General features: G+C 48.0%; 4 protein-coding genes across 7 annotated transcripts; 2 read left to right on the forward strand and 2 right to left on the reverse strand.

Annotated features, from left to right (window-relative positions):
* The first annotated feature begins 2,247 nt into the window (after positions 1-2,247).
* Positions 2,248-51,670, forward strand: Fbxo10 (F-box protein 10). Its single transcript, XM_034502187.2, has 11 exons — positions 2,248-2,371; positions 25,449-26,039; positions 28,823-29,644; positions 35,496-35,645; positions 38,937-39,073; positions 41,128-41,198; positions 42,696-42,848; positions 43,617-43,880; positions 44,965-45,278; positions 46,275-46,456; positions 49,845-51,670. Exons 2-11 carry the CDS (start codon positions 25,455-25,457, stop codon positions 50,017-50,019), a joined length of 2,853 nt encoding a protein of 950 aa, XP_034358078.1. The 5' UTR covers positions 2,248-2,371; positions 25,449-25,454; the 3' UTR covers positions 50,020-51,670.
* A 1,870-nt stretch (positions 51,671-53,540) lies between these two features.
* Polr1e (RNA polymerase I subunit E) lies at positions 53,541-67,531 on the reverse strand. 2 transcript variants are annotated; one of them, XM_076935046.1, is made up of 13 exons: positions 67,363-67,531; positions 66,788-66,891; positions 63,504-63,580; positions 62,669-62,683; positions 62,460-62,545; positions 59,822-59,880; positions 58,946-59,090; positions 58,405-58,512; positions 57,775-57,871; positions 56,618-56,751; positions 55,242-55,323; positions 54,479-54,610; positions 53,669-53,973 (listed from the first exon to the last, which is right to left on the reverse strand). In XM_076935046.1, exons 1-13 carry the CDS (start codon positions 67,481-67,483, stop codon positions 53,814-53,816), a joined length of 1,320 nt encoding a protein of 439 aa, XP_076791161.1. In that variant the 5' UTR covers positions 67,484-67,531; the 3' UTR covers positions 53,669-53,813. The 2 variants fall into 2 exon arrangements, with proteins under 2 accessions (XP_034358080.1, XP_076791161.1); XM_034502189.2 differs by lacking the exon at positions 62,669-62,683 and having other exon boundaries at positions 53,541-53,973; positions 67,363-67,530.
* Positions 67,532-74,783: 7,252 nt separating this feature from the next.
* Positions 74,784-89,555, forward strand: Zbtb5 (zinc finger and BTB domain containing 5). 3 transcript variants are annotated; one of them, XM_034502980.2, is made up of 2 exons: positions 74,784-75,190; positions 85,378-89,555. In XM_034502980.2, exon 2 carries the CDS (start codon positions 85,382-85,384, stop codon positions 87,392-87,394), a length of 2,013 nt encoding a protein of 670 aa, XP_034358871.1. In that variant the 5' UTR covers positions 74,784-75,190; positions 85,378-85,381; the 3' UTR covers positions 87,395-89,555. The 3 variants fall into 3 exon arrangements, with proteins under 3 accessions (XP_034358871.1, XP_034358870.1, XP_076791162.1); XM_034502979.2 differs by lacking the exon at positions 74,784-75,190 and adding an exon at positions 75,198-76,479; XM_076935047.1 differs by lacking the exon at positions 74,784-75,190 and adding an exon at positions 75,198-75,558.
* A 550-nt stretch (positions 89,556-90,105) lies between these two features.
* On the reverse strand, positions 90,106-99,096 carry Grhpr (glyoxylate and hydroxypyruvate reductase). The gene is made up of 9 exons (XM_034501697.2): positions 98,942-99,096; positions 97,457-97,587; positions 96,557-96,629; positions 95,963-96,079; positions 95,029-95,117; positions 94,151-94,255; positions 93,176-93,311; positions 91,664-91,794; positions 90,106-90,430 (listed from the first exon to the last, which is right to left on the reverse strand). Exons 1-9 carry the CDS (start codon positions 99,022-99,024, stop codon positions 90,309-90,311), a joined length of 987 nt encoding a protein of 328 aa, XP_034357588.1. The 5' UTR covers positions 99,025-99,096; the 3' UTR covers positions 90,106-90,308.
* Positions 99,097-141,566: the final 42,470 nt, after the last annotated feature.

Consider the following 141,566-nt stretch of genomic DNA (forward strand, 5'->3'; position numbering starts at 1 on the left):
ATCTGGAGTTCACAGTCCTGAGTAACAGCTTCAGTTTCTTAATATAAATTATGTGAGTCTGAATTTTTAGTTGTAAACATCAAAATCCGATTTTGGCAGTAGTAAGGAAAACATTATATTAAAAGTATAAAAGAAATTTCAGGATCACCAGGAAATCTAGGCTAGGATGCCAGGCAACTGGAACATCACTGTCACTGACCATTGGGTACACTCGGAGGGATGCAAGCTCAGAGTTTTCATGGCACCGGATGATGCTCTAGTCAAGTTGCTGACATTGTTTTGGAGATGTTGTTATATAACGTGTGGGTCTCAATTCTGTACAGGGAATATTTATTTGGAAAATTAGAGTTACGTGGAAAGACAGAGAAAATATCTAGAGTTTCAACTTCCATAACAAAATACATGGCTTGCTTCTCAACAGGCTCATCAATGAGGACCTCTCTCAAACGTAGGAGGACAGTTGAGACTCGCAGGCAGCAGGCAGCCTAGGAGGATGGCAGCTGTTGGTTCACCTGTGGCCAAGTGACCCTTCTGAGTCTAATCTCTCTTTCTTTGGTTTTTTTTTTTTTCCCCTTCCTTTCTCCCTCTTGTTCTGATCCCGCTAGCCTATGCCAGACAGAAGAGGGCAAGAACAGAGGAGCAACCACCCGCTTACAAACACTGTTCTCATGCACAGACATGCATGTAGCCAAAGCACACATTTAAATACTTAATAGAAGAAGTAAAACCCCTCACGTGGCACCTGTAGCACAGATGAAGACAGACAGCATCTGTGGCAGACAGCCCCCATGGTTCTCCTTTGAAAGTCCTAACTCTTTTACAGAAGTGCCAACACAAACAATCATGTTTGACAGCACAAATCCAGGAACTTGGGCTTTAATTGCTTATTGAAATTCATATCCAGCCTGCTGGTTTCATACAATGGGTCACTTTTCAAAGGATTAGACATGTGATCGGTTTGCCAAACGTAAGCAACATCACCCTGTTGTGGGCTTGACTTGACCTAAGCATGGCCTTTCCACCACATCTGTGAGCTTGCTGTACAGCTCTCAGTTTTTAAATTGTTGGGTTTAGGTCTAGGTGTTTTGTTTGAGGTTTATATACATGAATAGTTGAAGGCTGGGATGTGTGTGGGGGGGGGGGCATGAGGAGGTAGTGCTTGCCCAACATGTGTAAGACCCTGAATCTGCCCCAACCACTGCATAAAACAAAACCCTAAATAAACCCTTATTGCAAAACTGTCTCAAATCCGTGTGACCCCGTATCCACTTCCAGTATGGCAGGCCAGACTCTACTTCTGTTGTCTTTTCGCTACAGGGTAAAAGTGTCAAACACCCGAATTCTCCACCCCTTCAATGGCTTCCTTTATCATGGCATATGAAATACTGATGACCTCTAATACCCTTTGATCTAAGACCTCAGGTTGGTGGGGTACAGGTTATTGCTCTTGCAAAGAATCTACTTGGTGGCTCACAACTATCTGTGTTCAAGTTCCAAGGTTTCCAACTCCCTCTTCTGGCTTCCAGGGTCTCCTGCATGCACAGGGCGCACATAAATTAGGTGCAAGCAAATACACATAAAAGTAAAAAAATCCTAAAAAAAAACTTTTACTTTTTCTGCGGAGCAGTGTTGTCTCCCTCAGCGCATGAGCTTTCTCTTTTTCTGAGAGAGCGCATAGGCTTTCCCTGTCCTCTCTCAATAGCTACTCTCATGAGGTCATCACATTCCTCAAGCCCTAGTTTTAAACCAAAGGGCTCTTTTGGCGTACTTCATGTAATTTTAAATACATATGGACGTAAACAGCTTTTCGTGTTTATCCTCTCCACCACAGAATGGATTTCAGAACAGGAGCCACCACCGCTTTGTTCTCTTGGGCTCATAACTACTAGTTGGAGCAACAAGTACTACATATCATCTGCATCCATCATGCATTGTTCTGCCAAAGGCTTTCCACACAACCCACCCATGGCCCCAGAATCCTTCCTGACTTCTAGCGGGGATCAGTTTGTTCTCAGGGTGAACCCAGCACCTACGTGCTCATCCGCATAGAACCCAGGGTGCTGTTAGGCTCTAGTGGTGATGGGAAGGATTCACGTTGATCTCCTAGGAGCCTCCCGCTGTTCCGGCCTAAGAAGCCATTCCCACCCCTTCGGAGCCGAGCTCGCCTTCAGCGGACCCCGCTCGCCCCGCCTTCCCTACAGTCTCACCGCCGCGCGCTCGCAGTCCAGCGCTTCGCCCGCGTCACGTGACAGCCATCGGGGGCGGGGCTCGCAGCGAAGTCGATCGCCTCCTGGCAGAGCGCCGCAGTCCTCCAGCAGCCCTGCGGCTTCCAGGGCGTCGCGGCCGCGGCCGGGCAGCGCCGCTCCCAGAGGTAAGAGGCGCGGGTGCCTCGGCGCGCCGGGGAGGCGTCTCCGAAGCCCGCGGATGCTCCGGGCTACCGGCCGCTCGGTCCTTCCGTGGGCCCAGCGTTTGGCTGGGGTGCGGGGACCCGGCCTGGGGCAGTGTGGGCGGTGGGGGCCTCGGCCGCCGGAGCTCCAGGGAGCCGAGCCTCGGTCCACCACCACCCCCGAACCACCTGCGCTCGCCTCCAGCCCTAGGGCTTTGCGAGTGTGTGAGAGAATGAATTCGACTTGTGGTTTGCTAGCCTTCGCCTCGGATGGATGCAGGAGAGTGTGCGGTCGCGCACCCAGTGGGTCTGGTTTTATAGCAAGTCGCGGAGACTGGGTTTCTAAAAATCTTTGAAGGAAGAGGGATGGATGACCCCTGCCCGGCCTCCTTCCTGCACTGATGGCAATGCCGTTTGGAGAGCCAGAACACCGGAGTTGGTTTTAGTTCCACCACCCCACTAGTCAGGCAACCTTGAGCCACGTCGATGGTGCTTCTGTTAAAAGTAGAGATAAATTTCTTCGGCCTGAGGTTGCTGTGTGAATTAAGCATGAAACGTTGAGGACTCCTTAGAGAGCGCTCACGGTATGAGCATTAATAACATAGCAAGCTAGATAGCACTCCACGATAGACGTCTTTCTTGCAGTAAGCACACCGTCCACTCTTTATGTGATTCTGAAAACAGTGCCGTTTTGGCTGTAGAACCCTCTCCCCTTTCCCAGGCCCCCTTTGCCTTCTGTTTCATATTGGCATGTGAACCTGTTGTTCCTACCGAATGAGTCAGGCAGGATGGGAACGCTAATTTACTTGAGCAGATGGCTATCAGATTCCCTCTGAGGGGAAAGAAAACTGCCAGGCATGTGCTACCACCAAAAAAAGCACAGTAGAGTGATTGACTGTCTACTGGAAGATGCCTAGGAACCCATGGAATCCAGCTGTCTCCTGCACACAGAGAAACTAGACCGAGAACGAGGCCAGGACCTTGATTTTGCTGAGACTTCAACACTGTTGGCCCTGGCTAGTAGAATACTTGCGCTTTTCTATGTTCTAACTCCACTGTTCCGTTTATTCTGGCTACAGGAACCAGACAATGGTGTCTGCCCCCGGGGAGCTGTTTGCATAGCTAGCTATGTTAGTTATATAAAAGACTATTTTGTGCACACACAGGTGTGTGTGTGTGTGTGTGTGTGTGTGTGTGTGTGTCTCCATGTCCGTGTGGTCTGTGCCCCTCTGCTGGTTCGAAGTATGTTTTATGATAACAATAAGCTCTCAGCTCCCAGGGAGCTTGCCTCATAACAGCTGGCCCCAGGGGACCAGCACACATGAGAGGCTTGAATTGTTTCATGATCCTTCTCAGGTCTCCAGTCCTGGTGGAAGCTTGGTGAGATTTAGAGACTGGAGAAAATGGCACTTTGTCAGAGTTTTTAGGAAAGGATTTCCTCTGGCTTGGACTGCCTGGATTTCTTTGTCTCTCTGGTCTCTGGCCTCTTATTGTTTTTAGATATCTAAAGAGAGCAGCCCTCACCACAGTGCCTTCATGTTGGTTTCCATGGTTATCAGGGGAATTACGTTTTCACCATAGCACCGGTAGCTGTTGAGCTGTGTGGCCAACCACCAGACACTCGTCCTCTGTCTAGTGTGCGCTCTGGTTTTTTTTTTTTTTTTTCTTTTCAGTTGCAGTGCAGACATCTTCTCCCTTTTCTCTTCTTCCTTTCCTCCTGCTCTTCAACAAGTGACAGTGCGGAGAGGGATGGGAACAGGAAATAAAGATGGACATGGGAGGATGTAGATCCTTTTGTGGCCCATCCCATAGGTGGTGGTGATGGCGGCAGTGGTGGTGATGGTGCAGACGCAGTGCTGTGGCATAAGGCTAAGGCTATTGCCAGGTGTGAGGGCCAGGTCGGTGGACCTCTGGAAAGATGCAGCCGGTGAATCAGCAGGAGCTCTCAGAGGGACAGTATCCTGGGCAACAAGAATGCCTCACCTGCTTTTCAAAGGAGATTCGAGAGAAACGTGTTCCTTCAATGGGCCTAGGTCACAGAGGAATACTAGAGAGAGCAGTAGCATTTGTTCCTTGGGTTTCCATTAATGGATGAGCCTTCTCTTGAGTCACCTGTCCTGGGCTATGATCGTGTGAAAGAGCTACTGATTTTTCTGTCAGCTTGGAGAGCTACTGATTTTTCTGTCAGCTTGGGGACCTGTTTCCCTGCTCACCTGACATAATGGGGTTGTTAACATAAAGAGGCACTAGAGAAACACCTGTTTAAGACCCATCTGTTCCAGTTGAGATGTTTAACCCCTGTGTCTAATCTCTCAAGTTGGCCACTGATACAGTCACACATTGGTTTATTTTTTCAAGTACTCCGCCAAGTAATCTAAGGCCTTCATTAGTAAGAATTCTAAACTCTGGAGGCTTCTGTAGCCCAAACGGGTCCATCCTTCTTATCACTCTCGGAGGAGAGAGAGCAGTGAGTGCTGCACCCAAATTGTTATCTTTAACAGCCATGTGATGTCACTGGAAGAGCTGCCCCGCACGGTTCAAGCATTTGTAGTAATCGATGCTCGGTGCCCTTTAGGGACCAGATCCCACCAGTCAGATCCCTGGCTTGGACTCTCAGGTTGGAGCTTGTTTTAGTTCATGTGCACATGCTTAGCTTTCTGTTCCCAAAGCACCACTTGCTGGGTCTTGAATTGAGCTTGCTACTAGGCTGGCTTCTAGCCTTCTGGGGTCACCGAAGATCACCGAGATTCTCCCCCTTTCAAGCCTTTTATCTGAATTTAAGGGCTCTATTGGCCTTCCTTTTCCTACGCTTAACCCAAGTGAGTCCCTTTGGTAAACTAGTTCTGCTTTGTCAGCAGGGTGTTACCTAAGCAGAGATTTTCAGGAATGGCAAATTTCAACACGATGCCACCCAGGTCTACCACTTCAGCCTTGTTTACCCAATGTAAGAAGGGTTTTTGGATAATTCTTGGCAAAGCATACATGTGTTCCCAGGTGACTGTTTTTACCTGCAGTCCTAAGAGGTTAGACAATTGCAACACCCCCAGCTCACCCCCTGCTTAAGCTGGGCGTGGGTCATGCCTGCAATCTCAACACTCTGTAGGGTAGGGTAGAGGACCAAGAACTTAGGTCCACCCAGACTTCATGAGACCCTATTGAAAGAAAAATGAAAAAGAGAATGCTTCACTGAAAGTGAAATGTAGTTGGTATATACGGTGTTAGGAATTTGGGAAGCAAGGTTTTAAATTAAAAACAAAGGATTGCATCCAGGCAAGGTGACACTATTATCTCAGCTCTTGAAAGACTGAGGCAGGAGGATTTCTGAAGTTTGAGTCAGTGTGGGAAGATCTTAACCCAGAAACAAACAAAAGCCTGGTTAGGAGGGTGTTTGTTTGTTTTGTTTAATTTTATTTTTAATGATGGTTTTTATGTTCTTTCAATTTCTCTAAGAATCAGTATGTTTATTTCATTATCTTTGTTTTGAACACTTTTTACTCTGAAAGATAATATATACAGATGTAGCACAAATGTATAGTTTAGCAAGTATGAGGTAAGTCACAGTGTAAACACTACAACCTTAAAAAATGGAGCATGGTCAGAGCCTCCTTGGAAGCCTGAGCTTCTCCCTGAGAGGCTGTCATCATGACCTGTGGATGGCCCCCTCTTTGTCTCATCTCTCGTGTGTGCATCCCTACACAGTACCATTTAGTTTAACTACATATGTGTGAGATCCATGTCCTGTGTCTTGCTGCTTTTGCTCAGCATATCACTTGGCATGCATCCATGTGGTAACCTCGTGTCCATCACCAACAAAGTGCTGGTGTGAATAGGTCACAGTAAGTTCAGTCAGCAGTGGATGGGCACTGGGTTGCCAAGAACATTCTCAGATATAGTCAGTCTCTCTCTCTCTCTCTCTCTCTCTCTCTCTCTCTCTCTCTCTTGGTTTTTTGAGACAGGGTTTCTCCGTGTAGCCCTGGCTGTCCTGGAACTCACTCTGTAGACCAGGCTGGCCTCAAACTCAGAAATCCGCCTGCCTCTGCCTCCCAAGTGCTGGGATTAAAGGCGTGCACCACCACTGCCCGGCTACAATCTGTCTCTTAAATTGCATGTACTCATTAGTTTAGTGGTAGGAGACATGCATGAGGTGGTTCTCCTTTCACAGTGTGGGTTCCCAGGATGGAGCTCAGATCATCAGTCTTGCCTTCTGACCCCTGTCTCTGGCCTTCCTCAGGCATATTCTGCTGTGAATACCAACAAGCTTCCTAGGTTACATTCCTCCAAATAGAATTGCTTTGTTGTTGACGGTGACCGTTTTTGTTTTTCCCTGTTGTTTGGTTGGTTTGCTCTTTGAGACAAGATCTAACTATGTCGTTCAAGCTGTCCTAGAACTCAGTATGTAACCAAGACTGGCCTGGAACACACAGCAGTCCTCCTGCTTCAGGCTTCTATGTGCTGGAATGTACAGGTATGAACTACTATGCCCAGCTTCTAAATTTCTTTCCTGCTGGCAGTTTGTGGGTTATATTTGTTTCCAATCTTGGGAAATACTTGCTTTGGTCAGTTTATTATTTTTATGCGTATAATGTATCAAAATATAATGCACATATAAATGCATATAATGTACTTTCCTCGGTTATTGCTGATACTGAGTACTTTTTTATGGTTAATGGGATAGTCTCTGTGAAATACTGAAGTCGTCAGACTTGTTTTTTAATGTGGCTCCAGGTTGGCAGAGTTGGCGGGCACTTTATCCACCGTGGGTCCATTCAGTTGGTCCTGCAGGTACTTTCAGTGAAGCACCAGCTAGACTCGACACCACATATAAATGAAAGCATGCAGAGTCTGTCCATCTAGGTCTGTGTGGCCTCAGTATAGTTTTCAGGCTCATCCATTTACCTTCCTTGTGTGTAGGTGCTTTGCTTTCATGGTGGACGGCATCTAGGATGTGCTCATGTCCTGTGTGTTGTCAGCAGAGCAGCAGTGAACGTGAGCGAGCAGATGTCTCCAGTAGGGTCTGGAGGCCTTTGGCTATGCCTAGGAGTGGTCTAGCTGTGTCTGGAGTCCATAGGCGAGGCTGGGAGTGATCTAGCTGGGTCGTATGGTAGGTGTGTTCCTGGCTCTTCAAGGAACTGCCACACCGGTTTCATAGTGGCTATACCACTTTGCCTTCCCAGCAACAGTGAATAAGGGCTCCTCTCTCCCCACATCCTTGCCAGCATTTGCTTGCACTTGTTTTCTTACTGTCAACCATTCTGACTGGGGTAAATGAAATGTCAAAGTAGTTTTCATTTGCATTTCCCTGACGGCTAATGCAAACGTTGAGTACATTAAAAGATATATCTTAGACATTTGTGTTTAAGGTTTTTTTCTTTTGCTTTTTTGTTTTTTAAACTGTGTGTGATGGTTTTAAGAAGTTCCCCATAATCTCAGGCATTTGAATACTTGAGGACCAATTGGTGGTGCTGTTTGGGGAGGATTAGGAGATGTGGCTTTGTTGAAAGAACTTTGCCACTGGAGGAGGGCTTTGCAAATTTAAAGGTTCATGCTCTCTGCTTTATGCTTGTGTTTTAAAATGTGAGCTGTCAACTTGCTGTTCCAGCCATCACTCTACCACTGGGGACTCTGACCCTATGGAACCAGAAGCCCAAACAAACTCTCTATAGTTGCATTAGTCATGGTGTTTTATCACGGCAATAGAAATGTAACTAAGACACTGGGCTTTCACTGTATATCCCAAGCTAACCTGGAACTGGCTGTGTAGACCAGGCTGGTCATGAACTAATAGAGATCTACCTGTCTCTGCCTCTACCTCTCAAGTGCTCACATTAAGGGCACATGCTACCATGCTTGCCTGGTCACCATTGTCTTCGCACACTCATCTGTGTGGAGGTCAGAAGACACTTTTTAGGAAAAGGTTCTCTCCTTCTACCTGTGGGTTCTGAGGATGGAATTCAAGTTGTCAGATTTAATGGCTATTTTGCTGTGTTTCTTCTTTTGAGAAATCTTTATTAAGTTCCATTAGCCAGTCGTTGTTGTTGTTTTTTAAAAATTGGGTAGTGTGTTTTCTTGGTGTTTAGTTTTTCTGAGTTTTTTGTATATTCTAGACACTCTGTCAGATGTATATGGCAGAGTTTTTTTCCCCCATATTCTGTAGGCTGCCTCTTCAGTTTCTTCTGTAGTACAGAAGCCTGTCAATTTCATGAGGTCCCATTTACTGATTGTTGGCCACTGGGGCCCCATTTAGAAATTTTTTACTTAAGTATATCCTGAAGTATACTCCCTACAGTCTTTGTGAATTTTCAGAGTTTCAGGTTAGCATTGAGATTTTGACCCATTTGGGATTTTGTGCAGGGTGACAGATAAGAAACGACTTTCCCTACATGACCCAGACCATCTCAGAAGAGGGAACAGAAAGATTGTAAGAGCCAGATTTTGGGGAGGCGTTGCGGCCCTTACTGACCCAGCTTGACGGCCACTGTTTTGCAGACCGTTCTGCCCCACACTTTGGGGCCAAAATGTTGCGGCCCACTTTCTGACCCACGCTTGGAGCTACTGTGTTGCAGACCGTTCTGCCTCACGCTTGGGGGCCAAAATGTCCCGGCCTGCTCTGTTGCTTCGGTCTGTGTGTCAGGGCCTAGCAAGAGACACGAAGAATGGAGACAAGACAGGGTGTGTGATCAAGTCCAGTTTCTCGTTTATTTTCTCTCTTCATTGAAGGGAAGGCCGGGGTATTTATACACTTTGTCACGTGCCTTGCAGGTGTGGATATGACGTAAGCCTTACAGGCGTGTATAACAGTGGATAGCACGTGCGCCTTACAGGCGTGGGCACTAAACAGCAAAACAAGATATGTGGGATAAACAAGATATTTATCAGTGTGCTTCAGCTGTTGTAGGCTGTTGAAAACGAAGTCTCATGTCAGGGTATATGGCTCGAGATGGCTGCAAAGCTGATACTTGCTTTCTAGCCACTTTCTGCTAACAGTCGGCTCCCAACATGGAGGACCAGGGTGAAATAGTATCTTCTGGTTGTGCTAGGGCCGATGACCACAGGAACCAACAGCAGCTGTGTTATCTGCACAGGATCAAACCGGTCAGCGTCCTAGCATGGAGTGGAGAGGGGCTCACAAGCCCACACTTAGCTGAGGAGCTGTTGAGAGTTGATGGCTTCTGCAGGAATTGAGTCAGTTACGAGTATCCTTCAGTAGTGGACCCTGCTGTAGTGGGCTGCCCCACAGCCATGCATGGGCAACACAAACGTCACACTATCATGCCTCTGCCTCCCAAGTGCTGCGGATCAGTGGGTTATAAAAAATAATTGTTTTTTGAAAAGAGAACAAGGAGTTAAGTGGAGAGTGGAAGGTGTATCTGGGAGGAGTGGGGGATGAACATCATCAAGATACATTTGTCTCAGCCACTGTTCTAGTGCTGTAAAGAGACACGTGACCAAAGTAACTCTTACAAAAGAATGCATTTAGTAAAGGGCTTCCTTACAGTGTCAGGGGCTCAGTCAGAGAGAAGAAGGAGAAAGAGGAGGAGGAAGAAGAGGAGGAGGAGGAGGAGGAGGAGGAGGAGGAGGAGGAGGAGGAGGAGGAGGAGAAGGAGAAGGAGAAGGAGAAGGAGAAGGAGAAGAAGAAGGAGGAGAAGGAGAGATCACACTGGCCTGGCCGGCATGGGCTTTTGAAACCTCAAGCTCACCCACCACCTCCTTCCACAAGGCCACACCTTCTAATCCTTTTTAAATAGTTCACCCACTAGGGACTAAGCAAATATAAGAGTCAGACTGTGGGGGTATTTCTCATTCACAATACAATAATACTATATACATGTATTACTTTCTAAAAGAATTGATAAAAATATGAAAAGAATAAAGAAAAAAAATCCCAGGCTAGCAAGATAGATCAGCAGGAAAAGGTGCTTGCTACCACTCCCAACCATCTGAGTTCCGTCCCTAGGATCCACATGGTGGAAGGAGAGAACTGACTCCCACAGACTTGTCCTCTGACCGCCACATAGATGCTATGACAGGTGCCTCTCTCCAAAATAAACAAACTTTTTTTAAAAAGAAAAAGAATATCTTTGTCTCTCTGAATCCCTGTATTACTTGTTTTAAGTTGGCCATATTTTTTAGTGCCTCAGGGGATCTCTCCTGATTTTTTTCTGTTCCTGACAAGGGGCATGGATATTCTGTCAAATATCTATTCTATGTGGTATCTTGCCATGGCTAAGGCCCTGAGAATGACATCCCATCAGATGAAATGGACTGAGAACACAGCTCTAAGGACAAGGAAAGTGTATCTCAGAAGAAGAGGACTGGGGATCTAACCTAGCACACACAAGGCCTAGGATTGTTGTCAGTGCCGAAAACTAGATAAATAAAAATGAAGAGGACCAGACACTGCGGGGCTTGCATGTGCAGAAGCAGAGAATTTGAGGCCAGCCCACGGGACAGAGCCTGCTCCTTTGTAAAAACAAGCAAAAGCAAAAGTGAAGAGCCTGGCAGTGTAGCTCAGAGGTAGCAAGCTTGTTTGGTGTGCACAAGACTCTGGGTTCAATCCCTAATGCCACAAAGATTCTGTAGCCTGAGAGAGAGAGGAGGGGGCGGGTCCATGTGTGGAGGGGCCTTGGGCTACAGTGGATCCAGACTTCCCACCACATTCTGGAAGGACTGGATCCGGCTCTTGGGACCTTACCATTCGCTCCCTTATTTGCACTTGACATAGAAACACTCCCTAGAATCCGATATTTGGAACACGGGGCCACACCCACCTCATGAATTTCTGCTGCCAGTGCTGTTCTAACCCTCCGGTTCTGAATGAAAACTTATTCTCTCTGCCATTTGATGGTCAAGAACTAGAAACCTGCTCACCTCCATTACAATAAAGGCTCACCTGGGGGAGGAGAAATGGCTTACTGCTCTTTCTGAGCACTAAGTTCAGTGGCCTTTAGAGACTCCAGCTCCAGGAGATCCAACGCCCTCTTTTGACCCCTTTGGGTAATTTCACTCAAGTACACATACTTACAAAGAGACACATAATTAAAATAAAATACTAAAAAAAAAGAAAGAAAGAAAGAAAGAAAGAAAGAAAGAGAGGAAGAGGGAAGAAAGAGAGGAAGAGGGAAGAAAGAGAGAAAGAAAGAGAGAGGAAAGAAAAACAACCCTTGGCAGCCATTGCTCTTGAGCTGCTGGTCCTAGACTAAGAAGGTGGACACCCAGCTCTACTCCCTCTGTACTTCAGACATTTTTTTTTCTTCCTAAGAAGCTGAGAAAAGTGGCTCAAAATTCGAAGAGGAAGAGATTTGATTTAGGAAAACATCACAGGAGAGGAAATTTACCATTTGCTGTGTGTTTACTGTGTGTCAGGCTAAGTGTTAACTGTTTCCCATGCATCGTTCACCCACCCTCCAAGGTAGTATTACCTCCATTTTTATAGATGAGGAAGAACAGCCAGAGACCAGACTGACTCCATTGACTGTTTAATTTCACCAGTAAAGTAGCAGTTCCTTGGTGTGGAAATTGCCTCAAGCTGGGTGTGATTAAAGAGAAGTGGCTGGGGCAGTTTGTGCCTGGCTGGGAGGCAGAAGGTGATGAAGGACACTGTCTTGCTGATAATGCTTAGGTGGTTGGGGTTTACTCAACAGGTAAGGTACCCTGGATTTTTATAGATTTTTTTTTTTTTACTTGAAATCATAAGTCTTTAGACTAGGCCTCCTAGCTGAATGCTGTCAGTCCAAATTAGACATTTTATGATGCTCCATAATAACTGCAGGACCAATTTCATCTTTTTCATGGTCAGTGAGACCAAGGGTTCTGTACCATCCCTAGCTGTGAAACCCAACATTGTAAGGAAGGACCTAGGTGGCAGGTGGTTGTACTACAGGGACTTTGGACTTGGTCCAGCCAGGCTAGGAATCCATCTTCAGATATATTACTGCCAGATATTGAGGATGAAGTTTGTAGTGCAGTTTGTGTTGTGAGTTCTCACTGAGGTGACACTGCAAGCCCTCAAAATACCCTCCTGGTGGGTGTGGTCACCATGCCTTTAATCCCAACACCCAGGAGGTAGGGGCAGGGGCAGACAAAATTCTTGAATGAGAGGCCCTTGTAGATAGTGAGAATCTGCCTCAAACAAAACCAACAGCAAGCAAAAAACCCAAAACACTCCCTTCCTTAACCCTTTCAGGTTTGCTTATTAAATTTGTGAGAATCAGGATTAAGGGCCAGTTCAAAAGGTTCCCTGATGCATGTCCCTTCCTAACTGAGCCTCAGCGAGCAGGCCCTGAGCTGACAGAGGAGGTCAGAGGGAGGGCCTATCTGAACCCCTCAGAGCTCCTGACTTTGACCAGGCACACAGTGTCTGGATTATAGTATCCAATTTCATCGCTGAAAGTACTGTCTCTCAGGCCGAAGAGGACTGAGGCTCAAGGAAACGATGGTGTGCCCAACTGAGACATTGAAGGTTTTTCTCCTTTCCAGGGTCTGTGGATGTGTGGGTACAGGCCTGTGTACAGGCTTTGTGGCTTGTAGTTTACTCTCTCTTACATTAGAACGGTTTCGAACTAAAACCCACAGAAGTAGAGACGCCTCCTTTCTCTTGAGACGTTAAATCATTAACGTGCTAGAGTTGTTCTGTTGTACATTGTGTTCTTGTTTAACTGGTGCTTTGTATGCTTCCCAGTGTGGGCGGGAAATCTTGTTTTCCCTCTGCGTGGATGCTAAAAAAGGTTTGAGCTGCCCTAGATCCTTTCTTTCTATTGATTTTTTTTAAAAAAAAAACTAGATCTAATTTCCCACCAGCTTGCAACTAAGATGTCCTCCTGTAAGTAGGAAGCAATTGGTTTTTGTTGTTTGGGTTTGGATAAGACACCAGGTCTTGCTCTACAGCTCAGACTGCCCTCAGCCTCACTATCCTCCTGTTTGCCACCACCCAGGCTCTGGGATTGCTGGTGTGTGTACCACCATGGCTGTTTGGTCATTATCTGATCACAGAACCAGAAAGCAGAGCTCAGCTGCCTGTGAAGGGGAGGCAGAACTCAGGCTAGAATGCCAGCCCAGTCTGTCCTTCTTGCAGGAGTCCTTTCACCATGATATGTAGAACCTTCTGTGCAGGGACTCAAGGCAGATCCCAGATTAACTAGTAGCTCTGGTTGGGGTCCATGGGAACCAGCTGGCTTTTCTGGCTGACCCTGGAACTGTCTCAGTCTGACTAAGAATTGTCCTAAGCTTAGCTGCATCTTCCGCTCAGAGCTTTTCCTGACACCTGCCTTATTCCTATGCTTGTCCATGAAGCCTGCTTGCCATCCTGATTCTCTTCTCTCTAGCAGTGACTTGGGCAAGTCTCTTGTCATTCAAGTGCTCTCAGGCTGAGTTCCTTTGTAGGTCTGTAAAATGAAGACAGAACTGCTTTCATTTAGTGTGTCGCAAGCTTAGAGTTCACATGAGTTCCTTGGGGGTCTTGTTAAAGTGCCATGTCTGGGGTTAGAAAAGATGGCTCAGCAGTTAAAAGTACTTGCTGTTCTTGGTTGGGCATATGCCTGGTAGCTTATGCCTGTAATACCAGTACCCAGGAGGCAGATGCTATCCTGGGCTACAGAGTGAGTGCCAGTGACAGAGAACCCTTGTCTCAAAAAACTAAAAATAAATAAATGAAATACTCACTGCTCTTGCAGATCATCCAAGATTCGGTTCCCAGCACCACACAGCAGCTCGAAACCACCTATAATTTCAATTCCATGGGATCTGACACCCTTTTCTGGCCTCTGCAGAAATCTTTACTCATGAGGCATATATTTACACAAACACACATATGCACAGATAAAAACAAATCTTTTAAAAATGCCATATCTGATGGCACCAAAGACTTAGTGTTCTAACAAACCTAAATCCTGGGATACTAAGTGGCCTGGAGGTATGTGGCTATCTCCAGTGGGAGGGTGAAAGACACAGAAACCATGTACCACCTTCAAGAGATATGAAGAGAAAATGATGACATAATACATTGGAAAAAAATAACCTTTTTTGGAGACAGGATGTTGCTTGGATGTAGCCTAGGTTAGCCTAGACCCACTGATCCTCCTTTTCCTGACAGGATCTCAGATGTGTCTGTCACTCCAGCAGGTTTTTTTCTCTAAACAAGGGTTTTTTTTTTTTTTTTTTTTCCTGAGGCACTGAGTGCTTTTCACCTCCATTGTGTTTTGTTTTGGTTTTATGATGGATGGCATTGTTTTGGTTAGAGAGGATATTGTTATTGTTTTTGGTAGATGAATCTTTGTCTTCTGCTGTGTAGGAAAGCAGGACCCTTATCTGCTTCTACACTGAACTGTGAGGCCTACCACATGGTCTTAGACATGGCAAATGTTGAACACATACTTAGGTTTGATTTGCTTGTTACATGGTGCTCTGTGCTATAGTGGGGAGTCTGTGGTGATGATTTGAAGTCTCAGTACTGTCAGTCTGGTAAGGACTTATTCATTCAGTGCTAAGCATCCACCATGAGCTGGGTGGGGTTCTAGACAGACTATACACAGCAGTACCGCATTCCTGGCCTTAAGGGGCTTGCGTTCTACTTGGGAAAGATAGAGGAGGAGAAAGTCTCTTAGCTCTATGTTTTGGCATGTGTCAGGCTAAGTGGGCATGCTGGGGTCAGGTACTGAAATCCCCCAGATTCTGAGGCTGACAAAAAGCACTGGGAAGACAGACAGACAGACAGCAAAACCAAACTGCAGAGCCTTTATCCTAGCCCTCCCTGAAGGGAGAGCACCACAGTGCTTGAACAGTGTTATGTGCACTTTCTCCTTTAGAGGCCTGTCCTATTCAGGGTCCTGCGCCTGTTGGGCTGGCAGAGCACTTGGTCATCAGACTTTCTCTGTCTTCACTCTGTCACTAGCTTCTCATCTTGTTCCAGGTCTGTATTCAAGGGCACTTCTCTAGAGACTGTCCCTGACAGCCTTTCTAAAATAGTCCTCAGCAGTTGTTCACATGTGGATACATGCATGTATGCACACATGCAAGTCCTGCTTCATCTCTCTGTAGCATTTGTGGTGACATTTGCGCTCTCTCTCTCTCTCTCTCTCTCTCTCTCTCTCTCTCTCTCTCTCTCTTTCCTTCATTTCTTGTCTGTCTCTGAGGATAGTAACTTCATCGTTTTTGTTGCTTTTCAGTACTTGGAACAGTGCCTGGCTCCTAGTAGGCAATCAAATATTTGTTAACTAAATGTCACTTTTCTTTAGAAATTGTCAGAAATCTGTACACTGTGGCAGAAGAGCTATTTGGTGAGAGGTCTTAGTTTTATGTCAGAGGTGGGGAGATAAGCTAAGAGAGGTTTGAGGACTTGCTTTAAGCCACAGGACTGGGAAGCAGCAGTTCATACTTGCTGAGAGCTAAGTCTCATGGGCTAACCTCCCAGGAGGAAGCCTCTGCCCCTCTTACTGAAGTTGGGTATACCCAGTGGCCGGGAGTCCTGTGGCTCTTTCCAGTGGGAGGGTGGAAGACCACAGAACATATTACCTCTTACCTCTCGAGAACATATTAAATATGGAGGTGTTGGGGCTACTTCAGCACCTACTTTCCCACACATTGTTTTTCCAGTTCTTACAGACGTCATGCTACAGGTGCACAGGCCTGGGGGACAGTTGTTACTTTTTAATTCCATGCTCAGAGGCCCCAGTGACAAAAAGGAAAGGCAGAACCTGTAGAGTACTCTTTTAAAAGCTGTTACCTAGTTAGAGAAATCCCCTGGCTGCATGGAACCCAGTGGACTGATGTGAAGATCTTGTAAATACAGCCAAATAGAACAGCAGGGGACTGGCAGGGGAATAAAGGATATCTTTATCTAAGCTTAGGGGGGGAATCCTGAAGGGAGAAGGACTGGTCTCAGCCTGTCTACACTCAGACCCCTGAAATTGGACTCAGGTGAATCTGGACAAAGGGTAGAAACTTGCTGCCCCCTGAGAGGCCAGAAGCTAAAACTGTTTGCTTCCTGAATCCAAAATCTGAAGCTGCAGTGGATTCTGTGTGAAATATGGTCTTTGTCTCTTTTCCACTGCTATAATAAAATTTTTGAGCACAGGTGATAAAGGAAAAAAAAAAAAGAAAAAAAAGAAAAAAGGTAGCCAGGCAGTGGTGACACACGCCTTTAATCCCAGCACTTGGGAGGCAGAGGCAGGTGAACCAGAAGGATGACTTAGTGGTAAGGTGCACTGATTGTTCTTCCAGAGGTCCTGAGTTCAAGTCCCAGCAACCATGGGTGGTTCACAACCATCTGCAATGGGATCCGGTGCCCTCTTCTGGTGTGTCCGAAGACAGCTACAGTGTACTCACATACATAAATAAAATAAATACATCTTTTAAAAAAACAAACAATAACAAAAAAGGAAAATGTATTTGGCTCAGGTCCAAGAGCATGAAGAGATGTGTCTGTAGTCCTAGCTGCCTGAGAAGCTAAGAGGAGGGTCAGTTGAGCCTCAGAGTTCAAGGTTACCTCTGTATAATTCAGCAAGACCCTATCTCAAAATCAAGCAAACAGGTAAGAAAGGTAAGAGCACAGTGGGTGTCAGCATCTGCTCTTGTTCTGTGATAAAACCGCAGAAGCCATTGCATTCAAGATGGCCAGTGAACTACCACTAACGGCTACATCATGGGCATCCTGCTCTAACAATGTCATCACATGATAATTAGCTCCCAAAGGCACCTTCAGATGCCCCTGACATATGACTTTGGAGATTAACTTTCTAACACATAGATTGTTTGGAGACACACTCAAATTATTACAGATGTTTTAGCCCAAAATTTCCACTACCTGAGGGGAAAACATTTTCACTTAATATTTGCAAAGTTGTGACTTCTTGCTTTTACTGCTTCACTTACCATACCTCTTCTGGATCTCCTTAACACGGCTCAGGTCAGGCCCCGCCTCTCCTGAGAAGCCTGCACCAGAGTTCCAGCTGCTGGGACTGTCACTCACGGCCTCTGCCAGTCTGGACTGTCTAACAGTGTAGAACTTAAGTGGCTCAAGGGAGGAGGAAGTGAGACCAGCTGAGGAAGTAATTAAGAGCTAGACACCTGCTCAGCTCTGAAACGAGCACTGGAGTCCCTGAGGAGCAGCCATGGAATGGGCAGTCTTGGGGTTTCCAGAGGCATCACCTCACGCCTTTAGAGCAGTGGCTCTCAGCCTTCCTGAGGCTGCCACCCTTTAATATAGTTCCGCGTGTTGTGCTGACCCCCAGCCATCAAATTTTTTGTTATTTCATAACTGTAATTTCGCTTCTGTTATGAATCATAATGTAAATATCTGGGTTTTCCCAATGGTATTAGGGGACCCCTGTGAAAGGGTTATTCAACCCCCAAAGGGGTCACGACCCCACAGGCTGAGAACTGCTGCTTTTGAGCTTCCCATGCTCTGGAAGTAAGGAAGCTCTGGGCTTTCCTATAGTGACAGACTAGCCCAAGGTCTTAGCATCTTCACTCAGTGGCACTTTCTTCCTCCTCCCCCTCCCCTCCTCCTCCTCCTCCTCCTCCTCCTCCTCCTCCTCCTCCTCCTCCTCCTCCTCCTCCTCCTCCTCCTCCTCCTCCTCTTCTTCTTCTTCTTCTTCTTCTTCTTCTTCTTCTTCTTCTTCTTCTTCTTCTGAGACAGTCTTATTGTGTAGCCCAGGCTGGCCTTCAGCTTACAGAGATCCTCCTGTCTCTGCCTCCTGAGTGCTGGGACTAAGGACGTGTCCACCCCTCCAGGATTTTTACTCTTTGACTTCTTATTTACATTATTACTGGAAGAATTTCTGTTCAGAAATTTCTAGACAAGTCTCATTCTGCATGGAAGGAGGTTCTCAAAGCTGTGTTTGTATGGTAAATTTACATCCGGTCGAGGAAACAAGTTTTACCTGAAAACTAGGGTGGAGACTTGATGGAGATTCACCTCTACCTGTTCAGTTATTTATAACTAGTGTAGTAAGCTTGTATTTTGTGCTCAGTTTTTGAAGGGTTTTGCTGTAGTCTTTGAATTGTGGCCTAGGGCATCCTTTCTTAACAGGATGCTATCAAAACAATGAGAAAGCCACCTGGGACAGGTGACATATGGGTCTGTAGTATATCACATGGTCCACACAGTGGGTGGCCTGCATCAAACACCTTTATAGTAAGCTAGGTTGAAGCTGTACTTAGCATGACCAGTGGCTATAATTTGGGTAGTTATAATTTGGATGTCCTTTAACATCACTCCTTGGAATGGGCTATCAGCAATAGATCCCAGGGGGACCCTCAGGCACAGATGTGGAAGGCTGTATAAATCAGGGTTAAATTCTCACTCTGGAGCACCTGCCAGTTGTCTTTTGTAGAAGGGTTTGATGGATAATGCGTTGTGGAAGTACACTCCTAACGTGTATTGCCCCCCTGAAAGAACAGTGCACATTGCACTCTGGAGGACCTGTGTGAGAAAGTGGGACACAGAGACAAGGAAAGCATGGGTGTAGAAGTAGGTCAAAGCCCTGAGGAATGATCACAAGGTATCTCCTGAGCTGCAGCACTTGGTCCTGATTCAGATGAACACAGGCTCTCAGAGAAGTTTGCATATTTCTTTTGAGAGATTTATGGGCATGTGGTAGCTCTGGTGGTTTCAAACTGAAGTCACAGATGATAAAGGAAAGTGAGAAGCAGCTGGTACAGTCTTGTCAATGAGCCTCTCACGGGGAAGAAAGCACTGAGAGGAAAAGCTGGAGCTGAGCTGGTATGGCAGGGGAGCTGTAAGTGGGAGAGGGATACTCAGTCTGAACTAGGAAGCAGAAATGTGGTCTCTGAGTGTCAGGGCTGGGTAGAAGAAACGTGAGTGAGTGAGTGAGTGATCCCAGCTACTCAAGGGTGTGAGGAGGGTGTGAGGCGGGAGGCTGTAAATTGAAGGCCTGCCTGGGCACTTTAGTGAAACCTGTCTCAAAAAGGGGGAGAGGGAGGAGGAGCTGGAAGAGAAAGAATTTTTTTTTTTAAAGAGGGCATCGGATCCCATTACAGACGGTTGTAAGCCATGTGGTTGCTGGGAATTGAACTCAGGACCTCTGGAAGAGCAGCCAGTGCTCTTTTTTTTTTTTCATATTGAAAAAATTATTTTTTTAATTGGATATTTTGTTTACACTTCAGATGCCATCCCCTTTCCCCATTCCCCCCCTTAGAAAACCCCTATCCCATGCCCCCTTTTCCTTTTTGCACTTATACATTTTTTTAACAATGTTAATCAAAGGCTTTATAGGTTTGGTATTTCTCAATCAGAGGTGTAATCCACTACCCAACCTAGATATATCAACTATCTTTGACTGGTGGAGATACATGAACATCTGCCTCCCTGTCTCCCCCCTCTTTCTCTCTTTCATCACCTAGCTTCTCCTCTCCTTCTCCTCTTCTTACTCCTTCTCTTCCTCTCAGTACTCCTCCCACCTTAGCTCCTCCGACATATCACCCTTCCTGTTAAAATGAAACTTTTCTCTCAAAATACAATTAGAGCATAATTATGCCAATTTGTACCAGTGAGGTACAAGATAGTCCTAATACCCAGTCCATCATTTTGTTGACTACCCAGAACCTCTGTCATCTATCCTAACTAAAACACTTAGTTCTGAACCTGGCTATTTCCTTGGCTTTAGGATGAATGTCAGCTGACGACCATCCACTCAAATCTTTTCTCTCAAGGTAAATAGCCAGGATTGGCTATGAGGCTATAAATTTTCAACCCCATCAGAAATCCAGAATGACTGAGTTAACTATAATTGTGGGAAGCACAAAGCATAGCTTCTAAAACATAGCCAATTTATAGAGACCGCTGAACACCTGGACACTCCCTCTACTACAAAACGTTGGAGCATCTGTTCTTCTGCCTTCTGCAGCCAGTGCTCTTAACCACTGAGCCATCTCTCCAGCCCATGAGAAAGAACTTTTGGTAGTCATAACAGAAATTGGATATGGTCAGCTTATGCCAAAAGGAGAGTATTTATTTGTGATAGAGTCTTATAGCCCAGGCTGGCCTTGAACTCCTGATACTCCCAAATGATTGGATTAGAGATGTGGGTGACCACACCCAGTCAAAAGGGGAATTTATTAGAGAGGCATGGGGATTAGTGGTAGCATTCAAAGGCCAAGGGTGAAGCTGAGCTTAGAGACTGGCAGGGAAACTAGGGAAACTTGCTTCTATTGCTTTCTCTGGTTCATTCTCTCATTGCGGCTCATCTTCTGCCTCCTGTCTTCCAGCACCGACTCCAGAGTTTATTGCTTAGAAAGAAGCCAGCAACGAGGATATCATGTACATCTAGGGAAGGTCTCAGTGGTCCATTTGTATCAGATGCAACCTATTGAGGGATGGTTGTCATGTTGCTATGTACTTCCCTTCAAAGACTACTGCCTCTGTAATCAATCATGTGCTATAAATTTTGTTAAGGGGCAAGACTATTCCCAAAGAAAGCAAGGAGGCAGACAGTGGGGCAGCCAGCCCAGTAGATGATTAGGATTGTATCAGGGAGTAGCAAAGCCAGGACCAAAGTCCACAGTTGTCTTTCTTAGGGAAAAAAATAGTAATTAACTGATATGGGAATGGTGAGGGAAAGACAAATAGATACTTAGTTTTGATTCGTATCTTAGGACTTCCAGACTCTAGGACAAGTGCAGCTAAAGATGCCCTCCCTCTGTATGATCCAAACTCTTTTAGGTAGATCCCAGGGGCACTTCAGGGATCCAGATTCCATATTCCCAGGACACATGCACCTGACCTCACCTTTTTTTTTTTTTTTTTTTTGCCTTGACTTCATAGTACATCCCTACTCCTTTCTTCATGGTTGTACACGTGTAGTGATTTGAATGAGAATAACCCCTCATGAGATCCACAGTTTGGTGGCACTGCTTGGGGAGGCTTAGGAGGTGTGGCCTTGTTGGAGGAAGTGTGTCACTAAAGTCAGGCTTCAGAAAAAGTGTGGAAGACAGGAGTGCTCAGAACTGTGCTGTCTGTGGAGGCCCAGCTCAAGAGGTTTCAGAGGGAAACAGTATTAGCAACTGGACTAGCGATCTTTCTGTGACATTTTGGTGAAGAGTGTGGCTGTTCCTGCTAGGATGGCCCGTTAACCTTCACTTATACAATGCTTAATGGCTTTTCTGGCCCAAGTTCAAATGTCCCAAAAAACCAACATAGTCAGGTCTGTCACAGCAATGGTATTAATTGCTTTTCTCTTGCTGTGGTAGGACACAAGGCAGCTGATAAAAGGAAGGGTTTATTAGAACTATAGTCCCAGAAGGGTAAGAGTCCATCACTATCATGGTGGGGAAGCTGGCAGGCAAGATGGCAGGAACAGCTGAAAGCGGACATCTTGGAGTGCAAGCAGGATGCAGAGAGGGTGAACACAAAATGTCCTGAATCTCTAAACTCTCAAGCTCCAGTGACACATCTCCTCCAACAAAGCCACACCTCTTAATCCTCCCCAAACAAAGTGACTCATTTCTTCAGTACTTGCAAGCTATTTTTAGAATACCAAGGTTCTGTGATACTCAGGGCACTAAAACAAAAGCTGGTTGATAGACCTCCATAACTGACATGTTGGATTTCAAAACACAATTAGAAGGTTACAATCAATGCAACTTACATTAAATACTATAGAAGAAACAAAAGTATTTTTAACTTGGCAATTAAAAGAGCCTTAACACATGTGCTAACACCTGTTTGAAATCCAGATCCTGCCCCAACTTTATCTCTTGATAACATAACATCATAGAGAACTGCAGCTAATTTCCATATATGTCTCTGAAAATGTCCAGAACCAGACTTTCAAATGAAGATTGTTATTTCCAATATTGGATTGATTTCTAGACCAGTCCATAATTGAGTCTGAATAACTGGTCACATTTAATTACAATACAAGAGGCATTATAACTTCTCTTTTTGATTCTCTGTTCCACAAGGTCTAAGAACTTGAGGCAAGGCAGCTTGTCCCATCAGGGGTATGGGTAAGCAATGGTGGGTCGAGAACTTATGTCCAATACAGCTTCCCAGTCACCATTGTCAGGGCACTCAGCAAGCTCACAGGTCAGCATCATTCTTTGTCTCAGCATCAGCATGTCTCACCCATCGCTTTGGCGGCCACCATGCTTTTTCAGCATCCTGCAGAAAAAAACACAAACTTGTCCTCCTCCCCATATTTAACACCTGATTGGGATCATGCCTTATGCCAGTAAGTGGATCCTTCCCTTTCACCTGTGCATCAGTATGCCTAGTTGTAGAGTGCCATAGACACTCAGCAGAAAGTTCCTTGGCATCCATTTAAAAGAAACTTTAAAATAAAAAAATAAAAAAATAAAAAGAATACAATTTAAATAAATTTGTGTGTACAGAGGTATATCTCCCCCTTTTTTATTTTATGAAGATATAAGTTCCATGGGCCCATTCCACAGTCTCTCATCCTCAACAATTATAAGGAATCCCTGTAATGTGGGTAATGTTGAAAGAGTCTCAAATGTCCGACTGCCATAGCAAGTTCCATTGTTTGTTTGTTTGTTTGTTTGTTTTCCCTTTTGGGGGGTTTGTTTGTTTGTTATATATATGTGAGTTCATTGTTGCTCTCCTCAGACACACCAGAAGAGGACATCGGACCCCTTGCAGATGGTTGTGAGCCACCATGTGGTTGTTGGAAATTGAACTCAGGACCTCTGGAAGAGCAGTCAGTGCTCTTAATGGCTGAGCCATCTCTCCAGCTCCCTGTTTTCCTTTTTTTTATATAATTGGATATTTTATTTATCTACATTTCAGATGCTATCCCCTTTCCCCATTCCCCACCCCCAGAAATCCCTTAACCCATCCTCCCTCCTCCTTTTTCTATGAGGGTGTGCCCCCACCCATCCCCCCACTCCCACCTCCCCTCCCTCAAATTTCCCCTCACTGGGGCATCCAGCCTTCAAGGGACCAAGGCTCTCCTCTCCCACTGATGCCTGACAAGTCCATCCTCCTCTACAAATACAGCTAGAGACATGGGTCCCTCCATGTGTGTTCCCAGGCTAGATGTTTAGATCTAGATAGCGCTGGTTGGTTGGTATTGTTGCTCTCCCCATGGGGCTACAAGCCCCCTCAACTCCTTTAATCTTCTTTCTAATGACCGTTCCTTTTAACTATATGTGTTTGGGCTGATATCAAAACAGAGAGAGTATGTGGTACAACAGGTTTTGTTGTAGTTTGTTTTGTTTTGGGGACAGGGTCTCACTTTGTAGCTCTGGCTGCCCTGGAACTCACTATGTAAACCAGACAGGCTTCAAATAGAGATATGCCTGCCTCTGCCTCTGCCTCTGCCTCTGCCTCTGCCTCTGCCTCCTCCTGCCTCCTCCTGCCTCCTCCTGCCTCCTCCTGCCTCCTCCTGCCTCCTCCTGCCTCCTCCTGCCTCCTCCTGCCTCCTCCTGCCTCCTCCTGCCTCCTCCTGCCTCCTCCTGCCTCCTCCTGCCTCCTCCTGCCTCCTCCTGCCTCCTCCTGCCTCCTCCTGCCTCCTCCTGCCTCTGCCTCTGCCGTGCTGAGTTTACAGGCCTGTACCACTATGCCTGGCTCATAGAAAATATTTTTTAAATACTTATTTTTATGTGTAAGTGTGTGTCTTAGTTGGGGTTTTACTGCTGTGAACAGACACCATGATCAAGGCAACTATTATATGGACAACATTTAACTAGGACTGGCTTGCAGGTTCAGAGATTCAGTCTATTATCATCAAGGTGTGTGGGTAGTTGTGGCTGGAGAAGCAGGGTTCCTCGAGCCAGGCTGTGGTTAGTTGGCTGGGAACGCTGAGAATTCCTCCATGGGGAAGTTAGGTACCGCAGCTGTGGCTCACTAAAGGCTTCCTCCATGGTTCCTCACAGGTGCAGTCCCAATGACACAAGAAAGTCCATGGTTTTTACAGGCTTTAATGTCATGGCGATGGTGGATGGATCTGGATGCACCTGCCCCCCCCAAACCTACCTAGGGCAGACCTGAGTTAAATAGGGAGGGAGAGAGGGGGGAAAGGGCTGGGGAAGAATGCTTAATTGGCTCCACCCTCTGGCCTTCAGGTACCTCATTAGTATGTAAATCTCTCTAGGGCCTGAGGCCTGTTCCTCCTGACTGTTGGCCATAGACCTCTCGTGGGAGGAGTTGTTGGAGGGCTGAAGCTAAATGAAAAGAACCAGGGCCTGGGAACAGAGCTGAACTGCCATCCAATAAGGTTCCAGGGTTCCAAGCTCATGCTTGACCAAGCACCCAGCTGCTTCTCACAGCCCACCGCCCCACAAAGGTGAAAGGATGGCAGCATCCAGGCAGGCATAGTATAGGCAGGGCTGAGAGTTCTACATCTTCATCTGAAGGCTGCTAGTGGAAGACTGACTTCCAGGCAGCTAGGATGAGGGTCTTAAAGCTCACATACACAGTGACACACCAACACCAATACCAACAAGGCCACACCTTCTAATAGTGCCACTCCCTAGGCCAAGTATATACAAACCATCACTGTGTATATGTATTCATATATGTTCATATAAATGTGTTCATGTATGCCATGTGAATACAGTTGCCTGTAGAAGCCAGAAGGAATTGAATCACTGTGGGGCTGGTATTACAGCTGGTTGTCAGCCACCTGATATGGGTTTGTGCTTTTAACATCTGAGCCATCTCTCCATTCCATTACCTCACAACATAGAGAAAAGGGTAATACCAGATGAGACCAGGGCAAGATACAGCTCCAAGGACAGGCCACCAGACCCTGCTTCCTGTAGTTAGGTCCCATCTTTCACTTCTTCCTGATAATGCTATCATGAATCTATCAAGGGATTAACACATTGATTAGCCAGAGTCCTCCTGACCTTCTTATTTCTGGAACTGCAGCACAGACTCATTCAGAGGTGTGGTTCACTAATCCCCTAGGTGTTTCTTAATCTAACCACATTAACAATCAAAATTAGCCATCACAGATTCTGGTTGAGGAAATGGAGTCCTCTGATTGGCTGTGCCTTGTTCACTTACTCATCTCTGGGGTCAGGAGGTATTAGTTTTTTAAATAAAGCCAATAGAGAAAATATTTTTTTTCTGTCTTTCTCCCAGGTGACCATGGAAGCGGGCGGCCTTCCCCTGGAGCTGTGGCGAATGATCTTAGCCTACCTGCATCTCCCTGACCTGGGCCGCTGCAGCTTGGTTTGCAGGGCCTGGTATGAGCTGATCCTCAGCCTGGACAGTACCCGTTGGCGGCAGCTGTGTCTGGGCTGCACCGAGTGCCGCCACCCCAACTGGCCCAACCAGCCCGATGTGGAGCCCGAGTCCTGGAGGGAGGCCTTCAAGCAGCACTACCTTGCCTCTAAGACCTGGACCAAGAATGCACTGGACTTGGAGTCCTCCATCTGCTTCTCTCTGTTCCGCAGGAAGAAGGAGCGACGCACCTTGAGTGTTGGGCCAGGCCATGAGTTTGACAGCTTGGGCAGTGCCTTAGCCATGGCCGGCCTCTATGATCGAATCGTGCTTTTCCCAGGTGTGTACGAGGAGCAAGGGGAAATCATCCTGAAGGTGCCAGTGGAGATTGTGGGCCAAGGGAAGTTGGGTGAGGTGGCCCTGCTTGCCAGCATTGACCAGCACTGCTCAACTACACGTGTGTGCAATCTTGTCTTCATGCCAGCCTGGTTCTCACCAATCATGTATAAGGTGGGTGCACACCTGATGCCATCCAGTCCTGACTCCATGGTCTTGGCCTCAATGCCTTTCCCTTTAGGTTAGACTTGAGAACTTAGTATTTATTCCTATGCTGAGAGCTGAACTGACTGAGAAGTGGGTACACAGGTCAGTATGGTCCAGAGTTATACTTGGTGCCTCAGTTCCTTCAAAGCTGCCTTAGAAATGAGAGGTGGGCAAAGGACAACATTTTTGTACCTGTTCTAATCCTAACAAAATCAGCTAGAGCAGCAGGTAGAGCAGTAAGGTGGCAGTCATGCAGCATGATGACAAGACATTAGCTGAGCAGCATCTTGGGGGCAGAGGAGGCAGAAACCCTCAGGAGCTGAACCCTCATCCTGTGCAGGAGTCACTGCTTCTCAAGGATACCTGGAGGGAAAGTCAGGAAATACTAGTCTAGCACAGCACTCATTGGCACAGAGCAGTCACCTTCTAAACAAAGTGTGTGTATAGGAGCTGGTGGCCCTGTCAAACAGCACAGAGCCTATGCATTGGCTGGAAGTGAGCCTGTTACAGCCAGCAGCAAGTCCTTGCCCGTTACTGTAACAATCAGTATGTACCAGGTGTGTGTGTGTGCCTTACAGCCAGACCTCAGTCCCTCCCCCCGACCCCTGAGCCTTGAGGGGATGTTGCATCACCTGGTTTTATATATGAGAGAAACTGAGGCCCAAAAAAGAGCAGCACAAGCAAGGTTCCAGGCTTATGGGCAGAGCTTGGATCCAAAGCCTATTAATAATCAGGAGAAGCTCCGTCTAAGCCGACATCTGTAGTGATCAGTAGCTGTGGTTCCCTTAGGCAGATGAGGGGCGTTAAAAGTCAGAGACGCTAATAAGTTTCCCAGATGGGTAATTAATGAGGTTAGAGCTCAAATCCAGGCCTTCTGGTTTATAAAATTACATCATACCAAAGTCCTTGGGAGCCTGAAAGCCTGTTTCTTAGTTCTAGAATGTTTTATAAGGACTAATGGATGTCCCTGTGCTGGTCTGCAGACATGGGAGGAAAGTTTCCTTCTAGAAACAAGGCTCCAAACCCTCCGTGCTTGAGATACATTGATTCTTAGAGTAAGTGCTCACTGAGCTTCTGCTGCCTCAGACGTGCAGCTGTAGCTCCTTGGGAGACAGGCCTGGCCACAGGCTTCTTTGTAGTCAGACATCTGGTTTAGTGCTTTACGTATTCGAGTGCTAAGTCCACAGTGTTCTTTCAACTAAAAAGGCCAGAGATCTGAGATGTCCTTGCCTAAAAACTGCGAAGGCCAGGAAAACGTCCCAGAAATTTTCAATGACCTCCCAAGAGAACTCTAGTGTAGATGCATCTCCAAGAAACTGAGAGGACCAAGAGGGAAGATGGGCTTTACTGGCAGCAGGAAACGTAGTGGAGCCAAAAGGAAGGCAGCACCTGCAGCAGCTGGGGTCCATGTAGTCACCCTCCTCTGAAAGCCATCAAGGCAAGTTGCTGGTAGAGAATGTTTTTCATTGCTCAAGGGCAAGTCTGTTTGGGTTGTTGACTCATGGGACACTCCTTCATTCTGTGGCTGAGATTCATCTGGTGGAGTTGATGTGACTCTGAAACGAGTATAGAGTAGTTTGATCTCACCAAGCTTACCTGTCACTAAGGTCTCAATGGACTTAACATGTTGAGCACTTTCCCATCCTATCCCAGACTCCTGAGGTCCCTGGGTGGTTGACCTCAGATAATAATAGCTGAGTCTGAGTCTGACTCCGGTATCACTGAGTCTGAGAACCAGCTTGGTGATTTGTAAACTAGCAAGCCTCATGCTACATACAGGGAAACTGGGGTTTAGAGAGATAAAGCCATTTGTCATAGCACTTGGAAGAGGCAGAGCTGTGGTCAGCCATCAGAGCATAGATCCCAACCACTGGCAGCATTCCCCCACCCACCCACCCACATGTTTCTCTTTGAAGATGAGACCTGTCATTTGCATTGCAAACCCTCACACCAGTAGCTGCACAGACTGGGCTCTCCTAATGCCTGTGGCTGGGCTATAACCTGTCCCAGTCAAAGAAATGTTAAATCTCTTCTTGCCTGACCTCTACTGTGTCAGTAATCTAGGCTCCAGCATGGTCCAGCTCTTTTGTGTACTTTAGGCCAGCAGGCTCAGGTAGAGAACATACCAGTAGGCATAAGAGAGTGTGTGGATGAAGGAAAAGTGCTTTTAAAAAGGTGCGATCAGGAGAAACTTGTGCATGGTAATCATATAACCCAGATACTAAGCAGGGACTCTCCTCTTTTCAGAGGCCAGGTGAAGTTCAGCTCAGATCCCAGCTAGCTCCTATGTTGGTGATAATCCAAAGCATCCCCTAGGTTAGAGTGGTCCTCCTCTGCCCTCCCCTTCTCCATAGCTGTGTCAGTTCCATCTCAGTGGCCTCCCTGTGCTTCAGCTTCTTCCTGCTTGCTGCGTGCTAGGCAAGCGCGGTACTGCTGAGCTGTAGCTCCAGCCTCCCCTCCTTCACAGTCCACCAAAAAGAAACTCAGGGAGCAGAGAGTGAGGTGGGAGAAGAAAGTATTCTCACTTAGCATTTCATGAGTTTTGGAGAACTTATTTACTTGTGCCTCTTTGAGGCAGACCTACTTCCTAGTTCCTTTGAATGACAGTTCGACATCCTGGGCTTTTAAGGAAAGGAAGAAGTCAAACCAAGGGCCCTTCTATCTCTGCCCTCCTTGAAGAACAGCTTGGGTGATGACCATCAAAATAAAGTATAGGCTTCTGACCATGTCTTCCTCTTTTTGTCCCACAGACCACATCAGGTCACATCCAGTTTGACAACTGCAACTTTGAGAATGGACACATTCAGGTCCATGGCCCAGGTACCTGCCAAGTGAAGTTTTGTACCTTCAAAAACACCCATGTCTTTTTGCACAATGTCCCCTTATGTATGTTGGAAAACTGTGAATTTGTGGGCAGTGAAAACAACTCTGTAACTGTTGAGGGTCACCCGTCGGCAGATAAGAACTGGGCCTACAAGTACCTACTGGGCCTTATCAAGTCCTCTCCCATCTTGCTTCCTGCAGAAGACAATGACTTTTTAATGTCCTTGGACTTAGAGAGCCGAGATCAGGCCTGGAGCCCAAGGACCTGTGACATTGTGATCGAGGGCAGCCAGAGTCCTACAAGCCCAGTCTGTAGCTCTCCAAAGCCAGGCTCCAAGGAGGCAGAGGTAGGCAGCGATGGGGAGAGAGTGGCCCAGACTCCAGACAGCAGTGATGGTGGACTGAGCCCCAGCGGTGAGGATGAGGATGACGAGCAGCTCACATACAGACTGTCCTACCAGGTGCAGGGCCCACGCCCTGTCCTGGGTGGCTCGTTTCTGGGCCCTCCACTACCTGGAGCATCCATTCAGCTGCCCAGCTGTCTAGTGCTGAACTCACTGCATCAGGAGCTGCAGAAAGACAAGGAAGCCATGGCACTAGCCAGCTCTGTGCAGGGCTGCCTTATCCGCAAGTGCCTCTTCCGGGATGGGAAGGGTGGCGTCTTCGTCTGCTCTTACGGCCGTGCCAAGATGGAAGGAAACGTCTTTCGGAACCTGACTTATGCAGTTCGGTGTATACACAATAGCAAGGTACTGTCCCAAGGACCGGCGCTGTAGACTGAAGCCCCCCTGGGTGGTCATTGCCAAGAGCATGAACCTTGCTTTTGAGATGGCTCCTGTGGCTATGTGTAGAAAGCTATGTGGTGAGCTGTTTGCATTTTAAATGATTTTTCAAGCTTAATAGATAAACTTGATTCCTGTCCATCATCTGACTTGGATAAGACAAATGTCTTCCCATTTCCCAGAAAAAGAAATAGAGACCCGCCGGGCGGTGGTGGCGCACACCTTTAATCGCAGCACTTGGGAGGCAGAGGCAGGCGGATTTCTGAGTTCGAGGCCAGCCTGGTCTACAGAGTGAGTTCCAGGACAGCCAGGGCTACACAGAGAAACCCTGTCTCGAAAAACCAAAAAAAAAAAAAAAAAAAAAGAAAGAAAGAAATAGAGACCCAGAGCAGGAAAGAGTCTTACTTAGGGTCATTGAGCAAGTTTGAGACAGAGCCTAGGTCTTGTACCTCCACTCAGGTGTGTCATTCTGCTTCTCTTACATGTTATGAAGGTGTTCACAGAAGAAAGATATGATCACTGCCTTCAGTGGGATAGTTGAGAAGGGTTTCTGCAGAGCCGTTTGTCTGAGCTGAGTAGGGTGGATAGAGAACGCAGGGCAGGTTGAGCATACATGATTGGAAAAGAGAGTACATTCTAGAAACTAGTACATCCCATTCTGGGCTGTTTGTGAGGTTGTTCACCCATGCAGCTGGAACACACTAAGAGGCTATGGGGCTGGGGAAGTGGTTTATCAGTTAAGAGCACTGTTGCTCTTCCAGAGGACCTGGGTTTGGTTTTCTAGCACCCACATGGTAGCTCACAACCATCTGTAACTCTGGTTTCAGGGGATGGGCACCAGACAAGCACATATGTATATGCAGGTAAAATACTCATACACAGAGTAAGATTAATCTTAAAAAAATTTTTTTTAAGTCAAAGCTGTAGATAGTAAGCACAAGGCACCTTGCCTAGAGTCAAAAGGTAGGCATCACACAGAAAGCAGCTCACCAGCCGCTGATGAAATTCTCCTGCTGGAAAAGTCCTACTGAGTGCCGTGGAACAACCCCCATATCCATTACGGTTGGGCTACCATAATGAAGGTTCTGAAGGGTGAGCAAAAGAAAGCATAGCCATGCCATGGGCTTGGGTCTCAGCTCCCTGCCATTCCCCTGTAATTACCTGCACTTCTGTACCGTGAGAGTGTCCAGTGTGGCTTCTCTCACTGAGGTGCACTGACCTTAGCGGAAGTGTTCAGTAAACACACTGTGGGTCTTCAAGGCATCGAGAATGGTTAATTATAATTGCATTTGATTGGATATAACATGATCATTTTTTTCTTTGTGTTTGGTTGGTTGGTTGGTTTTGGTTTTTTCAGGATTTCTCCTTGTAATAGAGCCCTTGTGGTCCTGAAATTTGGTCTGTAGACCAGGCTGGTCTTGAACTCGACTGAGATCTGTCTGCCTCCTAAGTGCTGGGATTAAAAGTTAAGTGTATTGTGGCACCACGCTCAGCTTCCAGGCCCATTTTTAAGGACAATTTTAGGTGGTGTTACCATGAAAACACAAAACTATACTATATTATAAGCAGAAAATAGAAATTTTTTTAAAAGGAAGAGGGCCTAGCTTGGTGGTGCATATCAAGAATCTCAGAACATGAGAGGCTGAGGCAGGAGGATCACCACAAAGCTCAGGCCAGCCTGGGCTAGTGAGACCTTGTCTTGAAAGGAAGCTAGCATGGAAGGAGGCTAGTTTACTTCTGTGGGTACCATGGTGAAAGGATCAGGTCTGAGTCCTGCAGAGGACTTCTCTCTTCACACACTTATCAAGGGCGTAACTGTTGAGCAGAATCCTGCCTCTGTTGCCCATGGTTCCTTAAGGGATGGTGAGGGTGATTGGCAAAGGCTCCACATGGGAAGCACTAGGCTGTTATGTGGCATGTGCCTGTAAGGCGAGCACTCAGGAGGTTAAGGCAGATCACAAAATCAAGTCCAGACTAAGCTATGAATCTAGGCCCTAATCTAGGGGGTTGTGGAGGGAAGGAAAGGAAGGGAAAGGAAATGAAGCTTAACAGTACATCTGGTATACAGCAGGTGCTCAGTAAGCCTTTTTAAAGGTGATGACAATCCAGTTGAGAGGTTCTCTGAAAATGTGCCAGGGGTGTGGCACAAGAACCTGTAACGGAGGCACCTGACCTACCCTCAAGGAGCCAGGACAGTCTTCCCAAAGTAATGCCTTTGGCTCAAACTGTGCAGAAGGAATGAGTTGGCAGGTGAAGACTCCCAGTACAAGAGGTGAGAGGACTTGGAGTCAGAGAGGACACAGCACACACAGGGAGTTGTGAGGTCCTCAGCAGCCATGGCGGGAGGGGAAATGGCAGAAGGAGTTGGGGAGGGAGTCAGGTGGAACTGTAGAGGTTGGAATTCTGGAACGTGGCTGTGAAGCACAGAGAGAACTTGTGGTCAGATCTGCCTCAGAAAGCTCACTCTGAGGCTCCAAGGATGGAGAGGAGAACACAAGGTAACCTGGGAAAGAAGGGCCAGGGGGCAGTAATCAAGACCTTGAGGCTTAGATCTCTAGCCTGAGTGCGTGAGGCAGTAGAGGAAACATGGAGGTTACGGTGTGAAGAGAAAGAAGCTTAGCCCTGGGCATGCTGAGTTGGAGCAATGACACAGCAGAGTGCCATCTTCTCAGTCTGGAACATGGAAAGGTGTGTACGGACGCACTGGGTGCACATGGGCCATTGCAGTACAGCCCCACAAGGACCAACAAGAACTTACACTGCCTTAGCTGCAGCTGTATTGGACAGTTGCCCCAGGAGACATTTGGCAGAAGTTATTTGGCCAGAAATTCATGGATAGTTTCTAGCAGAGAACCTAGAAACTGATTTTCAGGGATTTTGACAAGGAAAAAAATCAACATGTGTTTGGAAGCCACCGTTATGAGTGCGAAGTGTCATGAACATATGCCAGGGTTGTATTAGGTGGAGTGTGGAGCTTGCTGGGCAGTTTCCTGCGCTGAGGGTCAAGGTCTTGATCTCTGGCCAGAGGGCTCCTACTTCCCAGGTCCTAAAATATCCCAGCTGGCAGAAGCTTTGGTTGCTTGGGGCTCCAAGAAGCCTGGTGTTCCTGTGGAGGCTGTAGTTCCTGGCTGGAAGTCGGGTGTACAGGGTTTGGAAATGGGTACTCCTCAGTGGTCATTTGGGGGTCTGACCTGGCAGGAGTTAAGCTGGTTTGGATGACAGTGGTGTTGTGATTGGCCTCAGTTTCCCTCATCTTTGCCTTCTGCTACTTTTCTGTCTGGATCTTCCCTTTGAGCCTGCTCCTCTCAGAGGCTCCTCTCTCAGCTTTACTGTACATGACTGGTATTTGTCAAGCTGCAGAGGAGAGCCCGGCAGTGGCAGAATTCCCCAGTGCTATGTTTCATCCTTGGTCTGGGCAGGTGTTACGTCCTTGACTCTTTTTTTTTTTGGGGGGGGGGGTGTTGAGACAGGGTTTCTCTGTGTAGTCTTGGCTGTCCTGGAACTCACTCTGTAGACCAGGCTGGCCTCGAACTCAGAAATCCACCTGCCTCTGCCTCCCAAGTGCTGGGATTAAAGGAGTGCGCCACCACCGCCTGGCAATGTCCTTGACTCTTTATAGGTCATTTGCATAGCAGTGCCTCTCCCATAGTTGTGTATGATGGGGCTTTTCTGTTGTATGAAGCCAAAGTGGGGAAGGGCATCCAGTCTTTTTCTGTCGGCCAGTTGCCCTACCCAGGGGTAAAGTTGACTTTTATTTTCTCAGTTTCTTCTTCCCTAAGGGTCCTGGGGTATGTTGCCTTTACCCCACTACTTAAGGCGAGTTCTGTGGAAAGCTAGTTCAGGACAGGTGTGCCAGCTAGTTTTCTGTCAACTTGACATAAGCTTCAGAAGAGAAAATTCGTCTGTAAGGTTGGGCTGAATGCAAGTCTTTAAGGCATTTTCTTAATTAGTGATCGAAAGGGAGGGCCCAGCCCATTGTGGGTGGAGCCACCCCTGGTCTAGGGATCCTGGGTTCTCTAAGAAAGCAGGTTGATGAGACAAGGTTGTAACCCTTCCATGTGCTGCCCTGGCTTCCTTCTAGGACAGACTATGGTGTGGAAGCATAAGTCAAACAAACCCTTCCTTTCCAGCTTGCTTTAGTCATGGTGTTTCATCACAGTGATAGTAACTCTAACTCAAGACAGTGGGCATGGTACGTTACCCAGAGTGTCTGCCCTACTTGTTCCCAAGCCTGTCCTGTTCTGTTTTACTTTGGTAGACAGTCTTACTATGTCTACATCTGTCCTCAAGTTCACAGAGATCCTCCTGCCTCTGCCTCCCAAGTGCCAGAATCATGTGGGTGTTCATTCTTCCACACTCAACTCTGCTAAAAATTTACTATAATGAATAATTTATTTTAACATACAATTATTTAAAACAATATGCATGTGTTTAAACTATATCATATAAGAAATTAAAGCAGGAAACTCATTCCTTTAACATGTGTGAGTTGCACTGTGCTACCTTGTTTACAGAGACTTCTTAACATCCAAATCGCTGACACTCTTGTTGGAGTGTTAGTAGCCTTTGCATACCAGTGACTACATCAGTTCCTAGTTAATAAGAGCAGGCTTTTCAATAAACAAAAAACAAAACAAACACAATTGTGTGTGTGCACACGGGTGTACAGGGTATATATGCAGCTGTAGCCTGAACTCACTCAGGTCCTTTCTTTCCTACAGCAAGCACTTCACTGACTAAGCCATGTCACTTAACTATTTTGTTTTGTTTTAGAATTTTTTTTCTTAACTAATGTTTGTTTTCTGCTTTTCTTTTGTTTGAGACAGGGTCTCAGCACATAGCCCAGGCTAACCTCTGTTTTCCCACTCTCCTTCCTCTAATCTCAGCACATAGCCCAGGCTGACTTCTTCCACCTCCCTTCCCTGTTCCCTCCAGTGTGGACTAAAGGCCAGAAGTCGTGGCCCATAGCTGTGACTCCTGGCACCTGAGAGGCAGGAAGGACCATGAATTCCAGATAAGGCTGGGGCTGTATCTCAGTGATGGAGTTCTTGCCTGACAGGTGCAAGGTCCTGAGTTTGAGCCCCAACACTGCACGGTCTTGATTTTTGTCATGGGAGGGAAGCTGGAGAGAGAGCCCTTAGCACTTAGCACTGGCTGTGTAACCGGCACGTGCTTGGGCAGGTGGATTTTGATGAAGGGCAGTGACAGGGACAGATCTGGAACTCCATTAGTAGTTGCTATGGGTTAGGGATGTACTCAGTAGTATGCAGGAAGTGCTGTGTTCAGTACCCAGCACTATGCAGTGTGTGGTGCTGCAGCTCTGAATTCCAGGACTAGGGAGGCAGACACAGGTGGGTCCCAGGAGCTCAAGGTCATCGTTGGCTACTGAGTGAGTCTGAAGTCAGACTGGACCACCTCACACTTTTTAGAATGCAAGCTCAAGAATGTGAAGTTTGAAGACCTCTTGGTTTGTAAGCATCACTCCATCCATCATCTAGGGAGTCTAGTAAAGAGGCATGAGCCCAAGGCCAGACTTCTGAGTTTTAGTAAAGCCCTGACCTGAAGTAAGACACCCACAGGACAGTGCCGCTGGATAAGGGAGAGTGGGAAGATGGGGGGCACAGAGCGCCCCCTCACCAGCTGTGAACTGGGGCTACATGAGAGGGAAGATTTGCATGCTCTTCTTGTAGAGTTTCCTAGTATCGCTTCGTGTGTGTGTGTGTGTGTGTGTGTGTGTGTGTGTGTGTGTCCCTCTAAACCATCTCCCCTGGTAGTTTTTGACCAAAAAAAACCATTTTTTTTCCTCTGTTCTGTTTAGATCGTCATGCTCAGGAATGATATTTACCGCTGCCGGGCATCAGGCATCTTTCTTCGACTGGAGGGAGGAGGCTTGATTGCTGGCAACAACATTTACCACAATGCAGAGGCTGGTGTGGACATTCGGAAGAAGTCTAATCCGCTCATCCTGGTACTTCTCTCTGCCCTTTTGCTGTTCAGCTCGCCTCTTCCTCTTTGGAAACCTTGTCTGGGGATGTTTTAGTGCCTCAAGTTGGTTCTTGTCCGGTTTTGTGTGTCCTCAAGACTCTCTTCCTAGGTGATTAGTGGACAAGTTGTATCCTGAACTTTCACACCAACAGAAAAAAGTGGGGCCTGAACAAGAATACCTCTCAGGACCTCCTCAGAGCTCATAGATATCTAGCTTTGAAATTGATTCTAGTTAAGAGGTATTGTCTTCCCTATATGACAGGTGAATCTAAAAACAAAAATCTCATCAGTCCATTCCTTTGAGAAAAGGACAGGTGTACATTACCCTCAGGTGGTTTTGTAGACATGAGAGCATATGGAGTTTGATGTTATTTTATTCTTATTGGAAGATACAGACAGTTCTCTTGAAATTAAAGCTGGCCTCACACTTACTATATACCTGAAGTCTTAATCCTTCTGCCTCTACCTCCCAAGCCCTCAGGATTACAGACCTGGCTTGCAGTTTGTGTTTTATCAGCATGAAAATGACATACAGTGCTTGAATATGGTGCTGGGGAGATGGATCAGTTGATAACACACATGCTTGCCATGCAGACATGAAGTCCTCTAAGTTCAGGCTCCCAGCATCTACATGACAAATAGGCATGGGGGCCTGAAAAGACCGCTCAGCAGTTAGAAGGGCTTACTGCTCTTCCAGAAGACTAGAGTTCAGTTTCTAGCCGCTCATTGGGCAACTTACAATGTCTGTAACTCTAGTTTTAGGGAATTGGATACACCTGCATGTACATGGCATGTACATGTATGCACAAACACACACACACACACATACACCGCACACACCACATACACACACATACACACACTCACACACACACACACTCAAAAGAAGAGGCAAGGTGGCACACACCTGTAATCCTAGTGCAGGAGGTAGAGACAGGTCGATCCCTGGGGTTTACTGGTCAGCAGGTCTAGCACAGTTGGTGAGTTACAGGTTACATAAGAGGCCAAGCCTCAAGAGATAAGGTACCAAGTGATTGAGGAAGACACTCAATGTCAGCCTCGGTCTTCATGCACATATGGCTAGTATAAGAGCTACTGGGGAATCATGAGTTTAGGAAAGTGGTGGCCATCCTTAAGTGTAATGAGCATTTATATCCCAGTGTTTCTAAAGCTCTCTGTAGATACATTTTCAGTCATCCTGTGAAGCAGAATGGTTTTCCAAGTGAAGACGTGGAGCACAAAGGGGTAAAGGACCTTGCTGGCTCTTAGCAAGGGCTGGAGTTGAAGTTCAGGCAGTCTGGCTGAGGCTTGATGTTTTTAGCTCATTGTATCCAAACTGGCCATGAACCTTTAGAGAATTCTTAACTCTGTTTAAAAAGACACACCCAGCCAGTGACTCCTGCCAATCCCTTCCCCTCGCTGGGCCTCTGCTGTGCAGCTGGTGGGTGATGCACTGCCTCACTAGGAAGTTCCTGACACTGTTGCCAGAGAGACGTGAGGAGTGTGCTGGCAGTGGGTAAGCCACTTCTGCAGGCAGAAGGATGGAGGAAGGATGGGGCCCATTTCAGTCCTGGCTTAGTGAAATGTGGCAGGGAAATGTCATGTCTACCTATGTCTCCAAGCTTCTCAGCCTTCAGGGGCGGCTCCTGTACCTCATGAGCTAGCCAGCCCCTCCAGCGATCTCAAAAGAAAGTGAGACTTGGGGAACTCGTAGCACTGTGACCTGCTGTGCTGGTTACCTCTCAGTGTACAAAGTCAGAACAAGTGCAGCCAGGGCACACGGGTAGAGAAAGGCTTAGGTGGCAGGCCTGGAGTGAGTGTGACACATTTCTAAGATGACACCCTCCCTAAACAAAGGAAGCTTAGGGATTTATTCAAGGGACTGTGTACATACATATTCATGGAGAAAACACTTTAGGCATGTTCTTGGGCATGCGCAGTTAAGGATGCATTTTGGTTTAAGGTCATAATTTAAGAAAAAAGATGGTTAGCACACTTTGGAAACACTTAGTTCAAGGTCACAGTCAAATAAATGGTGAACAGGAGCACCAGGCTTTGGTCTGTCATAATTGCAGTTGGAGAGAAAGGGTAGATTACTTTGAAGCTGCATCACTATGGGGATTTTCCTGCCTGGGTTAATGGCTAATAACAAGATAGGTTTTCAGTCTCTGTGACATCATTGTTTGGTTGGTTTCTTTGGTTGGTTTGGGTTTGAGCTTTGTTGTTATTGGTTTTTTGGTTTTTTGTTTGTTTGTTGTTTGTTTTAAATAGGTGCTTGGTATATAACTCAAGCTATCCTTAAACTTGGGATCCTTCTGCCTTGTGCTGGGATTACTGCCATGCACAAGCTGGGCAACCTGGCATTGTTTGGAAGAACTTGTAATCTCAGCACTGGGGAGGCAGAAGCAGGCAGATAGATCCCTGGCCTCACCTACTTCTAGAGTTTCAGTCCAGTGGGAAACCCTGTCTCAAAAAACACGGTGCTCCTGACGAGTGAACATGCACACACACACACGCACAAACAATTAGAATGAAAAAACTTTACCAAAAATTTTTGTAATCTCAAACTATTAAGTTTCTGACTACCGTAAGAAACAGAAAAACTAGGTTTCAGATCAGCTCTGTCATAGACATTCTGTACGAGCTTCTGCATATTCCCCATTTGTACAGAGGAGACAGAAGTGAGTCTTCCTATGTATCCTGCTCTGATAAACTTCCTTTGGTCTTCCCCAGTGAGGCAGGTAGGTCCCCCCCAACCCCCGTACCTGCAGCCTTTCACAGGCCTCCCTTGAAAGAGAACCAGAAGCCAAGTGGGTCTTACCCTTCTGTGGGGGTAGCCTCCATGGGCCTGTCATTGGCCCACATTATTTTGTGCTGAATTGATGCCCTTCCTGAGGGGTGGGCACATAGGGCCAGGTTGGTGTGGCCTGGTTGGATAATTTTATACTATGAGGTGGGGCCTCTAGAGAGACTCAGAATCTCTTTCCATAAGCTTCTTGCTTTAGAAAAAAGGCATGAAACCCCTCGACATCAAAGGCCCCATAGCCATGTCCCAAGGCTGCAGGGAAGACTCATTCATCTTCGTATCCTGCCTACTGTTTGCATGCACGCACCTATGCAAGGAAGGCAGCTGCATAGCTTAGTCCCTCTGCTGTGTGCTAGGGAACGTCTGGTGGGGTTTTGTCCTGGCTGTCTGTCTTGGAACAGTGTGAGGCAGGACTCAAGCACTCTGCTCCCACGTTTGCTGTCTCTCACCTCTCCCTTTTACTTGCAGTGTAACCAGATCCACCACGGTCTTCGATCTGGCATTGTTGTCCTTGGTAATGGGAAAGGCGTCATTAGGAACAACCAAATCTTTTCTAATAAGGAGGCTGGCATTTATATCCTGTACCACGGAAATCCAATTGTGAGGTAGGCACTGCCCTGCCCAGACTGTCTGGCACTTCCATGGTCCTTTACCCTCTTCTCTGTGTCTTTCTTCCATTGAAAGCCTTTGTTTGCTACAGCTGTGTTGCTCCCAGCAAAAGAAAGAGTCTTCATCTGTAATCCCAGGAACACAGCTGGCCCAGCACTCCTGTCCTCTCTTCAGGTAGCTGTGTGCAGGCATCCCATTTGGCAGACACTGCTGTGCACTTCTAACAGAGACGACAAAGCACACAAGCCTACTGCTCCTCGGGAGCTTACTCTAGTCTAGAATGAGTGAAGGCACTTGCTACCAAGCCTGACAAACTGAATTTGTTCCCAGGACTCACATGGTAGGAGGAGAAAACCAACTGTTGCAGGTTGTTCTCTGACAATTAAAAGGGTGGTGTGCATGTGCCTAGACACACAATGAATGCATATATAAAATAAGTGACCCAGGCCTCTGTGTGAATGCACACTGTGATCTTTATGCATTGTAGGTCTTCGGTGGCAAGGGAGGGGCAGTACTGGGTGGGTCTGCAGCAGCGTGGGGCAGACTGTGGTAGGCACCAACCGTGCTGTCAAGAGGAAAAGCCATTCTGACTGATAGCGGGTAGGAAGGCCTTTCACTAGAAGCACCATTCGAGTTGACTTTGAGGGCCGGGGAGCCCAGCATGCATCAGGCCCTAGAAGGTTCAGTCTACCACACTAAAGAAGAGGGGAAGAAGAGAAGCTAGCTGAGCCTTTAAACATGGGTAGAACATGGAGCTTTCTTGGAGCTGTAGCAGCCATTCCTAGCAACAAGAACGGCAAGGTGCCAGAGCAGCAGAGAGCCAGGGGTCCCATGCTTTAAAATTGAATCATTGCCCTGTGGACACTGCAGCCTGACTGTCTATACCCACAGCTATTCTGCCATTCTGCTATGCATCGTAAGAGTAGAAAGAAATGGCTGAAAGCCTCAGGCTGATGGAGACAGGCCTGTGTCAGCCAAGCCAAGGAGGGTGGCCTCTAAGATTTGGAGCAGAAGCCTCAGTTACGTCCAAGCTTTAGGAAAGCAGCTGGCGTCAGTGTGCAGCAAATGCGCTCTGAGGACCTTTTCCCTGCACTTCTCCTTAGGAGTTTTTCTAAATGTGGTTGTGTGTGCTTACCTACACTTGGGGAAGTTCCAGGCTATTCCATATCATTGTTCTCCATGTTTTATCTAGTCTACTACTTTTAGGCAGATAACATCTCATTGCGAAAGATACTACATCAGCATAACGTATAGACATAGTACACTTCGTGTTTTCTATGACAAAGATCTTTGAATGGAGACTCATAAGTCGGTGTTGCTTTTTTTTTTTTTTCCCCAAAAAACAACAACAACAACAAAAACCACAGCCATCCTGAGAGGATTGGCAGTGCTTTTATTCCTGCATGTTTCTTTTGTTTCGGAGGTAGAGGCAGGAGAGTACACTGAAAGAATCTGAGATCCCAACTGAGGCACCACAGCACCGAGAGCAGTAGAGCTCGGATTATTCTAAAAAAGCTTGGTACAGCATCCTAGGAAGTCTTCATGCTGCCGAGACTTGCCCCATGACACATGCACGTGGTGACATTTGTGTAAATGTCTGTGTGTTGACTGACACAGTACAGAAAAGCCATAGAGGGTTGGATAGTATTGTGCTTACGTCCCTGAGTTGTGATTCCCAGGGACAGCCAAGGATTTCCAAGTGTCTAGATTATGGGATTTCAGAAGGTGGCTGTTCCCGTGAACTTGGGCCACTAGGAAGCTTAAGGAAGGCAGTGGGGCCAGCGTGTGGGTTCGTGAGGAAAAGCACTTACTTGGTAAGCGTGACAACTTCACCCCTGGAACCCGTAGTAGAAGGACAGAACCAACTCCCGAAAGTTGTGCTCTGACCTCCACATGCATGCTGTAGCATATTTGCATCTGTTTGTGTGTGTGCACGTGCGCTCACACACACATACACTCACACCCCATGTCACATGGGGTGTGTGTGTATGAACCATGACATAGGTGCCTCAGTCTCACGTCTTTCCTTGTGTTGTCTCTTCTGTCTTAGCGGGAATCATATCTTCAAGGGGCGTGCAGCTGGCATAGCAGTGAACGAGAATGGCAAAGGCCTCATCACAGGTATGTGATAGGGGTTGCTGGAACCATAGCCAGCCAAGGCAGGTGGCAGCCAAGTCACCATCCCCTGGCATCAGGCCCTTTCTTACCCCAGACCTCCTTCTTGTGATTAGCAGGTGGGCACTCAAGATGCCAGTTTATGGGTGGGCCATGCTTTTTGTAGGAGGGCTCAGTATAGCATGGTGGAGGGAAACCATCTCTGCCAGCCTCTGGCTGGCTAGATCACACTTCCAGCTGCACCAATTAAACAAGTGTCTGAGTTTCTCCATAGTTTTGTATGGGCTTCTGCCAGATCTGCAAATCTGTCTGCCCAATTCTTATGCATCTTTTATCCTTACACCACTTCCCGAGGGAAGCCTGTCCTAACTGCCCTTGAGTACAGACAATGCCCACTGTGCACAGGACACCGCCTCTGCTGAACACTGTACAGAGTTTCTTAGCACTTTCTTTCGTCTGTCTCCTCTGGTACCTCCTCAGGCAAGGTTCACATCTGCCTGGCACATCATTGGAGCCTGGAATCCTGACTGCGTATAATCATCATTTACCAAGTATTCATAGCTCAGCCGTAGACCATTCGCTAACATGTGTGTGGGCCTGGGCTAGATCCTAGTGTTGAGAAGAAGAAAGAACAAAACACTTATTGAGCACCAACCATGTGCAGCCCATGTTTCAGGAACTGGACACTTAGCAATAAAGGAAGCAGACAGCAACTCTGCTTTCAGGAGCTGACAGTGTAGAAGAGAAAGCGTGTAAATAAGTAAAGACGTACGTAGACAAACAAACACTGCCCAGCTGAGTGACACAGCCACATGCATAAGTGAGCTCTTGAGAGCCTATGATCATGATAGACTTCTCCTCAGGGATGACACATAAGCCAGACCCTCAGAGGTGGAAGGAATCCATGAGTCAGCTCTGTGTGCAAGGAAACCTGTGAGAACAGACGTTCATACCTGAGCAGGACTGCTTGTGGGATGGACTGTGCAAGCAAGGTGGGGGGAGTGTTGCAGAAGCAGGAAGGGCCCATCGCACAGGGCCTTGTAAGTACCCCAGCCCTTGGAACCAAGTCTGCCTTGCCACTCACTGGGCTGAGGCAGCAGTGCCTCGGACCACCTTTCTGATGAGAGACTCTTACACCAGGTCCTAGGGGTGGAGGTAGCTCCCAGGCATGGGGCAGAGCAGTGAGGTCAGAGTGCAGGGCTTAGGCTGAGGGCAGGCATTTGGGAGGGAGGAAGTCTTCCTCCTTGGTCTCAAGGCTGCTGAATACAGAGGGCGTGGAGACACAGGAATGTACCAGACAGACACATTTGTCCTTGGGAAAGCAGATGAGTCTCCTGAAAAAACCAGTGGGTGAGCTTCAGGGTGGACTGCTGGCAACAGGGCTGTGGGTGTCCTGGTCTGGGCAAGGGTTGGGAGTGCTTTCTCTTAGCTGTTGTAGTCATCATGGCCTGCACTGGGCACTGGAGGGGACTCTTGGGTACTGACCTCCCCACATCTCCATAGAAAATGTCATCCGAGAGAATCAGTGGGGAGGTGTAGACATCCGCCGGGGCGGCGTCCCGATCCTCAGGAGCAACCTCATCTGCTTCGGCTACTCAGACGGCGTGGTCGTGGGCGACGAAGGCAAGGGACTGATAGAGGGAAACACCATCTACGGTGAGAGCATGTCCTGGGCTAGTGAGCTTCGGCACAGAAAGCCCAGGTCTCGGCTCTGACTGCTGGGTTCTGATGAGATGTTCATGTCCTCTAGGCCTTAGAGACAGACATGGTCTCAGGCCTGTCTTAGCCAGAGGGGCTCCCTCACCTTCTGACGCACTTTGAGTGCAGAGGTCGGCAGGCAGTGCTCTAGCTCCATGGAAGACAGTGAGACGCAGGGGCTTGTGGTCCCACCTCATGGCCATCTTAACTCCTCCTGCCCCTTCTCTTTCAATACAAACATTGAAAATTTAATGGAAAAACATGGTAATTGCAGAAAACGCTGTTCTTGCCATGTGACTTTAAACAAAGCCTTCCCCTTTCTGGACTGTGTCTAATGATATCTGGAGCTTGTGGTACTCAAGCTACCTCTGTGCATTGTCACATTTAACCTTCAGGACTGCCTTGTAAAGTAGTTACTGACCCTGCCTTCATGCTGAGGACACCAAGGCACTCGCTCGGAGTCACACTGAGCCTGCTTCCTCACAGAGAGGCACTGGTGCCCCCTTTGCACTGCCCAGTGGGGCTCCGCAGGCCTCAGAGCACTGCACACCCTGAGAGAGATCTAGCTTATGAGGTGAATTGATCATTGTTGCTCTTGTGTGAAGGAGAACCCCATAGCCAGAGCTGCGAGGTGACTTTCTAATAATTTTTACATTTTGGGGTAACACTGGGTGGTGTTTCACCTGCTCGTGGGTGTCAGTGACAGCCTCTTTTTCACTGTCCCAGCTAACAAAGGGTGTGGCGTGTGGATGATGTCCTCTAGCCTGCCCCATGTCACCAGCAACCACGTGAGCTACAATGGCCTGTATGGAGTGGCAGTGTTCAGCCAGAAAGACGGCGAGTTCCCTGGAGGCCACGGGGCCCAGGAGAACTTCAGTGAGGACGGGGACGCCATCCTCTGGGAGGCAGAGCTGGAGAAGGAGGATGACCCACTGCGCCGGCCCATCACGGTAGCTCTCGTGGAGTCCAACAGTATTAACCACAATGGAGGTGAGTGTGCCCACCCTCGCTGCCACCCTTCATGGCGGCACTGTCCCTGCTGTCTGTCCCAGCCTGTCCTTCCAGCCTCCTTAGATGCTTTTCTACTCTTACTGAATAACTAAGCCCTGAATGTTTCTCCATTCTTCTTACCTCTGCCCACTGACTTCACTAGTGTTTCTTTTGCCCAAAATTCACTTCCCCCCTGTATATCGCACACCAGTGAGGACTTTCTCAGTTACTACAAATGCAGCCCTCATCCTTTCCTCCTTGGACGTGTGCCCTGAGTCATACCCAGGGACATGGGGTTGTTAAAGGTCTTAGTTGGCTTTCCTTTCTGAATAGTTTTTAGATTTATTTTATTTTATATGTATGTCTTCCTGCATGTATATCTGTGTACCACATTCATGCCTGATGCCCATGGATGTCAGAAGAGGACATTGGATCCCTCACAGATGGTTGTGAGCTGACATGTGGGTGCTTCTAACCACTGAGCCACCTCTCCAACCCCATCCAATGACATGTTTTATGGGATACGACTCTCAAGTTCTGTTGGAGTAAAAGAATAGATTCATGGGCCCCAGGAGGCTCTTTCCTTCTGACTGATGTTGAACACTGAGAACAGTAATAGCAGCCCCGGGGGGTAGAGAGGAGGAAGGCGAGTTCTGCCTGCACACTCCAGCGGAGGGTTTCTTTATGAGGCTCTGCTGCCTGGTAGCACAGGCTAAGCCATGAAAGGGGACTTTCCCAAGTCAGGGCAAACAGCATGGGCGCTACCAAGAGGCTGGCTCCGACTTCCTTGAAGCAGCCCAGGGCTGTCTCCCACACTGCCTGCTCCCAGCCTCCCAGCGCTCTCTCAGTCTGTTTACGTTTACTGTGGCTCTCCTGCCACTGAATAGGACGAGGCTGTGGGAGGCCTGGGTGGGAGCTTGGGCCAGAGGACTAAGACTAAGCCTTACAACTGTGTCCCTGGCCACATCAGCAGGGACTTGGTGCCTCTTCCCTACCATCCTGGAGTGCACACTTGTGGTGAGGTTGTTTTTCCCGACTGGCATTGTCAGGGTTGACCTGTGCCCCTCCCATTCCCACTCTGTAGCATCAGGAATCTTTGTCCGGAGCAACGAGGCACTTCAGGTCGTCGCCAATGTGATCCATGCCAACGGGGACAGAGGTGTCACCATTGTTCAGAGCAGCCAGCTCACACGAGTGGCTAACAACAGCATCTCCTGCAATCGCCAGAGTGGGGTCAAGGTGGAATTTCAGTGCAAGGTGGAGCTCCGGGGCAATGGTATCTATGACAACAGAGGCCATGGCATCATTACCAAGGGTGATGGTACTGCCGTTGTGGAAAATGACATCATCGGCAACCGCGGTAGCGGACTGCAGTTGCTGCCGAGGTCTGACACTAAGGTAAGTGTATGAAGTGTATGATGTCAGTGGGGCTCAGGCCTGGCTTGCACACTCTGCTGAGAAGCAGCCATCAGCATCAGAGCTGTAAGGAGAATCAGAACTCTACATAACGTGGCTATGCTTCACGGAGGGGTAATATATAAACTGGGCCCTAAAGGATGAACAAGAGGTCCTCAGCAGGAGGCCAAGAGTGAGAGAGTGTCACATAGGTTCACAGTGCTGGGAGCCTTTGGGTGCCTTCTTGGTCTCTAGCTTGGTCCTGGCTATTTCAGCTTTCTCACTGGCAGAATAAGCTTGCACTGGGCCATTGTACAGTAGATACTTTACAGGAGAGAGCACCAGGGCCTTAGCACCCACCGTGGTCTGTAATGGATTCCTGCTTAGCCATTCGTACGGCTTACTGTCATGGTTGTTTAGGAAGACTCCCCGAGTTCCCCATGCTATTGGAGGTGTTCTCTTTTGGACCTTTGGGCCATGACCACCACTCCCCCACCCTGCCCGGCCTCCTGAGTGTATCTCACTGCTTCCTTACCTGTCCTGGAGCATGACCACGAGCTCTGAGCACCTCTTAGGTAAAGCAGTATGCTGCTAGGGCTTCACTAGCACCAGACAGACACAGCCCCTGCCCTGTGGACTATCCAGAGGTTCTCAGCTCCAAGCTTCACAAATCAGCCGTGTAAGTGAGGAGTAAAGACCTGGATTCTTCTGAGTCCTTAGGAACAGGAGCAAGAAGGCCACACTGTGGGCTCAGCTGGGCTACAAGGAGGCATGGCTCTGGCACAGCATTTCTTTCTGGGAGGCCTCTACATACTATTCCCCAGCTTGGCACCTGCAGACCTGCCCATCAGTTCTAAGACACCATGGGTCTTCAGGGTTCCCTCTGTGATGACCTCTCCAACATACTCAGACTTTATGGTTTTATAACAGTCACTCGCTTGTGTGACTTGCACAAGTCTGTGGTTCTCAGACATGACAAGCCCTGGCTGCTTCTCGTAGGTACTAAAGAACCGGATCCACTCCTTCCGGGCTTATGGCATTGCAGTCCGGGGCCGTGTTAAGGCCCTGGTACAGGAGAACATCATCTTCCAGGGCAAGACCAACAAGACCATCTTCCAGCAGATCACAAACAACCGAGAGTGCGTCATGCAAAACAACAAGTTCCTTGTCTTCAAGAAGAAGTAAGTGAGCTGTAGAGAAGGCCACGGTAAAGTGCTTGCTGTGTGAGCATGAGGACCTGAGTCTTGATCCCAGCACCCACATAGGCACTGGTTATATTGTCCATCGGGTCTGCTCTCATTTAGCCAAGTACAGTTGGAGCTGACCTGGTGCATTGGTTGTGAGTGGCTCGCTCTTTTTGTTCTGTCTGTTAGGTTGGCATGTAAAGCAGTGGGTTTACTGTGGCATTTTCATACATGGGTGACTGCCCATCCTTAGTCTTCATCCTTGTTCTTGAGCACCACTCTTGATGACCTTTGTCTCCCAAAGTAGTCCCCTTTCTTCCTTTTTTTCCCTGGATAATTTACTTAGTCATTTTAGTCCTCTAGATAAGGAATACAAAGGCATGTGGTTGATTCCGTTTACCCCAGCACTTGGAGGTTAATTCAGGAGGGTACCACTTTTGAGGTCAGCCTGAGTTAGAATTGAGAAAAAAAAGTGTGAAGATACATTTTGCTACTGTGACTAGTGCTGTCTAGTTGGCAAGGCCTGAAATACATCCAAAGGTTAGCACTGTTACCTTTAATTCTTTAATCCTTTAATTCGCTTCTGTTACCATTTGGTGAGTAGCCTCTGAGAAACAGTAATTATTTTAACCTTGTAAATGGTGGGAATGTGTTGACTCTGAACATTTTAATGAAATTCCAAGTTCATTATTCATCAGTAATTTTTATTGGAATATAGCCATGTTCGTTTGCTGATACATTGTCAAAGTCTGTCACACACAAGTGCAACACACTTGTAAAAACAGGACAATATAAATCTAACATATTTATTATCTGGACCATTATAGGAACTTCATAGACTCTGATTTTAAACAGTAATGTTGTAAACTTTCTGGAATGCTCTGAGCTATTCCAAGATGGCTACTATCTGAAAAACTGTTCTTACTTTTTAATTAACAAATATCTTGCCATAAGTAGTACAATCATCTAACACCTTTAAAAATAATAACTGGCTGGGTGGTGGTGGCGCACGCCTTTAATCCCAGCACTTGGGAGGCAGAGGCAGGTAGATTTCTGAGTTCAAGGCCAGCCTGGTCTACAGAGTGAGTTCCAGGACAGCCAGGGCTACACAGAGAAACCCTGTCTCAAAAAAACAAAACAAAACAAAATAAATAAATAAATAAATAAAATAATAACTGGAGGTGTAGCTCAGTGGTCCTGGCTCACAAGTCCATTGCTGCTCTATCCCCCAAAGTTCAGTGAACTTTACATGCATTCTCTAGCATTACATCATAGGTCTCTAGACCGTTTTAACTTTTCCTTCCATCTGAGCTAAACTGTTTTAATGAGGACTGCGGGTGAAAGGGACTTTACACGTTACTCAGCACATGTGCACACTGCCGTGGACTGCACACCACTGTGGACTACATACTGCTGTGGACTACTGCTTCCTCCAGGGGTGTGAAGAGCACTGAAGTCATCCTGGGCTGGCATCTCCAGAAATTGGCACTGGCTGCTCCGCACACGCTTGGGAGTTCCGCAGGACACAGTAACCCAGGCAGAGGCCCCAAGCAAAGGCCCTGTTTCAGTTCACCTGCATTCTCTTCCTCCTGCCCCTTCACATGGTTTCTTTTCTTGTTAATGTACAACGTTCCTAACAAAAGCAACTCAGGGAAGGAAAGGTTTATTTCACCTCACAGTTCGAGCATGTAGCACACCACAGTGGGGAAGGCATGGCACTGAGGGAGGCTCTCAAGAGCGGGAGACAGCTGAGCGCATCATGTCTGCAGTCAGGAAGCAGATAGGTGCTGGTGTTGTGCTTGCTTTCTCCCTTTTCAATCCAGAACCTCAGCCCTCAGGATGGTGCTACCCACAAGCAAGCTGTCCTGCATACTCCTCAGACTTCTCTGGGAACAGCCTCCCTCATCAATACACTTATAGACAGGTCTGTTTCATAGGTATGATGGCTATTCTTGGCTGTTAACTTTACTATCTTGAAATTAACTAAAACCCAAATGGCCAGGTACACCTATGAGGAATCTTTCCTTAATTAAATCTTTTGAGGTGCGAAGATACACTGTTAATCTGGACCACAGCTTCTGCTGGCAGATTACAGAAGGACATGGAAGAAGGGGGCGTGTGCCGTCTGCTTGCTTGCTCTTGCTCTTCCTGGCAAGTTCATTCCTTTACTGGCATTAGAGCTACCTACTTCTTTGGGATCTGGCACAGACTGAAGAGCAGCTGAGACATTAGCCTCATGGACTGACCACCTACTGATATTTAGAATTTCTGTTAGTAAACAGCCATTGCTGGACTAGCTGGAGCACAGCCTGTAAGCCAGCTGAATAAATCCCTTTTATATAGAGAGAGGCCACAGAGGAAATGAATATATATATATCCATTCTATTAAATTCTGTCCTTCTAGAGAATCTGAATACACCAAGTTATTCTAGTCTAGTCAAGCTGACAATGAGGGACTATCATAGTCTCTTTTCTACTTTCATGACACCATCCCCATACACACGGATGCACTTTTAATCTGAATCTAGATTCTGCACATGAGATGTGAGAATTGCTGAGTCTGCACTTACTCATGTTCCTGCACTCAATGATTCTGTCCAGTTCCATCCATTTTCTACAACTGTTAGAGTTGACTCATCTGTTGATGGATGTCAAGGCCGGTTTTCTTTCCTGGCTGTTGTTCTCAGTGCAGCAGGGAGCACGGGTGTGCAAATGAATGTCCCTGTGGGGTGGCCAGGAGTACTGTGGTGGTTCTGGTTTTAGTTGTTTATGTATATGTGTGAGTGCTTGCATGTATGCCTGTACATCATGTGTGCGCCTGGTGCCTGTAGAAGTCAGAAGAGATAGTTGGATTCCCTGGAAGTCGGTTACTCTTTGTTGTTTTTGCCTATTTGTTTTATCCAGATAGGGTTTTTCTATGTAGCCCTGGCTATCCTGGAATTCTGTAGACCAGGCTAGGCAGACCACTGGATTAAAAGCACGTGCCGCCACACCCCGCTTCAGTCATTCCTTTCCCATGCCACATAGCCACCGTGCACAGATGCAGCAGGTGGTTTGGCTGTTCATCACCTCAGGTGCTTTTAGGTAGTTTCTAGTTTGGGATGGTGGTAAATTAGGCTTCTACACCATTCATGCTCACAGAGCTGCTGTGGTGGTAGTGGGATGAAAGCCACTGATTCATATCCAGATCCAGAAAGAAGAGGAAGTGAGGGCCAAGGAGGAAATGTGACTGTTCCTTAGTCTCAGCAGCAGTCACTGATTTAGGAGATAAACCCACACCTAGATTTGAACTCTGAGCTCCAGAGAACTGGAACCAAAGGTGAGACACAGCCACTCACCAAGTACTCTGTCTCCAGGTTCACTGGCTTGCCTTCTGTATCCACAGGTCTGACACCTGGCGCCTGGTGAACCCACCAGCACGGCCCCACCTTGAAAACTCACTCAGGGGCTCCTCTGCAGTCCACAGTGGGCACAAGGTGACAGCCATGGCGACGAGAATCACAGCCCGTGTGGAAGGTGGTTACCACAGCAACCGCAGCATCTTCTGTACCATCCTGTAAGCAAGGTCTGCCTCAGGCCCAGACCCTTGGTGGGTACTCAGAAGAGCTACAGGCTGACTCTTGAGATGGAAGTTAAGGCTGGGAAGACTCCTAGACCCATCCCCATCTTACACTCCTGAAAGTGGGCCCTAGGCCTCCTAGGGACTAAGAACCAGGTTCCTAGAACCCTTTAGCTCCACAGCCTCTGCAGGAAGGACCTTGGAAACGTTTCCCCAGGAGTACAGGAATAGCATTTGGAGTGTTTCCAGTCACTGGGGCACCTAGAGATTGTGAAGAGTGGCGGAAGCTCAGAGAGTACATGCAGTTTTTTAGTCAATTGCTCCAAGCTACAGAGAACCTCACTTTATACAGACTTAGACTCTTCTCAGGAAAGAGAACATACTTCTGATCAAAGGAAGTAACTGTGGTGAGGTGGAGACAGCTGCCCCTTTCCTGCACCTTGACCCTCCTGGGCCTGTACCGGCCTCCCAGCTGCCTCTGGGAGCTGCGGTGTTTTTATTAAAGACAGTTCTCCTAGAGTGGACCCTGTTAGCAAGGAAGGGGCTTAGAACAAGGAGTTCTTCCTGAAAAGCTGCCCCAGGAATGACAGGGGACATGCTATAAATAAGAGGGGCAGGTGGCTGCCTTCAGGTGTGAGGCATATGCTGGGCTAGGCCCCGTGGGGATGAACAAAGTTCCACTGTCCTCAGTGTCCTTCAAGTTCAGGGCATTAGCTCAGCACCTGTCACAGGATTCTGACTGTGTGAACACATACATTCCAGCTGCCCCTACAGAGTCCAGCCTGTTTAGATGGAGCCCCTCCCCCCACCGACGTGTCCATGTCCTCATGGATGATTAGCTGCCTTGACCAGCCCTACCATATCCCCCACTCTGTGCCTTGGCTTGAGCTTGTCTTTCTCCCTGGCATGCCCTTCCCAGCCAGCTTCATCTGTGCAGATCTCACCTTTACTGCAGGGCTAGCTCAGACACTGCCGTCTCCACGTGACTCTCCCCGTGCTCCAGGTGATCGTGTTGCCCACCACCCTCAGCCTTGCCTACCCTCCTGCTCCCTCAGGACACTGAGCACTTTCTGCCTTGCTTTGGAACCCTGGGTCCATACCCTGTCCTGCCCATTTACCTGTGAACTCTCTGAAAGTCGAGCCACCTGTCTGTGTCCTTTTGTCCCAGCCCAGAGTTGAGTTAGTGTCTGAAGTGATGAGAAGGCCAGCTCCAAAGAGCGTCACTAGACTGTACTGCGTGTGACAAGCTTGAGAGCCAGGTGGGTTTGGGCCCACCCTGCTGAGGAAGGGTCTGCATGCAGGGCCAGCTCTGCCTGGTCGGTCCCTTTCCCACTTGGTGTTTACTGCAGGGCCCTCACCAGCCTTTGGGGTCACTGTCCTATTCCATATCCTGTGCTGGTTCTGTGGAGCCCTAGGTGCTGCTCTGTTGGGTGGGTGGGAAGGGGAGCTCTGACTTCTCCCTAAGCACTCTGAGAAAAAGAACACTGGCCTTTCCCTCCCGTCTGTAGCACTGTCCACTGCACTTATTTGGTGGCCCCAATGTGAGTCGCTGTATAAAATGCTGCCTTTGTTATTTTGTAAGAAATGACTTTTCTGTGAACCAAGTACTTAACAAAAATCTCAGTAACCAAAATAAAGTTCTATATTTTAAAGGAGGTGTTTCCAGGGTCTTAACTTGGTCTACACATTTGCTGGAGGTTCAAGTGACCAGTAGGCCTCCCCACAGGTACCGCCTCCCCCGTGAGACTGCAGAACTCAGGACTCTCATCAGCTTGCTCCTACCACAGCTCAGAATGCAAAGCTGAGGGCTCCATCTCAGGGTCTCCGGATCATTCAAAAGCTGTAACTCTAGTCCTGCCCAGGAGCCTTTCTGAAGACAGTGTCACTGTGAGCAAAGGGTCTTCAGATACAACAACATGCCTTCCTGGACTTGGGTTCCTCGCTCAGCATCTTAGTTTTTGCTGTACCCACCCCAGGCTTAGTACTGTTTTAGATTTTTTTACATTCATTTGTGTATGTGCATGTGTACATGTGGAGGTCAGAGGACAACCTTTGGGGAAGTCGGCTCTCTCTTGCCATGTGGGTTCCAGGGACTGAACTCAAGTTGTCAGGCTTGGCAACAGGGCCTTTACTGAACACTAAGCCACCTCCTGGCCCTAATGTTAAATATTTGTCAGTATTCTTAGTCTCGATTTTTTTTTTCCATAGAAAATAGTTTGGTTTAGCCTTCAGCAGTGCACCCCTAAGCTAAGGTAAACCTGCCTTCTAAACTCCCTTTCAAGGGACAAGGGACTTTCATGGACAGTTCCCTCTTGCTGTCTTTTCTTGAGGGTTTCTTGCTGCTTTTTCAAGTGATCATGCTTAGTTGAAGACAGCCTTGTCTCTCCTTCCTCTTCCTACCAAATGCTGGGATTACAGGTATGTGCCACCATCCAGCTCAGACCGTGCATCCTGTTGCCATGAGTGGTTTTATGTATCTTGTCACCCAGTGTGGCACTGTTTCCTAGGGAACTGATTTCCTCTGTGGAGAGGCCAGAATATCAGGTTGTCTTCTAGTACTCTGTCAGTTTCCTCTGAGGCAGGGTCTCTCCTGGAGCCTAGTGCTGGGCTGGTAGCCAGAAAGCCTGGATGGCTTTCCTGCCTCTGCTCTCCAGTGTTGGGAATATGGGTGCTGGTATTTGTGGGGCCTTTAACCTCGGAGTTCTCTCCAACCCTGAAATGACCTGAAATGATGCAGTTTCTGTTGTTGAGCCTGTTGATGGGGTGTACACGTCATAACTCGCTAATGGAGAAGGGACCACTCAGTCGGTTCTCCCCTTCACCTCGTAGACTCATGGTAGGCTTCTTGTCAACTTCTGTCTTAAACTCTTAAACACCCTTGCAGAGCCATGGCCACGGCATCATTTGTACTGTGAAAAGCCTCGAACCTGTTTGCAGCTCCCCTTCCAGACCCTAGAAGCTTTATTACCAGCAGTGTCAAGGCCTGAATTCAAAACCAAGCGAGGTGCCAAGCTGACAGTTCATGCTTTCCGCGTGCTTATCCCCAGTCCCCACTCACTTGGCCAACATGCCTATCTGCATAATCTAAACAAGGAAGAAAGGCTATGGTTATCACTTCCTGACTTAGCTATGCCATATCATAGTAGGTTGTTAAATTAGATCGCGCTGCCAACCCAATAGAGCTGCAGCCTCCTCCTCTCCCTACTAGATCTTCCAGGCCATCTTTGTTGTTGTTTGCATGGGTTTCTCTGTAGCCCTGGCTATTCTGGAACTCGGTCTGTAGACCAGGCTGGCCTCTATCTCGGATCTACCTGCCTCTGCCTCCTGAGTGCTGGGATAAAAGGCGTGTGCCAACACTGCCTGGGTTCCAGGTCCTCTCTATAAACTTTTGGCTCAAAGGTTTCAGCTTGATAAGATCTTTTGAGTTTAACTTCCCCAGACCTTCCCAAACCCTGCATGTGACCCCAAAGGAGAAACATCTACCACTTCTAACCACAGCAACATGAAAAGAGGGAGAGGAAGTCAACCTGGGCCATCACTTTAATTTCTGCATAAGAGATGACACACAACTGGTATGCTGGCTTCTGGCATGATAACCATGCTAAAGTAAGGCCTCGGGAGTGTAGTAGAGCATGGTGGAATCCCAGACAGGCTCAGAATTCACATCCTCCTGCCTCAGCCTCCTGAGTACTTGGGTTATAGGTATGTACCACAAGGTCCAGTCTACTTTCTTTTTAAAACAAACAAACAAAACAAACAAAAACGGAAGTGAACAGAAGTGGCTGTGGAAAACATCTAGGTCATTTTCTTCCGTTTTGACTGTCGGTCTGAGGTCTGGGCTGGAGGCAGTGGGACAGACAGAGTGCCCAGTCTGTGATCCTCTTCCCTGCCATCTGCCAGGGACACCTTTCTTTTGGAGATCTTCAGCCTCATGGCTTTCGCTATCTCAATCATCCTAAGGAGAACAGAGCAAATGGAGAGAGCCTGTGTGCCGCTCAGGTCTGCAAGCAGAGCACACTGCTCCAGGCCATGAAGCAGGGTGCTGTGTCCACCCTCACTTCACCCTAGATCCAGGGGGAGTCCCGCCCGAGTCACAGTGATTCACAGCCCACAGGGTTATTGTGAACAGAAAGCTGTAGGAGGCTCAGGCCTAAAGCCCGGGCTCCCTTTTTGGGTCTTGAGAAGGTCATTACCTTTCCAGACCTTTGATTCTTCAGTTATCTAGGAAATCAGTGAGGGACACTGAATGAATTCGATACCATGCCTTTCAAAGAGAAAGCACTCAAAGTGTCATCAATCATTCATTCCTTCATTCATTGAGAACTGTCTTGGTCCCAAGATTTTCCCATGAGTCACCCTTGACCCTTAACTACCTTCAGCAGGGCAGGGCGTCCTGCTCTGGGCAGGAGTAAGGATCCGCCCAGGCTGCTGCAGGGAGCACTGTGCTCTACTGAGCTCACCTTTTCTCACTTAGCTTCAAGTCCCTCTGCAGCACTGTCAGGTCAATCTGGAAGTTGCTGATGTGCAGGGCAAGTATGATTGCATACGCAGTGATCTTGGCCTTCATAGAGCTCGAAATTAAGTTCCGTAAACTGCAGAGTCAGTGGAAGTGAAGAAAAAATGAAGTTAAATTCCATATGCAAAATAAGGACACTGGAGCCTTTCTCTCAGTGGTTAGTGTTCCTGGTTTGGGGGTGGGGGCCAAGCCACACAGCCTGTTCCTTCCAAGGTGCCCAAGTCTCACAGTGAACCGTGAGCCAAGCCATGTTTCCCCTAAGAGATAGAAAGCCCTGCCCACATTTCCCCTCACAGTGTGGTAGCACTGCTTTCCTGAGTCTGTTACTGTCTGCTTAGCAGGCCTGCAGGAAAACCTCCACCCAAACTCAGTGCTGCCCCTGCTGCTTCCAAGCACAGGCAGGAGCAGGAAGCACGGCCCAGTCCAATGGCTTCAGGCAAGGCCAGAACGCTGCAGGAAGTTCTGTCTCCTAAGTCCCCACACTTGCTGCCCTTTTCTGCAGCCAGTCAGGACACACTTAACTGCAGGGGTCACAGCCAGAGACAAAATGAACACTTCCAAGGGGGGACAGTGTATGTAATGTATATGTGTCCCCAAAAGCCCACCAGCGACAGTGAGCTCTTTGGCACTGGATCTCTGTGGACGTGAGCCCCCACCCCTCACTGCCACCTCCCAACTGCTTTTTCTTCATACAAGCGGCCCCTGACCTGCCGTTGTTGTAAGTCAAGCAGGTGAACTGCTTCCGCAGCTTGGTGTTGATGATGTGCGGGATTCCAGGTCCTAAGGCACCTAGGACAAAGTTGCATTGGATCATGGTCCTGGAAATTGCACAGGCCACATACCCATTAGAGGGAGGTCGGGGGTGGGGAGTGTGGTGATGGCCAGAACCAAATGGTGAAAGGAACAGGGGCCCAAGATCCTAAGCAGTCACTCTGAGGTCAGACCCACAAGAGGTGTTTGTGAAGGGCGTGTTAGAAGACAGAGCAACACACTGATGAAGACCACGAGCACAATACGATACTGGACAATAAAGCAGACTGAGTCTGAGCCGATGACATGACTGGTGGAAGGAGATGTGTGCCACCAAGTTCCAGGAGTCACACAGTGGAGAGGACGGATTCCCCGGTTGTGCTCTGACCGCGGAGACACTAGGTAGATGCCCCCAACAGCTAGCCACAAATAAATCAGTGCTTGCAGGGTGGAAGGTACGAGGCACATAAATATGAAACCTGGAATCGAGCAGGTAGGCACACAGAAACAGTGGACAGAGACACCTCTGCTGAAAACCCCAGGCGTCTCCTGCTGGGTCTCTAACTCTGGGTGGGTGTGAGTGTATGACCACCACGTGTGCTCCTGGAAACTGGTGTAACTGGACTTTTTTTTCCCCAAGCCAGGGTTTCTCTGTGTGGGCTATCCTGAAACTCAACCTGTAGACCAGGCTGGTCTCAGACTCAGGGATCTGCTTGTCTCTGCTTCCCAAGTGATCAGATTAAAGGCCTGTGCCACCACCACATGGAGGAACTGGAATTTCTAGCATTACAAACTGACTTTCTTAGTCTGAAATAAAGTGTTATAACACTACCACCAAGAAAGAAAGGTGGAGGGGTGGGGAGGGAGAGAGGAAGGAAGGAAGGAAGGGAGGGAGGGAGGGAGGGAAGGAGGGAGGGAAGGAGGGAGGGAGGGAGAAAGAAAGAAAGAAACTGCTATGAGTTCAAGGCCAGCCTGGTCTGTACAGTGAGTTCCAGTCCAGCCAAGAATATACAGTGAGACTGTCCTACAAAACAAATGCAACCTGCCCCAGCTTGAGAAGCGAAGCTGACTGCGGTGTCTCTTCTAACCCGCTCCCTTAAGTTACTCATTCCGTTTGACCTGAACACGGTGTTGTTCCTAACAAAACAAAAGCCATGAATGTGCTCCCTAGAAGCCCAACCACTCTGTCGCCATTTCCAGAACAGAAGAAAGAGATTCAAAGAGAAGCGAGCCCTGTGGGGCTCAGGCGGGCAGCGGCGGGGACAGGAGAAGGGCAGGCTGCAGAGTCGGCAGCTGGAAACAGCTGGGATAAGAAAATGCCTGTGGGCCTTACTTTTCCCCTTGATCACTTTCTGAGCTCGGAACCTGATGAGGGCGTCTAGGAACCAGATGCTCCGGGCTTGCCGGTCCCGCTGCTCCTCATCCGCCGGCAGAGACTTCAGCATGTCTATGATGAAGGAGCAGTGGCTAAAGGAAGGAAGGGGCACAGCAGCACATGAGGGAAAACAGGCCGCAGGAGCCACACCCCGCCCCAGCACACCGTCCACACACCCCGAGCAGGACGGCTAGGGAGACCCATCCTATCGGAGTACACAGGGTTTGACTGACAGACTCCACCGCACTGAATAAAGTAGAAAAGCAATAATGGATGATTCTAAAAATCAACTCAGGCCTCCACATACACCCCCCCCCCCACACGTACACACGTACACAAGTACATATGCATACATACACACTCAGGCACATGCAATCAAAAAAATTTTTTTAAAGAGTAGGGCTGGAGAGATGGCTCAGCAGAGTATTGCTGCTCTTGCAAAGGACCCTAGTTTGTTTCCTAGCAACCACTTGGGCCATTCACAGCTGCCTGTAACCACAGATCTAGAGGATCCAATGACATCTTCTGTTGGCCCCATACCTACGCCATATGCACACAAGCACATGTACAAAATCTTAGAAAGGAGTAATTAGAAGAAAGGGCTCAGAACTAAGAAATAATCTGACCATCATTTTGAAAAAGGAAAAGTTGTTTTAATGGCCAAAGAGAAGAGGGATAATCTGTTATTTAAAATAAATATACAATATTTAGAATGTACATATTTAATTTTAGTTGAGTTTGTCAGCATGCTGTCACAGAGAGGCTTTGCTTTGGGTAGCGCTCAGGCCCATGCTGGCCTTTGGGCACTGACAGTGACAAAACAGCATCAAACAGTGGGAGCTGGGGCTAACTTTAGTCCCAGGCCCCAGATTACAGCACCTTACCACCGTCTCCCAGCTACGGGATCTACACACATAACCACTCCTCTTCCTTCAGTCCACCCACAGCTCCTGAAAGTCTAGCATCAAATCTTGTTCCTTCATTCCAAGGCTGAGCTGCCACCACCCATGCCACTTCAAGGGGCTGCTTTCTGTGTGGTATCAGCACAGTCTGGCTTGCTATCTGACTGTTTTCTCCCATCATGACTCACCGAAACCCCAACTGCCCCTGAGTACCTGTTCTCTTCAATCATCTTCAGTATGTCTTCGGACGTGACCTTTCTGAAGGCTTCGGATGGGCTCTCAAGTGCATCATACTCAGCCGGGGACAGAACTGGTTGCTGGTCAAGAACATGACTGACCAAAATGGAAACCCACAGAGCTAAGTCATCCCGCAGGGCCTCATCTCACAGGTAGGAAAGCGAAGGCTCACAGAGAAGGGACTCAGAGGAAGCAGGGACCTGAGTCTCAAATCCCAGTTTAGGGGTCACTTCCTACCCGGACCACTCCCCCTTCTCTTCCTTATGAGCCTGTCCACATTTCCCGATAAACCAGACGCAGAGCAGGGAAGTTCTAGGTTCCAACCCCTCCTTCAGTATGTCTGCTGTAGACTTTAATACCATCCAGCTGTTTGTGGAGAATGACCCTCACAGGACTAAGCTGTGTCCCTTTGTCCTATGGGCCCCTCAGTGCTGAGGAAACCTAACTGACTAACTTCTTGCTAGCAGCTCTAGGACATGGGAAAAAGTTTGGATGTCACATTTATTAACGTCACAGGATAATGATCACCCTTACACAGCCTGGCTCTGCCAATGTGTACAAACATCATAGCCTGCAAATTAGACCCCTGTTCATCAGCAAGGATACTGTCTTCAAATCTATATACATCTTCGGGCTTGGCTGCATCAGCGTAGCAGGGAGGGAGGTAGAGGGAGTCATCTTGCAAGTCATCCTGCATGGCGTCACTGACCAGTGCTTTCAATGAAGGAAAATTACTGTCAGTGTCAGCCTGTCTGCTTTCCCCAACACTCCACTATGCAGTGGAGAACGCATGTCCCAAAACTCGAATCTTTACACCTGCTAAGATCTGAACTGGTGACTACCATGTGTTTGCCCTCAGTTAACTCAGAACAGAGTCAAAGAGATGTGTGCTTCTAAGTAATTACTGCACAACATCAGAGAACCCTGACCAAGAGCAGGGCTTTTATACTGCCCTTCCTGTGCCTGTCTCCTCTCCTTGACTGAGGACAGGATGGTGTCGCATGTATCTCCTGCTTCCAGAGTCACTCCTGAGAAGGCCTCCAGCAAGCAGCAGGGAGGAATCCAGCCTTAAGGCCCACCATTTGCATCTGTGACCGCCCTCAAGTCTTTGCAGGCACCATCTTCACCACAAGCTCCAGCTGCTTACCGTCCACACCCTTTGTATCGATGATATTCTCGGCAGCTTTAGCTACTGTGAGATTCAAAGATTCACTGCCAACTTTGTTCATTCTCCTGGAGTTCAGGGACCGCTTCTGCTTGGTGCTTCCGAAGGCTTCAATGCAAGAATCCAACTGTGTAGTAAACAAACCCAATTACTAAAGGATCGGCTGGGCAGCATGGCTGTTCCCAGCTGTGTAAGCACAAGCAAGCTCTGGGCTGCCTGAGCCAGGAGACCTCACCTGCCAATCAGGCTGAGTCCTTCCTTTCTCAAGCTTGTCCACCTCAACGCACTGTTCCGTATCAGCCCTGAGGTTTGCTGTACTGACTCCAATTTACAAATCAATAGTTTCCCATCACTACAAAGTGAAGACTTTACTACGATCAGGGTTGGTAAATCTGTGGCGCACGGCCTATCCATCTCCCATTCTGTGCCAGTAACAGACATTGTTAATAAATCACTGGCTCTTCCAAGCCAGTAGTGTGTTCTCTTTTTAGTGTTCCATGCAGCACTGCAAAGTCAATCTCCCACCCTGCGGTGAGACGGCTTCTCTAAGAATCCTCTAGAGTGAGGAACTCAAAGAACTGACTTTGTTTATGGGGGTTTCCAGGCACAACCATTTTCTACATTGTGAACCAAAACTTTGAAAGTTTTCTACCCCTCAGCCCAGAGAACAGGGTGCGAATGCTGACATTAGCTCCGCTCACCTGGCTAAGACAGAAGCTGGGAGACTGGAAGGCCTCTGCAGGTAGCAGAGAACCACAGACCAATCGAGCTGGAGCAGTCAGCGAGGACCAAGTTCAAGGGGACTGTTACACAGATGGGAAGCCAGGACTGGAGGGAGCCTCCTCAACTGTCACTCACCTTGTCCCTGAAAGACTTGTTCTGATTCTCCAGAGGAGGCTCACGCTCAATAGCATCTTCTATAGAAACACAGAACAGGAAGAGAGCACAGTGTGAGGCTCACAAGTGTGCGTTCTACAGTTTTTTAAATGAGGTCTCACTATGCTCCCCACGCTGGTCTTAAGCTTGTGAGTTCAGCTGATCCCCTGGTTTCAACCCCCACAAGCAGGGGCACTGCAGGCATCAGCCACTGTGCTCAGCTCTGCGAGGCCTAAACACCTTAAAAGGGCTCAGTGCTAACTTAACATTAATCAAAGGAAAGCAGATTTCCTTATTCCAAGACTCCCCTAATATGAATGTACACTGCGAATACTGAATGTCCACCTCAGTACACAAGTAGGAGAACAGGAAACAGGTGTCCTCCGCCCTGCCACTTTCCCATGCAGGCCAGAAAGGATCAGAAACCAAGCCCTTGGCTCTTCCCGTACATTTGCTTTGCTGGTCAAAGAACTAAAGGCAGGCACAAACGTGAAGCAGAGTGTCACGTGACACTTTCCAACCTTCTACAAAGGACTCAAGCAGAGGGCAGTATCATCCAGCAGGACTGCAATGCAATGGCCTGGCTGGAGTTAGCTCAGCAGCAGGTCACCTGCCTCAGCCAAGTTCCGATGGTGGTTTAGAAAAATAAAAAAGGGATAACAATAAGTATGAAATAATTATGTGGTACTTATGAAAGGTGTTCAGAACAGCAACAAGCGCACAAGGACCCCCCCCCCAAATTAAAGCTGTGTGTGTGCTAGCCAGCACAAGCCAGTACTTATAAACTATTTACACACAACACAAACGTATCTCATCAAAAGATTAAACAACTTCAGAGTCTCAAGACTGGGCAGTTAAGATACGAGCACTTGGTGCTCTTGCAAGAGGACCCAGCTCAGTTCCCAGCATCCACAGGTGGCTAACCACCAGAGTAACTTCAGTTCCAGGGGCTCCAATGCCCTCCTCTGCCCTGGCAAGCACTGCATGTGTGTGGTGCAGACACACATGCAGACAACAGACCCATACACATAAAATAGATAAACCTTAAAAAACAACAAAAGAGCCGGGCGGTGGTGGCGCACGCCTTTAAACCCAGCACTTGGGAGGCAGAGGCAGGCGGATTTCTGAGTTTGAGGCCAGCCTGGTCTATAGAGTGAGTTCCAGGACAGCCAGGACTACACAGAGAAACCCTGTCTCGAAAAACCTAAACGCTTTTACCTTGGTGGTTGGCAGCCAGCCAGCAGATAAAGGTGTCTGCCACCAAGTGTGATGACCTGACTTCCTGTTCCTGAATCTACATGTTGGAAGGAGAGAATAACCTTGCTTGAATTGGCCTGTAATCTCCACACATGCACAGTGGCATGTATACACACATTAAATAATGAAGAAGTGTAATAAATTTAAATTTCCACCGGAATTTACAATGTCTACAGAATGGTTGTGTGTGTGGCGAGCTTGCTGTGCAAACACAGAGACTTCTGTGTGAATCCCCAGACCCACGGGAAGCTGGGCATGGCGGCACACAGGTGGGATCCAAGGAACTCCTGCAGTGAGATGGGAAGGGACAAGTCAGTTAGGACTGATAGCTGAGATTCTGCTCTGCCCGTGTGTGTGCTGGGGTGCGTGCATACCTGCAGTCACACACATGAAGACTTAAGAGGAACCTGTGTAGGGAAAGAATATACTGAGACCTGTCCCATAACACTCTGTACTGACGCCTGATATGACACCTCTCCCTTAGCGTTCTGTACTGACACCTTACTCATTACTCATCTTGCTTTAAAAGCTGGCTTCTGATCCCACACCTGTGATTTCTGAAGAGACACTCTTACTTGCTATCACAATCTTTAGCCTAGAACTTGAAGCACAGTGGGGAATCAATAAACAATTCATTTAAAAAATATACCTTGTACTGGCTGGTTTTGTGTGTCAACTTGACACAACCTGGTGCTATAAGGCATTTTCTCAGTTAGTGATCAAGGACAGAGGGCCCAGCCCACTGTGCGTGGTGCCATCTCTGGGCTGGTGGTCCTGGGTTCTATAAGAAAGCAAGCTGAGCAAGCCAGGGGAAGCAATCCAGTAAACAGCATTCCTCCATGGTCTCTGCATCAGCTCCTGCCTCCAGGTTCCTGCCCTGTGTGTTCTTGTGCTGACTCCCTTTGGTGATGAACAACAGTGTGGAAGTGTAAGCTGAATAAACCCTTTCCTCCCCAACTTGCTTCTTGGTCATGATCTTTTGTGTAGGAATAGAAACCCTGACTAAGACATACCTATAACTTTTCTAATTTAAAAAAAAAGGGGGAGGGGTATTAAAAACACCTGGCAAGGAGGCTTTCTATTATGGCTGAGAATAATCTGTGTTTGCCAGGTAGACACAAAGTTCTGAGTCCACACCCCTTACCATATAAGCCTGCATGCTGGCACACACCTGTGACGTCAGCACCCACGCAAAGGCAAAGGCAGGACTGTCCTCAGCTACCCAGCAGATTCAAGGGAAGCTTGGACTACATGAGACCTTATCTTTAAAAAACTACAAATGCATTTTTGAAAACAAAAATGAACTCATCCGACAAATTCAAACTGTGCAGCCTTTAACTGAACTGCTATGTCCGGAACCTACCAGCAAACAGTGGCTGCAGGTTGAACAGTTCAGCATCATAGACTTCCATCTGGCCAGAGGTCTTATTCAGAATTCCCACAAAGTGCCTGTGCCAAAAAGGAGTAGCACCGTAATGGGTTATTCCAAAGGTAGTATTTACACAATTCCCTCTTCCCATGCACCAGGTCCCAGCGACTTTCTGTTAGAGGAAGGCGTGTAACAGTGCTCACATGTAACAGTGATCCCTGCATGGAGAGGGGACAGTAAGTGAAGAGAAGGAGGGGACGGAAGATGGCTGTGGACTGAAACGGCCACCAGCTAGTTCTTTTTACCAATCACATTTAGAGCTACTGCTGTTAACTGGAATCTTTCTAAGGTATTAAGAATCCAGAAGTAAACTAGAACTTTGACATAAACTTTATGGGGACAGACACGAACAAACCCTCTTTCCTCCTGGGGAGATCAGTGTGAAGCAGGGCACCTTTGTAAGTGCTCCCGAGCAGGGTTAGGAGTTAGCACATGTATGTTAATCTGCTCCAGGCTGAGGCCCAGCAGGACTCTGAAAGGCTTTCCTGTGGTTCACTGTTGTGTCTTGAGACCCCATGCACACTGTCAGCTCTGTGAATTGGACACGTCGGGCGGGACATGCTTTTATATGGAAGACACCAGTGGTGAGTGAAGGGCAAAGCTGCCAAGGCCAGTCACTTCACCAGTGACGTTGCTTCGACCCAGAGCCTTGAAGATCCTAAATCCTCTTGTCCCAAGGCAAACTTAAGGCAAGCTTTGACCTATTGATCACACATTCTAAATTAGCAGACACAGCTCTCTTTTAGTCACAAATAATGTCATAAATAAATGAGGTCTTTAGGAACTTAACAGATGCAAGTCATCTTTTCCTCTTCAGGGTTTCTACACCTGGTGTGAGGAACTTTGTGAGTCTGGAAATGCAGGGTCCTGGTAAACCTTCAGATCCCTCCAACTACCTCCAAAACAGACAATGAAGATATCGGTGGCGTGGTCACCACAACCTCCTTTTACCTCTGTCACTGCGTGGTTGTCCATTACCTGCAAAGAGTGTTGCATTTGAGGGTGCCAGTCCCAAAATTGTTTCCAACATAGGAGAGCCTGTCTGTTTCAGCTGCCTGAAAAATAGGGAGGAGACCATGAACAAGCAGCACTGAAGGGCACTGAGCATGTGCAGAAGCCTTAGAATCAAATGTACCAGCCCTTGATATCCAAGTGATCCAGCCCCATCATATCTAGGATGTCTCTGGGGGAAAGGCAAGAAAACTTTGGAAAGGGAACCCCAAATACCATAAGGAAGCTTCAGAGTGACAGGTAAAGTTCTTGGGGGTGGGGAGGAGAAGCACATGAGATTACATGAAATTCAAAAGCTTCTGCACAGCAAAACAAACACTACCTAAAGTAAAGAGACAGCCCCCAGACCAGGGTAAATCTCTGCCAAGTATCAATAGTATTAATCAAACAAGGGACAGATATCTAAGATATACAAAGAACTGTAAAAATTAAACATTAAAAAAACTCTCAAATAATGTAGTCAAAAAGTGGGCTATGAGCAGAATAGACATTTCTCAATGGAAGTAATGCAAGCCACCAGTAAACGCAAACCAAAAGTGCTGTGATGCCTGCTGAGTGGGTAAAGTCCAGAGGATGACCTGAGATAGATCCCCAGAACCCACATGGGGGAAAAAGCAATCTCCTAAGTTGTCCTCTGACTTATACGCACGCACGCACGCACGCACGCACGCACGCACGCACGCACACACGCACACACTTACTCACCCAAAATAAACCTCAAAACAAATAAGCTTTTTGTGCAGGCAAGATGGCTCTGTGAGTAAAAGCAATTGCTGCTAACTCTGATGACCTGACTTCAATCCTCAGGACCCACGTTGTGGAGAGAACTGACTCCACCAAGTTGTCCTCTGACCTCCGATGTGTACCACAGCATCCTTCCCACCTCCCCAAACCCACACAAATTAACGGGGTTTGTTTTTAAAATAGTTTTGATCCAGGCATGATGGCACATGCCTTTAATCCCAGCACTCAGGAGGCAAGACAGGTGGATCTCTGTGAGTTCAAGGCCAGCCTGGTGTAAAAAGCAAGTCCAGGAGTGCCAGGGCTATTACACAGAGAAACCCTGTCTCAAAAACAAACAAAAAACCAAAAACCAAAAAAATGCTTTTCGAGTCCATCACACTCCAGTCAGAATGGCTACCACCAAGAAAACAAGTAACAACAGATGCTGGCAAAGATGTGGGGAAGGAACCATTATCCGCTGCTGGTAGGAGTGTAAACTGTTGCTGTTACAGTGGAAGTCAGTGTGGAGGGGCCTCGAAAACTCAAAGTGGAACTGCCGTATGAGGCAGCTGTACCACTCTTAGACAGGCACCCAGAGGTCAGCCAGCACACCACACACACACACACACACACACACTTCTACAATCGTGTTTACTGTTGCACGGTTCACAACAGCCAGGAAATGGAACCAGCTTAGAAGCTCACCAATGACAAAAACAGATAACGAAAGCGTGGTATGCACGCACAATGGAATTTTCTCAATCATAAAGAAAAATAAAATCATGATACTGGTGTGAAAACAGATAACTATTAAGTGAAATAAACAAGACTTAGAAGAAAAATGTTTTTCTCTCATATGCAGAATCTAGATTTAGATTGTGTGTGTGTGTGTGTGAGAGAGAGAGAGAGAGAGAGAGAGAGAGAGAGAGAGAGAGAGAGAGAGAATGTGCACACATTCAAGGTATGAGAGTAGAAAGGAACCATAAGAGAGAGTTGCAAAAAAAGGGAAAACAAGAGAGGCTGACACGGTCTGTATGTAATGATATTTGTGTGTCGCGGGTGCTTTGCCTTTATGCACACATGCATGCCTTATTTATGAAGTGGCCACAGGAACCAGGAGAGGGCGTCAGGTCCTCAGGAACTGGAGTTACAGACACCGTTGCCTCTATGTGAGTGCGGAGAACTGAACCCAGGTCTTCTGGAAGTGCTCTTTACTGCTGAGCCACCTCTCCAGCCCAGTATGTATGTCATGAAAGAGCAACTTATTTGAGAGGGAGGCAAGGGACCAGCAAGAGGGGAACATGGGGAAGGGGAGGAGGGAAGGCAGTGGGCAGTGGGAAAGCAGACGAGAATAGCAGTTCTTGAATAAGCAGCACAAGAGAACTAGAGAGTTAGGTCTTGGTCTTCTAGCACTTATAGGTACCTTGGCCCGAGTCCTAGGGCTGACTTCCCATCACAGCCAAGCTCTCTTCTCCCTCTTTTCACTATGGACACCCAATGTCAGCTATCAAACCATCCCTGATTTTGATTCACCCTTCTCAGAAAGGCATTCAGGCAAGCAGAGACTGCTTCCTACAGAGTTCCCCAGGCCCTAAACACTTCCTTAGACCCTCCAAGTTATGTCTACTGTATGCCTGTACTACTTGGAGAATTTGAGTCTCTGAAAAGCAGATGTTCTTAACCCTGGCATCTACCTGAGTATCATCCTGTGGTGCTGGGCAGTGGTGGCACACGCCTTTAGTCCCAGATCCCTGCACTCAGGAGGCAGAGGCAGGCAGATCTCTGAGTTTAAGGCCAGCCTGGTCTACTGAGTGAGTTCCAGGACAGCTAAGGATACACAGAGAAACCTTCAAAAAACAAAACAAACAAACACCCAACCAAACAAAAAAAACAAAAACAAACAAACAAACAAACAAACAAAAAAAACATCTCTCTGGGGTCAGGAACACTCTTCCAGGGGACCGTCATTTGATTCCTAGCACCCACAAGGTGGTTCACAATCATCTGTAACTCCAGTTCTAGGGGATCCAATGCCTACTTCTGGCTTCCACTAGCCACACACACACACGGTTCATAGACGAAAATGAAAAACCACCCATACACATCAAATGGGGTTGAAGCTGAGCTCTGAAGAGTGAGTTCCCTAAGAGTTGCAAATCCCATTAATGGTGACATGGTGAACATTCAATAAGGTCATGCGGGAGGGAAACATGAAGCCAGGAGTGGGTGGTGCTGCACACCTTTAATCCCAGCACTAGGGAGTCAGAGACAGGTGACTCTCTGAGTTCAAGGCCAGCTAGGTCTATATAGTAAATTCCAGGATAGCCAGGGCTGCATGAAGAAACCCTGTCTCAAAAGATAAAATCCATAAGTGAAAAGCCATCAGTTCACCCAAAATCTTGCTCCTCAATGGAGCCAGAGTCCCATTTGTCACTCCTTTTTTTTCTCCCCTCAGGCTCTCTCATGTCTGCCCACACCAAGAACTTTCTGAGATCTGCAGAGCCCAACCTGTACCAACAAGCACTTACCAGGATCCGATGACTCCTCTGCCTGGGGTTTACCAAGTCGGTGCTGTTGTACAAGGTGAAGCACATGTTGCCAGGATTCTGTAGCTTCCCATTGGAGAACTGCACTGTTAAGAGTGTAACCCAAGAATGAGACCAGCAGAGTGTGGAGAAGGAAGAACTGCATTGTGGCTGAAAGCCGGTAGCTTTCATGAGCAAGGGAGCTCATGTCCGAGTTTTAGGGGGACTGAAGGAAGTCCTGGTCCAGTTCTAAGGAGGGAGGTGGAGGAGGGGAGGGGAAGTGACCTCTGGGTAGGGGCAGAAGAAAATGACTGAGGGAATGTCATTTACTGGCAAGAGAGGGAACTCTATTCCGTAGAGGAGGAAAAGGGGCGAATGAGAGACCTGTGGAGATGTCAGGTCCTGGGTACTGCCCTGAAAAGTATCGGAAGTGGTGACAGATGAACGGGGGGGCAAGGGTGATGGTGGCAGGGGCCCGGTCCCAGCTCCAGGCAATGGGCAGGAGGGCTACCGTGGTACCCAGACCACGGAAGGGGATAGGGCTACGCGGAACCCCGCTCCGATCCGGCGGTCTTTACCCAGCACAGCTTTCTGCCTGTCGTCGGGCTCTCCACAGTACAGCCACCTTGCACTCTGTAGCTCCTCTGTCTCTGTGTCTCCAATCTGGCCATCCATCCTGGGAGACTCCACGGTAGCCATGAGCTCGCTGGTACACACGCGGACTCACAAACCGGAAGTGGTATTCTAGGCCCCGCCCAGGGTACGCCAGCAGTAAGACTACGTCCCTCACAGGGTAGCTCTCGTCCTAGCCCACTCTTTGGTTCCTCCCGTGATGACCACGCCCCTTGTAGGAGGGTGCAGCACCTCCTTTTTCACGCCCGACCTCCAGGTGAGCGCCTTTGCTTTTGCTATGGGATAAGTCATAGACTAAAATCTCCAAAACTGAACCAAAATAAAAGAAACCGATCCTTTATCTGAGATGTCTTCATTTTGTGTTGTTAATGTCGTTCTAGGCAGGCTATCACCATGTGTGTAATCCTGGTTGGCCTGGAACTCACTCTGTTAAACAGAATGGCCTCAAATTCACAGGGATCGGACGCCCAGCTTTGTCTCACATATTTTGCTAAAGTATAGGAAAAAAAAAAAAAAAAAAAAAAAAAAAAAACCAGACTAATGTAGGGCTTCTCCCTAAGTAATTTCAGTACAGCCACCTGAATAAGAAAACTAACAGTGTAGCCGGGCGGTGGTGGCGCACGCCTTTAATCCCAGCACTTGGGAGGCAGAGGCAGGCGGATTTCTGAGTTCGAGGCCAGCCTGGTCTACAGAGTGAGTTCCAGGACAGCCAGGGGCTACACAGAGAAACCCTGTCTCGAAAAACCAAAAAAAAAAAAAAAAAAAAAAAAAAAAAAGAAAAGAAAGAAAAGAAAACTAACAGTGATGCAACCATATAATCTTCATATAGTATTCAAATTCCCCAACTGTCTCCATACTGTCTTTACAGCTAAAAGATCCTGTCAAAAATCTTACAGCCTTACACTTGTAATCCCAGCATTTGAGAGGAGGCTGCTGTGAATTTGAGGCCAGCTTGAGCTCAAGTGAGAACTGTCACACACACACAAATTATACTTTGCTTCCAGTTGTCAGAACTCTTTGGGTGGAAGACTACTTTCTTTGACTCTACTCAGTGATTTTCAATTATTTCCAGAAAGGAAAAAGAAGACGAAAGGGCCTTAATTAACTAACTAGTCATCTGCTTCTCCTGTCAGAGTCTTTTCCATACTCAGCTTATTTGAAGTCAATAATGAATGTTGGAGCCTATTAGAAACATTTTGTTTTTAAAATTATTAATTTATTTGGGTCCCAAGAGGGAATTTGTGTTAAAAACAAAACTGTTCATTTGGTGGTCAAGTAAGAGAGGAGGAAGAAGGGGCTGAGGCCTCAATTCCTTTTAGGCTCAGGCTGTCTTCAAACTCCACTTGCTCTGTGCCTGAGGGTGACTATGAACTCCCCATCCTCCTGCCAACTGCTGGGATTACATACATGCACATCACATCCAACCAGAAAGTTTTTTCTTTTTTTTTTCACTTCTGCACCTCCAACTCCTGGAAGGTCCTGAAAAAAACAAACAAACAAACAAAAAAAAAAAAAAAAAGGAAAATCTCAACAAATGTTGAGTGAGAGGACTGGTAAGATAGCTCAGTGGATAAAGGCACTTGCTATCAAGTTTGATGGCCTTCCTAGGACCCACCTGGTGGAAGAAGAGAGCTTACTCGGTAGCATACACCTGCACCCACACAAAATAAATAAATGTAAAATTAAAAAAATTGAACGAATGAAGGAAAAGGTAGGTAATAGATCAGAAAATATCATCAATCCTTGGAGCCTAGGGCAGGGAGAGCATCTCAGAGATACTTACTAACATTCTTGAAACCAGTTAGCATAGGATTTATACATAATTGATACTATGTATGTGTACACTGGTTACATGAAAATGGATAGTTATAGCGAAGTTAAGAGGTGCCAAAGAAGGGCTGGAGAGATGGCTCAGTGGTTAAGAGCACTGACTGCTCTTCCAGAGGTCCTGAGTTCAATTCCCAGCAACCCCATGGTGACTCACAACCATCTGTAATGGGATCTGAGGACAGTGACAGTGTACTTACATATATAAAAAAATAAATAAATCTTTAAAAAAAAAAAAAAAAAGAGGTGCCAAAGAAGAGTGCACTATAAAGAATCAGAATGTAATTCTTGGGGTAAATATGTCTCAACCCCTCTATAGCATAGGGACACTATGGCCTTGCTAGTCAAAATGGCCATGGTCCTTGAAACAGCAGCATCATTACCTGGGGTTGCTGTGACCAGAGGGTGACTAAGAATTCCCTACCCTCCTGCCAAGTGCTGAGATCACATGCACGCACCATCACACCCAGACAGAAAGTTTTGTTTTGTTTTGTTTTTTTTTTTCACTTCTGAATCCATCAGATCTTCTGACTAGAAATCAGCATGTCATTTGGGTATAGTTGAAGGTCTCAAAGCTCTTACATCAGAATGAGTCCCTTTTGGGGCACCTCTTTGCCAGAAGGACATAGTCACCAAACTCCTCTGCATTGGCTGACTTCTTACTGGTGGAGAGTGAAGATTCCCAGAATTACCACAGGCAAGAATGCAAAAGACAAAGAGATTCTGCCTGGGAAAAGAAGGGTTACCCATGGGCCAGCTGGGCCAGACCTGTAGTACACCCCCCAATATTGGTCAACTAGTTAACAGTCACCAAAAATACACAGACAACGTACACATATGCATACATTAAATAGTAACTGAAATGGGACAGAAAGAATGCTAAGAACCCTTAAGTAGCAATCTAAAGTAAAATGGCCTTCTTTGGGATTAAAGGCATGGATTACTAAAAGTATGCAAAATTTACCACAGCAATATTTACTTCTTAAATTTAGTTAGGAAATTTAGAAATATCTGGAATTCTCTTTGGGTGTGTTTTTAAGACAAGGAAAATTTGAATTTTAAGTTGGGGGTGGGGTGGGAGTGAACATTTTCACATTTTCCAAGGCAATATTGCCATCTGCTGGCGTTTCAGGGTATCACTCGTGAAGGGGGAAAATGCAAGGGAGAGTGTGGTTTGCAGGGATTACCTAGAACTCCCAAACCAAGTAACCATTTTTCATCTTATTTCTCCCTTCTTTCTTGCACCGACACTTCTCTTTCTCTCCCATTCTCCTCTGCTGTGTTGCCTTGCTCTTCTGTCTCTCCTCTCTCCTTCTCTCTCCCTTCTCCCTCAGTCGATGTGGGATGCCTGAGCACCTATAGGCAAGTCTTTGTAAAGCTAACTTCAGAGTGGACAGATTTTTGTTTGTTTTCTTTGCATGGAGCTAAATCTACTGCAGCTTCAACCCATAACTCAAGCTCTGATCTTTGGGGCCATGGAGGGAATAACCACGTTTCTCTGCCAGAAGCTTGCAAAACATCTCCCTCCTCCAGTTCCTCCTGTTCTTCCTTCTATGCTTTCCGTTCACCAGCTTCAGCAACTCCTCCTAGATCTCTGATGTTTCTCACATACCAACATTTAAAAACAGTTCTTTTTCATCCTAGGTACCTCTGGGAGCCATAAGCCACTATACCTGTATCTGATGTCCCGCATTCATCAGTACCCACCCATCTCTTGGTTAGCAGCACGGAGCAGAGAATCCAACTTATACTTCCCGCTCTACAGACCACTATGTGCATTATTTATTTATTTACAGGCAGGGTTTTGGTATATACCCCTGGCTGGCCTGGAATGCACTACATAGATCAGGCTGGCCTCTAATGGGTCATTGGAACACTGGCCTCCTAATATTGTGTTCATTTCTACATATTTATACTTCTTGGTAACTTTGGGATAGCAGTAAACAGAACAATAACATTTCTGATAGGTTCTTACTGTAAGGCTGCCCTTACACTCACTAAGTAGCTCAGGTTAACTCACAACTTGAACTCCTCTTGACTCTTCTGCTGAGAGTCAGGATGTAGGTGTGTACCCACACACTCAACCAACAATGACACAGCTGACTTTCCTAAGTTGATGTTTTTAACTTTGTTAATTTTGTTAAGTCGCAACATTCTTGTAATATTCTTTAATAAGAAGAGAATTCGAAGCCAGTGTAGTGGTTCATGTGCAAAGGCACTTGCCATGAAAGATTGGCAGCTGAGTTCAACCCCCAGAGCCTCACAGTGGAGACAGAAACACTGCAGAAAGCTTTGCTCTATGTGTGCAGAGGCACATGCATGCACGCACATGTGCACACACACGTACAACAATAATAACAGTAATCAACGAAACATGACATTTTAAAAATAAAAACAAAGAATCAGTACTTTATATTAAACCTTGTTAAAAATGTAAGTATTCTCACTTTCCTGACATTTATTAAAGCAATTTCCAAAGTAACACATAATGGATGTAGACTATTATACAGAAATATATGGATAATAAAATCAGAATAACCCATAATCTTACACCCCTTTTAAGATAGCCATTGTTAACATTGTTTCATCTCTTGGATTTATCTCTGTGCATAAAATTTTTTTTTTTAAATCAAGGTCTTACCTGGTTGGTCTGGAACTCACTGTATAGACCAGGCTGATCTCAAACTCAAACTCATAGTGATCCATCTGCCTCTGTCTCCCAGTACTGGGATTAAATGTGTGAGCTACCACACCTGGTTGTATTTTTGTGTAATTATTATTCCACTGTATTCTGTTCTGTATGCTCTCTTAAAAATACACATTGTAGTGAGAGTGGATAGTAGAACATAGGTGACATAAAAGAAAAGGAGAAGCATATCGGGAGCTAAAGGGTTAATCTGAAATGAAAGCTTGGATAAGGGAAAGGGGAAGGCGTCCTCCTCCCCATTTTGACTGGTTAATAAAGGGTAAAGCCTGTGATTGGGCAGTGGAGGGGAGGGGTGGGACCCGGACAGGAAGTCTTGGAGAGTGTGGACAGGTAGAGAGGGGCTGAGAAGGGAGAGGGGACTGAAGAGGAGGAGGAAGCGAAAGTGAAGCAGAACCACGTGGCTGGGAGAAACTGCAAGTAGCAAAGGGTCTCATAGCTGGGAAATGTTAGTACAGTGTTAGATCTGCCCAGTCTAGACACATAGTTTATAAATGTAATAACTAGATTGTGTGGTCTTTATATGGGCTTATTAGGGAAACTACTGCAACAAGGGCAAGAGGAGGTTACAGAAAACTAAGGATGTATGAAGCCTTAGGAAGTCCTATGAGCTTGTGAACTAAGAATATAATTTTTAAGGATTTATTTTTACTTTTGTGTACATGTGTGTGTGGGGGCGTGTGCACAAAGAGGCCAGAAGGTATAAGAGCCTCTGGAGCTGGAGTTAAGGCAGTAGTGAGCCGCCTGCTATGGATGCGAGGGACCAAACTCCTCTGCAACAGTAGCAGCTGCACTGAGCCATCTTCACCTGCCTCTGATCCCCAAATGCCGGGATTGAAGGTTATCTACTACTGATGGAGCTGCCCGGCAGTGCAGGTTATTGGATTTTTGGGTATTAGTAACAGAGCCCAAGTGAATATTAGACAGCATTCTACCACTGAATTAAACCTCTCAGGAGACCCTTGTTTTGGGGGGACAAAATCTTGCTCTATAGTCCAGACAGGCCTTGAACTTTTGATTCCCAGGCCCCTGCTTCCAGAGTGCTGTGATTATTTTTTTTTTTTTTAAGATTTATTTTATGTATATGAGTACACTGTAGCTGTCTTCAGACACACTAAAAGAGGGCACCAGATCCCATTACAGAAGGTTGTGAGCAATCACGTGGTTGTTGGGAATTGAACTCAGGACCTCTGGAACAGCAATCAGTGCTCTTAACCACTGAGCCCAGCCGAGTGCTGTGATTATTAACAAGGGTGGAAAACTACCACACCAGGCTGGTTTTATTTTGTATGTATGTGGGTTCGTTAGTCAAGAGGGAGGCATTATATGCATATACCAATATTTAAAATCTCTTGGACATACACATTTAGATTGTATCTTTTTCTTCTAATTGCTGTGGAGAACAGCCTCAGCTGTACTTTCCACGTTTTCCATGTTTCAGTTGCATATGTTGTTAGAAAGAAATCGCAAGAATGTAGATTTTAAAATTCAAGATCTTTCTTCAAAGAGAACATCTATGATAGTCCCACCAAAAATTGGAAAGGGTGCTGATTTACAAGCTTTGTGGTTTTGTTGTTGTTGTTTACTAATTGGATGGTATGAGATATTATCTAGGTTACAGAATTACCATGAGATCTACATATGCAAAAGGATTTCTCATTAGTGCTTGGCTTATTGTCAGAATTTTATATTGTCCTCATTAGTTTTGATTGTAGTCACTTGGGAAGAGGGATTGCTTACTAATTGATTTAGGAGGACCCATCCCTCGTGGCCTGTCCATCCTCACGCAGGCGGAACTGAGCACAAAGACAGCTGAGCCCAAGCCAAGAGGCAGCTTTAGTCTATGGTTTCTGCTTGAGTTCCTTCCAGGACTTTCCGAAACGAGGGTGATAAGCCCAATAAACACTTTCCTCTTCCAAACTGCTTTGGTCAGTTTTATCAAAGCAACAGAAAAACTATCCAGATACTACCTGATATTATAAACATATCTTGATTTTACTACTCGGTAGTGTACATGTAAGAGAACTGTAAAACGTCAAGAGTTGACCATCAATTGATGAATCAAGGTCTTAAAGGTCGGACGAGACTTGCTAGACGCGTTATTGGACCGTTCTGACAGTGCATTTAGAAGCCTGCGTGTCGCCTCCTGAGGTCACCCAGCTCAGAACCCGGCGGCATTCGCCAGCTTGTCTTTATTTCGAGCACGGAGCTGCGGTGACCCGGAGAGGACAACCACCGGGAGGTCAAGGCAGCCGCCGGCCCTTCCTCTTCCCCACCCGGTCCAGCAGACTCTTTTGCGGCATCGCTAGGAGGGCTGAGCCCTGAAGTTTTAAGGTACTGGCGACTGTAAACTTGGTTCTGGAGCCGATGGCGTGGTGGGCACACGTCGGACTCTGAGTTCCGATCCTCCCGTTGCTATGCTGGGACGTCTGGGCAACTGAGACGCGATGCGGGCGACGATCCGCCCAGCCACCATTAGACCGGCAGCATTTCCTACTCATTGTGAAGCTTGCCTTTGGGTTCCATTCGACTCAAACGGCTTCTTGGGGTTTCTTTTTTCTCTTTTCCCAAACCTACAAGTTAGGAATAACCTCCAGCTCGCAGCGAGAGGACAGCCCCTGCGCTTCAGATTCCCGGTCACTGTCCGATGAAGGCAGGAAAGCCATCAGCACCAACCAATGGAGGGACTCAGGGCTAGCAGTAGTCATTGCGATTGGCTCAAGTAGACGGAAAACACTCGCTTGCCTTATTCATGCTGAGTTTTGATTGGGTGTGACACAAAATAGCTTTTCTACAGGCCAAACCTGATGTTGCTAAGCGATAAGTCCCGCCTTCAGGGGGCTGTGAGAACAATTTTACATGCTGTAAGGCAAATTGTGATTGGTCAGAGCGTTCACGGATGCTATGGTAGTAAACACAGTCAGGGTCCTGGGGTTGCGGATTGGTCAGATTTTCAGGACGTCAGTTAGACCCTGGCCCTGCCCTCCTGATGATTGGCTACTGGAGGTTTGTGGGGGCGGTGACTTGTATACCTCATATCCGTTTACTGTCGGCCTCCGCCGGGTTCTCAAAGAACCGCGCGCGAACGGGCTGAAGGAGCGGGGAACGAGGGGCGGGGCGGGCGGAAGTCACCCCCGGGGAAGCTAGTCTGGACCTTCCCGCCTCCTTTCACAGGGTCGGTCCGAGCGGAGGAGGGCCACCGCCTCCTCCTGCGAGGAGAAGGGGGGCGGAGCCCGAGTCAGGTGAGGAGACCCTATCAGCTAGAGTGGCCTTGGCGCGCGCGTGCGTGGCGCGCTCACGTGCAGGCGGTTGAGCCCCGGGAGCGCGCCGAGACATCGGGGAGCGCGCGGACATACCGGGGCCGCCTGTCCACCCTGTCTTGCTGCTGAGGGGTATTGTTACCCTTCCCCTCGGTGGGGCCAGGCGGGTGGTAGCCCGGTTCTTGTGCGCAGGCGTCCCCGGTGTCCCGACGCCCGGCTGTCTGTGCGGGGTGGGGCAGGGACTGTAGATCTTCCGCTGGAGATGGAGCCTCTCGGGATGCTGTGGGAACCCGCTCCGGATCTGCATCCTGGTGGGATGAGCCGAGGAGAGGCTGCCCTGCGGGATGGAGGCGAGTGGCTCTCTTGCTCCTGTCCTGGGTCCTCCTGAACGATGAGGTTTCGTTTCATCAGAGCAAGGCCATAAGCTGTCTGGATTCGGGAGCCAGCGGCCGACAACAGGGGTGGAGCCAGCGTTTTGGAAATGCCCCAACTTGTTAGACAAAAGTGTTTAGTAGGCATTTATTGAATGGCCACTTCTTCCAGGCTTCGTGCGAAGAGCTGTGGGGTGCGGTGGTAAGAGACAGCGGTCCCATCTTCCCCTGGAGGACCGACCGCTCTGCACATAAACAACAGTAGAAAGAAGGGAGTGGGCTGAGGGTTTCTGCTTTGTTTTGTTTTTTCTAAAGTGCCACTTACTATGGTCAGTCTACATCTGAGCATCGAGGGGGATACTGTAGGAGCCACATTTTGGGTTTTTTTTTTTTTTTAGGAAAATCTTTAAATCAAAGGCTCAGCAAGGTCTTGATTACCTAAGTAGTGTGCTCTGAGTCTGGTTACTTTAAATTAATAAAACTAGTAACTTTCAAGGACTGAAAGAAAAATATTTCCAAAATATGTTCTTGTACTGTTGAGTTGCAGTTACATACATTTAGGTTTTTAGAGATTGAAGAGAATACTGTGCCTTACTCGTTCGTGATTCCACTTTGTGTGACATGTTATGCTTTATATGGCTTTAAAAAGTGGACCGGGCACTTCATTTTGTTGCTAGAGAGTTTTGTTTTCATTTGCTGAAAAGTCTCGTGGTTGGCAGTAAGCTAAAGGCTTACTGGGTAAGGGGAAAGGACAGCCGGGCAAAGGAGAGTGTTAAAAGAAACGCTTGTAAGCTAAAGGAAGGCCTTCCGCTGGCTGCTTAAACCCTTCTGGAAATCTCAGCAAGCTTGGGAAGACAAGAGGGACAGAGCTGGCCTGCCACAGCCTTGGTGACCCACCAGGTAAGGTCGATAGATCTAGGGCTTTCATTCTGGGCTCTGGCGTTTTGCTAAATAAATGGACTAGGACTTTGTGAGAAGTCTGTTTTCTGAAGATCTGCTTTTTTTTTTTTTTTATCTTCCTAAAAGTTGGGTGAAAACAAAACTTTTTTGTCTGCTCGGTGTACTGGCCATTTTTATCCTGGGTAGTTAATGTGTCTCCAGCAGAATTCTGCTGAATTGATGAGTAATGAGATTTTGGGGGAAAGTATTTTATAGATGGGGCATTTTCCCAATTTTAGGGGTCAGTGTGTTCAGAAGAGACTATTCTAAACTATCAAAGTGTAAGAATTAAAAAGATGTTTGGACAGCAAAATGCACATTTTAGTATTTAAAGTTCTGAGCATTAATTATATCCTATTAAAAATCCTTTAAAACCCTGTGTTCAGTGTTGAGTGGGAGCAGCAGACAGTGCCACGGTGCTGACAGACTCTTGAGTCGGCCTCCAGTTTTCCTAAGAAAAGGGAAGGAGAACCTGAAATACAGCTTCCTTGTCAGCTTCAACTCAGCTAATTTCTCAGAATGTAAACTTGACTGTAAATGTGTTTTCCTTGTGTTAGTTGTGAGTGCGTGCTCTGACCGCACTTGCACTTTATTAACAGGGATGTCTGCTGACTCCCACGGTGCAGCAGGTGGGATGGAGTGTGTCTGTCTGAGGTGACCTTCTCACATGTTCAAACACCAGATGCTTCTTAGAATTCCTGCTCCTCACGGTTTCCTGGGCATGCCTTTGGGTTTTAGTTATCATTCTCTTTGCTAAAAGTTTTTTATTATGGGAACTGGAGCGGTGGCTCAGTGGTTAAGAGCAACGCCTGGTCTTCTGATGCCAGCACCCACATGGTAGCTCACATTTATAGCTCCAGTCCTGAGGGATCCCACACCCTCTTCTGGCCTCCTCATGCACGTGGTGCACAGACTTGCAGGCAACTGCATGACCAAGCCAGCTCAGTCAGTCAACAGGGTCTCAATGGAGGAAGTGAGGATTGAAAAGAAAAAGACAATTGGACAAAATTATAACATGACTCCAGCCAGTGCTGAGGCTGAAGCAACTTTATGTTTTTCCCAGTCTACTTTTATACCATCCTAGGTACAACCAAAAAACATGGTCAGTTCTTAGATCAAAGACAAAGTAATCAAGCGAAGTAGTAAAGAGAGATCACACAAGGTAGTAACCAAGCAAAGTAGTGAGCAAAGCCCATGGTCACTGTTTCTAATACTCTTAGCTGAGCCTGCTTCCTTGTCCGAGCCCAGTGACAAATGCCAAATTCCTAGAAGTGGCGCCAAAAGCTCTCAACAACTGAAGAAAAAATTTTCAAAGCTTTTGTTACTGGCCTGAACAGAATAGGAATTATGTTGGAGAAATGACTTGATTATAACACAGAAGAGATGGTAGGATCTTAGTATTCAAGCTTATCTTATCTGTAGATAAGTTTCCTTTGGATCTCCTATCATATTTAAATATGTTGTGGTTATAGTAGCTCTTCAATTCTAAAACTAGGTTTTAAAAAATAATTTATTTAAATTTTAGGTGCATTCGTGTTTTGGCTGCATGTATGTATGTCTGTGTGAAGGTGTAGAGTCCTCTGCAACTGGAGTTACAGGCAGTTATGAGCTGCCTTGCTGGGAATTGATCCTGGGTCCTCTGGAAGAGCAGTCAGTGCTCTTAACTGCTGAGCCACCTCTCTAGCCCTGAAACTAATTTTATTAAATTTTAATTTCTTTGAAGATAGGATGGCATAAGAAAGCATATTATAGCTTAATTGATAATATTTATATGGGCTTAGACCTTCAATTCCAGCACTCTGGATGCTGGGTCAGGAGACCCTGTCTCTAAACAAACAAAATGACAGCTTGCTTTTGATCTCTTCTTGTGTTACACAAAATAATTCAGTTTATAGCCACTGGCATTTAGACTTAATAAAATGTGGTGTAATTAAAAGACCCGTCCTCAGTTATTTCATTGTAATTGTAATCAGTGAATTTTTCAAATTTGCCTTTATGCTCTCAAGGAAGTTTGTTACTAAGAAGAGCTCATTAGGAGCGAGGTTCTTCCTTATATAAATGGAAATTAATAAACTATTTGTTTTGCAAACTTTAATGAATGATTAAATGGTGGTGTGCTTTTTGGGAATTATACATGATAATCTGTTACTTCTTATATTCAATAAATGGGCTTACAAATCCTTTATAGGCAGCTTTTCAAATTAAAATGATTAGAGTGAATTGCTTCCTGTTTTTCTCCTGTATATGATATTGTTAACATAGTATAATTGATTTTTCAATGTATCTTAATCATTCAGTCACAATTTAAAATCAGCTTAACATCATCTTTCTCTAAAATTGCAAGGCGTTCACCTTATCCTGTTCTAGTTTCTACTACAGGGAGTTCAGGGAAGGATGACAAGGGAAGGAAACCTGCTGTTTCTTCCTCACAGAAAGCTCTCTCTCTCTCTCTCTCTCTCTCTCTCTCTCTCTCTCTCTCTCTCTCACACACACACACACACACACACACACACACCCATGCCCATAACATATCTAATACTACATACCTCATATTCTTTATTGAATAGAAGGTCAAAAGCAGCCCAGCATGGTCAGATACTGATCATTGTAAATTTGAGGTGACTCATAGTGCTTTAAAAGCAAAACTCAATGTAAGACATTAACTTTCTCTTCTGTCTTTTCTACTGGTAACAGACTGTTACTAGAGATTTAGAGCAAAAGTCCTGTAGAAGTCCCAGTAGGCCAGTTCCACCTGGCCCAACCTGCCAGCCAAGCACAACATTGGTGAAAGGTGGAAAAGCAGCTTTAATCGGTGTGATCACATCGGGGAGGGCAGACACGTTCAGTAATCTCGGATCTGTCTTGTAACGGCTGACAAGAACTTGAGATTTTGTAGCAAAGGGAAACAGGCAGAGACTGAAGGTTTGCACAGCTGACAGAGCAGATCATCTTGGTCAGGCCAGTGGTGGAACTGGTCATTGTCCTTGCTCTGGTTCTTGGAAATGGTTACAGAGCCGTTGCTGCCCCTGTCAGCATTTGCATCTGCTTCCCACAAGAAGATTCCTCTTGCCTTAGGAGATAGCCTCTGTTCCAGTCTTGGGATGATTTGGGGCTGGGAGATCTTTCTCAGCTAGGTTTAGCAGGGACACAGTTAATTCCATTTCTCTGTCCTAAAGGTGATTTTTCAGGTTGGTCTCAAACTTGTTGCCAGCCTCCTACCTCCCTGCCTTGTAAGTACTGAAATTATAGGAATGTGCCATGGTGCCCAGCAAGAAGTAAATTCCAGTGTTGGGAATAGAATGCAGTGAAAGCTATTTGTGCACATGTGTACACCGTTGTGCAGGTGTAGAGGTAAGACAACTTTCAGGGATCTGTTCTTTCCTTCCACCCTTATGTGGATTCCAGGAGTTGAACTCTGGTTGCTCACTTGCACATTAAGTGTTTTTACCTCCTGAGCCATCTTGCCTCCTCCCTGCTCCCTCTTTTGGGACAGGATCACATGTAGTCCAGGTTGGCCCCATGTGTTGGAGGATGACCTTAACTTATCTTCCTGCCTCTGCCTGTTGAGTGCTGAGATTTTATGTGTTGATCACGAAGAAGTTGGATCCCCTGGAATATGCAGATTACAGGCCAGCATGTGGGTACTGGGAATCAAACCCAGGTCCTCTAGAAAAGCAACAAGTTCTGGTAATCACTGAGCAATTTCTTCAGCCCCTACTTCTTCTTAGTAGTGTTTGGGATTTATTTTTTTTTACTTTATACATGTGGCTGTTTTGCTTATATGGATGTCTATGTACTATGTGATGGCTGAGGTAGTCGGAAGACAGTGTCAGATTCTCTGGAGCTATAGTTACAGGCAGTTGTAAGCTGCCACGTGGGTGCAGAAACTGAATTTGCATCCTCTGGAAGAGCAGCAAATGCTTTTAGCAGAATCAGCTCTGCAGCCCACTGGCCCCATACCTTGTTTTTTCAATGATGTATCCTCATTGGTGAAACTGCACAATTTTTGACATTCAGCCACATCAGAGCTATCCGTTCCCTGTTACGTCTTGGAAAGATTACTTCAGCTTACTGCTCTAGACTGAACGTGGCTTGCCATGTTGAGGGTCATCATTTTTAGACTTCTCTTTATTATTGTGTTTATTACCCATGTTTGAAGGGTCAGAGCCTGGGGCCTGGCAGTTTCTGCCACTTGTCCCCAATAAGCCAATTAAAGAGAAAACAGAAAACCAGACAAGATATGCATCCCCTGCGGCCACATTGGAAGAGGAACAGATAACTCAGAGGTCCAGTGACTTCCAAGTCCATGTTAGGGACCTGACATGAGGGTTAGGTTTAAACACCATGTGTGGTATCCATAATTGAACAGCCCCAGGTCTAAGTGTAGTGGTTGGCACCATTAACCCATCATTGTTGGCCTCTAGTCTATAATTCTTGGGGTCCATTGTTTCAGTAGTCTGACAGCACAAGTGTCTCTCTGTCCTCTCTCCTGCCAGGATATTACAGAGGCTCTTCTGTTTCCTATATTGTTCCTTTGTTTGTTGGTTTTGTTTTCTTAGCTTGCTTAAGTACACCCTGTAGTCATTTTCTGAGATGGGAGAGGTAAGAGACACCCTTTGAGTTCTTGCTTCTCCGAAATGCCTTAGTTTACCACCATAATTAGTAGGCTAAGAGTGGAGTTGTCTGTTGGAAATAATTTTATTGGAGAATTTTGAAAGAATTATCTTTTAACCTTAAGCATTGCTTTGAAAGAGTCTAATGCTAATTTTATCCCAATTCTTTGTAAACCTGTCACTACTACCCCACCACTGGCTCCCAAACTCACTCTTTTTTTTTTTTTTTAATCTAAGGTTTCATAATATTGACTGATGATTTGTGTGTCTGTGCACCCACAGTTTCATAGGACAACTTGCAGTTATCATTTCTCTCCCAGGATTGAACTCGGTCTTGGCAGGAAGTGCCTGAGCTTCTGAGCCACTTGCCAGACCCTGCATCATTTTCTGAATCTCTTTTCTCCCATTTTCTGTCTCTGAGTTTCTGAGGTTGGAGTTAGGCTTCATTAGCTAATCTGTCTGTTGTTCAATTTTGTTTCTCCTCTGTCTTAACCTGGGAGATTTGCTGAGTCATTTTCTTCAGTTCCATTAACCTGATATTCTTGGCCATTTTGAATTTCCAGTACTTTTTCTTTCTCCCTTCCCTGCTTTTGCTCCTTTCCTTCTCTCCCCTCCCCCACAGGCTAGCTTTGACCTCTCAAAATGCCTGCTTCAGCCTCCCTAGTGCTAGGATGACAATCATCTGCCCCCACAGGCATTCAGTGGTTAGGAGCACTAGTTGGTCTTCAGGAAGACCCGGGTTCCATGCCCAGCACCCATATGGAGACTCACGACTATCTAAAACTTCAGTTCCAGGCCCTCCAGTGACTTCTGCCTCCACAAGCACCAGGCATGCACAGGTGTCCATGCAGACAGAGCACTCTTAGACTTGAGATAAATACATCTTTCTGTTGTTTTGTTTTTTTGTTTTTCGAGACAGGGTTTCTCTGTGTAGCCCTGGCTGTCCTGGAACTCACTCTGTAGACCAGGCTGGCCTCGAACTCAGAAATCCGCCTGCCTCTGCCTCCCAAGTGCGGGATTAAAGGCGTGCGCCACCACTGCCCGGCTAAATAAATCATTTTTTAAAAAAGAAAGAAAAATACTTTTATTTCATGGATGTGCTATCTTATCTGAGGATATTGATCATAGGCGCTTTGTTTAGTTTTGACCTTAGTTTCCCCTTAAATCATTTGTTTGTTCCAAATGTTCCCCAGCACTCTTCTGTTTATTTGGTACTTTGCTATCATCAGAATTATTATTCTGGGCTGGAGAGATGGCTCAGTGGTTAAGAGCACTGACTGCTCTTCCAGAGGTCCTGAGTTCAACTCCCAGCAACCATTTGGTGGCTCACAATCATCTGTAATGGGATCCGATGCCCTCTTCTGGTGTGTCTAAAGACAGCAACAGTGTACTCATACATGAAATAAATAATTCTTTTTAAAAAGTTATTATTTCATTTTATGTGTTATGAGTATTTTCCCTGCATGTATGTCTGTGCATCACATGTGTGACTGGTGTCAGTGGAATCCAGAAAAGGGTGTCAGATCCCTTGGAGCTGGAGCTACAGACAGTTGTGATCAGCCACATAGGAATCACCTGTATCCTCTGAAGAGCAGCCAGTGCTCTAACCAGGGAGTTACCGTCTGTCCAGCCCCTGGTGCCTGCCATTGTGTTAGAGGGTTGTTTTCTTCCCGGTGTGTGCTGCTCCTTCACATTGATAGTAGAAGTGAAGCCTTGGCTGACTGGAAGCTGAGTGAATGGGTGGACCTTGAAGATGACTGTGTTTGCCATATGGGACCCAAGTATTTTGTTGGGCTTTCCAGTTATCCTACACATACAAAGGCCCAGTCTCCCTGGGAAGCATGAGCCTGGCCACTCATACTGTTAGCACGGAGCAGGAAGAGGTGGGAGTGGTGGAATTGAGGTGTGCAGACTTTTAACTCAGAGCTTCTCGTCCACTCATCACTCTGCAGGGGTCCTTGGGAGAGTCTCCTTCAGCACCCCAATCCTGGAAGAGCTCTTCGCCAGCAAGCCTTCAGCACCCGCTTCCCAGCTGTCAGAGGCAGGAGCCCTGTTGTGGTGTCTTCCCTATCATGGCAACACCTTAGAGTTGTTTGTTTATTAGTCTTTTTCTCCCGAGGGTGTAGATCATCTTGTCGGTCCTTTTCTCTGTAATACTAAACATGCTGGGTGTTCTGCGTACATGTCTGTGTCCCAGGCGTAGCAATTAATTCATTCAGATCCCTGTCCCCCAAAGCCAGGGGTTTCTCCCCTGGAGAGGACAAAATGGACTGTTTCTGTATAGGCCTGTAGGAAGGCACAGGGGTGCCTCATTGGGGTTATTGACCTTGTCTGTTTAACTACAAAAGGAGGGCAAGGCCCACACCCTAGTAAGGGGCAGAGACTTGAAATGAATGGTTAACTACAAAGTTCCTAGATGGAGTTATTTCTTAGATGAAAATAAGCAAGTTTTTATTTCAACTAATTTCAAGAAGTATGCTGATATTTACTAGGTCCAGACTCAGCATTAAAAGACCATGTGGACCCTTCCTTTCTTCTTTGAACTTATTAAAATAAAAACTTTCAAATACATTAAAAATATGCTCTGAGTTAAAAGTCTGCACACCTCAGTTCCACCACTCCCACCTCTTCCTGCTCCGTGCTAACAGTATGAGTGGCCAGGCTCATGCTTCCCAGGGAGACGGGGCTTTTGTATGTGTAGGATAACTGGAAAGCCCAACTTTTAAAGAAAATTTACTGTTTTATCTGTAAATATTCCCATATCTTTTCAAAATACTAGTTTTTAAAAAGAAAGAACACATGCTACCTAAAGGAAGAATTACTGAATTTTACCAACCAAAAGTGGTATTGTAAGCAGTTGTTTCGCTTAGTTCTGTAGATGCCCTGTAATTTCTGAAAGTGTGGCTTTGGGTCGAGCTTATTTGTGGCCTCACTTCCTTTTCTATTATTTTCTGTTATTTCTAAGGTACAATCTATTGTTGTTTGCATCATAATGTATTACTGTAAAACACTTTATCCTTGTAACCCATGTGCTTGTTGAAGGTTTATAAAGTTACGACACTGTGAGCACAATTGAACTTGATTACAGTCCTCTCACACTGGGGTCCCAGTTCAGCGGTAACCGCTGTACGTTTATTTACCTTTGCTGTGCCCTGATTTTTTTTCTTTAGCTTTTACTTATTTTTATTTCATGCATATGAGTGTTTACCTCTACATATGTCTTTGTACTGTGTGTGCAGTAGCCAAGGAGGCCAGAAGACGTCATCAGTTCCCCTGGAACCTGAGTTCCAGAGGTTGTGAGTCACCATGTGGGTGCTGGGAATTGAACTGGGATCCTTTGGAAGAGGAGTCAATGCTCTTAACTGGTGATCCATCTCTCCAGCCCTGCTTTACACACACACACACACACATACACACACACACACACACACACACACACCCCAACCAACCCCTCCGAAAGACAGTGTCTGTGGTGCTGGCTTCAGGGCTGCAGTAAGGGGTGGGAGGGAGTGCGTGTTTGCAGTCTGCCCGCATCTCTATAGCTAGTGATCTCTGCTATCCATTTGCCCTTTTCACTAAGGTTGCTAAGGCTGCTGGAATTCACCGTTCTAGGGAATGCTGAATGTTAACAGATTTCAGTGGGGCAATTCAGCCTTTCAATGGGGCTTTTCTAACAGACCCTCAGTGTTCTAAGCAAGGTACATGAAGGGCTAATGGGTCTGGAGCTTGAGCTGAACTGACTTGCTCCTTAGTCGACAGGGTCTTAGCTGCAGGCCCATTCTTAGACAATGTCGCGAGCTCTAAAAGCTCCAAATGTGGCCAGCCATTCTTTAAAATTGCATTTATTTGTGTGTGGACATATGTCTGTGTCCCCTGATGGGTATTTAGTGCTCACAGCACAGCTTTTGGGAGTTGGTTCTCCTCTTCCTCCATGTGGGACCCAGGGATGGAAGGTAAGTTTGTTAGGCTTGGCATCAGGAATATTAACTGGCTGAACCTTCTTGTCAGCTTTCCCCGCTCCCATCTCCTTTTTTTTTTTTTTTTTTTTTAGACTGTACCACCCCTGGCTGTCTTGGAACTCACTTTGTAGATAAAGCTGGCCTTGAACTCAGAGGTCTGAGTGCTGGAATTAAGGGCTTGTGCCACCGTGGCCTGGCTAGCACACCTCTCTTAGTGCATTCTATGTTCTGGTTCTGAGCTAAGCTTTGTTGGGTCTTAACACTTTTTTCCTTTGTGTCTTCTATAGGACAATGGATTTTCCTGGTCACTTTGAGCAGATCTTTCAGCAGCTGAACTACCAGAGACTTCATGGGCAGCTCTGTGACTGTGTCATTGTCGTGGGGAACAGGCACTTCAAAGCCCACCGCTCCGTGCTGGCAGCATGCAGTACACATTTCCGAGCACTGTTCTCGGTGGCGGAAGGAGATCAAACCATGAACATGATCCAGCTAGATAGTGAGGTGGTGACCGCAGAGGCCTTCGCCGCCCTGATTGACATGATGTACACCTCCACCCTCATGCTAGGGGAGAGCAACGTTATGGATGTCTTATTGGCAGCCTCTCACCTGCATCTGAACTCTGTTGTTAAGGCATGTAAACATTACCTGACGACAAGGACGCTCCCCATGTCTCCCTCTAGTGAGCGAGTTCAGGAGCAGAGCGCCCGCATGCAGCGCTCTTTCATGCTGCAGCAGCTTGGACTGAGCATTGTGAGCTCAGCTCTCAGTTCCAGCCAGAGTGTCGAAGAGCCGTCAGCCCCCATGAGCTCATCCATGCGCAACAACCTGGACCAGCGGACACCCTTCCCCATGAGACGCCTTCACAAGCGCAAACAGTCCGTAGAGGAACGGGCTCGGCAGCGCCTCCGATCCTCCATGGATGAATCTGCCATTTCAGATGTTACTCCAGAGAGCGGGCCTTCAGGAGTTCATTCCCGGGAGGAATTCTTCTCACCCGATTCTCTGAAAATTGTGGATAATGCTAAACCCGATGGGATGGCTGACAACCAGGAAGACAGCGCTATGATGTTTGATCGGCCTTTTGGTGCTCAAGAAGATGCCCAAGTGCCCAGCCAGTCAGATGGCAGTGCTGGCAACATGGCCTCTCGTGCAACTCAGGTTGAAACTAGTTTTGAACAAGAAGCTGTAGCTGAGAAAGGCAGTTTCCAGTGTGAAAATCCCGAGGTTGGCCTTGGGGAGAAGGAACACATGAGGGTAGTGGTGAAGTCCGAGCCCCTGAGCTCTCCCGAGCCACAGGATGAAGTGAGCGATGTGACCTCCCAAGCCGAGGGCAGTGAGTCTGTGGAGGTGGAAGGAGTGGTGGTCAGTGCCGAGAAGATAGACCTCAGCCCTGAAAGCAGTGATCGGAGCTTTTCCGATCCCCAGTCCAGCACCGACAGGGTTGGGGACATCCACATCTTGGAAGTCACAAATAATCTAGAGCATAAGACCTCTTTTAGTATTTCCAATTTTCTCAACAAGAGCAGGGGGGGCAACTTCAGCACCAGTCAGAGCACTGACGATAACCTCCCAAACACCACCAGTGACTGTAGGCTCGAGGGCGAGGCCCCTTACCTGTTGAGTCCAGAGGCTGGGCCAGCAGGTGGGCCTTCCTCTGCCCCCGGTTCCCATGTAGAGAACCCATTCAGTGAACCTGCAGACTCCCACTTCGTCAGGCCTATGCAGGAGGTGATGGGCCTGCCCTGTGTGCAGACCTCAGGCTACCAAGGAGAACAATTTGGGATGGATTTTTCCAGGTCTGGCTTGGGACTCCACTCTTCCTTCTCCAGGGCAATGATGGGTTCCCCACGAGGAGGAGCCAATAACTTTCCATACTACCGACGGATAGCTCCAAAAATGCCAGTTGTAACATCTGTCAGAAGCTCACAGATCTCTGAAAACTCAGCCAGTTCCCAGCTGATGATGAACGGGGCCACCTCATTTGAAAATGGCCACTCTTCCCAGCCTGGCCCTCCGCAGTTGACCAGGGCGTCTGCTGATGTCTTGTCAAAGTGCAAGAAGGCCTTATCGGAGCACAATGTCTTGGTTGTGGAGGGAGCTCGAAAGTATGCCTGCAAAATCTGCTGTAAAACCTTCCTGACTCTGACAGACTGCAAGAAGCACATCCGAGTCCACACGGGGGAAAAGCCGTACGCCTGTCTCAAGTGTGGCAAGAGGTTCAGTCAGTCCAGCCACCTGTATAAACACTCGAAGACGACCTGCCTGCGCTGGCAGAGCAGCAACCTCCCCAGCACTCTGCTCTAATCCCTCCTGTGAGGCCGCACGCAGGCCAGTTCTGCACTGAAAGTAAAATCGCTGTTGGCAGGCAGCTATCGCCACTGGACTCGGGGTCTCAGCTGTCCAGTGACTCATGAATTTGAGCCAATAGTAAGCAGAGAACTGTTAGGAGTAGCACTTATCCTGCACGTCTCTTAGGGTGGAGGAATGCAGTCCTCAAGTAGTTGGTCATTGTTAAGAGTATCACATTTAAAAATGGAAGTGCAGAAAACATTTTAACACCATTTTAAAGCTCTGTGAAGCATTTAATTAAATTCCCTGTAGCCTGTGATGGCAGTGTTCCACTCCTGTACAGCAGTGCAGCCTGTGATGGGAGTGTTCACTCCTGTACAGCAGTGTAGAACATACTTATGGGTAACCAGGTGACTTGGTGCTATCTGGAAAAAGGCCTAGAGGACAAGCCTGGCCGCCGCAGATGCTGAAAGTGTATCCTGAGCTAGTCCCAGGCCTCAGAAAGTACTGTGGGTTTTTCATTTTTATCTGAGTTGCAGTCACGGGCACTGCCCTCTGATGGTGCTTACACTGGGTCCGGGTAAATACGCCTTGGACTGACAGGTGTACATACTTTTGAATACATCTCTATGGCATAGGTGTTTTTAGTAACTTCGTTTGTTTTAAGAATTAAAATTGTAATGGAGTGTGTACTGGTAGGAGTGACAGTGAGGTGTTTCTTGTCTGTGTTGTGTTAGTAGGGTTTTAGCCAACGTGTATTTCTGATGCTGTATTTGTTCGATGTAAGTGGGAAGCTAGTGTCCGACTTTGTTCTGTGATATGGAGTCCTGTGTATGGGTGCTCACGGTGCATTTGCCTTTCACTCCATCCGGATGCCCAAGGCCACTCAAGATCAGCTGCTCCTGACCTTGTCACTTCTTACTCCCAAGCCCCAAGAACCCCTCTCCTGGGCATAACCAGTTAGACTAACCAGCAGCGCTGCTGCTGTGGTTTTATTCCTGTTCTGTGCTAGGCTCTCCAAGCTACACCTCAGCTTTCAGTGACGTCGCTCCTTTATCTCAGCATTGAGTTGTTTGAAACTTAAATGTAGTAGTGTTCGTGTCTCAGTTCTTTACAGGCTCTGGGAAAATCAGGCAGCCTACAGCATAGAATTCACCAAAAATATCCAAGGTTCTCAATTCTGTCCAGGGCCTCTCTGTCCTCTGCCTTGCTGTCCCCTGATAACCACCTTGTCAGGGCTGCTGCATCCTGCCATGCACCCAGGAGAATAGCACAGGTTCATGCATATCTTTAAGCTCAAGTTTAACAAGAATTTTCTTTCATACCGTTTTCAGAGATACCAAACCATTGTACACAATTCAGAGAAATTCATTAACTTTAAAGAGCCACATACTTCTGTATAACCTAAACAAAACTGAGCATGTATCGTCTCTTAAGCTGGTGTGACCATGAATCTGTGGCTTGACTGGCAATGCTCTGAGCGGGCATGACATCTGAACTGATTCCCAGGGAAGAAAGCCTGAATGGAAAGCTGGACTCCTGCTGAGCAGCTGTGGGAAAGACCACTGAAGGCAATGGGATCACTTGAGAAACTGCTGTGTGGTTTACTGTCTGCAGTCCTGTTGAGACAGCCACCGTCATAGGAACCAGTGGGAGTCGGTGGGTCAGCATGGAGAACCAGAGATGCCCTGCTGGGTGAGGAGCCAATGTCACAGGCATAGAGCAGCAGTTGTCCTTCCTGTCTTAAGGATATGGTCCTTCAAGTCTGCTCCTCACCTCGGCTTCGATACAAGTGGACTTTGCTCTTGGGCCTGTTCCTGGCACTCGATGGAGCCTGCCTCTCTGCTGCTGGGTGGACCTGGAGTCTCATCTACCTCGTAGTCAGTCTCTACATGTGAGAAGCAAGCTTGAGGCCAGTGTCCTCCAACATGCTGTAGCACTTAAAGATTTCCAAGGGTCCCTGGGAAACTAGCCCAGGGTGGTTGTGACCTGGAGTTTCACTGGGATTCTAACTGGGACTGGGGACCTGACTTTTGACTTTTAGCCTTAATTATAGCCCGGCATAATCATGTACAATCTTCTGGAGGTGGCATCAAGTGTAGAGGCACCTATCGGGTGCCAATGCTGGTCGAAACAGATTTTAAAATTAAAAATTTGTCATATTCATGTCTCTAAACTCAGTCTCCTTTGCTTCAGTTTGGATTGAAACAAAACAGGAAGTGCTTCTGTACTGTACTGCTGCTAGGTTGTCTTCCAGTCAGTCGGGCCTCCAAGATAGGAGCGCCCCCATCCTTGAGTCACTCCTGCCTCCCTGCAGCTGCCTGTGCTGTGGCTGTGTGGGAAGTTCTGCAGTGGCGGTGCTTATGGCCTGGCCTTGGGGAGGAGTGAAGGTGATTTAAAGGAGCACCTACCCGGAGCACGGAGGGAGCAGCGGATAGCCACAGACGGACCTGGGAATCCTGCCTTCACTACTGCTGATCGGGGCCGACTTGCTGCCTCCTCTCTTGCAGTTTTCTCCCCTTTTCAGTCTGCTCTTTCACCGTGGTCACGGTATTGGGTTCAGGCCCTATGTTTTTCTGGTTCTGCTTGTCCCCCCTCATGGAGAGCAAAAGAGGGAATTTGGTTGAGGGCAGTGTGGGAAGCAGAGCCAAGCAGATCCCAGATGCCCTGAGTCAGCAAACACAAGAGATGCTCTTTCTGTTAGTGCCCCAAGTCATAGGCCTAGACACTGTGTCAGAAATTGTTTAATGTTAGAATCACAGGCTTTTGGCAAGTATGTGGCAAGCCCCCAAAGTGGCAAGCCCATCTGCCCATTCCCATGTCTCCTGAAAATACAGTAGAGAAGGCATGCCCCAGGCTCTCTCCTCTCTCTGAAGTCCAGCTTGGGTATGTCCAGCAAGATGTCTCCAGCCCATGAAACCCCATCCGGCTACAGCTTGAGTTCACTGGGCATCGGTTCCCCTCTTAGGCCAGCCAGCAAGTTGTTAGCCGCCAGCAAGGACATGGTGTTGCGAGTTTTGTAGGTGGCGCTGCCAATGTGGGGCAGGATCACTGAAGGGAGAAGGAAGCATTGGTCCCAGGACAAAGGCTCTGCCTCAGACTCCTACCAATGCACTCTCTGCCTGTGTCCTCCTATACTTAGGGAGGGTAGAGGCTTCATATGAACCCTGATTGGAATTCAGAGGAGCAAATGCTGAGGCCCATTTGGGTCTCCCATTCCCCTTCCCCCAAAGATTTGAACCCTTAAAAATATGGTAGACACAGGGAGTCACTTGTAGACAGTGAAACTAGGCACCAGCTTAGGAGCCTAGCAGCTACCACATTGTGATAGTAATGTGAAAGTGATGGCTTCTGAAATACAGAAGTAACTCCATGATGGAATGCTGGGTAATACTGTAGGTGCCTCTGGTTCCAATGCAAAACAAATGTGGAAATTCCTTCCAAGGCTGTATGGGGACATGAAATGGGGATATGTCCAGCTTTCCATGGCAGTGGGGTCCAGAGGATTGCTAAGGGATGCAGTAATGGGTGCCTTCACTAAATTAGAGGCAGCAAGGACATGTCCAGAATGCAGAAGGGCATCCATAGCTCTGATGCCTCTCGGGAGGCCGGAGACAAACAGAAGGGAAAGGCAAGCACTGAAGCCTGGGTCTCAAAATGTTCCCTGGGCACCAGCATCCTCGGGACCATTAAGTATACAGTCTCAGGCTGCAGTCAGACCTGCAGAAGCTCTTAGGGTAGGACCTGACAATCAGTGACTGTCCCTCCAGGAGATCATAAACAGAAGACTAGAGCAATTGTACTTGCTGACAAAGTAGCAATAGAGCATGCCCAGAAGCATCTAGGGCCCTTGAGGTTAAAGGGATACAGGAGCTCAAAATGCCTAAGGCTGAAGAGGGGTCCAGGCTCAGAAGATGCCTGGAGGGCCTGATGGCTGGTGAGCCCATGTGCTGGAAAACCTAAAGCTGGACTCTCTAGCCACAACCTGAGCTGTTGTTAGAAACTTCTGGTGGTGTCATTACTTTCCCATACACTGCCAACAGTCATTTAGAGTGACGTGCTTTCCCCATGAGTAGCTACAGGAGGCTGGTAGGCCTTTAACAAACCGTTCACTTCTTGGATTTGTCTGGGGACAGAGACCCAGCTGAGCATGCATTCCTGTTAAATAGCCCTATTTATTCCACATAATCCAGTCCCTGGCTGGGTTAAGCATTGCCTTAGCTAGCTCCATGGCCAGGCCTGCTCCACAGGCAGCTGTCCTTTTGCACTGGAAACAGTTCTTACCGCAGTTCTTGAGGGTCAGCAAGGGGTGGCTTGGAGGCAGTGGTTCTGGGGTGGTCACATCCAGTCCTGCTGCTGCAATCTGACCACTGGCTAATGCCTGGTACAGGTCTTCCTGGTTTACCACATCTCCTCTGGAGGTGACAGTGAAGATGGGGAAAAGGCTCAGACACTCCCTCCACCCATGCCTTTACAACTCAGAATGCATTTTTCCATTCACCAAGCACTGGCACCGACTTCTAAAACAGGAACATCTTAGAAACTACAGGGAGTCTGCATAAGAATGCTTGTCTTGACCAGAGTCCTGCCACTTACTAGCTTGTGACAGAGCTAAAGATGTTTTATGGGGCCAAGAAAACCCTAACTTCCAGGAATTCTGGGGGGATGGGAGCGTAACAGAAGCACTCTGCACGCACAAGGGCCCAGGAGACTGCAGTTGTGTTGGCACTTGTGACTGAGCTGGCCCCTAGACTGTGGCCAAGAACCACAAAATTCCATCACATATTTGGCCAAACAAGAGCAGAGGAACCTACCTGTATCCATGTGAGCCAACAATGAAGTCAAGAGCTGGCTTTCTGGAAACTTCATATCGTGCGCTCAGTAATACTTGAGCAATGGACTGTCTACCATGCAGAGCCCTATATAGCCTGAAGTGCATCCTGGTGCCCGGCAGGGGGACGCTAGGGCTGCCATGGGCATGAGCCCTACTCCACTTTTCAATCCCCCAGCCAGGTTACTCTTTGTGACTAAATGTTGGTAACTTCAGGTAATGTTGGAAGTAAGTAGGCAGACACTTGTGGAGCACATGAACCCTTGAGGTGGTTTCACCTAATCTTTCTCAAACCTGGTTTAAGGTTCAAAGGAACTAAATATGGTGGCACACACCTATAATCCCAGCCTATGGCAAGCTGAGGCAAAAATAAATAAATAAATAAATAAAAAATTACAAGTTCAAGCCAGCCTTGACTTGAGTGAGGCTGTCTCAAAAGCAAGTGTCATAGGGTACCAACCAGGAAGGATGGGGGAGGCAAGGATGAGGGCATTGTTCCATCACAGAATCACTGTCCTGAAGTCACTCATAATAGTGAGTTTTAGGGTCTGTGTCCCCAAGCCCACACAGGTTCAAACCATCAATGAAGTTAGGCCAGGCTCAGTAACATGGAAGATTGGCTTCTAAAGGACCCTACAAAGGCCTATCCTCTGTAGCAGAGGGAAGCAGGCCTGCTGGGGGCACCTGGTGACTTGCTCCCAGAATCACACTCCTATGAGCCAAGCCCTGAGCAAGGTTGGGCTACTGCAGGGAACCAGAAGGCTGGGCCCTGTGCTGAGTGACCCTCCTCCCCCATTTCTCAAAGGGCTTTCCTGTATTAGAGCTGTTGGTTGACAGAGGTTGAGGTGTCATCCTGAGCGCCCTCCTCACCAACCAATAGGGACAGAAACTCCCGATCACTGCAGTAGGCACACCCCTCTCCAGGAGTGCTAGGGGACTCGGGGATGAGGACAACTCTCGGGTACCTGCTAATGTTGATGAAGATAGCTGTGTTCTTCATCTTCTGGAAGAAATCCTTGTTGCAGAGCCCCCTGGTAGCAGGTGTTAAGGAGCAGGACACTACAATGAAGTCTGACTCTGCGGCCAGCTGAGCGATAGGCACTGAGAAAGAAGAGAGCTTCATCAGTGGCTGACCACCAGTGAGGAGCAGCAAGAGGGCAAAGACCAACGACATGGGGCAGCTCCCATCTCTGACAAAAGAAACTTCCAGGATTACAGGCACGGGTGCAGACTCCAGTGAAGACTGAGGCAGGAAGACTATCTTGACTTTGAGGCCAGCCACTATCTCAACAAAATCAGAGGGCTAGGGAGATGTCTCTGTCTATAAAGTGACCATTGCATGAGCAGGAAAACCTGAGTTTGGATTTCTAACACCTAAAAATCTGGGCAAGACTGTAATTCCAACCCGGGAGAGATGGAGACAGGTGGTTCCCTGGAGCTCCTGGCCTGCTACACTAGTCACATCAGTGAGAGACCATGTCTCAAAAACTATGATGGAGGGGCTATAGAGGTGGCTCAGCAGCTAAAACTATCATGAGAGGCAGAGCTGGATCCCAGCATCCATATAACAAGCCACACATCCTGAGTATGCCTGCAATATTAACTCTGAGATGGGCAGAGACAGATCAACTGCCAGGGCTTCCCACCTAGATGAGAAAACTTCAGGTCTAGGACCCATGATAGAAGTCTGTGTCCCTGACTGGCCCTCCATGTCTCAAACAGGTAGACTGAGTACCACATAAGGATCACAGAAACTCCCAGACACCTCAAGGTCCTGCATTCTGTCTGTAAATCACACACACACACACACACACACACACACACACACACACACACACGCTCCTACATTCTGCCTGTAAATTCCGCCCCCCCCCCCCCCCACACACACACACACTACACAGCACAGATGAAATTCAGGAAAAGTCAGGGTTTTTTCTTACCAAACTCTGCCTGAAACTCTGCTGCTTCCTGAGGCTTGGGATGGCGGCCCGTGTAGAGAAATCTCTGGACACCAAATGGTTTCAGCCGTTGAGCAATAGCCTGACCTAGAGGCAAGGAATTCCTGGCTTGCTCCCACCTTCCAGAGGCCAAGTGCAGGTGACCCCTAGAGGTGAGTCCTTTTTCTGTCTTAGTGAGGCTGCCTCAGTGTGACTAGTCCCCAGCCAGTACACTGCCCTTGGGGACCTAGAGGCAGTGCCACACTCTGTAGGAGGACTGGCTTCACATGGCCCCAGTCATCCTAACAGTCCCTTACTGACATTCTCCAAGAACTGGATGTGGCATCTCAGAAGATAGGGGTTCAAGAGATCCCCTCACTCCTGAGCCTCCTACTTGTGGGAATGCAGCCCTACCTCATTTGACTTTTGGTGTCATTGCCAGCTGCCAACTTGCTGGCTGTCCAGACAGGTCACCTTCAGTCCCCAACCCCAAGCTGCCTCTGTATAGGCCGGATGACAGCAGCCTAGCCTCCTACCAGGCTTCTGAAAGAACAGCACTGAAGGAGAGGGGACCCTCAGCTACAACTCCAGAGTGGGAAGTAGCCCGCCTTCCAGAACTGGGGTTCCAAAGTTGGTACAGGCTTTCCCACAGTAGCGGGATTCCCATGGACAGCCCAGCATCTTATAGGCTTTGTGCCAATTAGCAGAAGAACCCTGGCTCTCAGCAGGCTGCTCCTGCCAGCCAGAGTTCTAGGGAACTCTTCAACTTACCTTTTTATTCATTTAGCCACATGCACAGCCTCTCCAAAGGCCACCCATTGTGCAGGTCTTGGGGTCTCAACCAAGAGGGAAAAGCCAGGAGCAGGCAGTGGGAGCCTCACCTATGCGGCCCAGCCCCACGATGCCGACAGTGCTCTGCGAGAGTCCATAGCCACACATCCACAAGGGGCTCCAGGAGCTCCAGCCTCCGCTGTAGGGAGAAGGGTGGTGAGCCACCAGACCTTGGCAAGAGCTGAGGGACCACACCCGAGCACTCCTGGCCTTTGTCTGAAGCTAATTCTACTTCCAGGTCATAGGGCAAAAGTGGCTAATTAATGAATGGCTCTTTTGAAGCCAATACGGACACAGGAAGTGAGGCCACTGGGGAGCTGGGAATCGTAGATAGGGCAGAAGGGTGACCTGCCTGAAGCTGCAACACCAGGGAGTTCGAAGCAAAGGCTGCAAACTTAGACCTGGGGTTTCAGAACCAGTTCTAGAATCATGCAACACAAAAGCTGACCTCCAGGGTGCACGCTGCTTCTCACCCAGAACCATTGCACCTGATGGGAAAATGCTTTCTCTATTGTGCCCATAGTGTCCTCCACATGACACCCCTGGGCATTATCGAGAAAGATCACCGTTCCTCTCATTAAAGACCCATGCTAGTGTGGTGTGGGAAGCCTTGACTCTCATAGCTAGTCCTCTAGCTTGTCAACTTCAGCATCATGTGTGTGTGTGTGTGTGTGTGTGTGTGTGTGTGTCTGTGTGTATCTGTGTGTGTGTGTCTGTGTGTGTGTCTGTGTGTGTGTCTGTGTGTGCAGCATTACACTCCCAGCTCCAGGATCCACTGCTCCCAGGTCAGTGGAATCTGTTCCTCCCTCAGCCTCATCTCTCTTGACTTCCCTTCCCATCCCCTTTAATGCAGCTCTGCCTGTGCTTTAATCATTTTAGCTGAGCCCGTCTCCCTACTCCAGAGACAAAGCCTATCCGGACCGGGGCTGCCGAGCGCTCGGGCCTCACTGCTGAGCTCACCTGACTTTCCGGGCATCCACTTACTTCTTTACTTCCTCTATGGCCTCCGGCAACCGGCGGCAGGTGGTGAGTAGGAGGGAGACAGCGAGTTCTGCAGTGGCATCTGTCAGGACACCTGGCGTGTAGCCCACCCGGATCCCGCTAGGAAGCAAACATCTGGTTGTAACATTGGCCTCAAGCCCCTTTACCAGTGTCTCCCAACAGGTCATTTCCATGATGTTCCGCCAGGAAGCTCAGAACTGTAAATGGTCCTCAATCCCATCACATCCCGCTCTGGGGAGTATATGAGAACAGAAGATGAGGGCTCACGGTTTGGAGCAAGTGACTACCTACTCAACCAGAATTTCTTCATTGGAAAAGGAAAGAATAACACTGGCCTTTTCTTCTTCCAGGATATCACAGAGACCAGAAAGGATAGCAACCATGACTGGGTATGGTCACAGGTCACCGTGGCTTCTAATCTTCTGGGTTTAAGTGGCTTGTGCACGTGTGGCTACTTAGCACTGGCCACCTGGCACTCTCCCGGAGGCACATGACACCAGGCAAGCAGAGAGCTCCTCTTGCCCACTCTGCTCCAGCCTTACCCCAGGCTCTGTCCAGAGTCCCAGCTGTACTCACCGCTTCTTGATTTCATCCAGAGCCAAGTGGTCAACCCCCACAGACAGGGTGCTAACGACCCTGAGGTTGGTTCCTGCGGTGCAGAAAACACGTGTCTGTCCTCGTGGAATTCAAAGCCACGCACTGGGCCAGTCCCAGGAATACCTATTTATCATTTCTTAGATGAAGGGAAGAAGCCGATATCTCTGTCCCTAGTATTAAGGGATCCACCTCTGCCACCCACAGCAGGCCCTCAGGGGGTGTCCTGTCCCAGTCACAGAACATTCTTCAGGTCTTTTCAGGGCCCTTACTTTCACCCACCAGTGGCCTTGGGTCCCCTTTAGCCACACCAAAGGCCTCTCTCCACAGACACTGCAAGACTGGGGTGTGACCTCATGCACTCTCCTCCACTAAGGTCAAGGCCAGGGTGAGACTGTTTCTGCCCTGAATCTGGCAGCCTTGGGTCCGAAGTGCTCCTTAAACTACCATGGTCCAGCTCACAGGATGACTGATGCTCACTACCCAGGAATGAGACCTAGGACCACAGCTGCCCACACATTCGATGGCTAACTATCAGTGCTAGGCACAGACAGTGCTGGGCCCTCTGCCCTGCAGCCCACAGGCCCAGAGAGATCTCAAGGTCACAAAGCAAGGCTATGGCACAGCAGAGAGGTTCAGAGCCCAGGATACCCTCCTCCACCCCCTATCCCCCACCCCCACTCAGGCAACACATGGTCTTTGCCCTCTTGGAGCCTCCCAGGAACTTAAAAGCCAGTTGGGGACAAGTGCCAGGTGGCGCTCAGAAGACAGGGAAAATACTATAGACCAGCTCAAAGGCCAGTTGCAGCAAGCTGGTGTGCTCACCCGGCAAGCCCCCTCCCCCAGCCCCCAGAACTTTGCTCAGGCAGGCTCAGCACATACCTGCAGCATCCAGGAGTTTCTTGTCCACGCGGTCAGTGAGGCGGCAGAGCAAGCCATGGGCTCCCACCACACCTTGCTCCAGATCCTTTCTGGGGATGGGATCATCCGAATTCCACTGCTCCACCTCACAGCTGAAGGAAAGGAAAGCCACTCAGAGGATGCAGGGAGCCTCCTAACAGAACCGGCAAACACAGCCTTCCATCTGCTATGCCCCTAGCCTAGCCAGAGTTAAGGTCACATGTGGGGATCCTCTGCACTGTCTGGGGTGTAGCTGGAGGAGGGGATGAAGGGCTGCCAAGGTGGAGAAAGCTGACAAGAGCTGAAGGCTTGTCCACCTGGCTGTGGGAGCACTTGAGTGTGCTTCCTTAACAGCCTGAAGTGTGAGGTGCTCCTCCAAACCCTTCCAATGAATTCAGAGCAGTCCTGGTGTGTGTACACAGGAGACACTGGACAGTGGCTGGCAGGTCCCCAGGTTCATTTGTCTCTGTTCCTCAGCACCAAAAGTAGCAACAAAACAAGTCCTTAGGAAAAACTGTACTGCGCTAGAAAAATTTCAAAACAAATCACATTCCCCAAACATCAGAATTTAATTCCAACATTCAAAAGGCAGTGGCAGACAAATCTGGAAAACGTTCAAGGGCAGCCTGGTCTGCAAAGCGAGCTCCCAGACAGGCAGGGCTGCTACACAGAGAAATCCTGTCTTGAAAAACAGAAAACAAACAAACAAACAAAAATTGATGGCCTCCCAAACTGGCATGGTAATGCAAGGCTGTCAATACAAAGTGACTAGTCTGCAGTGGGACAGGACTGAGTATAAGGGCCAGGTCTGCCACCTGGAGCTGAGTGACCCCCAGGCAAGTACAAGCACATCTGGCCTGTGTTTTCAAGTGATGCAGAAATTCTAAAGCTGACTTCACAGTGTTGGAAGGACAGAAAGTCTGTGTTCCCAGCTCCTGGCAAGGCTGCCCACCAGACAAGGTTCAATAAGAAGAGAATAGTCATCAAACGGCCCCATCGAGTATCCAAGGAGGCAAGCCAATGACTGTCATAGTCCCTGAACATTCCTGTTTGCCAGCTAACCTCAGCGTCTAAGATTCACGATATGGACCTTGCCCCATAGCCACTTCACTGAAACCTGGAGACCAAAAGCCTGGAGCCCGGAGCCCGGAGCAAGCCGCCACCTGGAGAACTTTCTCTAACACGGCCCCAAACTCTAAGCCAGCCCGTTGGGAACACAGCTGGCAACTCCTGAGCAAAGCCCCCAAGCACCAGCGCCACCCTCTCGGGTGGCTCCACTTCGCCTGCCTGCCAGGCACCCAGCTCTTGAGAGGTGGCTCCCAGCCCCGGGACAGCTCCGGAAGCCCCAGCGGCGTGTCTGGAGACAGACGATGCACCCTGCCCCGGTGCAGGGGCGTCTGAGGTTGGGTGGACCGGACAGTGTGCCAGAGGCACGGCTGCAGTCTCCGTACCGACGCGGGCGCTTACTCTGCGGCCTGGGCGAGCGCAGCCCTGCCCTCGGCCGGCAACGGGCCAGTGATGAACACCTTCATGAGTCGCGCCAGTTTCATAAGACCCGCAGCAGCAAACAGGAACCAGGCTGGCCTTGCAGAAGGCGACGGAAGTGTGGGCGGGACCGGCGTTAGGGGTGGGGGCGGCGCTGGGGGCGGGGCCGAGTCCTGGCCCTCATCCATCTAGTGTGGCTGTGGCTGTGGCTCTGCAGACTGAGTGTCCAGGAAAGCGGCCCTGTGTTTATTTGGGTTGAGTATAGGACTTCGAGAGTCTTCTTGGGTGTGTATGCTTTCAAGAGTGGCATGGCCTCGAGATTGTCAAGCATCCCTTGGAGCCTGGAGTGAGGGATATACTGAAGAGGGACCTGTGTGAGCAGCTGTGAACAGGTCTCTCTGACTATGCTGTGGTAATGAGGAAAGGACAAAGCCCCGATAGTCCTGTGAGGCCTATCTTAGCCAAACTCTCCCAGACAGAGGCTCTGGTTAAACGCTCGGAATTCTAGCCAAGCCTGACCTGCATGGCAACTCCTGAGCAAAGCCCCAAAACACCAGCGCCACCCTCTAGGGTGGCTCTATTTCGCCTGCCTGCCAGGCACCGGACTCTGGGCGGCTGAGGGAGAGGGTCTGAATCCAAACATTATAGCTTTAATACTTAGGATGGTTCCCCACACGGACTTTACAATTGTGATATTTTAACCCATCACTGGCCACCCTGGTAGGCAACTGTCTGGAAGCAGTTCCTGAGCAAGACAGGGACCAGGCATGCTGGGTCATGGGTAGATCCAGGGTTTGCAGGGAGATGGCACTGTGTCTGGATCTTGGCTCTAACCCTTTCGAGCTGTTTGACCCTGAGATGACTTCTGAGGCCTAATCTGCATTCCCAGCCCTATTTCTTCAGGCACATCATGAGGATAACATTTCCAGTGAAGGTTGTTTTCACTACTGAACAGGGGTGCTTAACCTGAGGGTGGCAGAGCTCAAGCTGTAGGGCCCAACTGCCTGGGGCTAAATGCCTGCTCCACTACCGAGCACAAATATTAAACTTTGTGTGCCTCGATTTCCTCATCTGTAGGATGGGGATTGTAGTAATGCTTGCCTCTTGGCTTGTTGAGAGATGAAGTGTGTACTGTGCTTGTAGTATAGACTGGGCCAGGCATGGTGACTGTGCTATAATCCAGCATTCAGGAGGTAGAGGCAGGATTGCAAGTTCGAGGCCAGCCCAGACTTCACGGCAAATGATGCAGATCCTGAAAGCAGTTTAGGACTAGCTCAGGGCCCCAGGCCTGTCCTTCAGCTCTGCAGCCAGTTCGGGGGCTGCTCCATGCCTTGCTCTCCGGGATGGAAGGGCCCCAAGGGAACAGAGTGAACTCTTCACTGATTTTATAAAGACCCATGAGAACTCCAGTACATAACACACACAATGTTGACAGGTGTCAATGGGGCCATTTGGGGTATTTGTTTATTTGAAGCATGCATGTATTCCCCGCGGGCTTCCAACCCACTATATAGCAGAAGATGGCCTTGAACTTGCCAGAATTCTATGTACCTAGCACCACTTCCTCTTCCCATCTGGGTCCATGCCAAGGCTTTACACTACCCTCCCTGTCCTAAGTAATACATTAATGTCTCCCCTACTGACCCTTATGTATGTTGCTAGGTCACTGCAGGGAAAGGAAAGGTCCTGAAATTTGTTAAACATTGACACAAGGTGGTTTTGTGCCCCCAAGCCAGCCCTGCTGGGCTCTGCTTAGCCCACATACTCTGGACAGGTGAAGACACTGGGTACTGGGCAAGCATGTCAACAAGGGATCATGAGTCCCTCCCTCAAGGCAAAAGGGATCATGAGTCCCTCCCTCAAGGCAAAGCATCAACTGACATTCAGAAGGTACTATAGGTTGGAAAGAACAGAAACAGAACACAGAACCAGCCAGAGGGCCTACAGCTTGCCCTCCGCTTCAGAGGCTAAAACCAAAGAGCATCGGACATTGACGATGCTTATGGAGCCCTTAGGAAGCTCAGGAGACCATGCCAGACACTCTTGCTGGGAACTCCCTAGTGGCCGTGTTTCCCCAATCTACAGACCAGAAGCTGAGGACAAGATTGGGAGGCTTAAAGTCACTCAGCCACAAAGAGGCAGCACTTGGATTCAAGCCCCCACCTTGGCAATATTTCCCACTCTTTGCCACCCAGAAAGTGTTGTAGGAGGGGAGTACAGGGTGCCAGGGAAGAGCAGCTTTTGGTACTGGCTTAGGAGAAGTCCCAGAGGGACAGCATTGTGAATGGAATCCAGAGGTGGGCACCAGGAGAGGATGGGGGAATGACAGGTGCCTGGGTGTGTGGGCTGGCAGAGGGGGCCCTGAAGCTCAGTGTGTGGGTGGGTTGAAACTGGGAAGTCCCAGATCCTGGGTTCAGAAGCAGGAGCCTGGGGACACCCGGCCACAGAGAAGATGTTCCACCACTTCAGCAGGGGGAGGAAATTTAAATTCAAAATAACAGCAAGGAAAGCTTAACAGCTACTGCCATCAGCCAGCAACAGGAGTGAGTTATCAGGCATCAGCAAATGTACCAAATGGTACCAGGAACACAGGACACGTGAGCTTCTCAACCACACTAGGTGGAACCCCCTTACCTGAGACTAAGGAAGACCCCAAGATTGAAATGTGGCCAGCATAATGAGTAACCAACCTGGTTACTCACCATGAGCCTTGTCTGGGAAACTGCCACAGTGGAAGACTCTGTCTCTGTCTCTGGACATCAGTTTGAACACAATTTCTCTTGTTCACGATACCCAAGCTGCCTCAAAATGGCTTTCAAAATGGTCCTGCCACCTGGACTTCCATTTTACATCCTGATTAGCTGAAGTACCTAAACTTTTTCTGTCATCTATGTCAGCTGTTTGCCTCCAGCTTCGGGCCAGCCAGTATGGCCTCTGTAGCCACTTCAAACCCTTTCCTAGCCACCTGTAACCTGCCTAGATAATTTTGTGTCATGTGATGTATTAATATTAGAAAGACCGGGCCACCGGGTGTGGTGTCGGATGTTTGGAACCTCAGCTCAGAAGGCTGAGGCAGAACTGTCATGAGTTTGAGGCCAGCCTGGGCTTCAGAGTGAGTTCGTGGCCAGCCTGAGACACAAGAAATAAAAAAGAAAGAAAGAAAGAAAGAAAGATTAGAATAAAAGATTTCTGATCACCAGTGGCCAGCTATCCAGCAAAATGGGGGATGATTGGCAACATGAAGTCAATAAGATTGGCAACATGAAGTCAATAAGATTGACACACTTGTACATTTGTTGTTACTCAGTAAATTCTGACACTGTAGAAAGACATGGCTCTATGCTTCTGCTCTCACACCCTGGAAATGTTCCATGTGGACCACGCTGTGTCTATGGTTCAACAGGGAACCTTTCCCAAACGGCTAACAAGTTACTCAACAGCATCAGAGGTTGTGTAAACACAGAAGGAATGTCTAAGATGGAAGTTAGCCACAGTGCAGGGGCACGGAGAAACCAGCAGCTCGCCACACCCCTGCCAATCTCATACCTGTGGTCTCTTCTCAGAGGTGGGCACTATTGCTGGTTTCTTCTACAGTTTTTTTTTTTTTTTTTTGAAGTGTTGATACCAGGCAGTGGTGGCACATGCATTTAATCTGTGTTAGTTCAAGGCCAGCCTGGTCTACAGAGTGAGTTCTAGGATAGCCAGGGCTACACAGAGAAACCACCAACACCACCAAAAAAATCAATGGAAGAGGGTCAGAGACCCAGTGCTCCTAAGCGCTGAGCCATCTCTCCAGCCCCCACAATACAGCTTTTGTTGTTGTTCTTTGTTTGTTTTGCTTTTCAAGGCAGGGTCTCTCTGTGTAACCCTGGCTGTCCTGGAACTTACTCTGTAGACCAGGCTATCCTTGAACTCACAGAGATCTGACTGCCTCTGCCTTGCAAGAGCTGGGATTTAAGGTGTGCTTCACCCTCAAGACTGTTCCCCTACCCCCAAACTGAGTTTAGTTTTTTTTTTTTTTTTTTTTTAAAACTAATCTTATGCTTTCTTATTCTGGAAGTTTTGTGAGTTATTTTTGTTGCTTTTGTTGCTGTTGTTGTTTTCTGAGACAGCACTGGCTATGTAACTCTGGTTGGTGTAGAACTATATGGACCAGGCAGGCCTCGAACTCACAGACTTTTCTCTGCTTCCCCATCAACTTTTATGACTCTTAGAGTTTTGAAAATGTGTTATATATTTTTCCAGATAGATAGCAGTTGTTTAACATTTATTATGAAATAATGCTTTTTTTTTCTGCCTGATTTAAAAATTTGGGGATGGAGATGTTGCTGGACAGGCAGAATGCTTGCGTCTTCACAAAGCCCAGGTATAATCCCCAACATCTATCTTATAGACCAGGTGTGGTGGTTCTTGCCTGCAATTTCAGCACCATGGAGATGGAGCCTGGAGGAAGTTTAAGGTCATTTTTAGTGACAAAGTGAATTAGAGGCCAGCCTGGGCTGCCTGATACCCTGTCTCTAAATAAACATATAATGAAACTTTACCACCTTTAAACACTGAACTCATGTCTCCTGGGATCTGTTTCTAGTCTTCAGGTTGTCTCCTGCAAAGCTGTCGTTTGTCACAGGTGTTGGTACCACACCAGGTAAATGGTTGTACACTTGTAGAATATTGAAAATATCAAGATTACTTATTTAGTAATCTGTCCTCTGCAGATTAAATTCCAAATTCTGCTTGTGTCCCCTGTGTGTTGGCCCCGACTTTACTCATCTGTCTGCTTAGTCCACTAGAATTTTTAGCCATAAAATACATTTTATTGAGAACGGAGTTTTGCTGTTTATTTAGCCCAGGCTGATCCAACTGCCTTACACTCTGAGATATTAGAATTACAGGCACGCACTATCATATCCAGCTTAAAATTCATTTTAACCTCAAGTACAGCAAGTCCCTATGGAAGAAATATTAAACGATGTGAACACCCTCTCCCTTCACAGTAATCCCTGTTTGTTTGTTTGTTTGCTTGTTTGTTTGTTTGTTTGAGAAGCAGCCTTCTGTGGGAAGCCATATTGAATTGAAGACCCCTTCTCAGTGCCCACAGACCTCTAAGATGTCTGAGGTTGGGAGTTCCTGTACCCTATACTGGGCTATGAGATTCTTGAGTTCAAAAACTGTCTTTTGGTCACCCTCTTTAGCAAGCAAAAATAGTATCAAGATTGCAGTAAGGATCGGGTTCGTTGGTGATGAAAGGACAAAGGTGCAGATCGAAGGAACACCCATCCGGGCCTGGTCATTGCCTGGCCAACGTTGAGATTACACAAGGAAGAGGAGAGGCAGGAAGAAATCACTGAGACAGAGGCTAGGAGTCAGTCTTCCAGGGCCTCGTGTGGTTCCTCACAGAGTTTTAAAGTCAGAGGCACGGAGCAGGCGGTTGTTAGCTCTGGCAGGAGGAGCCATCTTGAAGCCAGAGGCTGGACAACAGGGATGTGATAGGTCCATGGGGTATGAGTGGGAAGATGGGACTCCAGTGTGGCCGCGGGGATAGAAGCCGGCACACCCCCTTGCTTGTGCCTGTGATGGGAGGGCATCTAGAGGGCATGGAGGAGGTTTATCTCCAGCAAGCCTACCCCTATCACATCACCTCTAAAAGGTGCAGCTTCAGAACCCCTCCTGTCCACTGTGAGGAAGTGACCCTCTGTGTGGTGGGGAGAGCCTATGGAATGGTCCTGCTGGGGCCTCTACTGCTGGGATCCCCGGTCCTCTAGTCACAAAGAGTGAAGTGTGTTGACAGTGAGCTCTTTCTGGGAGAACAAGCCTGGCCAGCGCCAGGCTCAATTGCGAGACCCGAGATTCTAGTGGACCCAGGCTCCAGACTGTGGAGGTGAGAGGCAGAAGTCGGTCATTCTAGCGATGCCACGACAGGATCTAAAGATAACGTGGAGGTGGTAGTGGTGGTGGTGGTGTGTGTGACCGCGCGCGTGCGCGGGTGTGGGTGTGGGGCGTGCAGGGTGTCGCTCTGTGGAAGCTTTGTGTCATTGCTAAGACACCATGAGAAGTTTCTGCTCAAAGGACTGGGGCCACAGACTGGCTGGGTGACATTACTGGGATCTATTCGTGGGCGGTAAGTGCCAAGCCCTGGACCAGGCTGCGCAGGAGCCGATGGCACAGTGGGGTTGGCTTACACCGCACCCTGCTGGCTAGGGGACGAAATACATCCATGGCATGTCCCTAGCCTAGTTGGACTCTGCCGCCTCCTGGTGTCACTCTTGTGACACATGCCCCTGCAACCCCTCCGCATATGGGCAGACCCTTGGTCTCTCTGACTGTTGTTGGAGGTGCGGAGGGATTTGAACCCAGATCCTGCTCGGTCCTTGGCGACTTTTTCTGATCACCTAGCTTCTGTTAGATCCTTGGACTAACATCTTCGCCCTCCACTTCTGGAATCTGGAGGCTTGCCAGCTTGTACTAACCCAAAAGACCTCCCATCCCTCCAGCAGCTGCCCCAGAGTCCTGTGTCACTCCATTCCCCACTGTCCTCAGCTCTGTCCAGCGTTTGTCCCATTGCAAGACTCCAAAGCTGTCCCTGTCACTTGGCTTTCCCCCTGCACTTGTCCAGCACACACTCAGACATAGAGCAGCAGAGCTGAGGCCTTTTGCCTAGAGACACCTGGAGACCTAGCACCCAAAGGCTCAGCTCAGAGAGTATGACCTGCTTTTCCAGCCAGAGGAGGGGATGCAAGAGGAGACAACTCTAAGATGCATTTCAATACTAGGCATGTACAGGTACCTATTAATTCATTAAGAGGGCAAATCTCAGATTTATGTATTCCCCAACTGTTTATTCAATACATGGTTAACAACAGGCTATATTATCCTAATGTATCCTAATGTGCTGCTTGAGTTAGCATTTACTGTCTGCATGAAAGTCATTCATGCATGCTGTGGAGATTTGAATGAGAATGGCCCCATGGCCTCATATATTTGAATGCTAGGTCCCCAGTTGATGAACTGTTTGGGAAGGATTAAGAGGTGTGGCCTTGTTGGAGGAGGTGTGTCATTGGGTGTGGGCTTTGAGGTTTCAGCATCTCATGCTAGCCTCAGTCTCTCTCTCTCTCTCTCTCTCTCTCTCTCTCTCTCTCTTTCTTTCTTTCTCTTTCTCTCTCTCTCTGTTCTACCCCCTGCAACTTGCAGATCAGATTGAGCTCTCAGCTTCTTCTCTGACATCATGCCTTCCTGCTGCCATGCTCTCCACCATGATGATAATGGACTGACACTCAGAAAGTATCAGCAAGCCCCCCAATGAAATAGTTCCTCTCTTATAAATTTGCTTTGGTCATGGTGTCTCTTAGCAATAGAACAGTAACTAAGACAGACAGCTAGTTGTTTGTTCAACAAATGGTTAACAAAATTAACCTTATCCCAACATGCCGCTACAGTTAACATTAACCACCTGCATGAATATCCCTTATGCACACTTTAGCAGAGAGAGCCAATTTCTTTCAGGTACCACTCACATCACATTCTGTATCAAAACTAGCTTTATTTGAAGTAGAACTTAAAACGAGCTTTTGTTGTTATTGTAGTGGTGGCTTTTATTTATTTTTTTTTTGAAAGGGTTTCATGTAACCCTTTGACCTAGACAGGTCTCAAAATTACTATTCAGCCAGAGGTGGTCTTGAACTCCTGACCCCCCTGCCTCTGTCCATGATGTACTTGAATTACAGGCCTGTACAACTGTATCTGGCTTGCTTTTCTTTTTATGTGTTTTATTTTTGAGGCAGGTTCTATTTTCTCTGGCCCAGGCTGACCTCAAAAATCTTGATTTTTCCTACATCATCCCCATGAGAGCTGAGATTGTAGGTAGAGTCCACCATGCACAGCAGGATTTAAGATTATGCCTAAATGTTTTTTCTTCTTCTTTACCACCACCACCACCACCACCACCATCATCATCATTCTGAGTCAGGGTTTTACTATGTTGCACTGTCTAGATGGGAACTCACTGTATATAGATCAGGCTGGCCTTGAACTTGTGGCAATCACTGCCTTTACCTCTGGAGTTCTGGGATTACATGCTGTGATCATCACTACAAATCTTGGAGTCACTAACCTTTCAACAATGCTCTCTTCAGACACAGAAAAGACAGAGAGCAATTTGAGCCCGAGGCTGACCACAGAACTCAGGGTTCCTTGTGGACTTTGGAGAAGACACTGCTTCTCTTAGGACCTTGCTTCTTCCTGAAGGGTGAAGCAGATGTAGCAGAGACCAGCCCACCTCCTCTTCAAAGGGCCAGATAGCAATGTTTCCAGCTTTCAGGCCACATGGTCTCTGTGGTAACTCCTCAGTGCTGCGGTTACAGCACACAGCAGACGAGTCCCAATAAAACTTTATTTGTGGCTGCTGAATGTCAACATCTCTTTTGCATGGATCACAAACTGTTCCTTAGATTATTTCTTTTCTGAGCATGATCCATTTTTAATGGTAACCTACAGGTGACCAGAGTTAGCCCACAGGTGTCATTATCCTCAACGTGCTGAGGTAGCTCCGGGACTTCAGTATGTGCATGCGTTATGCTGGGATCTTGTTAAAAAGCAGGTTTTGATTCAGCACATTTGAGGAATGGGAAATCTGCTTTTCCTATGAGCTCCACGCAGTTGTGGCTCCAGCTATATTCTGAGTGGTAAGGATTGGGACAATTATCAGCTTAGCCAGTCTCTGGAAGGGTGGATTTTATAACCAGTCCTGTGCCACAGCGAAGTTACAGTCAGGCAAGAAAGACACGCCTGGAGCTTGCTTCATCTACTTTCTTACTCTTTTTGTGTCTCCCTCCAGTTTGCCTCTGCCAACTACAAACATAAGCTCCTCGAGAGCCAGGGCCTCACTGCACTGTTTGCAGGTCCTTCCCTTGTGCCTTGTCTCCAACTTGCATACATCTGCTAACATAACCGATGTAGTTGAGGATGTCATTGTTTTATCGCCACCTAGTGGACACATTTCCAAACTGCGGGGTTGTGGAAGAAGATGCACGAGATTGACCAGGTTGGACGTGGTTGCTATGACCCTTCATCTCTGTACTCTGCTTCCTTGGTGCAAGTTCCTTGGAGCAGAGACTTCCTGGAGGAGCAGGAGCAGGGGCAGGTGCCAAGAAGAAAGAGGATCATGGACAGCTAAGGTGATCTGGAAGAGGAGGTAGAAGATGACAAACAGAGAGAGGAGTGCCCTCAGGAAAGGGAATTTCCAGGCCAGTCACTTAGAATGCATGATGAGGTCATTTAACCCCACAAAGACCAGTGAAGCATGTGGTTGGACTCCTGTCTTACACATGTGGAAACTGAGGCACGGACAAATGAAGTGGCTTGTTTTAGGCCTCAGATCCTCTCAGAAGTGGATCTAAATGAGTAAGGGTGTGTGCCTAGGTTTGTGTTTGGGGACTGTGGTTTATTGAAGGGTACCAGGCATGTGCAAGACACCCTTAATGCAGGCATGAGCACAGAAGGCTAGGGTTGGGGGCTGGGGAACAGAGTGCCTGCTTTGATGATGTCCCATCAACAGGGTCAGAGTGGCTTTTGTCCTGCCCAGAGCCTGGATGGTTGGCTTGAATTTCACAGTTTCAAGCAAAAGGTCTGGTGCCTGACCACAAAGGGTAGCAGAGAGGTTTTTTTTGGAACCCAGAAGTGTGCCTAGACCTCTGAGAATCACGTTTGGGTTTCAGTTCTCTGTGAGGCTTGTCCCTGGAGACAGCATGTGTATATAGAATGCAGGTGCGGTGGAGTCTGGGCCTTCCCAAGAGAGAAGGGAGCCAGCAGGCCCTGCCTCCAGGCTGTCCGATGTTCTCCTCATGAGGACAAGAGGAGAGGTGTGGGGTACCCAGCTCCCCCAGTCCAGCTGTTTGCAATGCCCGACTGCAGACTTGTGTGGCCTCGTGTCCCACAGTGGAAGTCAGCTGCCTTGCTCTTCTGGGGAGCAGAGGGCTCCAGCCTGAGCGATTTAGACAGATGAGGGAGCCATACTCTCACAGACAGAGCCTGAGCCCTGGGCTATGATATTCATCCACCCCCTGAAAGCTGAGGGTGTGCCTGGTTAGGAGTCTCGTTTTTTTGTTTGTTAGTAGTACCAGGGTTGGACCAGGAGCCTCTTACAAGCTGGAGAAGCACTAACCACTGAGCTACACCCCAACTACTCTTCACTTTCTATTTTGAGATTGTCTGGCTCAGTTGCCCAGGCTGGCCCTTGAACTTGCAATTCTCTTGCTTCCGTCTCCTGAGTAGCTGGGATTGCAGGCCTATGCCACCAGGTATGGCTGCAGTCCCATTTTTGAGGTGAGAAAACTGAGGCTCAGAGGGCCAGAAAGACACCGTGCCTCCTCAAGGTCACTAAGCTTAAGCTGATCTGAAATCCAAGTCTAAAACCCTGACGCATTCGACCACAACTCCAAGGACTTTCCCAGGCCACTACTGCTCCCCTGGTAGTAACCGGAGGGAGCCGCCCATCCCTCCCCGGCCTTTTGGGAGCTGGAGCATCATCTTCTGCCCAGGGCCTCTCTGGATCCAGTTTTCCCCTAACAAGGTCCATACCATACACATCTGACATCTCTCTCTGACCCTCAAAGTTCCTCCATGTTTCCAGTGTGGAGTTTTGGATCAGCGATTCGAAGGCAAGGGTGGGAGTGGGCAGGGGTGAGCCCGTTCTGATGTTCAGTCCAAATCCTGTGGGTTGCACACTTGTAAATGCCTTTTTACCCACAAGGGAATCCTTGTAGTGGTGCACCCTGTCTCCATTTTTAATTTGTTTGATTTTTTTTTTTTTTTTTTTTTTTTTTTTTTTTTTTTTTTTTTTTTGAGACAGGGTTTCTCTTGTACTCCTGGCTGTCCTGGAACTCACCCTGTAGAACAGGCTGGCCTTGAACTCACAGAGCTTCACCTGCCTCTGCCTCCTCAGTGTTGGGCCCTGTCCTCATTTTTAAGTGGGAAAGCTGTGGGATTAACAGGGGACATGGCCTGCTTGAATCTTTTCAAGTTCCAGATAGAACAGCAACCTGTACAGCCTCTGCTTTCTTTCCTAGGGCCATTTGATCTGACCCAGATCCCAGCAGCTGCCCAAGGTCCCACATGTGCATCAGACAGCAGGCACCTCTTTATGTCTGGCAGTGCCCGATGCCTCACCAGCCCAGCAAGTGTGCTTCAGGGACACCTCAGGAGGAGATTGGAGTAGCTGGATTCTTAGAGCTTCCTACTGGGAGCATGGTCCTCCTGCGACCCAGTTCAGGGCATGGCTGGGCTGAAGTCATGCCAGAAGAGTTGGTTCTGGGAGCTGGGACCTAGCAGCTCATTCTCACACAGACGATGCCTCTCTTTTCTTCACGGTCCAAAGGAGCCACTGCAAAGTGGGGGTGGGGAGCTAAGACCCAGAGTCAGGAGAGCCATTGTTTGCACAGGGCTCAGCTCCTATTCCTACATACAGAACAATATGGCCAGGGAACAAGGATGGCAGAAAGAACCCATGCAGGCTTAACCATGGGCCAGGACAGTGGGAAGTGCTGTCTCCTAGATCCTGGCTGGGCATCAGTCCAAGAACAGAGGCTTCCTTGGTCACTAGCATCTCAAGATGGCTTCCCACTAGTCAAGTGTCTGAAAGCCTGGGGCCAGAGAGACATCTGATGCCACACAGCAGTCCTGTTCCACCTTTGCACTCCATGGAGCTGCAGAAGCGGCTTCTCCCGGCATAGAAACCACAGCAGGAAGACCGTAGACATGTCCTCAGCTTTGCCTCTGTCTGTAATTTAGGACAGGTGTTTAAGTCTGGAGTCACCAGAGTTGTGCAGGTCTCATCCGACCCTGTCTCCACCCAAGGGTGCCGTGCTCAGGACTCAGCTTCTCTGTGCTCCTGCACTGGCCCTGCAGTGCTCCAGGCTCTCCTGTACAGCTCTCTAGTGTTTAGTTTTGTTTTAAGAAAACTCCAAATAAAACCCTGAAGATCTCATTTCCACAATCACACTGGGAACCCAAAGGCTCTGGGGAGGCTCTTGAGGCTGAGGAGTCGTCCTGGAGGCAGACACCAAAAGGTCCTCTCGGTTCCACATCTCTGCACACCCAGAGCCCTCTCCCCCCCCCATCCCCCGCCCCTGCTAATCCTCTGGTCCAAGCCACTGTTACCTGTCACCTCTGTAGCTGCCCCTGCCTGTCTCCCTGCTTCTGCTCTGGCTGTAGGCAGCAACTGACCTGGGGTAGACCTAGTTTTCATTTAGGGCAAACGCCCCCTCCAGGAAGCCCTGGAGGCTCTTCCAAGCCTCCAGTGAAAGTAGTCCCACCTTCTTTATCCTGAGACTTTCTTTCTTGTGGTGTTAGGCCAGTGATATCCCAGTGGGACCCTGAGTCACAGCCAGAGAGCACCTGGGGACTGATTAAGCTCAGCTTCCTGGGGCTCACAAACCACCCCAAGGTAGTTATTGTCACCCCCATTTTACAGATGAGCAACTGTGGTTAGAGGCTTCCCCCAAACTCCCGGGCTGGCATCACAAAGTGACTTCTCCTGAGCCTGAAGGCCAGCCGGGGTGCTCAGAGGCTGAGTGAAAGAGAAAATCTGAACGGTTGGGCTGAGCACCCAGAAGATGCAGCTGCAGAAGTGAGAGCCAACCTGCAAGCATGCACCTCCCTGCAAAACATGCCTACAGGCAGCCCCGCCTGGCCTGGCCTTCACTTCGCTAGGACCAAGGGTGCTGTCCTGAAGCTGTACAGTGGAGAAAGGGCAGGGACTTTAGCTGCATTCCAGCTCCCTCGGTGGCGTTGAATGCACCTGCCCCTCACCCTCTCTTGGGAAGTGTGGCACTCAGCTGGAGGCTAAGGCGGCACCAGTTGGTTCTCCATGTCCAGCCCTGTCTTTGTTGTTCTTCACCAGTTATAGGCCATATGGCTCCATTATGGTGTGTGCCTGTTTCCTTGTCTGTAATGTGGGGTACCTGACTGAAAGTGTCAAAGGTGAAGGAGAATAATTATAAGAAAGTATTTGGCGTAGCCTGACAAAATGTAAATTCTCTCTCTCTCTCTCTCTCTCTCTCTCTCTCTCTCTCTCTCTCTCTCTGTGTGTGTGTGTGTGTTAGCAGGTGCATGCACGCGTGCACGTGAGCATGTGCATGTGTACAGCCCCAGATACCTACAATCAGAGAACTCAGGTGGCCGGGGGGGTGGAGGGTCATGAGTTTGAGGCCAACTTGAGTTCTATACTGAGGCCTACCTAGGCTTCTTAATGAGTTCTCACCACACAAAAACAAACCACAGTCAAATCCCAACCACAAGTCTCTGGCAATGCAAACACATGAAGATGTGGATGGCAGTGTGCTTTATGGTTGAGGACACACTCGGTCAATCGGAAGATGCTGTAGTAATTTTGCTTGAATCCTCAACAATTCTTCAGCTAATAAGGAGCACAACCCCTTTTGTGTTTTATAAAAAAGAAAGAAAGATCCAAGCTATGTTTGGTAGAAGCGCCAAACTGGTGAGGAGGAAGGGGGTGTTTCTGCGGGCCCATGCTGAGGTTATCCCTTCCCCCTGAGGTACCAGCCATATTTAGGGTATGGGAGGGGGAGTTGAGGAGGGAGTAGAGACAAAGAAAGGCAGAGAGGGAGAGGGAGGGGGGAGAGGGAGGGGGAGAGGGAGAGAGAAAGAAGAAGGAGGAGGGGAGGAGAAAGAGAGGAAGAGAGAGAGAGAGAAGAGAGAGAGAAGGGGGAGAAAGATAAGAGGAGAGGCTGGCCAGGAAAATATGGAGAGAGTGGGGAGGGGAAAAGGGAGGGGGGGGACAGGAAGAGGAGGGAGAGAGGGAAAAGGGGCAAGGAGAGAAGGAACAGAACACAAGAGAGCAAGGAGGGGCCAAACAACTCCTTTTATAGTAAGCCCGGCATTACCTGGATGTTGCCAGGTAACTGTGGGGCGGAGCCTAGAAGGAAGGAATGCTAGCAACCCGGATTCTCTGTAAGACTGGTGAGATTTACCTGAACAGGTTTTATAACAAAAGGAAACATCAGGACCACAGTGACAGGAGTCTGCTGCCAGAGAGCCTTTTCTCCTTCTCTGCCTGGTTCTCCAGCGGGCATCTGATACAGGGAGGGATATTTGTTCTCCCCTATTCATGGTGGGGAGTTGGGGTGAAGGGGAAACTTACAGTTAAAAGTGGACTTCTCAACCAGCCAGCCTCTACCTGGGTAGAAAACCCAAACAAACAGACAGCAAGGCAGGATGAACACTTAAAGGGAAGATTTTGTTTTTAAATTAGGGTCTCATTCTGTAGCTTAGGCTGACATCCAGGCTCCTTTGGGCTCTGGTTCTGGATGGACTGGGTGGGTGGGTCTTCTAAAGTGGAACCCAGGGCAACCTGTGAGGAGCGAGCCTTGGGCAGGGAGACCCAGGGCAAGGCCCCTGTAGTGTACAGGCTGTGTGACAGACAGACTGCCCTAGCCTGCCCTCTCCACTTCACCCAAGGCCTCTGAGATGTCCCTTCTCTGACCCTCTGGGGAGACATGGAAATACCCAAGCCCAGGTTGCTCTCACTCTGGGAAGGCCCTCTGCATCCTTGACCCACCAGGCCCTTGGGAAAACCCTGGGAAACCTCACACCTGGTGCACGTGTGGGCTGGTGCTTTTTTTTTTTTTTTTAAAGTTCCTTTTTAGTTGTAATATGGAAATTTTCTACTATGCAAACTTTGCTGGAAATATAACAAGCAAAACTGCTACAGTTGCCAAGCTTGGGAAATAAAACTATTCAGGGAAGGGTCTCCAGGTATGCCTGCCTTAGATCTTACCAGGGCTCCCCAAAGTCAACTTCAGTGTTTATCCACCAACTCCATAGAGCCTTTCTTTTGCTACTGTCCATTGAAAGCTGTCTTCAGAATTACGTTTGTGTGTGTGTGCGCATCTGTGTGTGTGTGTATTATATATCTGTGTGTATGTGCATGATGTATATGTGTGGGGACATGTATCATAACATGTATGTAGAGGTCAGGGAACAACTGCTTTGTGAGGCAGGGTCTCTCTTTCTACCAGGGATCAAATTCAGGTCCTTGAGTTGTGTGGTGTTCCAGTTTGCTTTCTGTCATAAAACCCTGAACAAAAGCGGCTTGGGAGGAAAGGGTTTACTTGGCTCCAGCTCATAGTCCCTCATGGAGGGAAATCAGGGCAGGAACTGAAGCAGAGGCCAAGGAGTTACACTGCTTGCTTCCAGCCTCACACTCAACTTCCTTCCTTCCTTCCTTCCTTCCTTCCTTCCTTCCTTCCTTCCTCCCTCCCTCCCTCCCTCCCTCCCTCCCTCCCTCCCTTCCCTCTTCCCTACTTTACTTTATCCCATTGTGTGACTGCTTCAGTTGAATGCTTGTGTGTGCAGCTGGTACCCAAGGAGGTCAGAGAAGGCCTTGGATCCCCTAGAACTGGAGATACTGACAGCCACGAGCCACCATGTGGGAGCTGGGAACTGAACCTGGGTCCTCTGCAAGAGCGGCAGGTGCTCTTAACCACTTGTCCATCTCTCCAACCCTCTCAATTTCCTTCTTAATATACACCCCAGGCCCACCCGCCCAGAGACGGTTCAATCTCTACCCCACAGCGGGTCAAACCCCCACACATTAATTAGCAGTCAATAAAACGCCCCTAGATATGTCCTAGAAAAACTTGATGGTGGCCACTCCTCAGTTGAAGCTCCTTCTTCCCAAGTGTTGCCAAATTGACATCTCAATTGGCCAGCACACATGGCAGGCACCTTTACTGCAGAGCCATCTCACCCGTCTCTGGGATGCTGTGATTTTAGGTAGAAGGTCTCCTTTCCACATCTTGATTATTCACTCATCCATCTAAGTGTCTTTGGATGGGGGTACCAGCTTTAGCAGTTACACTTTGGATTATTTGTCTCTCGTCTTCCGTTCCAACAGCATTGCCCTAGGCAAATGTCTTTTTGTGTTCATGCCAGCAAATTCCCAAGGCTGAATTCAGAGCATGTTCAGCCAGACTTAGCCAGAAGGTACCAACAGATTCTCTGAAGTCACTGTAACAGTGACTCCCGGAGGAGTCACTCCTGGGTGTTCCAGTCCCCTCCTCCACACTCACTGCTGTCAGATTTTTAAAAATACTCACTAATCCATCCTTTAGGATACTAGGCAATTGTTTAAATCTAAATCTGCCGGGTTGGCTTTTGCCTGTTGGTCTTATATCTGGGAATCTTCTTAACCAAATAACTGGTGTGTAGCACAGAGTGGCCACATGTGTACAGGTGCAGCCTACGAAAGCACCCAACCGTTTCCTGCCACCCTTTATTTCCAGAAGCTGCAGCCAGGTCTCCCCCAACCCACCCACTCCTGGTCAAAGAGACTTCCCAGGACGCTATCCTGCTGGAGTGCTGTGCATCCCCTGGAAGATAAAGTTGAGGATGTCTCTCAGGATGAAGAGATACAGTAGAAATTCAAAGAGCAAACCACAAACTAAGCAAGGTGGGTTGACCAGGGGACTCTGACTTCTGAGTACCAGAAATTCCGGGAAAGCAGAAGGAAGAACGTTAATTAACATTTTCATGTTTCTTAGAATTGAAGCACGTTAATACTGAAACCAATGAAAGACTCACACAAAAAGATTTCAGGGCACTGGGGACTCAGACAGTGTTCTTCAAGTGTGCAGAGAGAATGGTGGTTCACAGAATAACGGGTGAGCATGGATAATTTAATTGCACCGGTAGAACCAGGGTACAAGGGTGAAATGTGTCCAAGGTCTAAAAGAAAGAGGTTTGGTTAAATTTGTGGCAAAGATTAGATCAGGCCAGGGAAAAATGCAAGTCTTGGGAAAACAATGTTATGCCAGAGAAGAAAACCATGGTCTCCTGAAAACTCATTTGGCAAAAGATTTAGCGGAGATCAGATTCAAATTCAGAGACTGTAAAAAGCCAAAGTCGTTTGTGGGGGATCTAGAAATGACAATTTGGGGATCACAGGTTTAGACGGGGCTGGCCAAGAGCACAGAAGCGGCTCACGTAAGCAACAGAGGACCCAGAAAATCCAAGTCACATGGGAAGGAAGGCGATGGGTGAAAAGATTATCCCAAGCCAGACGTCTGCCATGGGCTGGATTAGTAGGTGCTCTACAGAGTCTGAGCCCACACTGGCACCCACCTTGTCCTGGCAGGAAGATAACAGTTTCCACTGTCCAGTCTTTGCAAACTCCATCATTGACTCCCACTATCACGTCTTTACTATTTGAGGGTTTAAAAAGTTTTTTATGTGTGTGGGTTTGTGGTTTGGTTTGGTTTTTCCAAGACAAGGTTTCACTGTGTAGCTAGTCTGGCCTCGAACTCACACTCTCTTGTCCCCCAGCTTCGGTGGCGTCCTCATTTCTTTGTCTTACTGCTTAGCCTTGCAAAGTGAACACACTTCATGGTCTCTAGCACTTCTTTTATGAGTTTACTGTTGCTGTTTCTTGCCCATATCTGACACGGTGGCTTCTCTCTCACTCTGGAGTGGTAAAGTCGCTTTTAAATAGCAAAGTCTACTCGTTCTTCACTTATCAAGCACCCCACAAATGCTATCTGTGGGGGCCTTCTTTCAAAGTCCTTTTTTTTTTTTTTTTTTGAATAAGGGGGTTTTCATTCTTTGTTAAAGCACTATTTATTTAATGTATACGAGTGCACTGTCGCTGTCTTCAGACACACCAGAAGAGGGCATCGGATACCATTCCAGATGGTTGTGAGCCACCATGTGGTTGCTGGGACTTGAACTCAGGACTTCTGAAAGAGCAGTCAGTGCTCTTAACTGCTGAGCCATCTCCCCAGCCCCCGGGTTTTCATTCTTAGGTAGCTCAGCCTCTCTTCTATGGTGTTTTGCCTTTGAGTTCTTCCCTGTGAGTCCTCATGGGCGCCTTCCTATGGTGTTACCCAACTGCATTTCCCACTTCCCATCTCTGAATGCCACGATGCTCAGGCCACAGCCGGTGCCTGTCTACCACTTATCATGATGGGCAGAAAGTATCAGTGACTCAAACAAAGAACAAAATCCAGAGGTCATAGTAGGGCACAGAAGAATTGTGCTCTTATCTCTTACCTGTTTGTTTGTTTGTTTGTTTGTTTTCCCTTCCTGGGTCAGATGTCATTTTCAGTTTACCTTGTTAGATGGGGCCATGGTCTTGTCTTGGCCGTGGTGCATGTGTGATAGCTCACGGATCCTTCATGAGCCCTCAGACTTCCTGTGAGAATTTCTCTTTCCTGTTGTCCATTGTGGAGGAGCTGCTGGGCGCACACTAGGTGCTGGCAGGGACAGAAGACAGAAGGCGCTTCCTCCTGGAGTGGCCAGATGGGAGGCAGCAACTAGCTGGAATCCTCATGCTCTCTGTGTGAATAAGGACTACGCGTTTATTATGGCGACTCTTCCGGAGACTTCGGGTGATGTTTGTTATGGCAGCTCGAGTTATTGAAATCCAACAGAAAGCCTTGGTACTTGGTGGGACGGCTGCTCTGCATCCTGCAGGCTGGAAACCAGTATTGTCTTTTGTTGGTGTGGAGTCAGCTCTCTGAGTTTATAGATGCACTTTTCCCTTGTGCTCTTTCTGTAAGTCAGATCTGGGAATTGGAGTTATGCGAAGTATGTAATTAATTGGGAAAACTTGAGCTTTTGGCTAAGCTCTGGGAAAGGTTAATGGCACTGGGCTAGCTGACAAAGCCCTTCCTTTGAGCGGCTGCCTGTGGCTCTTTACCGAAGGTGCTTTAATGAGAGGCACTTTCTTTTTCAAATTAAGTTTTGTTATAGGTGGAAGTGCATTTTCCCCGAATTCATGGATGAAGCACTAGCAGCTCAGGGGACTGTGTGTGGGGATAGGGGCTTCAAGGAGGCCATGCAGGTAAACTGAGTCATGAGGGTGAGGCCAACGTGCGCTGGTGTCCTCATGAGGAGAGGAGAGCTACACCAGGGGCTTGAGGTATGGCTCAGTGGTAGAGCACCTGCCTAGCATGTGCAGGGCCCTGGGTTCTGTTAGATGGGGAAGCAGGAAAGAGAATGACAGAGAGAGAGAGAGAGAGAATGTTCACAGAAAGAAGAAGACCGAGAACTCTGACTATCTGCAAGTCAAGGATAGACCTTTCTGGAGACACCAGCCTTGCTGACACCTTGAACTTTGACTTCTAGTTTCTAAAGCTGTAATAAAATAATATTCTGTTGTTTACAATACCCTGACTGTGCCGGGTGGTGGTGGCGCATGCCTTTAATCCCAGCACTTGGGAGGCAGAGGCAGGCGGATTTCTGAGTTCGAGGCCAGCCTGGTCTACAGAGTGAGTTCCAGGACAGCCAAGGCTACACAGAGAAACCCTGTCTCGAAAAACAACAACAAAAAAAAAAAAAAAAAAAAAAAAACAAAAAAAAAAAACCCAAAAAACCCCAATACCCTGACTGTGGTGTTTTGTTACAATCTCCCCAGAAGAATAATATAGCTCTTTTTTTCTCTAGTGATAAAATGTAAATAATAAAAAAGAAATCTACTTATAATTTTACTTCCTAGGAACAGCCATTGCAAAAGTTTTCACCAGACATGGTGGCATATACCTTTAATCTCAGCACTCAGGAGGCAGAGGCAGGGGATCTTTGTGAGTTCCAGGCCAGCCAGAGCCACACAGTGAGGCCCTATGAAAAACAAACAAACAAACAAACAAACAAACAGAAAAAGCATGAAAAAGTGTTATTGCAGATATTTCCAAATATGGGGTCATTTTCTGTGTTTACAGTTTGAAATCTCTTTAATGTCATATTTCCATGTGTTCCATTTGTAAATATTTATTTTTCAGATCCTCACAGTAATAAATGTTCATCATAATTTTATTTGTGATATTTCAAATATCATAATACAGAAAACAAAAGCTTTTGCATCTCTTCTGTGATGACCGGGTTTTTTCTACTGTTTTTGAGTCAATCTATTAAAACTCTTTGTTGTTGTTATTGTTGTTCTGGTTTTGTTTGTTTGTTTTTTGAGACAGATTTTTCTACCATATAGCTCTGGCTATCCTGGAACTTTTTATATAGACCAGGCTTGTGGAGAGCCGACAGAAGGCGGCTATGATCCTTGCAGCCATCTTGAGCCATATACCCTGACAAGAGACTCCCTTTCTCTGAGCACAGACGCCTGGCCAGATCTTAAGAATCCCCCTGTGCATGACTCAGCACACAAGGCCCGCTCTAGCTTCCCACGAGTATGCTAACTGGGTGCTGTGTTATCAGCCCTTTCCATCCGTAACCCTTCAATATCCCTTCAATATCCTACCCCTGGAGCAAGCAGTAAAGGAGAGCTGTCTTACTGAAGCTGACTCTCTAGAAGTCCTTCTGTCATACTCATGGTTGTCTGAACCCTGGCTCAGTGATTCTGCCCCTTCTGACAATGACCCCCTCCCCAGAAGAAAGGAGATCCATTATCTAACCTGTCTGAGCACAAATATTCTCATCTGTAAAATGGGATCACAACTGTGCCTACCTTTAGGGTTGAGGTGAGAATTAAATGTGAGGTTCTCATTGCTCATGATATTTGACACAATTCCTAGCTTGGTCAGCTCCATGAGGTTTGGAACAGACACAGGGTCTCAGTAATTCCAGGAAACTGACTAGACATAGTAAGAAACGCAGAGAGGGACTGGTAGACCAGGACTTCGCTTCCAATTGCTTTTCCAGTCTTTTCGAAGTCTGCCCAAGTCCCAGTTGGCCCAGGAAACCCCTGATAGAAAGTTGATCTCTGACACTCTCTTCTGATGCCTGTCTTGGGCTCTAGACCAAAGACTGGAAGGCCACGAAGACAGCTGATGTAAAAGTCTGTTTTTTCCACAGCTGAGAACGTAGCTTGGTTGGCAGATGTACAGAGTTTGATCTCTACTGCCATGCAAACCAGGCACGATGGCCTACGGCTTAATCCTAGTACTTGGGAAATAGATGCACCGATATTAGCAGTTCAAGGTCATCCTGGGTTATTTAGGGAGCTTGAGGGCCAGAGAGATGGCTCAGCAGTTCAGAGCACTGGCTGCTCTCACAGAGGACCCAGGTTCAGTTCCCAGCACCCACACAGCTTCTCACAAACACCTATAACTTCAGTTCTGGGGGATCTGTTGCCTCTTCTGGCCTCCTTGGGCACCAGGCATGCACACAATACACAGACACACATGCAGGTAAAATATTTGCACACATGAAATAAAAATAAAAATAAACAAGTCTTAGCCAGGGCATGATGGTTCACATTATTAATCCCAGCACTTGGGAAGCAAGGGCAGGTGGATTTCTAGAAGTGAGTTCTCGGTCCACCTGGTGTACATGGGGAGTTCCAGGCCAGCCAGGACTGCATAGTGAGATCCTGTCTTAAAAAAAGATCTTTAAAAATATTAAACATAGAGTTGTGTTATGATTCATGATTTCTGGGAATACACTCACATAGGGACAAAGTTTCCAAGAGATGTTTCAACTCAAAGCACTGTATCACAATAGTCAGAGTATAGAAATAAGATAAGTGCCCATTAGCATAGGCAAAGATAAACAAAATGTATCTACATGCAAAGGAATACTATTTAGTCTTAAAAAGGAGGGAAATTCTGGAGGGTTCCTCAACATAGGCTGACTCTGAGGACAACTCTACTAATCAGATAAGCCAGCCACAGAAAGACAAATACAAACTCCACTTCCATGAGGTCCCAGGTTCACAAGCAGGAAAGGTGGAACGGCAGTAGCTGGTGGAAAATGGGAAGGTGTTAGTTAACTCTGTGAGATGAAAGGGCTTTGGAGGTGGGAGATGGCCACGCTAACCTAACAACAAAAGCATATTCCGTGCGGCAGCCAGGACCCTTTAAACAGTCACGTGGTAAGGGTTTATTCCGTTCTTTTCCCAACAACTAAGAAAAAAGTTGCTTCTTGGGTTTTCTCGTTGCCCAGGCTGGGGAGTTTATGAGCACCACACTGATTCATGGGCACAGAGGGCAGAGAGAGCAAAGACGCTCTCTGAACTCCTGGCTACTCTTACCACCCTGCCAGCACCCTGCCTGCTGCCTTCTTTCCAGGCCCTGGGTGTTTCCAAGGACGTGAACCAGACCATCCACTGCTCCTTCCCAGCACCGAGGAGCTCAGATGAGAATGAAAGTGGAAACAGGTACTTTTTAAAAAGTGGCAAATTAAAAATTCAATCGAAAATCACACTCAGTATTCCAAGATTAAAAATATTCTTTAGAAACTGGCTTATTAGAGGACATGCTTCCTGCGTCGTGCCGGCGGGAGGGGGCCGGGTCAGCCGGGCTCTCGGTAGGGGGCAAGCAGGTGAAATGATTATAAAATATGTCAAATAAATGGTCCTTTTTCTCTCGCCAGGAGATAAGGAAAGGTAATTTGGTCTGTCAGTTGCGCACACAGAAGACGTCATGGTCAACTGCATTAATACTGAATACTTTGTCCAGAGTCATAGAGCTAAAAGAAATTACAGCAACTCGCTGCTGTGAATTCTGGCATGACTCTCAGCAGACCTTCCCCACCTGAATTCACAAGAGACGCTGAGAATGAAAGGCAGGCTTCCCTCTGGGACTTCATTTCCCGTCCATAGCTAGTCCCTCCTCTGCTCCATCCTTCTGGTTCTGATTTCTTCTGGACGCGATCCCAGCTGTTTCTCAGGACTCCCGGGGACCACCTGTGCCTCTGCCCCCAGATTTCGCTGGGCCTTTCCTGACCCCAGCTGCTTCTTCCTTAATGCACACCCATCAAAAACAACCTCTTCCAAGTGACTTCTTCAGGGTACTGTGCAGCCTCCCCCCCATCCCCTACCACACTTCCTTCTATCCCTGTGTACCACATACAAACTCCGTGCAGTTACAGTGGGTGTGTCCTGTATCCGTGCCCTTCCCCTAACACCCAGGGTTTGCTTTGATGAGAGACACCCCAGGGCCGGCACAGAACCTGGCAACTCAGAGAATAAGGGGTACGTCAAAGAGGTCTTTAGAAATCGCTTTGTAGAAAACGGTCTATAGCAGAGAGTATGTGTTAGTTTTCCAATTGTTTCTTTTTAAATTTCAATTAAAAAGTCATGTTGAGACAAGATTTTGCTGTGGAACCCTGTCTAGTCTGGAACTCACAGAGAATTACATGCCTCTGCTCCCAAATGCTAGGATTAAAGGAAAGGACCACAGGCACAAAATTATTTATTTATTTATTTATTTATTTATTTATTTATTTAATTATAGGCTAGGTAACCCAAGGCTAGCCTTGAACTTATTAGACTGACCTCAGGCTTATAGAAATCTTCCTGCCTTGGCCTTCTGAGGGAAGGAGCTGCAAGTGTGCACCTCCAAGTCACCCCTGTTTTTGAGCTGGTGCTGGGTTAGGGTTAGAAACTGGGATGCTTTGAGTCTGCTCTCCCCCCACCCCCAGCTGCATTCGGAGCCCTTGGTGGCTGGATGAAGGCATCTGTGTCTGCTTCGGGGACTTGTCTCTGGCTGTTGAGTCCCTTTCCAGGCAGTTACCCTCCCTCACGTTGTAAGTGCTGCCTCGTTATTAAGCTGTTCTCCCAATCAATTTTGTTATCAGTTAATTACGCATTAACATTCTAAGAAAACGAATATTTGCAGTTTCTTAAATTCAACCATTAGCTATGTATTTATTTCCTTCCTTTAGAGGAACACCTGCTGTCTCCTGCTAAGGGGGAAGCTATATTTGGAGCTAGAGCATCTGAGGCTCTGACACAGACCCATACAGAGACCCTTCTTAGCCCTGAGGGTTGGGCTGGTGTGGAGCTGGGAGGCGCTGGGAAGTGAGGCTGCACCATGTGTCAGGGGCCTTAGCATTCAGGAACCGGGGCTGGGTGGGGGTGGGGTGGGGTCTGCCCAGTGATCAGTTTGATGGATTGTGGGGTTGGGGTGGGAAGTGGGAGGAGCCACACTGGAGAATGAAGTCGGTGCTGATGTGAAGCAGTGCCACAGGACTCACCATCTCTGAGCCACCTGTCTCAAAACTCCTAGGAAGCCAGCCTCCTCGGTCCCCGGGGCACCCAGACTTGCTGTGTGTGACATGGGCCATCAGTCTGCATAGGTGTCCCTCCTTCAATGGCTTTACAGCAGATGTGCTGCATGACAGCTAACACCCTTCCCAGCCTTAGGCACCTGAGCCTGAGAACTATCCAAAGCTTGCTCCAAACCTTTAGTCTATGTCATGCTAATAGGCACTGGCCAAGGGGTTGGCTGTTCTAATCCTAGGACCCAGTCAGGGAGGTGTCCAGCTGGGCCTGGGGTGGAGATGCCCAGAGAGACCATATATACTTGTAGTCAATACCTAAATTAAATTTGGCTGGTGCCAATTTTGAAATCCTTTTTAACTAAGAATTTTTTTCTATGACCTGTAAGGATTATAAGAACTCAAGTTTTGCCGGGCAATGGTGGTGCGTGCCTTTAATCTCAGCATTCAGGAGGCAGAGGCAGGTGGACCTCTTAGTTCGAGGCCAGCCTGGTCTACAGTGAGTTTCAGGACATTGGGGCTACACAGAGAAACCCTGTCTTGAGAAAACCAAAAACAAAATAAAACAAAAAAATAGAAATCAAGTTTTTTTGGAACATGGTTTATTTGTTTAATGTGTACAACTGTGCCTGTGGCTTATGGGGGCTCCAGAGCAATGGCACCCTGCAGCTCTGAGGAGAACTTGTAGCCCAAGAAGGCTAAACACCAATGACCCAGCCAGTTAGGCATCCCAAATTATTTTGAGACCTTTGGTTAGATCTACTTAGTAAACACTGAAGTACTTTCTTGTGCAGGTGTTGGGGAAACCGAGGGAATTCAGAACTGTCTCCCTCAAAGTATCTTCTTGTTGATGGGGAAAAGGCCTTGTAAAGGCATATAAATTGCAGCTCAGTGGGTGTGTGAATAGGCTTGGTCCATCGTAAGAAACACCGGAGGTACCGAAGAGAAAAGGCAGTGGTGGCTCACAGGTCTCAGAGCAGGGTCAGTTTGTCCTGTGGCTTTGGGTCCTATAAAGGGACAGCATATCATGGCAGGGGGTAACTGGCCATGTAAAACAGAAAGGAAAGACAAATGGTGTGTTCGTGGGGTTGGTCCTACAATCTTTTCCAAGGCAGGCCCCCAATTAGGTAAAGACTTCCCACTAGGTCTGACCTTCTAAAGGATCCCTGTCACGGGTCCTTTGGGTGTTCTTTCAGAGCCATACTTTCAGGGCTCAGTGAAGTGCTTGTCTGGCAAGGACCTGGGTTCAATACCCAGTACTATAGCAACAAGCAATTTAAAGATTCTGACTAGAGCTGAGGGTCTAGGCCTATGGTCAAGTTTAACAAAACAGGAAGAGGCATAGAAAGCACAAGGCTGGACAGGTTGGCTCTGCCTTGAGAAATCTGAGAAGGCTTCTGAGAGGAGGTGACGCCTGAGCACGGCAATTGTCTGCAATGACTGTGCCATGTTACAGGGACATCCCCTTTGTTACATGGTGCAGATCTGCAAAAGTTCACGGGAGCCCTGTTAAGTGGGCCTTGGGGTAGTTTGATTGTGAGAGAGAGGCCATAACTCTGTGGAGCATAGGCAACCAAGGAATCCATTGGCTCCAGGAAGGCAGAAGTCTGGCAACCAGGACCGGCTTGTGACAGGGCACAGGCACTGTCCGTGAGCCTCAGCGCCCACCTGAAGAGAAAAGGGGGCTGGAGGGCAGAGCCACCATGGAGGGAAGGGGCGGTTCTCCGGGAAAACTTGCAAAAGAGTTAGAAGGACCCTTCTAGGCAGAGTGGGCGGAACATTGCCCACTAGTCTAGTCTCAGGCCCTTGTGGTGCAGGATAGGATGTTGCTCTGAGCTGGGCTGCCTCAGAAGCGGAAGAGAAAGGCAGCAGCCCCTCCCACCTCTCCTTCCCGTGTTGGGGCTCCTGGCACTTGGAGTCCCAGGTTTATGATCTTTGCAAGTGAAGGCTTACAAGTGCCTTGCTGCTCAGGCTTCCGCTGCCCAGCTTCCAACCTCAGGAATTAAATTTGTGCAGTGCATTTAACAGACAACGAACATTGTCCAAGGTCACAGATACTTGTTGGGATTACAAGACAAGACGCCTCCGAGCAGAGACCAGCAGTCATCCGCAGCCCTGTGATGGCTGCCGGCACACACTGCCTGAGCCTGGGTGCACAGAGCTGACGTGGCCCCGTGTGCCATCGGGCAGCCCTTCACGCTGCACCCTGCTTGTTCTGTGTGCGGCGCGAAATCTTTGTGTTTTAATATTTCAATTAATTCTTTAAGAATTTCATACAATGGGTTTTGATCTTATTTGTCATACGTATCATATCCTGTTCCTCCCCTCCAAGTCCTCCCAGATTCATCCACCATCCTCTCTACCCCTCCCAAGTTCACTTCCTCCTCTCCCTCCTCCCCTTCCTCCTCTCCCCCTGTCTCCTCTCCTTCCTCCTTCCCTTCCTCCTCCTTCTCCTCTCCTTCCTCCTCCTCTCCTTCCTCCTCCTCTCCCTCCCTCCTCCCCTTCTTCCTCTCCCTCTCCTTCTCCCCCTTTTCTCTTCCTCCCCTTCTTTCCCTCCTCTTTTTCTTCCTTCCCCTCCTCCCCCTCCTCCTTCTTAACCTTATAGATTCCAATTGTGGGGTCCACACAGTCGTGGGTGTGCCTTCATCCACTGGAGCTTGTTCGACCTACCAGGGGCCGCACTATCAAAGTCTCCCATAGAAGCCACCACCAGTCAATAGTGAGAGGTAGATCTTGCATCGGTTACTTTTCTATTTCTGTGATAAAACACCATGACCAAGGCAATTTACAAAGCAAAGAGTTTAATCTGACTTATGGTTCCAGAGAGTTAGAGTCTGTCCACCCATGGTGGCAGAAACAGCTGGAAGCTCACATCGGAGGCAGAGAGGACACTGAGGATAGCAGGCCTTTGAAGCCTCAAGTCCTGCACAGTGACACACCTCCTCCAACAAGGTCACACCTCCTGGTCTTTCCTAAACAGATCCACCTACAGGGGGTCCTCCATGCTGGAGTTCTGTCTGGCTCCCTTTTGTGCAAGTCTGTTGTGAGTTCCTGAGTGCAGTGGTCCAGATGTGTCCAGGAGTGCTGTTCAGCTCTGATGCTCCCCAGCCTCTGGTTCTTACAGTCTTCTCTCTCTTCTGAAATGGTTCCATTTGCAGTCAAGCGCTGCCCTGCAATGCTCTGGTCAGTTGTCAGCCTCTATGTTAACCACCAATCACTCACTGCACAGATAACTTCCCTGAGGAAGCCTGGAGGTTGCACTGATCTATGGGTAGAGAAACAGGGACTTAGAGGCAGGTTGACGCTGTGACAGAGTTTCTTAGAGGTGAGCCTCTGCAGGACCAGTGTGATGGTTTGTATATGCTTGGCCCAGGGAGTGGCACTATTTGGAGGCGTGGCCTTGTTGAAGTAGGTGTGTCACTGGGGGTGTGGACTTTAAGACCCTCATCCGAGCTGTCTGGAAGTCAGTATTCTGCTAGCAGCCTTCAGATGAAGATGTAGAACCCTCAGCTCTTCCTGCACCATGCCTGCCTGGATGCTGTCATGTTCCCACCATGATGATAATGGACTGAACCTCTGAACCTGTAAGCCAGCCCCAATTAAATGTCCTTGTAAGAGTTGCTTTGGTCATGGTGTCTGCTCACAGGAGTAAAACCCTAACTGAGACAACCAGCATGCTTGTTTTCTTACGTATTTAAAACACGTGTAAGGAGACCGCCTGGCACATCTGGCTTTCAGATCTGAGGAACATAACCTGAGGAAGTCAGAGAGCCAGTCCATGCACTTCTTTGACTTTATGGATGGGGACTCTTAGGCCCAGAGAAGACTCTGGAGAGTCTTCCAAATGCCAGGATGACAAGCGGCCTGAGAACCCAGCCTGCCACATTTGAATTCAGGAGAAGCACTTAGGGGCTCTGTAGGAGGTGCTGCTTCTAGGGGGTTTTAGGGACACTTGAACTCTTTCTTATTTGATGCCCTCCTTTTTAAAATCCAGAGTGGGAAACATTGCTTTTCTTGACCTCATAGGTTAGGGCTGCCAAGCTGTTCACTTCTGTACTGTTAGACTAATTTTAAGCAAATTAAATGTGGTAGCCTACATTTAGGAGTCATCTATAAATGTGATACCTTTATGTCAAACTCAGTAGCTATATAAAAAACCTGTTAGCTATGGAAATATGAGTCATGGGCTATCACTAGCCTTCTGTGTCCCTTTCTTACCTCCAGTTTGGGGACTTGCTTTGACCAATAGCATGTGACAGAGGGTAAGATGTGGGTACACTCATCCACCAATCTTACGATCCAGGCCCCAGTCAGCCATCCACCAGAAGGGAGCTCGGCCATGTTGAATCAGCCAGTTGACTACAGGTGCATTGGTAACCCACTGAAGACAAGCTGAACCTGGCCACCCCAGTGGATCTCAACCTGTCCTAGAGACTCCCCAGCAGAGATACGTCTTATTTAAAACAATTGAACTTCAAGTTGGACTGTTCTTCACAATAGCTGATGGAAACGAAGGTGTTTTCTGAGGGAGGAGAGGGAAGCATATTTACAGTATCCACCACAAGACTGTAGAGGCAATATTCTCTGTGATAGCCCACACAAGCTCACTCTGAGGAGGAATGATTATTCTCCGTGATAGCCCACACATGCTCACTCTGAGGAGGAATGATGAGTGGAAATACACCACACAGCACAGAGATGGGTTGAAGGGGATAATTTTATTTTCCAATTTCTCCCCTCCCCTCTCTCCCTCCCCTCCTCTCTTCTCTTCTTGGCAATGCTGACATCTGAACCTTGGCCTCACAAATAGCAGCAAGTGCTGCACTCACAGTATTCTCCCCACCCCCTTTCTAAACTTCCTGGGATGCAATCACATCTCTTTTATAGAAATGCCCTTTCATAAAATAAAGTGCCAGTTGCCCTGCTGGGGGTGACAACAGCCCATCATTCAGACTGCCACTGGAACAAGTCCCCATCTGTCTGGAAACCAGCAACTGACACAGGCAGGAAAGACCCACTATCACATATCAAATGTCAAACCACCCTCTCACCGAGTTTTGCAGCACTGGGCATCCGAAAACACAACTTCCCCGTGGTCTCTCTGCCACCCTGGCTGAGGGAGGCAGGCTCAGACTTCCCCATGGTCTCAATACTGCCCTGGCTGAGGGAGGCAGGTTCAACTGGTCCACCTGCTTCACGGCACTCTCAGCCCCATCTCAGCTCACACACGTTGTCCCAAACTCCTCCGTGAGAAGCAGGTGAGGCAGACCTTCCTGACTTAGACCCACTTTGGTCTCCTTCCTATAACTCTACTTTCATCCATAGTCATCTCCTTGTTTAAACTCTGAGGTCAGGGTCCAGAGGGACACAGAATGTGTTTTAGTTTCCCCAGTCCTGCCTCAGGGACAGTAACAGAGCTAGGAACAAAGGGAAAGTTATACAGAGACAAGCTAGAAACTTCTAACTTCTAACCTCTTTGATAATGTGAGGATGACAAGTTTATGTGCGGTGGGGACTTGATTCATTGTCTGTTGACATAACAATTACCCGATAACTTGATTAACCTGTAAAGAGGTTTGTTTTGTATTGTTTAAAATGAGGGTTTTATATAGCCCAGAAGGGCCTCACTGTTGCTATGTATCTGTGGCTGACCTTGAACTCCTGATCTTCCTGCCTCCGCCTCCCAAATCCTGGGATAAACCGGCACATGATGTCACACTTATGAAGAGAGGTTTGATTGGCTCATGATTCTGGCTGACAGGTCTGACAACATAATGCTGGCCCTGGTGACGGACCACCAGGGCTGTGTGGAAATGTGGCAAAAGGGTTAGAGTCCCAACCCTTCCTGAGGACATTAACCCACTTCAGAAATGGAGCTCGGAGATGCCTTTACCTCCTTCTTCTAGGTTCCTTCCTAAAGATTTTAGCCCCTCAACATGGCCACACGGGGCACTAAGCTTCCAGCACATTGAGCCTTTGAGAACAACTCACTACTGTACTGTAGCAGGCAGCAAAGCCAGACAGGAATTTGTCTATAGACGCATTCCCATATACTTCCTGTATAGCTAGAGTGTAGCCAGGCCAGCTGGTCCAGGGGACAGAGAGGACACTCACACTGGCTGAGCCTAATCCTGCAGAGTCTGGACATGGAATGCTTCTCTGGCCTGTGGCAGGCGGGGCCTGAGTTGTGGGAGTGTCCATAGCTCTGGGTGGTGATGGCATCACTGTCACCGGAACTGTCCTGAGGAGAACCCTTTCAGCATCCTCCCAAGTGCTGCTGTGGGTGCTGCCTGGTATGTATACTCTGGGAGAACCACTAGGAGGGGTGGTCAGAGAAGTAGGGGAGTCCCAAAGAACTGTCATCATCTAGTTGGCACTGAAGGGTCAACTAACTGTGTTCTGTTTTATTTGGGGATGTTGGCGAACCCCCCCCCCCCCCACACACACACATACGCCATCTGGCTGGAGTGGATCTAGTAGCTGAAAATGGCTCAGGAATAGTAAAGGTTGGAAACTCAAGAATGACAAAGAGAGGTAACAGTTTTGTTCCTTCAAGAATTTATTTTAAGCTTGGCATGGAGTTGCATGGCAATTCAGAGGACCTTTAGAGGTTCTGTAGCTTCTAGGCATCCCCAAAGGCTTAGTTCAAGCAGCCATTCCCCTGTGTGTCAGCTAGCCTGTCCCTGAACTGCCAGCCAAAATCATCCACCGTGTGAGGACCACAGCAACCTTACAACCATTTGTTAAGGTCACTCTTCCAAACATGGGGGATGGGGGGGGGCAGAGGGGAGAGTTGTTGACAAGTTCTCCCACCCTTCAGAGACCTGGTTAGCATTCTTGGTGACTCTGTCCCCAAAGGCCAGCTAGACAGAGGACCTAGACCCTCTACTCCTATTATGTCCATGGTCCTTCCCTCTTCAGCAGAGTAAGCCACATAGATGAGCCTGCACTCAGTCTTAACCACCAGCTGCCCTTCTTGGCCTCTTAGACATTTAAATTGGACACAGTCCTTTGGGAAATGTAATTTTATTCAAGGAGACTGCAACATCTAATTTGAATACAGAATTCTGTACTGGCAAGATATGGTAGCACCAATGGCTTCTTTCTTTCTGCTTCTGTGCCCAGCCTGCTTGAGGGCACCGTGAGTCTGAGGGAAGAGACACTCCACCATCGCGTAAGAGAGAACATGAGCGACGGGTGTGAAAGTCACATTAAGCCAACCAACCGGCCAGAGCACGGCCTGAATCGTACTTGATGTGACAGAAGTGGATTTGCATAGCCTCTCGATATGGTTTCTCATCTATAAGTGGCAAGAGCTTCGTGGGATTGTGGGAACCACCTGGCATGGACGCTTGGGGCAAATGCTGCACAGAATACGCTCACCGGTATCAAGCCTTTGAAGTACTGGACACAGGAATTTAAAGCAGTATTGTTTTAGGTCACCTCCCCTCCCCCTTCTTCCTTCTCCTCCCCTCCCCCTCCCTCTCCCCTTCTCCTTTTTGAATTGCGGATATCAAACACAGGGCCTTACGTATGCTGAACAAGAGCTCTATCATGGAGCCACACCCTAGCTCCCAGCCCTGTATTGTAAATTTTTTTTTTTAAAGACAGGGCTTGATGTAGCCCAGGATGGCCTTGAATTGTCTATGTAGTTGAGGATGACCTAGAATTTCTGATTTATCTAACTCCCTCTCCTGAGTGCTGGGATTATAGATGTGTGCTAACCTTGCCTGCCAGATGAACCCTGCCAACTGAGCTACCTTTCCTGCCTCTAGACAAGGCTGCTTCTGGGCTGTGTGCTCTGTGTTGGAGAATCAACTGAGTTTGAACAGGAACAAAAGCCTGCACTAGAGGAATCTTCAGTGTTTTCTGAAAAGGAAACATGGATGTGCCAGCCTTCCAAGTTAGTGGAAATGGAGTGCTAGCAAGGACAGGCCAGCTTCTGGGAAGGATGCTTCCCCGGCACGTGTCAGTACTGAAGATGTCAGTCAGAGTTTCGATCAGATGCAGGGAGTATACGGGCACCGTGATCTTGTGAAAGAACTGGCACATGCTCTACGATGAGACGTGTAACACGTGCCAATCAATGCTGAGGGAAAGACCGGTGGAAACGGCTTCATCTATCAGGCACTGGGAGCTGGGGGGATGCACAGAGCAGGGTGTAAGCACTGAGGGATGCAGAGCAGGACTAGTGATGTGTTCCCTTCTCAAAGAGTGTCTGAAGCGTTGGTGCAGGGGCCGGAGGAGGTCAAAGGGCAAGTCAGAGGTTTCACCTAGTCTACTGGATCAAAGCCCATCACGGGCTCCACCAGGGCATCCCTCCAGCCTGCTGAGCGCTTCCTTCTGTTCATATCCTCCTTGTTTCTTCGATGGAATAAATTGATCTTTGGGCAAGATTTCTTCTCCCCACAAAATAACGTTGCTCCCACTTAACGGAAAACAATGGTTCAGTGTAAGTAGTTTGGTTGGTCTAGCTGGGGATAAGGGAGTGAGCATTTCGCATTCCGGCAGTTTCATTGCTGCAAGTCCTGGTATTCATTAGTAAAGGAAAGTTCTCTCTGCACAAACCTGGGGCTCTGCAGACCTTCCTGTAGTTGCCCCTCCCATAGCTGAGGGCGGGGCCACTTCACGGTCCAGAAGAAAGAGCATCCTAAGTCTTGGAGGAGAATTTCAGACCTGGCTGGAGGCTCCTGGGGCCCCTGAGTGGCAGGAGGCTAGCTAGCCTCCTGTGGGCTTAGCTGGCAGATATGCCCTGGCTCCTTGGGGACAGTGGGAAGGAATCTGGAGGGGAGGGAGCCTGCTGTTGGCACCTGTCTGACATGGGAGGTTGCCTGCTCTCCTCCTGTGTTCTTAATTCCAGGCACTGGCACACTCTCCCAGACCCCAAATCAAATTTAGTTCTCTAAGGCTCCACCTCACTCAACTGACCCCCAGTTCCAATCTGCTCTGAGTGTTTCCTGGTTTGGCTCACACCTTTCCATCCTCACCATGCCGCTGGGCCAACACCGGGCAGCAGAGCCAACTTACCAACAGTAGGTGGTTCATGCCCTGCAGTCCTCCTCATTCAGACATGCTGGCCAACCAGCCCGTGAGGTTTCTGACCCCAGTCTCATCCTGCCAGGGCTTCTGAGCAGGTGATGCTCACACTGGTGGCAGGTTCACGGGAGGGAGAGTGGGGACTAGAAAGGACTCTTAAGGTTGAGTCTCCCACTGGAATCTATCAATCCTGACACAAACCATTGATCAAATTAAGTCCTGAGACTGACAGCAAAGTCTAGGGAGTTACAGGGACACCCCTTCCGGGAAGGCCTGAAGTCAGCCTAGGGATGCAGGGAGGGGTGACCTAAGCCCACTATTGCCTCCCACCACCCACCCACAGCTCTATTTTAGCCCTGCCTCTCCCATCAGAGTGCCCACCCTGAGCTCTGCTCCGTTAATCTATCCACTACATTGTAGTCTGCCCCTTTAGTGGATAAACGGCGCCATTACGTAGCTTAAAGGCCCCCTGCACCTTCTTCAGCTTGGTGGTCTTCCTCTTTACTGGGAACGCACTCACTAATAAGAGAGACTAATAAGAGTTCTGAAAAGTGAGTCGCTAGGCGAGTTCATCATAAAAACTCAGGTGATGTCACTGGGCCTTATGGTCTTGTGACATCACTGTCTTATACAAGGCAGTTTTGTTTTGATCAAAAAGTCATTACGAGGCACATGACTCTAACTGAAATTCAACCATCAACTAATTAATTGAAACAGAGTCTTGCTCTGTATAGCTCAGGCTGGCCTTGGGCTGCTGTGTAGCCCCCCGGTCTCCTGAGTGGTGGGATTACGAGTGTCCTTGGTTAAATCACTACCGTCTTTAACAATTTTCAACGGTATAATTTGGATATTGGTCTTGTAACGGAGATACTCTGGTCCTCCTTGTTGGTAGGGTCATTCCTGGGTGTTCTTGCTTACGAATGGCAACACAGGAACTCCCCGCAAACCTCAGCACCAGCCACAGCCTCCTGGAAAGACAGTGGGAGGGGCATCCTAGAATGTGGCACAGAGTCTGGCCAGCGTTGGGTGAGTGTTCTCTTTCCACAAGAAAGGGCTGTGCTTAACCAGTTGGGCGGCATACCTGACCGTCCTTCGCTACCACTGAGCGAACTGCTCAGCTCCTCTTGACTTGTGATCCTCAGACATCCTCAGGGATGGAAGTATCATGTGGAGCTACCCTCTGGGCCAACTCCTCTTTCTTGGCCACTGTAACGAAGTTTGTGTCCCAGCCTCTCTGGAGCTGCTCATTTCTGCTCTTTTCTGAGGACATGAATCTGAGGTACCCACATATCTCTGAGAGGTATCCCAGAGAAAAATTATGAAGTCATTGGGAAAAGGTAATCATTAAAAATTAATAATAAATGCTATAGTAATTTTAAAAAAAAATGAGACGCTCTGTCCATACTAGAGATAACTGGTTAAGCAAATTACACATTCCACCTTAACTGCAGCCATGAAATGAGGGCTCAAGGAGAGCTGGGTGTGGTTCACTCAGGAGGCTTACACAGTATGAGAGCCAGGAGCCTGAGGCCAGCCTGGGCTACACAGGAAGGATTTTTCTATCAAACATTAAGAGATTTTTACATAGGAAGGAAAACAGCTTTAGGACATAATAAGTTTGGAGAAGGCAGGAACTGGGGTGGAGAGATAGCTCAGCAACTAGAAGCATGCTCTAACAGAGAACCTGAGTTTGATCCCAGCACCCACACTGGGCAGCTCAAAACTGCTTTTAACTCCAGCTCTTGAGAGATTTGATGTCTCTGTGGGCAGTTGTACTAGCATGGACAGATGCATGTGCAGAGGTACACACATACAGCTAAGGCAAAAAAATACATCTTAGAAGAGGCACATTGTAAAACTGTGTGCGGTCCCTTGGAACATGTGGGCGAGAATGTTTGTAAACATACTCATGTACCATGAAAAACTGCATGAAGGCCCCAGCAGCAAGGGGCTGTGCAGGGACACATATTCCATCTTTATTTATTATTATTATTATTATTATTATTATTATTATTATTATTATTATTAGTATGGTTTTTTGAGACAGGGTTTCTCTGTGTAGTCCTGGCTGTCCTGGAACTCACTCTGTAGACCAGGCTGGCCTCGAACTCAGAAATCCACCTGCCTCTGCCTCCCAAGTGCTGGGATTAAAGGCATGCGCCACCACCGCCCGGCTCCATCTTTATTTTTAAAACTTCTGAAGTACAGATCTGTTGCTCTACAGTGAGAAAAAGTTTAGACTTGGTGGCAGGTTTCCAAGGACGGCTCAGTCAGTACCTTCTTCTCTAGTGCCCCACTGCGGCCGCACATTTTATGGACTGAGGAATTATGAAGTTGGGTACCCCACTTCTGAATTTCTGTCCCTCACACTGGGCTTTCCAACTCAGCAAACTCAGACCAAGAGTCTCCAGTACCAGCCCAGGGGTGGAGTGCCATGGCTGGCCATTGCCCATGTCTGGGCTTCACTGGGCTGCTGGGCTCACCTTTGTCCATTTTTATCAAATACATGCCTGCTTCCCTCTCCCCTCTCTCCCCTCTCTCCTCCCCTCTCTCCCCTCTCTCCCCTCTCTCCCCTCTCTCCCCTCTCTCCCCTCTCTCCCCTCTCTCCCCTCTCTCCCCTCTCTCCCCTCTCTCCCCTCTCTCCCCTCTCTCCCCTCTCTCCCCTCTCTCCCCTCTCCCCTCTCCCCTCTGGCTGTAGCCAGTATTGGAGACAGAGCACACAGTCACCACTCAACAGGAGAGACCGAAACCCAAGAAACATCAGAAAACCCTGTTAAAAGGCTTCCAGTGCAAATCATGCCTGTAAACAAGCCAAGCCACACTTCATATGAGAGTATGCAGTGCTTCCCAGACATGGGCAAGAGCAGGGCCTGGGGAGCACTGGGGCCAAGCAAAAGAGCATTTGGGGCCCATCCTCCACCTTTGTAGAAACACGAAAAGCCACACGGCACCATTATTTGTGTTTCTTGTTTTTCTCCTCTTTCCTTTCCTTTCTTTCTTTCTTTCTTTCTTTCTTTCTTTCTTTCTTTCTTTCTTTCTTCCTTTCTTTCTTTCTTTCTCTTTCTTGTATGTGAGTACACTGTAGCTGTCTTCAGACACACCAGAAGAGGGCATCAGATCCCGTCACAGATGGTTGTGAGCCACCATGTGGTTACTGGGAATTGAACTCAGGGCCTCTGGAAGAGCAGTCAGTGCTCTTAACTGCTGAGCCATCTCTCCAGCCCCCTTTTCTCTTCTTTTCTTTTGTCTCCCACCCCATGCCTCTCCCTTTCTCCTTTTCTCTTTTCCTGTTGGGGACTGAACCCAGTGTCATGTCCCTGCTATGCTCTGTCATTGAGTTATTGACAAATCCCCAACCCTGGTGTTAGTATTTCTTTCTATAGTCTCTCTTTATAAACCCAGTCCCCAGATCTATATGCTGACTATAAACCACATACTTTTACTCCCACTTTTACTTTTGTTTGTTTTGTTTTTGTTTTGTTTGTTTTTGAGACAGGGTTTCTCTGTGTAGTCCTGGCTGTCCCAGAACTCACTCTGTAGACCAGGCTGGCCTCGAACTCAGAAATCCGCCTGCCTCTGCCTCCCAAGTGCTGGGATTAAAGGTGTGCGCCACCACTGCCCGGCCTCCCACTTTTACTTTTAAAGGTGATCCTGGAGTTCATTTTGCTACCCTGACGCTCACTCTTTTGGAGCTGAGAGTGAACAGCTGAGCCCTTGCACCCCCCATGCTGCAGACCCTCGCTATAGGACTGAGGTAGTGCACAACCCTGCATCTTGATCGTGGGTTTACACTGGAGAAATGGCTAATGGGCCCCACATTCATATGGAAGCAGACAGTGGAGAGCGGTGCTCAGAGTGTGTGGTTTAGAAGGTGAGGGGTCAATTCCTGAGCAGGTGAGGGTGGGGCTAGAACCTGGCTGGTGTCACTGTCCCCTCTTGTTTAACATACCACCAAGGGCAGGTCATTTGCACACTCACTTCCATTCTGACAGCTATTATTATAAAAAACGAGAAGCCCCTGTATATGGGAATTTACCTAATGCTAATCTGGATAATTGAAAAATCCACCCAAAATACCCCACTGAAACTCTGAAGGAAGCCCTGCTGGCCTGCAGGCTCAGCTCTGTGACTAGTCTACGGCCTTCCAGGGAAGGCTGGGAGATGACAGAGCAGGGTTCCTTCTGAAGTCCTGATCCTGGCAGCTCCAGTGAGCTGGGCCTCTGGCATCAGCCAAACCTGGAGAAACCCTTGCCCTTGCCTGTTGGGTCTTGCGAATTTTGCTTACCATATTTGCTAAAGACTTCTCTCCTTCCCTCCCCTTCCCTCCCCTTCCCTCCCCTTCCCTCCTCTTCCCTCCCCTTTCCTCCTCTTCCCTCCCCTTCTCTCCTCTTCCCTCCCCCTTCCCTCTCCTCCTCTCCCCTCTCTCCTCTGGGCTGAGTGTTGTCCTCTCTCTAAACTGCGATCAGGGGGCAAAGGGAAAATATGAAGCAAAGAGATGGGCTGGAGAGATGGCTCAGAGGTTAAGAGCACTAACTGCTCTTCCAAAGGTCCTGAGTTCAATTCCCAGCAACCACATGGTGGCTCACAACCATCTGTAACAGGGATCTCATGCCCTCTTCTGGTGTGTCTGAAGACAGTGACAGTGTACTCACATACATGAAATAAATAAATAAATAAATAAATAAATAAATCTTTAAAAATAAAATTAAAAAAAGAAACCAAGTGAGGAGGTCATCTCGAAGAATTCTCCCAACTGAATCTTATTAAGAAACAAGGCAAACAACCTCGTGGTGGTGGCTCACGCTTTCAATGTCAGCGCTCGGGAGGCAGAGGCAGATGGATTTCGAGGCCAGCCTGATCTACAAAGTAAATTTCAGAACAGCCAGGGCTACACAGAGAAACCAAACCAAACCACACAAAACACCACCAAACCAAACAGAAACAAAACCAAAAACCAAAAACCAACAAAGCAAGCAAGCTGGCAGGCAGGCAGGCAAGCAGGCAGACAACAACAGAAGGAGAGACCAACCCCGAGGCCTTGCATTTCCTGGCCTCCGCTGAGGCCTCCTGGCCTCATCCCAAATCTACCTCTTATGTCCCCAAGGTTGAAGGTCCCTGTGGCTCACCTCCACACATGCACCTATACATGAGACTCATAGTCTTGGAGCCTGTTCTGCGCCTTACTTATCCATCTGTGTTCTCAAGGACAGAAACGTGGGACCCCAGTTTCATCACTCAGATCTGAATATGATGCCATTTCATTATTTTTCCTCACACAGCAGGAAACTTGAACCTCCTTTGGGTTAATCAATAACTCAGGCTACCCTTGGTCAGCCATGCTGGGTTGTTGACAACTCCATCTGCAGTGGGTGGCCCTGTCTCTTCTCTGTGCTTCTTCTCCCGGCACACCTCAGACCACAATCCATCAGGGCTCCTAAGCTTCCCACCCTCTCTTCTAGGGAGCCCTGGGGCGCCGGGACAAGCACAGGGGAGGTGCCTCTTCTTCATTCTGTCATCTGTGAGCTGTCTCCCCAGGGAAAGCCTCTCTGATTCCATTCTTTCTGCTGGTGCCTCACATCCTGTGCTAACTGCAGCCACGTGCAGATTGCAGTGACTGCTGTCTGTGTGCATATTATAGCAACGTCCATACCTTTTACATTGCCGTTTAAAGTGGTTATTAAAATAAGCATGCGATGAACAGAGTTGTTCCATATTTGCATATCCAATGTTAATGTTTGGGATACAGATAAGGAGGCCAGGGCACACTGGAAAGCTAGTCTCTAGGGAGTTACTTGCATGTAGGTAACCTAGAGGTTGGGGCCCAATGGTGGGAGACAAATGGCCAGCATCTTGGGATGCAGGTAGGAGAGCTCAGGATAAGGTCTTTGGTCCCCATCAGATCTCTGAGATGTAGACTATTTCCAGCAACCCAAAGGTCCTTCACACCCCATTCCCATCAGTCTCTCCAAAGGAATTGCTGACACCACAGATAGCTTTGGCTATTTTAAATTTGGCAGAAGGGCCACCTGGTGCATCTGCTTCCCTTTTCTTGGTACATCTCCTGTGAGCTCCCTCCGCGTAGTTCCGTTTTGCTGTGAGCATTCCATTTCATGGATGTGCCAGGACCTGTTTCTCCATCATCTGGTTGAAGGGCATTCTCATTTCTGCACAGAGGACAGAGCACGTAGAGCTTAGCTGATCTTGGTAACTTAATGGCTTCTTCTTGCTCTACTGAGTCAGTTACTCTCATTTATTTCTCTATTCTCTCACAGGCAGACATTCTCATACTTTCAATTACGAGACTATTCTATGAACATAGCAGGTAATTCTTTAAGGACTCCTAGTTAACCTTTAGGGTAGAGGGCTAGAGAGAGGTGAAGATGATGGGCCAAAGACCCACTTCTGTATCACTCTTTCCACACATGGCAAATGGAAGGGACACTGCCAGGCTGCCTTAGAAGTACACCACAGCTTGAATGGTTTCAACCACAGAAACCTAAAGTCATGGTGCCAGTGGGGGCGGGGGTGGTGAGCTTATCTCTTTCTTGCAGATGGTGACCCTCTTGGTTCTTCTTCATATTGAAATCCTTTTGTGCTTCCAAGTATCCTATGTCCCTGTCTCCGGGTCTCATAAAGATGTTATTCTGATTAGATTGAAGTTCCCTGTACCCCCCCCATCCCTTTATAGCTTAATCTTTACTTTAAAGGTGCAATCTCCAAGTACACCCCTATTCTGAAGTACTGGGTAGTAGAACACCAACACAGGCATCTTCAAAAACACAGTTTACACCATAGCAAAACAGGTCCCGAGAGCCCAAGCATGCCCACTGCTGTTGCTGGGCTTGAGTGCAGCCCTCTTGGCTTCTCAAGTCTGGACCACACTGTGGTACTAGGATTGTTGTCTCTTGTGCCCATGCATGCCCCCTTTTCTGTGTTTTCATCCCGTCAACCAACCTATCGCCTATTGATCGGTATCATGGTGTCTGAGACCCAGACTGATGGGTCCTCATGTCTTTGGTCCTGTGATCAGGCTTGGAGTGGGGCATCATAAGGTTCACAGTGGATTGGGCACCACTGGCCGCCGATCTCCCTGGGCCTCACTCTTGGCAAAGTGTGAGGTCGAGGGCACAAGGCAGTGTAATTCTCCCTTTCCAAAGTCAATTACAGCTCCATATTCTAAAGCCTGTTTTTAACTTCCCTAAACAAGTTCATTTTAAGCTTGGTGGTAATTTGGCTCTTTTGTTAAAATTAAGTCCTTAAAGTAAAAATTAAAAGACAAAATGGAAAAACCATTGGGCATAGAAAATCCACCCTGGGTTTAATAGGGCCTCTTAAGCCGAGGACTGGAGTAAGGTGTGGGGCGCTTGCTGTACATTGTGGTCCTCGATGCTGATGCTCTGTGTAAGCTTTCTCAGGAAGGGGATAAAGGCTCATTTTCATGAGAAGCCTGCGTCTGTGGTGGGGTGATTAGGAAACTATTGTTCAGTCTGGACTCCTCCAAGTTTAACACCTCAATCTCAGTGTTTGCAACAAAGCAAGTTAAAAACCATTCTATCCATGGGTGAGTTGCAGACGTGCAGAGCTAAAGAACCCAGAGGCAGAAGAGTCGCAGTGGCTGGCACCGCCATGATGGAGTCTGAGAACAGTAGCACCAGTCTCTAGTCATGGCAGCCTGGGAATGGCCTCTGATATGCTCATGTCTTCGAAGGAGGGACAGAGCCTGAATCAATATTTTTGTGAGACCTTGAGGAAAGAGGGGTGTACATGACTCACCGAGTTCTGAGGATGCTTGAGAGAGTGAACTTGCTTCTTAACTGGGCCACGCTGGCTAGCAGGATGAAGTCCTAGTCCTTGGCCAGCCCTTGCTCCGTCTGGCCCTTTCCTGTCTGCTGAGCTACTGGCTTGCTCTACCCACACATGACAAAGCCTAGGGACACGGATGGCCTTTCCTGTGTCAGCACAAGCTCTGTTCTCTGCTTCTAGGATGGCACGTGTGAAGCACATCTTCTGTGCACCACAGTTTGTCCTCCTGTCTGGTATTGGTGCATCTCTGTCATGGGTAGTAGATCTATGTTGGCAATGCCTGGTAAGGTGCTGGGACCAAGGGAAAACTTAAAACAACAAAACAACAAAACAACAACAACAACAACAACAACAACAACAACAGCAACCTGGTCTCTTATTGAGTTGTTAGGGGCAGCAAATGGAGATCCATGAAGAGACATTCTGTTACAGTCACCCATCTATTCCCAATGACATCTGAGACAAGAAGGGCAGATGTATGACTCTTTAGGGACATCTTCTTTGCCTGGCTGGGGTCTGTAAATACAGTCCTTAGCTCCAGGGAGGGCACCATGAAGGGTCTGTGAAGGCCAGGATGTCGGGGCTGGTCTAGGTAAAGGAGGTTGTGCTGGATGAATGCAAGCCACCAGTTGTAAACTAGTCTAAGGCCTTGCATGAGGTAGTGCACAGAGGCAGGAGGCCGAGCTGAGAGATGGGCATGGCATCTGGATAACCCTTGTGCTCTCTGATGTTTCCACATCACCAGCCTCTAAACTCTGCTTCTGAAGGTTAGCACCGAGCTTCTAGCAGGATGTGGGGGAAGAGTAAGGGAAGGAGGTATTTCCAGCAGGAACCACAGGGGTAAGTAAATTCCTACACAGAGTAGGTTTCTAAAGGTGGAACCCAAGGCAGAGAGAGGCAGGAGAGCGGACAGGCTGTGAGAGCTGAGGAGCCTGTGATGTTGTCTTAAACAGGGGTTGTTCCTAATAAGGTCAGCCCACGGAAGGGGCTGCTGCGAATCCAGCAGCCTTCGGAAGGGCAGAGCCCCAGCAAGTACTGCTTGGGTATCTGAGGATTTCCCACCGCAGAGGGAGATACTGTTCCTCCCACCTGCTGTGTAGCTCCAGTACAGACTGCGTGGGAACCTAGGCCTCCGGTGGTCTGTGTGTGTGCGAGCAGTTGCAGGTGCAGATGAAAGACCACGGGTGATTTGCATGGGCTGGAGACCACATTTTCGGTTTCCTCCTCTTGCAAAGGCTAATTTCACTTTCACAGCCTTTCTTTCTCCTTACGTTGGATTCATTTTGGTGTCGCAAGCCTGATGTTGCAGTGTAATCTCTGTATGTTTCTGTGTCACCGGCTTCAAAATCTCAGTACTCCAGACCTTCAGTGTGTCTGCTCCCACAGATAACTTCCCAGCCACATAAAAAGTCCCACGCTGAGAGTCAAGGGCCTGGACCTGCCTCTGACTTGGTGTGGGATAAGAGGCTGCATCTGACTATGGGGTGGGGGTGGGGGTCTCATATGTACTAAGGAAGTTTCTGGACTTGGTGATCTTCAGAAGTCCTCCAAGCTACAGGATGCTGTGCTGTGGCAGTTTCTTTGGCCTGGAGACCTCAGTAGGTGCTAAGTGTTAGATGCTGGACCCCCAAATTTGAGATCTTGCACAGGCATCCTGTTTCTTTGGCCTGCACTCCCTCTGGCTCGCCTCCACCTGAGGTCTGGAATCTGATCCCTGTGCTCATCTGTTCCTTGGTTCTGTATAGCATCTCTGGGAATTGTCATTCCAGGGGTGCTCTGTACCTCACTGAGAGAGGGAGAAAGAATG

Source organism: Arvicanthis niloticus, chromosome 5 (assembly GCF_011762505.2).
Source record: "Arvicanthis niloticus isolate mArvNil1 chromosome 5, mArvNil1.pat.X, whole genome shotgun sequence".
NCBI lineage: Eukaryota > Metazoa > Chordata > Mammalia > Rodentia > Muridae > Arvicanthis > Arvicanthis niloticus.

Coding starts and splice junctions, on each gene's coding strand:
- Fbxo10 (XM_034502187.2), top strand. CDS start 25,455: ATGGAAGCGGGCGGCCTTCCCCTGGAGCTGTGGCGAATGATCTTAGCC. Junction 29,645..35,495: donor GGTGTATACACAATAGCAAG/GTACTGTCCCAA, acceptor TGTTCTGTTTAG/ATCGTCATGCTCAGGAATGA. Junction 41,199..42,695: donor TGGCAAAGGCCTCATCACAG/GTATGTGATAGG, acceptor ACATCTCCATAG/AAAATGTCATCCGAGAGAAT.
- Polr1e (XM_076935046.1), bottom strand. CDS start 67,483: ATGGCTACCGTGGAGTCTCCCAGGATGGATGGCCAGATTGGAGACACA. Junction 57,872..58,404: donor TGTATATAGATTTGAAGACA/GTATCCTTGCTG, acceptor ACCAGCAACCAG/TTCTGTCCCCGGCTGAGTAT. Junction 53,974..54,478: donor TTGAAGCTAAGTGAGAAAAG/GTGAGCTCAGTA, acceptor TGTTCTCCTTAG/GATGATTGAGATAGCGAAAG.
- Zbtb5 (XM_034502980.2), top strand. CDS start 85,382: ATGGATTTTCCTGGTCACTTTGAGCAGATCTTTCAGCAGCTGAACTAC.
- Grhpr (XM_034501697.2), bottom strand. CDS start 99,024: ATGAAACTGGCGCGACTCATGAAGGTGTTCATCACTGGCCCGTTGCCG. Junction 93,312..94,150: donor AGAGTTTCAGGCAGAGTTTG/GTAAGAAAAAAC, acceptor CTTCTTTCTCAG/TGCCTATCGCTCAGCTGGCC. Junction 91,795..93,175: donor ATCTTCATCAACATTAGCAG/GTACCCGAGAGT, acceptor TGTCACCTCCAG/AGGAGATGTGGTAAACCAGG.